At 61.7% G+C, this 115,748-nt stretch overlaps 1 protein-coding gene across 4 annotated transcripts; it reads right to left on the bottom strand.

Annotated features, from left to right (window-relative positions):
* Positions 1-10,287: 10,287 nt before the first annotated feature.
* On the bottom strand, positions 10,288-72,654 carry Adgrb1 (adhesion G protein-coupled receptor B1). 4 transcript variants are annotated; one of them, XM_076836155.2, is made up of 30 exons: positions 71,883-72,654; positions 62,545-62,706; positions 61,612-61,722; positions 61,229-61,393; positions 60,979-61,143; positions 60,624-60,788; positions 60,130-60,294; positions 59,887-59,988; positions 58,483-58,589; positions 58,134-58,328; positions 57,840-57,908; positions 57,226-57,334; positions 53,377-53,520; positions 52,823-52,898; positions 52,551-52,653; positions 51,456-51,499; positions 36,341-36,482; positions 30,444-30,547; positions 27,890-27,992; positions 27,251-27,401; positions 26,754-26,823; positions 25,566-25,632; positions 23,739-23,824; positions 18,868-19,039; positions 16,771-16,866; positions 15,315-15,354; positions 12,706-13,412; positions 11,705-11,740; positions 11,415-11,522; positions 10,288-11,055 (listed from the first exon to the last, which is right to left on the bottom strand). In XM_076836155.2, exons 1-30 carry the CDS (start codon positions 72,652-72,654, stop codon positions 10,858-10,860), a joined length of 4,734 nt encoding a protein of 1,577 aa, XP_076692270.2. In that variant the 3' UTR covers positions 10,288-10,857. The 4 variants fall into 4 exon arrangements, with proteins under 4 accessions (XP_076692270.2, XP_076692271.2, XP_076692272.2 ...); XM_076836156.2 differs by having other exon boundaries at positions 60,624-60,799; positions 60,981-61,143; XM_076836157.2 differs by having other exon boundaries at positions 26,772-26,823; positions 60,624-60,799; positions 60,981-61,143.
* Positions 72,655-115,748: the final 43,094 nt, after the last annotated feature.

Below are 115,748 nucleotides of genomic sequence, written 5' to 3'. Positions count from 1 at the left end.
CCTACTGCAGGTCCCGGAGAGAGGGAAGCCACACAGGAAAGGGACGTGAGGGGCATGGCTGGAGGACTTCCAGGATGAACTGAGGACAAATTGAAGCAACCGGGGCACAACCGGCACCACCGAGCTGCTGAAGGTATGGCAGGAGAATACGCCACCAGAGAAAGAGCCGCACGAAGAGAACCGTGCTTGGAGAGAAATCACAGGAGCCAGAAAGAAGGGCACGGAATCTCTTAAATGCTGAAGGGAAAAAACCGTCGAGATTTCTGCATCCAGTGACAATTCTTTCCACAGTGGGGGTGAGGGGACTCCTCAGGTGAAGGAGAACGTGGAGCGGTCCCTGCCCTGTACAAGCCAGCTCCACCCGGGTCTGAATGTAAAGGGAACCACACACTCGGAAAACAGCCCAGAGCTGTGTGAACTGGGATCAGGTCTTTGGAGGGCACCAAAAATTCTCTCCATAAAAGAGAAATGTGGAAGGATTGTCCCTAAAAGACACTCCTGAGAGAATGAGGTGCCCAGGAGGGCTGGCGAAGGAGTGGGGCCCCGGGCGCTCACACTGCTCCCCACACGGGTGCAGCATACAGCCCTGGGAACTGCCAGGGGGCGGCTTTCCCCTTCTTTTTGTTGTTCTGGGGACCAAACCCAGAGCTCAGCCACTGGGCCACTCCCAGCCCTGGAGGCTTCCCAGGAAGTCAGACGTGCACCTGCCGCGTGACCTGGGCATCTGCCTGGAAAACCCTCCGGAATTCGAAGCTTCCTGCCAGCTCACCCTTGATGGCCAGAATCGGGGGCAGTTCAGACATCCTTTGGTGGCAAGTAGTACATGATGGCCGCTGTGGTGGGTACTGCTGGGCAGCAGAAGGAGGCAGAGTGTGGACGTTGGCAACTCGAGGGAACCGGCCTGAAAGGCTGCACACCAACTGGCCCATTCCAGGGGACTTCCAGAAAAGGCCAAGTGTCGAGGTGAGGAGTCACGGCTGCCAGATTCACGTCCAGGTTCCCAAGCCCACCTGGCAGAGTGGGGGCGAGTGATGGCAGGGGTGGCTCACAGAGGTCACTGAGCACCCACAACGAGTGAGTCTTCTCGTGGAAATTGTGCCTAGTCCAGCTGAATAAAGATGGGAACTTCACGTCCGTGTTAGTCACTGTGCATGAGATTGTGTTAGGCAGTTTCGTGTGACTTGTGGCCTACGTTGGGCCAGGTTTCCTATTAAAGTAAACCGTGTCGAGGAAAGAAATGGGAAAGTAACAGATCGAAACACACACAGCAAACAGATGGCTCTTTTTAAAAATGTGCTTAGTGGAAAATTTAAAAGACAGATTGAGATATAGAATAATATAATTTAAATAAGAATATGCCGTGATCGTTGTGCCTGGTTATGTAAGGCAGTCGCCGTGGGGGAGCTCAGGGTAAGATCTCCCCACCCTCTCTGCAACTCTGTTTGCCTGAAATTTATCAAAAACTGAAAAGAACTCAAAAACCCACAGCCATGAAATTAGGCACTTCTTATAGGTTAGGGGAGTGTGTGGGAATATGGGGGAACAAAAAACAAGAGCCTGGGGGTTCACACCGGCCAGTGGGGACAGGGAGTGGGGGCAGGGGAGAGAGCAAGCCACAGCAACCAACAGCCACCACTGGTGGGACTTGGGACTTGGAAGGTGCGCACTCCAGGGGGAGATGTGTGACCTGGCAGTGGCAGCTCAGGCGGGCACCTCGGGTACTGCCGGGGGGCAAGTGGCACAATGAGCTAGACGTAGGCAGTGTCGCCACATGAGCCCAAAGAGAAGGTGGGAGCCTGGGCCCCGTGTGCTGCTTGGAAGGGGCCAACAGGGGGCAGGCCTCAGACCCTGTTGCTGTGACTCCTGGTGCAGCGTCAGGAAGAGTCCGGGGCTTTCCCGATCAGTGGACAGAAAAGTAGATCTTAAATAAATACATATTTTCAGGAAATCCTGAGATTCCTTTAAGGTACCATGAGGAGAGAAGTGGAGCTCCAGGGTGGCAAGACAGGACCAGACACGTGACACGGCAGTGTGACAGAGCTGAAGGCGGAGTGGCACATCTGAGCCCCTGCTGCAGGCTGCTGCAGGGTCACCGCCAGGCCCATGGAGATGGCCTTCAACAGGCATCAGTGCCACACCCAGGATGGCCTACAGATGGCCATTGCAAAAGGACCCCAGATCTCCACTCTCTAGGAAAACAGAACCCCTCAAAGCAGAGGGGCACGTCACCGGACCACAGGGGAGGCCCCCGGGCGAGGGTCGGTGGGCGGTGGAGAGCAGCGGGAGGCTGCGCCTTCCGGACGCTCCTCACTTGTTCCCGTTTGCTGTCCACATGATGGATGGACACCTAGGAAGCAGATGGGCACTGGACAAGATGCGGAGGACAAGGTGGGATGCAGGGTTCCCATGCCCTCCCCGGGTGGACTCCCTCCAGGAACTGCTCTGTCCAGCCATGCAAAGCTTCTGTGGGGCAGTAGGGGCCCCTTATTATGTGGGCACAATATGTCCCAGCGCTGGCTGTTGGTGAACAACCCAACCTTCAGCCCCTCTTCTCCCTGTCCTCCCTGGAGCTGGGGTGGGGCTGCAGGACCCCGTGCCCAAATCCCACCTTGGTCTTTCCAGCAAACAGCCTGTCCTGAGACTTCCCAGCCCCTGCCCGCAGCCCACAGCCCGCAGTAGCCCACAGGACGCACATGGCTCCCAGGACTCCAAGAGCCCCGGAACTGTGGATATCTCTCTTCTTCCCTTTTTTTTTTGGGGGGGGTGGGGGTGTCTAGCCACGACTCCTTTGCCAAAGCAAAAGTGCTATCACTGACCTGGCTACCCACAGCCAGGACCAATGTCCCAGTATCACAATCAAGAAGATCTGAGCAACGAAGTGGACTGTCCTGGCTCAGTGAGCACACAGATGACTGGGCCTTGCTGTCACGAGTGAGCTGCGCCACCAAGGAGTGCCATGTGCCCTGTGTCTTTCCACACTGTCAGAACTTCTGAAGATACTGAGTCCGCGAGTTGTCCATTCTGTTGGCTTGATTCCCCAGGCACGCGCGGCTCACCTGGGTGGCAGGAACCGAGGATCTTTATTCCCTTCTATCCTAATCGCTGATCTTTATAACACTCAAGTGGCACGACAGGTTACAGGATGCTGAGGGAAGGTTGAGAATGGCCACGGGACTTGAAGGGGCAGAACTGAGCAAGGCAGGAAGCCTGCACAGGTGCACACCCAGCCAAGGAGTGGGCTCAGGGTCCAGGGGTGGGGCTTGTTCAAGGCTCAGAGCTCTTGAGGCACCGAGCTGTCCAGGGAGGTGAGGGTCCCTACAGGCAGGTGGCTTCGAAGTGGGCTACACCAAGCAGGGAAATGAGCTGAGCTGAAGCCCTGGGGACAGTCAGGAGTGACAGCCCATGGCCCTGACCAGGCAGACAGTGTGGACCACCAGGCCACTGTCAGGTGCCCTTCCTTGTGTGGGTCTCAGGCGAGGGGTTGCACTACTGGGGGTCTGGCGTGCTGACAGGCTCACGGGCCTGGCTCTCTGATGTGGGCTTGATACGCCTGTGCATCCACATGCTCTGATCTAGTTGGTCAGTTCACCTGTGGTCATTTTTACTAGCACGATTATTTATCGGCTTGGCCTTGTGATTTCAGTGAATCGTGTGCCTCCGACATCTGGTGGTGAGCCATGTGCCACTCCTAGGAATCACATGTGAAATGTTTATGAAAGCCGTCACACACGATGCAACAGAGATTCTCATACAGACGACATTCTAGGGAAGCACTATAACTAAATTAGAACTCACAAAATATTTTTTAAACTCCATGGTTTAGAACTTTTTAAATATATATAAAGGGAAAATTTAAAACAGTACAAGTGAAGGGAAATTCAAACATTCAGTACAACTGAGTGATAATAAAAATAGTACATATGGAGACTTGCAGGTCGCGGCAAAATGACATTTTGAGGGAATTTTTATAGCCTAAATACCTGTATTAAGAATCTGGCTTGAGAAGTTACATAAACCTCATAATGAACCCAGAGAAGGAAGAAGGTCATAAAGGGCAAGGATTGGTGAAGGGGGGCCGGTGGAGGGCCCAGAAGCGGACATGAGTCTCTAAACAACTGCTGAGAACAGGCAGGTCGAGGGAAAAGCGTCAAGGAGAGAAAGCGTCATTCAGGTGTGGGCTGACCAAGAGGACCAGCGACAGAAGCGCCAGAAATTTCTAAAGGAAGGAGAAAATCAGGAGCAGTGTCACTCCAGGGCACCTGGGAACTTGGTGGAAGTAGTCAGACTCTCAGGGACTTAGAGCTCACTGAAAGTGACCAGGGAGAGGCCCTGGGCCTGCAGGGCAGCCAGATGGGCCGCGGGGGGGGGGGGGGGGGTGGGCAGGACAGGTGGGGCGGGCTGCCCGGAAGAGGCAGCAGGGCCTGTCGCTCCCAGGAGCTTGGAAGGTACCCCTGCCTGGCTCTCATGGGCCGCGTGGGCCCAGGCCCTCGGGCAGGAGAGTCGGCTGCATCTCTCCTGATGACCTGTCGGTGACCTGGGTGGGACAAAGCCCTCTCTGGTTCCTGGAATCTCCCTGTGGTGAGGCTGAGCTCTCCCTCTGCCCAGCAGGCCCTGGGCTCTGCTGAGGCCGGAACCCCCAGGACAAGCACCCTCCTGGCTCCTCCTTCCATCAACGCGTCAGGACCAGCCCCTCTAGTGCCAACCCCCTCCATCTCCAGGCGGCCTCGTCCTGCTGTCCTCCCCACCCCACCAGCTCTCCAGGTGGCAGAGCCCCTCCCACTCACCCAGGACCTGTTATCCCACCCTCTGTCCTGGCCCCCAGACCCACCCTTGTCCATTGTGGAGGTTAAGCATGGCCTGTAGGGCGACTGGGGTGCAGTCTTCCAGGGGGTGGGGGTCCCTGAGTCTTGCAAGGGGCTGGGAGGCATCAGGAAGGACCCGGGGAGAGGTAAGTGAGGACGGGCTGCTGAGGCCACCCGCTCCTGAGCCGCCCTGCAGCCCCCACCCTGGGGAGGGAACTCCGGGGAGGAAGCCCAGAGACGGCTAATGGGGCACTTCCTCCTACCTCCCGCCCCCTCTCTTCCCGGGTGGGGTCCATATGGTGTTCCCAGGGAACCATATTGAACCCAGCAGCACCTCCTCCGCCTTCCAGGGACAGCTGGGCGCTGTCCCACCCCTGGGGTCTCCGCGTTACCTGTGAGGCTCAGCCTGGGGTGCTGGGGAGGGAAGCCCACCCTGCCCCCTGGGGAGGTCTCCAGTTCTTCATGTGGAGCCAGTGTTCTCTGAACTTTGGGGAAAGGGGTGTGATTAGCAGTTCAAGTATTCACTCATTTAGATTCAAGTCTCTAGAGGAGTAGGTTCTGAGATTCCGTGATCATGAATGCCAGGACCCGACGTTCCCGAGCTGCCATTGCCTGGCAGGCTCTGGGCATCTGAACGAGCCAGATTTCTCAGGCCCCCACCTGCACTGGCCTCTGGGGGAGAGACTTGGGTGCCAGGAGGGAAGGTTCTGGAACCCGCAGCTGACGTGAGCAGTGACGGGCTGGGGTGCCAGCTTCCGGCTCTGCCAAGGCCTTATTTGGAGGAGTTTCTGCTGTAGGGAGGGTTGGGGGTGGAGGGGCAGGTGACTGGCACATTCACAAGCTATTCAGAGAGCTCCTCCCTCACGGTTATTTTTAGGGTCTGACAAAGGGGAGCCCGCAACTTCCTGAGGCTTCGAGAAGTGCCAAGTCACAGACCATGGGCCAGGAAGGGCGCCTGTTTCCGCAGCACGGATAGGGAAACTGAGGCAGGGGAGGAGTCGGCCTGGCCTCCAGCTTGTGGCCAGTTCTGGGTGGCCAGGCCTGGCTGGACCTTCCCACCCCAGGCACCCTGCACTGGGGTCTCACTTCCATTGGTCCTTCTGTGGGCCTGTCTGAGGTGACCGGCTGGGAGCACAGGGTACCCTGGTGAGCAGGGCACTCTGAGGCCTAGGTTGGTGGCCCTGCAGGCTGGTCCCTGGCACTCTTCCCGGGAGGACAATGCCTCTGAGCCAAGACGTTTGTAGGGTTCTTGGGGGAAGAAGCAGCCAGAATGTGGGACTGCATCTGAGATGAGGGCTGCCTGGCCACCGAACTCTGCCCCCCTCCCCAACCCTGCCCCCTCCCCAACCCTGCCCCCTCCCCAACCCTGCCCTTCTCCCAACCCTGCCCCCTCCCCAACCCTGCCCTCCTCCCCTGGGCTTCTTGTGTGAGCCGCCACCAGCCCTGTCAGTCTCGGGGACACCCAGGAAGCGTGGAGAACTCCCCGTCCACAGGGAGCTGGGGTGGGCTAGGCAGCTTAGAAAGTTCTAAGCCCCAGAAGCAAGCTCACAGTGCTGTGGCTTCTCTCTGGAGGCAAGCCCCGAGGACAGCAGGGCCCGTGGGGGAGGGTGTAGGCCCAGCTGGGGCTCTGACCTTCCTTGGCCTGAGATCAGGGGGCCTTGGAGGGTGGAGAGGCCAGCCTGAGCACACATGGCAGCCCAGACCAAGTAAGAAGTGGTCAGGGAGGATGAAAGGATAAGAGGAAGGACTTCCAACAGCAAGTCTGGCTAGAGCAGGGCCAGGAAGTGGGGCGAGAGGTTGTGAAGGACTTTTCCAGAAAGGTCCCTGGCCTGCTTAGAGGCCAGGGCTCCAGGAATGGGAGCAGGACTCCTCGGGCCCCCACCTTCCAGCTCTGGGTTGATGCCAGGAAAGGGGTGACAGGTGGAACCCGGTGAGAAGGAGTTTCTTCTGGATCTTGGGAGTGTGGGTATGGCAAGAAGCACAGGACCTGGCAGCTGCTGCTCCCGGAGGCTCCGTGCCCCACTGACTCAGAGACTCTAGTCATTGTCCTTATGTGCCCTTCCTTCTACCCACCCATCCTCTGGGCACCCCCAGTCAGAGGAGCAGGAGACAGAGTGAGCTGTGAGGTACTTGTTTCTGATCCTATAAGTACCACCACCACCACCATCATCACCACCACCACCACCACCACCACCACCATCACCACCACCACCACCACCACCACCACCATCACCACCATCATCACCATCATCACCACCATCACCACCATCACCACCACCATCACCACCACCACCACCACCACCACCATCACCACCACCATCATCACCATCATCACCACCACCACCACCATCACCACCACCACCACCACCACCACCACCACCACCACCACCATCATCACCACCATTACCACCACCATCATCACCACCATTACCACCACCATCATCACCACCACCACCATCATCACCACCACCACCACCATCACCACCACCACCATCATCACCACCATTACCACCACCATCATCACCACCACCACCACCATCATCACCACCACCACCACCATCACCACCTTCATCACCACCATTACCACCACCATCACCACCACCATCACCACCATTACCATCACCACCATCACCACCACCACCACCACCACCACCATCACCACCATCACCACCACCACCATCATCACCACCATTACCACCACCATCATCACCACCACCACCACCATCACCACCTTCATCACCACCATTACCACCACCATCACCACCACCATCACCACCATTACCATCACCACCACCACCACCACCATCACCACCATCATCACCACCATCACCACCATCATCACCACCACCACCACCACCATCACCACCACCACCACCACCACCATCACCACCATCATTACCACCACCACCATCACCACCACCATCACCACCATCATCACCACCATCACCACCACCATCACCACCACCACCACCACCACCACCACCACCACCATCACCACCATCACCACCACCACCACCACCATCACCACCACCACCACCACCATCACCACCACCACCACCACCACCATCACTGTTGTAAGTAACGACAACACCACCATTACCAGTAGCAGCATCACCAACATCACCATTATCACCATCATCATCACCATGACCACCTCATCAACATGACCTTTGCCATCATCATCAACACCATCATCATCACCACCACTCAAATCTTCAGCTCCAGCTCTATCCACACCACCTATGGTCCCCCATGTTCTTGTCCATCCTGGTCACCCTCACCATCCTCAGCCCACTCCTCTCCCTAGGGCAGGTGGTGCTGATGATGGCAGGTGGAGGGTAGCAGAAGAGCTGGTCTCGGATTCACTGGTGACAGGTTGCTGAAGAGGATGGCACTTGTTCAGGGAAGCCAAGACAACAGAGGGAATGCATGGAAACCCCAGGAAGGAGGCTGACCACCTCTGGACTCCACAAGGAATGGAGCAGCTTCTGGTGGGTGGAGACGCTGCTGCTGCCTTGGGTAGGGAACCCAGTAGTGGGCTGGGTCCACAAACTGGAGCCGGAGACCTGGTTCCAGGAGCAGTGCCTCCCTAACGTGGGATTCTGGCAGCAGGACTTGGACCAGAGTCTGGTGGGCTCACTGTCGAGAGGATCATGCCTGGCCCACTCTCAGGAGCCCACCACTCTCAACAGCTGGGTGAAGTCCTGAGAGACCTGACAGAGGCCCAGGGGGAGGCTCCATCCTGGCACTGAGCATCTCTGGGCCCCTGGCCCAAAGCAGTGCCCAGCACAGGGCCTACCACGAAGGTGACTGGGGCCCACCAGAGCAGGCCCGACCTGGCTGGCTTTTGCATGGAGATTTGGGAGCAGCCAGCAATTTCTGTGAAGGGTCCTGAAGGAAAGCAAGGAGCGCTGAACAGCTGAGTGTGTGGCTGAGGCAGGACGTGGGACATGGCTTCTCCCTGGGAGGGAGGCCCAGCAGGGAGCAGCCAGGCTCCGGACCCTGGTGGTGCCCACTGCTGGAGTCCCCTGCCTGCAGAGTGTGGGCTTGGCTTCCTGCTGTTTTGCATTTGGCAGTGTTGGGTGTGGGTGGAGATGGGGAGTCAGGGAGCTGCCCACCATGTCTTGGCCGCTCTGCCTGACCCTCCAGCCAGGCCCTGTGCTCTATGCTGCCTGCACCAGGAGGGGCGGGGGGCTCAGGGCCCGGTCCACTTCCCCCCGGGGACCAGCTTCCCTCAACAGCAGGAGGGAGAAAGGGTGCAGCCAGTCACTCATCAGAACCCCAGCTGCTGGGTCTGGAGCGGCCTCTGGGAGGGGCCGCCAGGGCCCAGGAGCCCCCCTGAGGCAGACACAACCAGTGCGTGCAGAGGGCCAGTGGACTGGGCATGCCTCTGGTAGGTATAACATCTGGCCTCTGGGGCTCTGAGGGCCTCCTCAGGGCCGCTGCAGACACCGCCCTGTCTCCCTGTTGTTGGCTCACCATCCGCCACTCCCATGTGGCACCCGTGGGGCTGTCCGTGGTACGGTGCTCACCGTGGTCTACACCCAGCCCGTCCCAGTCTCACCCACAGTGAAGCTCGCAGGAACAGAGCCCGGGTGGGAGGAGGGGCCAGGCAAGGCTGTCCAGGGGACCCGTGCCAGGTTGCCCCTCCTCCTGCTTGGTTTGTTGGGATGAGGTGGTTGGGGCTGAGGACTCCAGAGAGCCTGTCACATGCCCTTTCAAGAGCTCCAAGTCCCCTCAGTCAGGCCTGTGGGGCTTGAGGAGGGGCAGTGGGCTGTGCCTGCTGAGGCCAGGCTCTCTGCAGTCCTGGGGCTTCCTGGCTGGGAGCAGTCGAGGAAGGGGCTGGCTGATGTCCCGACCTGCTGGCAGCTCCTCTCAGGGCTCCCGGGCCAGGTTCCTGGAGGGACTCAGGCTGCCCCCTGCTGGAGACTGGGAGAGAGGCGGGTAGGAGCTCCTCAGCCTAGAAGGGTGGGCGACGGCAGGGGGCTCCCACTGGGTCTGGGGATGGCTCTGCATCTTCACATCTGCTTTCCCAACTCACTCCTGGCCAGACAGGGCCACGTGGTCTGGGGTCAGCAAGCGTCCAGTGATGGACCTAGGGAGCTTGCCCAGGGACATGGAGGCCAGTACCCTCCCCTCACAGACCCCCACGTTCCCTCCAATCCCGTCTGGTTTTTTTTCCTTTAAATTACTGCTGTTGGTTGTCCTTCCCGAAGGCGACTCAGGAGACAAGGGGAGTCTGACAGGCCCGGGATCAGGCTGGGGTCAGAGCTGCCTGTCCCCTCCACGGAGGACTGCCGCAGAGGGGCAGGGGCCCACCGTGGGAGTGCCCAGAGTTCCCACCACGGCCTGGACAGGGCGCCTGGGAGCCCGGGCCAGACCCTTGGCTGCCGACGGGGCAGGAGCTGCAGGGCCACTGGGACACGAGGCCAGGAGCAGGCCTGTCCTAGCCAGGCCAGCTGCCGACACAGACAACACACCGCAGTTGGGTTTTTAATTCTTTTTATTGAAGAAAAGAAAAGGAGAGAAAAAATAGATTCCCCACCCTGTGTCTTCCCAAAGTGGGCTTAGTCCTGCCCCTGGGGGCCTCGGGTCAGGGCTGTGCTCTCCGCCTGGGTCTGAGAGGGGCCCAGGGCCCTGGAAGGGAGTGGGGGTCTGGCTGCTTCCCGAGGGGGGGGGGTGTCTAAAAAATGGAGCCAGGCCAGCGGGCCACACGGGCTGGTCCTCTGCAGCGGAGTCTCAGGTGGGCATCCTGGGGACACTGGCCCATCCAGGCCTGTCCGCTGTCCACAGCCCCCTGCCCGCTGGGGCTCGCCCTAGAAGGGCAGAGTCTGAGGCACCTTTGGGCCTCTGGAGCCCTGTGCCTGCCGGGCTGCGCCACCTCCTGTCCTGCGTCTGGCTCTGGTCCCAGCGCGGGCCCTCTGCCTGGCTGTCTGTGCCCTGAGGCCGGGGTGCAGGCCTGGCCTGCGCGTGAGCGTGCCTGTGCCCGTCCTGTGGCCGGAGCGGGCAGAGCAGATCCCTCCTCCTGGCCCAGTGCGGGCCGCCGCCCGCCCACTCAGACCTCCGTCTGGAGGTCGATGATGTCCTGGCCCACCAGCGGGATGGTGGCTCCGGCCTTCTCCCACTCCACGCTCCGCAGCTCCAGGGGCGACGGCGGCAGTGGCTCCAGCTCCTTCTTCACCCAGGCGGGCGTCCCGTGGGCCTTCCGGAGGCTCTCCCAGGGCCGCTTGTTGGGCGTCTGCTGCTTTTCTGGCTGCAGGGCGAGGGGCAGGGGCGCGGGCGACAGGCGGGGTGCAGGGGGGAGGGAGAAGAGGGAGCAGACCAGGTCAGGAGGGGCTTCAGGGAGGGGCTCCATGCACATCTCACCCTACGACTGGCAGGGCCCGGGCTGGCAGGGGAGGGCAGCTTGGAACCCGCCTGCCCCCACCCTGACCACACCCCTGAGCGCCGTGCCAGGCTCACCTGCGTCCTGCCCCTCGGGGTCCAGCCTGGGCCCACCAGGCCGGTCCTCAGGAGAGGCAGAATGAGTGAAGGAGTGAGTGACCAGGTGGGCAGAGTGGGTGTGGACAGCAGGGGAGGCCCCGGGACCCCGTGCCGCCCCCGCCCTCCAACCTTGCTGTCAGGGCCCAGCGCCTCCTTGTCCTTCTCGGCCGCGTGCTGCAGCTTCCGGTTCAGGTCCTGGAACATGTCCTGGTGCCGCTTCCGCGTGTGCATGATCTTCTGCGGAGGGAGGCCACTGTCCTGAGTGGGGACCGGCCAGCCATGCTGCCCATCACCAGCCCCCGGGGACAAGGCCCGCCACCGCCCCAACTCCACCTCCCTGCCCGCCCCAGTGGCCTGAGCTGCCTGGTCAGGGGCTGGGTGTGCCCTGCCTGTCCAGGGAGGGGGACATCAGCACCCACCTCAAAGTCCAGTTCTGCATACCGCGATTTTCGCCGCTGTGGGGACAAGTTTATGCTCATTTGTTACTGGTTCTCTAAGACTCCCAGACCATGAGTCCAGGTCCTCCCTGTGGTGAGGGAGGGCAACCAGCCCCTGTCCTGCCTTCAGGGTCCACGCCAGGCCAGAGGGTGTGCCCCGAGGGCCTGTGTTCTGGGCAGGCTGCCTTTCCCTGGACTCACTAAGGCCAGCGGGGGGCTCGGGAGGTGCAGTGGGGTTGCTGAGGTTGAAGGGAAGCTGACAGCAACAGGCTGGCAGACAGGACAGGAGCAGCTTCCTCCCGACGGCAGGACCCTGGCCAGCACAGCCCTCCTCTCCCGGCCCCAAGGGGCCCGTCTGCCAGCTTCTCTGGAGGCTGCTCCTCCCACCATGCATGTGCCAGGGGCCAGAGTCAGGGCTGGGCAAGGGTGTCCAGCTCAGCCGGACCAGCACATGCTGCCCAGGGTCAGAAGGACTGACGAGGGCCACAAGGCTGGGCTCACCCGAGGATGCACTCGGATCCCAGGCGCATCCCCAGAGGCCGAGAGCCAGAAGGGGCAGCACGTCCCTCAGGCCCTACCCTGACCGGAGTCTCACATCCCACTGGTCAACTCAGACGCCAGGTTGATATGGGGACACTTGCTGCCACACTGCCCGTTCATGAGGAGGCTAGACTCAGCACCCAGGCTGGGGCCTGAGAGGGGACACGGGACAAGAGGCATGGCCAGCATGGGCTGCTAAAAGCTCCCTCTCACTTGGCCTGCTGCCCTGGGAGTGGGCCCAAGGGCAGCGGGTCCTGGCCAGCCCTGCCCGGCCAGTGGTGCAGGTAGAAGCAGCACGGCCCATCTGCTGCTGCTGCTGGGAGCCGGGAGCCTCCCCTGCAGGCCGGGCCGGCCGCCCGTGTCCCCTGGGACGCCCTTAGACACCGTGCTGAGTGCAGCCTGACCCGCTGGCCCCACCAGTTCAGCTGGCCCTGGTACCTCACCTCCAAGGAGCTCACAGACAAGGTGGTGACGTTTTCGTTCTTGGTGACAGTCCCGGAGCTTGGTCCTGGGTGGGCGGAGGGCTCCCCCGTGTCCCCCAGGCTGGGAGGTGCTGGCTCCAGGGTGGGCGGTGGAGGCAGGGGCTGCTGGGGCGGTGGGGGCGGTGGGGGTGGGGGTGGCGGGGGCTGGGCAGGAGGTGCCTCTGGAGGCCCGCTGCCAGGGGGCTCGCGGGTGGGTGGGCTGCGGGTGGGGAAGCCGGCCTCGGGCGCCATGCTCAGGTGTATGAGGCGCGTCTGGGGCATCTGGTCAATGTTGATGCTGTACTTGGGCTCTTCCTTCGGCTTGGGCCGCAGCGTGGCCGTGGCCGTGGGCAGGATCACGTAGCTCGTGTCCAGAGCCTTCTCCTGGGCCCGGCTCAGCTCTGAGTCCAGCTTCTTAAAGATGTCCCCATCGCCAACAAAGGAGGACTTGGGTGCTTTGTCCTTCTTGAGGGTCAGTGAGTGGTTGGGGAAGTCGGGCAGGGGCCCACCAGGGTAGCGGGGCGAGCCATGCAGGTGCAGCTTAGACACGTTGGCCGGGAGGCTGTTGAAGGTGGACGGTGGTCCCTTGGCATGGGCCAGCTTCAGCTTCTCCTCCTCAGGCAGTGATGGCCGCTTGAGCGTGCCTGTGATGGTGGCTGTGCGGCAGGCCGCAATGTCCTTGTTCAGCACTGTGGGGTCATGAGAGGCAGACGGGGGTCAGGCAGGCCCCCAGTGGGAGGGCCCAGACAGGCCAGCACCACTGACCCCGGTCCCACCTGCTGGCTGCCCTGGGGCACTTGCCCCTGACCCAGGTCTGGTGCAGAGCTGGCCAGGGCTCGTATCTTTTCAAGCAAGGCTGGCACCTGGGTGCCCCTCTGCCTGCCCCAGCAAGAAGACAAACAACTGTCACCCACAAGTGGCCTGTCCTAGCAGTTCAGAAGGACAAGCAAGGTGGCCCTACCCAGGAGTGCAGGGACACACCAGTGCGGCAGGTGGAGCAGCCTATTCTGAGGAAGGGGCCCTGGCTGGTCAAGTGTCCCCGCTGCCCAAAGCCTGCTCATAGCTGAGTCGGTGTGGGGAGGACGTGCCAGGATCTGCCCAGGAGGGCAGCAGGCCCAATCCAGGCTCCCAAGCACTCAAGCCTGCTCCCTGATGGACGCCTCCTGCCTCCCAGCACCTGGAGCCTGGACGCCTATGCCTGGCAGGCACCCTCCACTCTGAAGGTCATCTGGTCCCTGGACAGCTGGCCCAGGCTGCCTGCCCTGCGACCGGGGCTTGGCTGGCCCCACCTCCCATCCCACTCCTGATTAACCCGCCTCCACTAGCCATTGGAGGGCCAGAGCTTTCCACCACCCAGCGTCCACAGCAGCCTCTCCACACCCAGTGGTTCCATTCTCTAAAGAGCCAGACCCAACCCGGTGCCCCACCCATACTGGCCTGAGGATGGGCTCCTGTGCATATCCGAGCCAGCCCTGGTGTCCACCAGCTGCTCCCTCCATCCCAGCTCACCAGGACCCACTGGTGTTAGCCACCACCTCCTGGGCGCTCCCCAGGCCCCTTGCAGGGTCCAGCCACCTGCGCCTTCCCTCCTGCAGCTGGCCCCAGCAGGCTGTGCTCCTCCACTGCCCTCTCCACCTGCACCTTCCCCAAGGGTCAAGGCCACCTCAGGAGACACCAGCTGAGGCTGGTCACTCAACAACGTCCCACGCCCCACGGGCCCAGACACCCCATCGCCCGGCTCGGCTTCCTGTGCGGCAGGGCTAGCGTCCAGCACTGTGGACGGGTGGTGTGCCTCCCCTACCTGTGCCCAGCACTGGCTGTGTGGCCCCACCTGCTGGCTGCAAGCCACTCAGAAGGCACCAAGCACTCTGGGGGCCCAGTGCACACCCACGCGGCTGGGGTCCACCTGGCAGCAGCTGACATTCATCACCTGGGACTGTCCCAGCCTCATATCTACCTCTGGAGAAGATGCCCTAAGTACCTGACCAGCCAGAGGGAGCATGATTAGGTGGCCCCTCCACAGAAAAGACTGCCTGCCACTGACCCAGATACCTGGTTCCCAGGACACCACTGGAGGAAGCAGACCTCTGTTATCTGACTCTGGGGGTGGGTTAGGAGCCTCATTAGGCAGATTCTCTTTTTGCTCTTGCTTCCAGGAAGCTCAGCACTAGCCTAGACCCCCAGTGGTGGGTCCTCCTCCCTGCAAGCTCAACCTGCCTCTCCTCAAGGCTTGGACTAATGATGAAGTGAAGGCAACACAGAACAGGGTGCTTGAGGGAGGGTGGGTGGCAGGAGAGGGTGGCGATGGGTGGCAGGGTTTCATGCACAATTCCCAGCCTCGCCGCCCGGGAGGAGGGTGCAGGGAGTCAGGCGGGTGCAGGAGAGCTGGACTGGCCGACCGTCAGGGGCTCAGGGACAGGTTTCTGGAGCGCCCTCAACAGCCCCACAGCGCTCCTGCAGCCTCGGGGGTGTGAGGGACAGGGGCATGTGCCAGCAGAGGGCGAGGACAGATGAGCACACAGACGCTGGGCAAAGAGAAGGAAGCAGTGGGCCGACCCGGCCACCTGCCGTCTCACCTGTCGGTCGCTCACCTGATCTACAGGCCAGATCCACATCCTTCTCAAAGTCAGTCTGCAAGACAGAGGGTGGGCGGGGTGAGGGCCAGCGGGGCAGAGGGGCTACTGCTGCAGGGAGGCCTGGAGGGCCACACACAAGGTGCCCAGGCGCTGACGTGCGGTCACCAGGCGCCCAGGCCACGGCTACTGAGTCCCTGCAGGCCTGAGGGTGGCAGCGTCTTCTGGGCAAGGGTGACTGTGCCTTTGAAGCAGGTGTGGACGTGACTGGGAACAAGTGCTCCCGTCTGTGTCAGTGTTTGTGTGCGTGTTCGCGGGTGGCGTGACAGCGTGAGCGTACATGTGCGTGTTTCCTTGTTTGTTGTTTGCATCTGTGTCTGCAGGCCACCTGTGTTCTTCTAAGCCCCCACGGGACAGCTGGCCAGCCCTGCTGACCGCAGCCTCCAACCCCAGGCCAGGAGCAGCCTCGGGGTCTGGAGCGCCTCCTCTCCTGGGCCCCTGCCATGGTGCTGGGGCTGAGGCAGGAAGGCTAGAGGCCAGGGACAGGCAGAGCAAAGGAGGGACGCCAATGTGGTGACGGCCACCACTGGCCATCCTTTGAGCGGGGGCCTGGTCCCCACGAAAGCAAGGAGGGCAGCAGCCGAGGAGAAGGGAATGACACCCAGACCCACCCTTGGCCTGGGCCCATCCCAGACCCATTCAGAGGCCACAGGGCTCCAGGGGACAATCCAGCCCTTGCTCTCAAACCTGGACGCTCCTTCCCTGCAAACACAGGTCAACAGGAAGATGAATCTTCCCACTGAGGTCAGGGGTTAGCCAGGAGAAGCATCAGGAAGGGGCCGTGTCTCCAAGGGACCCAGTATCTGCCGGAAACCCTGACACTGCCCCTTTCTGGATGGAGAAGCTTAGGCCATCGTGGGGATTTGGAGGCCGGGGCTGGGTGTGGGTGATGCCCGCGGCCGGGAAGCCAGCAGGTGGGGAGCCAGGAGCCTGGGCAAGAGAAGGCCTATGCACGAGCTGCCAGCTCCAGGCCAAGGGCCAGAGGGGCTGGGGGATCCTGGTTGAGCCTTGGGGCACCGGGCTGCCAGGAGTCAGGGTCTGAGGGTGGCGGGCAGTTTCAGTATCCATGGGGGCCTGATGTGGGCAGCTGCACAGAGGCCTGGTGCTCAGGAGGCCCTGAGCTGGTGGCCTTGCAGGGGCCTGTGTGCAGTCCTGGAAGGGGCAGGCTAAGAGCATGGCAGGCGGGCAGGCGGGCAGGGCCTCATGCTCAGCTGGACGTGGGATGGACGCCAGCTCCACCCTTCCCGGCCTGAAGCTCTGGATCGGGGTTCACCTTGGAGAGCCTCAGTTTCCTCAAATGCAAACTGAGCTCAGGGCTCCTCTAATGGGTGCCTCGGCCCAGGGCAGCTCTGGGCCCAGGGAGGACCCTGAGGTTCCCAGTGGGGGTGCCTGTGCCCCCGGCTCCCAGTCCTACCATGAGCTGGGCATGGCCGTTCTGGAAGGAGCCCCCCGAGTCCCCGTTGCCCTCCTCCTGGCGATCCACCACGCGGCACTTCACGGCGTCCTGGACCTGGGGAGGGAGCGGGGAGTGTCAGTGTGCAGCAGGGCCCGGGGACATGGCAGCTCCGGGGTGCCTGGGAAGGGGCAAGCCTGCAGTGGGGGGAGGACTGAGAGGTGTGGTGGAGCAGGGGACAGGACATTCCCACAGCAGGCCATGGCCTCTCCATCTCTGAGACACTCTCGCGCTCTCTGTGGCATAAGAATGAAGAAACCTGGACACTCCACACTGATGCCCATCGTCAGGCCCCTGGCTGAACACTGCAGGCCCTGCTGGCCCGAGTCGGACAAGGACTTCCAGTGGCCTCAGACCTGTCCTTCGTCACCAAAGCCTCTTCTCTGAGGCAGGCAGACGGATGGGGGTCCCTGCAGGTGGACCGGCCTGCTCCTCCTCCAGCAACACTCTCTATTGAAGGGACCTCAGCCATGCGGGTGGGGCTGCAGCTTCTGCCTGTCCTGTCCACGTGGCCAGCAACTGCCAAAGGAGGTGGAGATCAGAGGCCCAGGGGTGCTTCGTGAGGTTCCATGCAGCTCTGAGCCAGGGCCAGGCTCCACGGCGATGCTCTGACGCCCTCTGGGCTCTCTGCCGGCTCCTTGACAGGTCTCAGAGATGTCTGTCCAGCCCCCGCCCCGGCCTCACCCCTGCCACCTCTGCGGCTGCCGCCTTCAGGTCTCAACTCCCAAGCTGCTCTGTCCTTGGGGTGTCCTTGCTCTTTCCTCCTCACAGGCCGCTCCTCTTTGTTCACAAAGCCAAGCAGCCAGGACAGGGGCTGGAGGCAAGACCGTGACCTCGGAGCAGACTGCAGCCCCAAGTCCATGCCGGGCCAGAATGGCTGTTGGCAGGCGGGCCGCCGAGCACCTGGCCATTTGCTGCCGAGAATCAAGGGCACGAGCAGATCTCTGGGGCCAGGCAAGGCACTGGTAGTGCTCAGTGGTCAGGGTGAGTGGCCGTTTGGGATGGCAGGGCGGGGCTTGGGGAGTCCCTTCCTCCCGTGGGGGCTCTTCGGTCCCCCATGCCCTTTCTGCCCGGCTCCTCCCCGAGCAGTTCTCAACCTCAGTGGCCCCTTGACGGGCTGTCAGGGGCGGGGGCTGCAGGCGGGGGCTTCCAGAGGGGCCGCCAGCTGCAGCATGGAACCCGGAACTTTAGGTCCCCTCCTCTTTCCTGCTGGCAAGCTCACGTTTTCCAGGGGGTGGGCTCAGGGTCAGTGTGGACTGACCAAGGGACACTCCACACTGATGCCCATCGTCAGGGCCTTTTGGTGCACCCTTCCTGGGCAGTGCAGCCCAGCTGGGGAGGCCACGTGCCCTGATGTCCAAGAGGGACAGGATCCGCGGCTGCAGAGGGTCCTCCCTTTGGTCTCCTGAGATCCTGGGAGGGGCCCCTCCAGCAGCTCTCTGGGCTTCGGTGGCCGGGAATTAGCTGCCCGCTGCAGTCTGCTCAGGTCATGACCTTCCAGGGCTGGGAGTGCCTCGGCCTCCCTATTCAGTGTCCTCCCTCATCTATGAGCTTCTGAAGAGTCCACTTGCCACTGTCCTAGGAGGTTCTGGGGAGAAGGGGAGGATTGGACCCTTCTTGCCCCCGCAGCCACATCCTGGTTCTGAGCCACATAGGAGTCCAGTCCCTAGGTCACGACGCACGTCCTCCCACACTCCAAGCTCTCAGGGGTCTGGATGTGACCCTTTCTGCTGCCCCCGGCCAACAGGCCACTCAGACTTGGTTGGTCCAGACAATGCCAAGAGCATCTGCTACCAGCTCTCGTGTTCAGCAGGCTCCGCAAGAATGCAGCCCCAGCTGCCTCCGTCACCCTGCACCCTGAGGCCGAGGGTGTCCTGGAAGCTGTCCTGGTCCAAGGCGGCCATTCGTGGCCGCCTTGGCTCTGTGGAACTGCGTGTGGACGCTCCTGCCCGGCCAGGTCCCTGCAGCCGACAGGAGTGGGGGGCCCCAGAAGCGGTGTCTCCTGGCTCCCTCTGCAGGGTGGGCAGGGGCAGGACCTTGGTCCAGAGGGCCACCCACCTCTCGGCGCAGGATGCAGTGCACCATCACAATGACAAAGCCCTCCAGCGAGTCGAAGACCGCGAAGAGGATCTGGAAGAGGGCGGAGCGGCGGTCCGTGACGGCCAGCACAGCCGACATCCAGGTCAGCGCCAGCAGCGGCAGCACCACGCAGGAGCTCCACAGGGAGGCCCTGGGGACGGAGGGCGTCAGCTGCCCCTCCTGCCCGCCTCCCCGCCCCGCCCACCACCCGCACTCGGCCCTGCCCTCTCCCCAGTCGCTGGGGTCCTGGCCCAGGGGCTGCAGCAGAGCCCAGTCAGAGCCTCCCCGAGGCCCAGAGCTCTAAGGGGACCTGGGGACTCAGAAAGAGGTCTCTGGAGCCCTGCGGGGGCCCAGTAAGGTGGGGAAGCTCTCTGGGAGAGTCCCAGGCTCCTCACAGGGCGGGGTGGCCGGCTGGAATGGGTCAGAGGGAGAGGGCAAGGTAGGGAGGCCCCGCGTCCAGCTTCCAGGGCCAGGGAGCGGAGACCCAGGCCTGACAGCAGGGCAGGAGGCCACTGGGGAGGGAGGGAGGGAGGCAGGAACTCAGAAAGGGAGGGACAGAAACTGAGGGACACACAGGTGAGCAGTCAGACAAGCCCAGAGGGCCAGAGGACAGACAGGGACAGACAGGGACAGAGAGACGGCGGCGTTTCCTCCTCTCCGGCTGCGGCTGTGCACCCACCCTTCGGAGCCCAGGGCCCTACCTGTGGACCGGCCTGAGCTGCCCCTGCCCTGCACTCAGCCAGGGACGGGGCACCTTGGCTGCAGGCACACCACCCTGCAGCCCTCTTGCTCCCACAGCAGGGGTGCCACGCTGCCTCAGGGCTGCGGGACACGCAGGAGCAGGCAAATGACCCCGCCCCTGCACTGGGGTGACCCTGGGGGACCTGGGACCAGGGGACCACTGCTGAGTCTGCTGCCTGCCTGGGCCAGGCTCCCGAGCTGCTGGCACTGTGGCACCAGGGCCACTGGCTCCCCTCTCCTTTAGGGGTCACCTTTCTGTCTCCCAGAAAGAGCAGCAGAAGGGCAGCAGGACTGGACAGAGAGTGGCTCTGGGTGTGGGTCAGGGGCAGCAGGCTGCTGGGAAGAGGCTGGGAGGCCTGGAGTTCAGCCAGACAAAGGAGCCCCTAATCAGTGGGGCTTGGCAGAGGTCCTGGACGGTAACACTGCTTGGTGTCTAGAACTGAGGACCCCTGTGGGCCAAGGGGACACTTCCCATCCTCAACCGTCAATCTCAGGGGCCCTGCAGAGCTGGACACACCTGTCCCTCCCCTCCTCCTCTGCCCCAGGCCCAACCCTCATGGCAGGCCAGCCTTATTCCCTTCCCAGGGTGCTGTCCAGGGGGAGCTGCCTGCTCTCAGCCAGCACCTGGTGGGGTGTCCAGGACGGCTCCCTTGCTCCTGCCCCAGCCAGAAGTTCCAGGATCTCAAGGACAGCTCCCTGGTCACCCACCCTCTGGTTCAGGCCAGGAGTGGCCAGGCAGCCTCCACCTCTCCCTCCCCAGACACAGCATAGGCCCCCGAAATTAGGGCTTATGTGACCCTCATGGACCCTCACTACTGCAGACTCCCCTCAAGCACTATTCACTGGGCCTTCTGTGCCAGGCACAGACCCCCAACGCCAGGACCCTAGGCCTGGAGCCTGCCCTGCTGGGTGGGCAGGCAGCCCCTGCCCTTCCCCTCCAGGCTGCACTGCCTGCTCATTCCACATCCCCGAGATGGGCACAGCACGGCACCTGCTGGCCTGCACAAGTGCCCAGGCATCCCCAACGGCTCTGGGCCTCGGTTTCCTACTAAGGTGGAGTGTCTGGCAACCTGTCTTCTCCCTTCCAAAGCAGATGTTCTTGAGTCAGGGGAGCCTCTCTCAGCCCCCCACGTCACCTTCCCTGACTGCCCACAGGGAGCAGCCTCCAGGCCTGACACTTACAGCCCATCTTCCCCAGGCTGGCAGATGGCTTGGGCTTGGGGACCACATGTTACCCCCAGCCTCTGCAGCTTCACCAACACCTCTACCCACAGGCTGAGTCAGATGCCTTGAGGCATGGGGCGATCTGGGCAGAGCTTGGGGGTGCCACCCCACCTCCTGCCTGACCGGGGTTCTCTAGGCTTCCTCAGGCTGCAGCAGAGTTCCCCACGGCCTCCCACCTGGGGTGGGTCCTTCATCCAGCAAGATTGCTGACCCCAAACACCTGGCCCTCCCTGAGCAGGGTGCCCCGTCTCTCAGCCAGCGTGGGACCCAGGCGTGACGGCAGATCACACAGCTTGGCTGGCCTTGTGCCTCCCTCACCCGCCTGTCAGTGCAGGGTAATCCTGCCACATCTCTGCATCCAGCTCGCCACCTGCAGGCCCACGGCCCTGGCCCTCTCTCTTAAGGCTCCTAAAATCCTGGGATCCAGGGCCCAGCTCAGGAAGCAGAGGGGCCTGGTGGGTAAGGGTCTAGGGGCTTGGCCATCACTGTGACTTGAGGAAGCCAGAGGCCTGGACGCTGAACCCTCAAGCCTGCCCACCTGAACCCACACTGCCCAGCACTGCTCAGAGCCTCTCTGAAAGCCAGTCTGCAATCGGCCACTGACTCCAAGCCCGGCCACCCGTTCCCTTGGCTGTGGCTACATCACACACATATGCACACACTCACACACGCACATGCACACCTCTAACACATCTTCACACGTTCAATCACACACACTCATACACTTAGATGCTTATACAACTACACACACCCCACACATGCACGTTCACATCCACCCACTCTCACCTCATGTGACACTAGCACACAGCACACATGCACCCACTCTTACACATGTACACACTAGCACACACAGTGAACATGCCATCACCCTTAGACATGTTCTTGCTCACACTCACATCACAGTTTCACACTCATGCACCCCCACACAGCCCAGGCTCCCTGCCCTCCTGTGCCCATGGAGGCAGGCCAGTGCCTCCTGTGCCCAGGCTCTGGCCAGCAGCATTTTGGGGGTGTGACCAGGAAGCAGTAGCAGCCAGCCCCACATCTGGCCCTGGCCCTCGAGGGGTGGCCGTGCTCCCATCCCCACCACCACTGGCCTGGGTCACTCTGCCTCCCGCCCGCCTTGCTCACGGCACAGAGCCCAATGCCTGGAACATGGAAGAGAGAGCCTGGGGTGGGGGTGAGGCAGGGCAGAGGCCCCGGGGAAACCTGGGGTCAGCGGCCTGGAGAGAGCAAGAACACAGAACACAGACGTGAGTAGGGGCAGGGCGGCAGGCGCCCCGTGGCGGGCAGCAAGGCACTAACACGGCACTGCTGGAGACGTCGCGGGAGGCATCGGCAGCACGGGGGACTCCGCACTCGGCACACTTGAGGGCGCGCCCGAGGGGGGCCTGGGGCAGCTGACTGCAAGTGAAACCAAAGGCTGAAACAGAAGCAAACACGTCTCATGGAAACCCACGGGGCAGAGGAAGACCAGCCAGCGGTCCCCAGGGCTCGTGCCGCCCAGGGCCCTGGCTGGGGACGAGGAGCTGGGTGTGGGCAGGGCTCCTGCTGCCTGGCTGGCAACTGGGTCTGGTGCCCAGGATGAGCTGACGGTAGGCGCATCTCTCCTGGAGTTTGCACAAGCCAGCAAACGCCTGAGGGAGGCCCCTGGGTACGGAAGCTGGGCTGCCTGCTTGCTGAGCAGGGGTAGGCATCCGCCTGCTGTCCCACAGGGGCCAGGCGCTGAGGATGGTAGACGGGGGAGCCCTCCTGTCTGGGAGCTGACCTGGGCAGTGGCCCCTAGTCGTGGAGGTGTGCCACCTCTGCATGAGCACCCAGGGATGTGTGTGCCTTCCACCTCTGTGGCGAGGCCAGGCTACAGCCCAGGAGGCCCAGGCTACAACAATGCCAGCTCCACCAGCTATCTGCCCTCCTAGGCCTCAGCATGCCCAGCCCCAGGGGAGTCGGCTTCAGTGGCAGGCAGGCACGGGCAGCGCTCTGCAACGCAGCCTCTGCACTGCACAGATGCAGCCAGAGTGGCCGTCCTCGGTCCTAGCTGTGCAGCCTAGGGCCGCTCTGGGGTGTGACTGCCCATCCTGGAGCGCGTAAGGTGAGGTGAGCAAGGCCTAGCGGAAGCCTGCCATGACCTCTGTGCCCAGACTGGGAGCCAGGGCCCAGTCACAGGCACACAGCTTGGTGAAGAAGCTCCCAGCCTGCTTGGTGGCTGCCAACCAGGACCAGGGACCAGAACCCACTGGGCACCCCAGGGGAGACTCTGCCGCTTCTGTCCAATGAGGCGAGTAGGAGGAGCCAGGAAGAAAGACAGAGACAGAGAGAAAGAGAGACACCAAGCAAGACTGGCACAGAGGGGAGGGGACAAGGGTGGGGCCCACGAAGATGCCAGTGGCAGGACAGACAGGCAGCAGGCAGAGGGAGGGAGGAGGGCTCACAGGGGCAGGGCGGGCTCCCCCCAACTCTGGCTGTGGCCAGCCTGCCCACCAGAGCACCACACACTGTGCCCTCTGAAGGAGCATGAGTCCTGATGTCCCTTCCTCCCGTGATGAAGCCCACAAGAACAGAGTCAGCTGCACAGACAGGGCCACACGGCCAGCCTGGTGGGGAAGGGTGCCCCACCACCCAGAGCCCAGCACAGGAGGGTCTCTGTGAGCAGTTTCGCTGTTCCTGGGGATCCTGAGGGCCCCGCCCTGTCACCATCAGATGGGGAACTGAGGCACAGGGCGAGGCAGCAGCAGCTGTGTCTACGCTTCAGTCCCCCCTGCCTGGGCCCCCACCCCTGCAGCGCCAAGCTGAGTGATGGGCACCTCCATCTGTGGGCTCAGGGTGGGTGGGCTCTGGGACTGGCAGCCCAGAGTGTGCAGGGTGCCACAGCGGCCCAGGCCTACCCTGCCCGCTCCTTCAGCTTCTTGTCGGTGATGCCATCTTTGGACACGAGTTTGTTGAACACCAGGATCCCAATCACCATGTTCACCTGCCAGACAGACAGCAGAGGTGTGGGCAGCGCCACCCACGCGCTCCAGCCAACAGCGGCCACACCCTGGGGCCCTCAGCTCAAGGGCCACCTCCAGTGCTTCCACCAGGTGGCCTCCAGTGCCAGCCAGGCGAGGGGCCTCAGTGGGCCCAGTCCAGCTGCTGTCCGTGCAGAACCTCGCCTCCTCCCCTCCCAGTGCTCCACGGTCAGGGAACTCACCTCAGACACTCTCTCTAGCCCATCCTGGGGACCCCCTCTGACCTCTCTGCTCTCACCTTGCTCACCACCTCCCCTGGGCACCCGCATCCTGGGAGGTTCTGGGCTCAGGTATGTCTCCCATGCTGCTCCCCAAGCTACCACCAAGACAAAAGTCATTCCCAGAGGGCCCACACGAGTCCGTGCCCAGGGGTCCCTAGGGTCTGCCTCTGCTGGAATGAGACATGTCCCAACTCACACATAACGCCACACCCCACTCACTGCAGGAGAGCTCCCCGGGGCCCCACTCTACAGAAGGAACCTGGGCTACCCCACCCAGAGGCCAGCGCTGCTGACGCTGTCCCCATTGCTTTGCAGGCTCAGGATCCCACACAGGGACTGCCCACTGGAGCTCCGAGAACAGGAAGTTCCCAGGAGACACAGCGAGGGAGCACCTGGCCTAGGTAAGGCCATCCTTCCTGGGCACCTCACTGGCTGCCAGGACCACGTCAGAGACGTGCAGCAGGCCCTGGACCAGCCACCCGCCTGCAGAAACTGCGCTGGGCCCTGTCATGAAGGGTCCTTAGGCCGGGTCCATAGCACACAGGACCAGCAGGGATGGTCCCTGACTCTTCAGCCCCCTCCCTGGTCCCCAGGTACCTGCCATTAAACAATGCCTGGTGTTGCTGGCCAAGGCCACTGTGGATGCCCTGCTCCAGCCCCTCCCACTCGGGCACCTTCAAGGAATAAAGAACAGGAATTCTGGTGGCCAGGCCTGTGAGAAGGGCCTGGGACTACCTGTGGAAGCCTCCCACATTGGCACTGACACAGCCCAGGATCCCCCAACCCATGCCCTGCAGGATCTGCCATCCAGTGCCCAGCGTCCACCTGTCTGACACATTCAGCGTGTGCTGTGCCCCACCAGAAGGTGGGGAGGGGGAATAGGGGTCAGAGACAGAGAAGTGCCCACCCCAAGCTGGACCTAGCATCTTGATGCTCTCCTCCTAGCAGCACCAGGAGGCAGGCATAGGAGCTGGGCTCAGAGCTGGGTGGGCCCAGCAGAGGCCAGCGACCCTAAGCAGGTCCTCCAGTCCCAGTCCCCCAGTCCATCTGCTTGGGGACACCACCCTTGGGCACAAGGTGCTAGTTTTATGTCTCTCACAAAACAAATGGACAGGAAACTTGAGGACCATGAAGGGAGGATCCCTGGCACCTACTAAGGGGAAGCCCTGGCCTCTGTGCCCAGCTCTAAAAGCTGTGTGGTGGGCACACATGCGGAGTCCTGGCCTGCATGTTCCCAGCGGCTCCAGCTGTCTGTCTGTCCATCTGCCCCCACCCACCCCTCACTCGCCAAGCCTGCTCGGACCTCCTGACAGGTGTACGGGGCCACGGTCAGGCCAGCTGTGCACAGGGACCCAGTAAGCACCCTGGGGGCAAGGTTGAAGCATGGCAGCAGGAGCTGCCCACTCCAAGGTCAGGGCTACCCCAGGTGGGCACTCCCAGGTCAGCCAAGGATGAGGAAGAAGCCCAGGCACAGGGTCAGTACCAGCACAACGGCAGCAGCTGGTCCCACGAAGGCGTACAGAAGTCCCCCCTCCAGGGAGAGCCAGCAGCTGCAGGGAGAGAGGCTGTGAGGACCGCCTGCCCTCTAGGACAAGAGGAGCAGCACCTAGTGAGCACCTCCTGCATACAGGGCACTTCACACACTTGGCTTTGCGATCCCCGGGAGCCCCAGAGGGCCAATGTCATCCCTGCTTCAGATGGAAGAAGGCCCAGCACAGGGGACACGCCTGCTCAGAACCACACGGCAGGGCCCAGGCCAGCAAGACCAAGGTCCTCCTGCTCTGGTCACGACGCACCTGGCCTGGCCCTTCCCACTTATCAGCCCCACACCCCGCTCACTGGAAACCACCAGGTGCCCACAGAACCATCCCTGTGAGACACTGGGGTGCTACAGGGCATCCCCTCTGGCCGGCAAGTGTCCACGGAGCACACTCACCTTCACCCTTGAGAACCCACCGCAGCTTCCCCACCTGCCCCTCCACTCATCTCTGGGGCAGGGCCACATTCCCGCCCGGCACTCACCCCGCTGGGTTCCAAGCCATCTGCACTGAAGCCTGGCCCCGCGCAGCCCGCTCAGGGCTCCCCAGCATGCTGCCGCTACACCCTGGGCCCCACAGAGCCACGCCGCTCTGCCCAGGGGGCCTCGCTCCCCACTCTGCCCACCCCAGATCCCCTCCTGAGCCCAGGCCCTCTTCCCCACCAGGGGACCCATAGCGCCTTTAAGATAAGCCCCAAGGGCCCCAGCTCAGCATTTAAGGCTCCCAGGACCTGGCCCAGATGATCCTTTAAAAGGTCCTCAGAGACTCCATCTGTGAAGTGGACCCTGCCCCCGCCTTGCCCCAAAGGCTCATGGGAGGGAACCTGCTGAGCTGTTGGGTGGGGGGGCTCAACACCTGTGGAGGGTGCCGAGGCCAGGGGACTATGCCCCAACAAGAAGGTGCACTTGAGGGTCTGCTGGCCCCACCCATTTCTCTCAACCCACTGCCCACAGCTGGGCAGGAGCCAGGGCCTGCTTGAAGGCTCAGCTTTCACCCAGGGCCCGCCCTCCCAGAGTCTCCCTGGGACAGCACCCGGCCAGACAGAGCAGAGGGCATGGCAGCCCTCACCCTCCCGGACGGTCAGAAGTCAGGGATCCGGGCCGTGTCACCATGTCCCCACCTCCCTGACTCACTAGTTCATCGTGCTGTACCCTCTGGCCTTGGTGAATCCCACAGAAATGGCCACCACCAGCGCAGGGAGCCCTGCAGAAGGACAGAAGAGCCGGTTGGCCATGCTGAGCCCTGCTGAGGGCGCAGCAGGGACATGTCTCAAACCCCAGAGGACAGTGTGTGAGGGGTGGACAGGAGGTCTCTGAAGGAGAGGGCTGCAGGACAGGACGGCCAGGCACACCTGGGTCTCACGGAGCCAGGAGGCATGTTTTGTGTAAGCCTGTTCTAAGTACTGCTCAGAACACTCCTGCTGAAGGTCACCTTGAACTGGGCAATCTGAATGGACCCGGCAAAGAGGGAGGAGCCCCAGGGCCCAGGAAGACTCACAAGGGGAGGGCGGGTGGAGAGGGCTGCAGGACAGGAAGGAGAGCAGGGGCCAGGAGGGAGGGTGGAGGAGGCTCAGAGAGGGCAGCCCACCCGCTGGCCAACACCCGCAGAGGCCCGCCCTGTGGACGCTCACCCCAGCCCAGGCAGAGGAAGCGCTTGCGGATGAGCCGGTTCCGCAGGCGGCCGGTGACCGCCATGTAGGACTGCCAGGCCTCGGTGAGCACCCAGCAGAAGGAGGAGAGGAAGAAGAAGTGCAGAAAGGCCGCCACCAGCGTGCACACCACCTGGGGGCGGGCAGGGCGGGCAGGGCTGGGCAGGCGCTCGCCGCCCCTGGTGCCAGCGCCCCCAGCACCCAGCGTCCCCAGCTGTGACCAGGCCAAGTCCCCAAGCAGGAAGCACTGAGGGGTGACCCAGTCCCTGCCGAGATGGGTGCTGAAACCTAAGGCTGAGGGTGGGTGACTGCCAGGGACAGATCCCTCCTCCCAGCTTCTACCAGACGCCAGCCCAGGAGCCCACTCATGCAATGCCTCTGTCCCCTACAGGTTGGGGTGGCTCCTTGAGGAAGAAGAGGCTCCCACCTGAGGTCTGAGCCTGCCATGTTTAGTGGGAGGGGGCAGCAGGACGGGGCACTGAGGAAGGGCAAACCAGCATCCCACTGTGAGCTTCCAGACTCACGGCTGGCTGGAGGAGGCCCCTGCTGCGGGACCACCCACCCCACCCGGAGACACTGGAAGACACTGGGACGTGCACATGACGGCACAAGGCCACCTACCTTGTTGCGGGTCTGAGTCTGCCCAATGAGGATGAGGGCATTGGAAGAGATGATGGACAGACAGAAGTTGATGAGGATGACTGACCGCTCTGAGCGGATATACCTGTGGGAGAATATGGGCCTGAGGTTAGCCTTCTCTTCTTAAGAGCTAGGGTCCTTACCCCAAGACCAGGGCCCTACCTACCTCCTCCACGCAGTCACTGTCACCATCACCACCACTATTCCCTCACTGCTTCAATAACACCACAACCACCACCATCACACCATTAGTACCACCCCATCACTCCCACCCCCATCACTGTCACCACCACCACAACCATCCCCACCATCCACTCCCACCACCACCATCATCACCACAACCTCTCCACTCCCACCACCACCACCATTACCACAACCTCTCCACTCCCACCACCACCATCATTACCACAACCTCACCACTCCCACCACCACCATCATTACCACAACCTCACCACTCCCACCACCACCATCATCACCACAACCTCTCCACTCCCACCACCACCATCATTACCACAACCTCTCCACTCCCACCACCACCACCACCATCACTGTCACCACCACAAACCTCACCACCACCATCACCAGCAGCAGTATCTCCACCACCATGACCACCACCATCAGGATCAGTCCCACCATCATCACCACCACTACCACCACAACCGTCACCACCACCACCAGCACCCGTATCACCACTACCACTATCACTATCACCATTACAATCACCATCACAACGATCATCACTTCCACCATGATCGTATCACCATCACACCACCTTCACCACACTACCCCTATAACCACCAATACCACCACCACCATCACCTCACCACTACCATCACTATCACCACAACAACCATCACTACTGCCACCATTCTATCATCATCACCTCCACTGCCACCACAACTACCAACTCTACAACCCCCACCACCATCATCACCATCACCACCATCACATCAACACAATTATCACCATCACCATCAGTACCATCATCACTACCAACACCATCACATCACCATTACCACTATCACCACCACTATCACCATCATCACCGTCACCACCACAACCACCATATCAACACCATTATCACCACCACCATCACCATCAGTACCACCATCACTACCAACACCATCCACCATTATCACTATCACCATCACCACCAACACCGTAATTACATTGCCATTGTCACCACCATCGTCACCACGAGCCCTTGGTACCTAGATCCACTCAGGTGGAGAGCAGAAGGTATATGGCTGAGCTTTGGGGGGCCCTGACCAGCTCGGAAGTGCTATATGACCTTGGGTATTTCATATCCCTCTCTGGATCCCGCTTCCTCATGGACCCATCAGAACTGTCCCTGCCTGCAGCTGACGGGGCATTGGGACAGTCAGTAGGGCTCTGAGGAAGGTGCTTTGACAACCTCAGGAGCAAAAGCTCTGTGAGCCAGAGCTGGAGCTCGGGGCCCCCCAGCCCCAACCTCAAACTTCTGGGGGCCCCAGTTCCCAGGGGAAGAGCTATGGGGACACCGATGCCGCGGCTCCCTGCAGATCCCAGGGGAGGAGCAGAGGATGCTCTGCTCTGGGGCAGGATAGCGGAGGGTGCCTGCTGCTAATGGCGACCCAGTCACCAGGAGAGCGCCTGTCTCCCTCCCCACCCAGCCCGCACTGACCTCTTACTGCCTGACCCCAGGCGGTGGCCAGGCCATCAGTTCCAATTACTGGCTGACAACTTGCTGCCTGAAGAGCAGAAGGGGCCAGGCGCAGGGGCTGCACACCCTCTGGACATCCTGGGTGGCCGCCTTGCCAGCGACCTTGAGCTTACCCTTCTTGCTGTAAGCTACTTGATGGGTGGGGACCAGGGAGGCCTAGATTTAGATGGTAGGGAGACTGGCCACTCAGCCACCTGGTCACAGACCTTCAGTTAAGGACACACCGCTGTGACTACCCAGCTCCATGTTCTGACCCAAGCCTGCATCCGCCATGGCCCCACCCCTGCGTGCACACCACCTGGTGTGCATGGGGTGGACAGACGGGGCCCATCGCAGGCCTGGGGTTCTTGTGCTGAGCCCCTGTGGCCTCGAGGGAAGGAGCGTGGGGCAGGGCAGCGGGAGAGGTTCAGGGCCCTGAGCCTGGTCCCAGGCTGTGGTCCCAGGAGCTATGACCTTGCAGGTCCCACGTGAGGACACACAGGGGTATTAGGTGACCAAGAGGACTTGGTGGGCAAGGGGCAGGTGCTTCACGTGCACCTGCCGTGGGGCTTGGGGTGGGCATCCATCATAGAGTGTGTCAGAAGAAACAGGCACCTCTGTAGTGCGGACCCAGCTGAAGCAAGGTGTGGCCACACATCCACCCTGCGCTGCTTCAGTGGGACAGGGACACTTGTGTATGTGGACACAGCAATAAGAAACAGAAAACAGGTGTGGGCGGGCTGTGCAGAGGGCCGCTGGGGCCGCAGGCGGAGGAGAGGCGGGACACAGGTCCTGGGAGGCGATGGAGCTCGGGGCCCACCTCCCCCAGCCAGGCATCCCGGGGTGGGCACCCACCTCCACACGGACACGTAGATGATGACCAGCAGGAGCAGGGTGAGGGACGACACGCCACAGCCCACGATGAGCGTCACGGACGGCACAGGTGCCTTCTCCATGTTCTAGGTGTGGGAGTGCAGGGTGAGCAAGGGTCTCCGTGCTGCAGGGCCCGAGGCGGCTGACCACCCACACTCAAGGTCCCAGGGTCTGCACTGCTGCCTGTCCCTGAAGGGGCTCTGGGCCCTTGAGGGGAGCCCCACGGTGTCATTACAGTCTCATGGCAAGCCCCCAGAGCCCCTCAGCTGCCATGGCGCCGAGGACCCAAGTTCAGGACCTCCTGTGCCGGTGGGTCAGGAGCAAAGGCTCCCCCCACAGAAAGCTCTCGGGCCCTGAGCCTCCGGAGCCTCTGCTGTGCACAAGCCCAGCCACCCCTCCTCCCACAGCCCCAGCAAAGCTCTGCTCCCTTCTCCCTCCTGCCCTGCTCTGGCTGGCACCTCAGTTTACCCCCACGTCACAGCTGTCCCTGCTTGTCCCCACCTCAGGGCCTTTGCTGCAGGGCGTCCCTCTACCTGGAGTACGATCCCCTGGTCCAGGGGGCTGGCACCTTGGCCATCTGATCTCAGTGTACCCCTTGGGGGCAGGGCCAAGCTGCCCCTCACTCCCCCCCATGTACCCAGTGTACTCATAGAAGGACACGGTGACCCTGTGCAGCCCACCATCCATGCCGTGAGCCTCCTGTACCCCAGCAAGCGTGAGGAACTGAGGGACCCTCGGCCCCTGCCAGCCTGCCGCCCCGGGCTCTCGGGGAGAGGAGGAGTGAGGGGCAGCTGGGCGGGAAGGCGGCCTGGGGAGGGGCTTCTTACGGGCCCCTCCATCCCGAAGATGGCTGGCACTGGCCGCTCTCAGACCTTTTCACCTGACACTGGCCACCCCGAGGCTCCTCCTGGTGCCTCAGCACCCGGGCCTGCTCCGTCCACTGCAACCTGGCTCCCCAGCCCCCAGCCGCCCAGGCTGCCCCTGCTCTCCACACCCCTGGCCTGCTCCTCCCCACATGCAGCACGACCACCTCCCGGGCAGCCTGCCTGCCCCTGGTCTTGTGGTTGTCACCCTGACCCGCACAGAGGCTGTCAGACTTCCTGGCCCAGGAATAGGAGGGGAGGGCGCCATCTGGGAAAACCGAGGACACTGTCCAGGGCCACCCAGGCAGCCAGGGGTCTGGCAGGGCAGCAGGCCAGCTCACAGACCCGGGACTCCCCATGGAGCTGGGGTCCTGGGGCAGACAGGGCACGGCCATGGCCAGAGCTCCTGGCTCTAGGATGAGCTCATCTTGGAACTCACGGGATGACCTCAGCGTCCAGTGTGTCCCCAGCCCCTGGCTCCCCGGGAGCTGTCCTCAGTGCCTTCGCCCTAGACGGGACACCCAGACGACTCTAGGGTCAGCTGTCCTCATGTCTTCTTGGGCACACCTGGCCCTCAGAGCCCTTCTGCCCTGGGCCCAGAGCACCCCTGAGCTCTGGCCCCCGGGACCCACCTTCCTGCAGACCTTGTCGCAAAGCCTTGGGCTTTGGCTGCCCCGATCTCTACCCAGGCACCAGGAGGAGCTCTGCTGTGAGGTCCTTACCACTTGGGCTTGTCCCCCGACCCCAGCAACTCCACGCTCCCCCCCATGTTTCTCCAGACCCCTCCCACCAGGCCAGAGTGAGCCTGGTGTAGCCTATTTGGGGCTCCATCCTGGGGTGACACAGACCACAGGTCCCACATGCCTAGGCACATGCTGACCCGAGACAGACACAGTGCCTCGCACAGGCACAAGGGCACTGGCCTCCTTGGGTGGCAGTCCCTAGCACACCTGGCTCCTCACAGCGCTGGGGACCTTTGCCACATGTCCTGGCTGTCCTCAGGCTCTGCAGGAGACCCAGACCACCAGCCAGGGGGTCTCACCTCCCCAACCCTGCGTTAGCTGTCCCACAGCACGTTGACACTCTCCTCGGGAGCGCTGCTCCTGGAAGCAGTGACCCCCGGGGTTAGTCCATGACCTCTCACTTCCCCAGCGGGAAACCTGCACCGGGCTGGGAGGCCAGGTGGACAGGGATGTGTGGGCAGGTGGCCTCAGCAAACAGTCCAAGGCCCTGAGCAGGCCACAGGCGGCTAAGCAACTGTCTCGCGCCTGTGCCATGCTGGCTCCAGCCCTGACCTCTGGCCATCTGCCCCGTCTGCCCTCTGTAGGCCTGGCCGTCGCCAGCCTGCCAGCTCCCCCACCTGCCCCTCCCCACCTGGCATCGGTCACTCCTGACAGCCTTGCCCAGCGCTGGGTGCTATGGCACAGGGAGAGGCCACGGCCCCAGGACCAAGGGTGCCGAGGACCTCCAGCCTCATCAGGAGGGCCGGCTGAGACCTCACGGCTGAGGGACTAGCCCCAGCTCCCACAGAGCAGGCCCACAACCAGGCCCCCACTGGAGGCCAGCTCCTCCGCCAGGCTCAGCACCGCCCTGGGGCCTTTGCACAGGCTGCTCTGCTGCCCCGCGCTCTTCCCCTGACCTTCACGCGGCTGACCCTTCTCAGCGAAGTCACCTCCTCACAGGCCCTCCCTGAACACTTCGTCTGAACCCACCTCCTGGGTCCACCCCAAATGCCAATGGCTCTTCTTGTCACTGCCGTTTCCACCACATGCACTCCCTTCCCTCATCTTCTCCCAAGTCCCCTATACACCTTGCGTCCCTGAGACTGACTTCCACCCTGCAGTGACATCTTCCCTGGTACTGCTCCCACACCATCTGTGGCTCCCTTTTGCTCACAAGGCTGACCCAACTCCAGCTAGCATACTAAACCCTGAACTCTGTCACATCCTGAGCCTCCCCAGGTCACACCCTGATCCCTGAACTAGAGTCACGTGCTGAGCCTTCATCCCAGTCACATTCCGGGCCTGATCCTGGTTGCACACAGCTGGGACCTGGCCACAACTCGCTAGCACAGCTGGAGGCCCACTGCAGACGCAGGACAAAACTGTCCTTTATGACCATTTACTCCGTGCCAGGCTGTGTCAAGAGCCATAAATACATCACCTAGTTTGATCTCTGCTGCAGCTCCAGGACAGGTGGCGTCGGCCCACGCACAGGTGTGACTCAGAGCCGTTACTCAACCTGCCGCGGGCAGCGGCAGCCCAGCCTCTGCACCCACCCTGGCTCTGGGCCTGCTTTGGGGCTCCTGGGTTTTGCCCACCCTAGCTCCCAGGGTGCAGCGCCGGCACCAGACCTCGACCACCATCTCAGGCCCTGGTTTGGGTGGCAGTCCCTGAGAGCCACCCTATGCCTGGGCACCACAGCCTCTGCCCACTCAGACCCAACTCCCCACATGCAGCACACCCATCCAGCCAAGGCGGGAGCCCAGCCAGTGTGGGAGCAGCACCCGTCTCTCCCTGTGGCCACCAGCTCAGCCCCAGCCACTGCCCCACCTGCCTGAGGTTCTACCTTGCTCCCATGGGATCCTGCAGCACCTGGACCCCACTGCCATCTTGCCCCCAGGTCCTCTGCACCGGCTCCCGCTGCTCACCTCTGGAGGGAGCAGAGCCAGCCCCTGGGCCCAGCCTCGATGGTGCGGTGCTCTCTGCCCCAAGCCTCTTGCCTCCCGCGTGTACCAAGCAGTGTTGTGCCTTCCTCTCCCTCCCAGGATGGCTGTCACTACCCCCGACAAAACTCAGGTGAACCCTGTGCACCCACCAGGACTCTGCTCTGAACCCTCCCTGGGCACTTCCCTAGACCCCACCCAGGAGGGATAGAGGCTGCTGCTGTGGCCCCAGAGCTCACCAGCCTTCCCTCCGCCAGCCTGGGCTGCCCAGGACTGGCTAAGCATGTCTGCTGTCCACATCAGCCTGGGCCCTCCACACTCTGGAGAAGGCCAGTGCAAGGTGGGACGGGGCAGTAGGGTGGGTGAGAAGGCAGCGAGGGGTCTGATGTTAGTGAGCACTGGGCAGAGGCCATGCCTGCCCTGGTTCCTTCTGGTCAGTTTCCCTCTGAGCTGAGGCCTGGGCCCAGCACCGGGAGCCCAAATGGAGCAAGATAGCCAAGCAGAGCTGACTACCATCCCATCTTGCAGATGAGGACACTGGGGCTCTGAGAGGCACACAACCAGCTGAGTCCCAAGGTTAGTGTGTGGCCCTGCGGCCACTGCCAGCTCCTGTGCCCACAGCCTCAGCTGCTCTGTCTGGGGACAGGTTGCCCCACACTGTGACTGCTGACCTGATGCTAGAAGCCCCCACCCCAGAAGTGCCCCTGATCACTGCCACAGCAACCAGGAATGCAGCACCTTGTCTCCCACTCCCGCCCACCAAGAGCAGCCTCCATTCTCTTCCCTTATAGGCACCCGGCTCAGGTCAGCTCTGCTTGGAATGCCCGAAACCCCTCCGCTCAGTCCCACAGTGAGAGAGCACTGCCCCCAGTCACCACGAGCCCTGGGCACAGGACAGAGTTCCTCCACATTACGGGGGAAACCAAGCTCAGAGGGATCAAACAGGCCACAGTGGGCAGAGGCAAGCCCGAGCCTGCAGACCCCCACACTGGCTCGACGGCCGGGGGCTAGAGGGGAAGCAGGACTGCAGCCCATTCCGCTTCTCCCTGCCCTGTCCTGCTCACACTGCCCAGGGACAGCAGCCCCTAGAGCCCACGGCTGGCACCGTGCTGCGTGCATCAGCCATGTGGGAGCCCCAGGAAAGCCATGCAGAGGCAGCTGCTGCCTTCGTGTTGACGGCCTCTATGCAGAAAGTCACCTCTTCCAGGGAGTCTTCAGGTGGACCTGCTGCTGCCCCCAGGCCCTGCCCACCTGAGGGTCCTGCCTGCAGGAAGGCCAGGAACACAGACCATGTCTGGCCCAGGCCCACCGCAAAGCCGTGAGTGAGTTCCTCCTCAGGTCTCAGTTTTCCTGCCGGTCAATGGAGGAGCTTAGTAGCAATGACCTAAGATGTCCCACTTGGGTCTAACCCTGGGGAGGGAAGGGTCGGACTCTAGCTGGCAGTACCAACTGCCAGACTTCTAGAGACAAAGGTGGCGGCCAGAGTGTCCTGAGAGGCCCACAGATCTCCTCCCAAGGAACCTGGGTTCTGTGAGGGGTAAGCCATGCCTCTCAAATACCCAGGATCTGGGACCACTCCAACCTGCCACCTTGGACCCTTCCACACTAGGTCTGGGCAGAGCAAAGAACTGGGGGCTTATTCCCTCCTTGGTGGGCCTGCCTGGCCGACTGGTCTGCAAGGGAGGGCCTGGCCTTCCTGGGGCAGCTGGGTGCAGCTCAGTCAGCCCTGGGGTGAGGAGAGAGCCCACCAGCCCCAGTGAGGCTGGGCCAGCGCCCAGGGCCCCAGCCAGCAGGCTGCCCCAGATGCAGTCTCCATGGGAACCGACAGCCCCCACAAGAATCACAGGAACAAAAAGGAGGCCCAGAGATGACGGGGCCTGCCTGAGGACTTGGGCCAGGCCCAGCAGCCTCTGCCACCCCCAGAGCCCTGCCTGGGGACACAGCCACCTCCGCAGACCGGGCTCCATCTGGGTGGGTGCAGAAGGGCTCCAAGAAGGTAGCAGCACACCCTCCTCCTTGTCCTGGGCAGCCAGCGGCGAAGTGAAGGGGCATGCCAAGCCCCCAGCCCCAGGCGCCCCAGGGCCAGCAGTCCTCACTCCCCTGAGGACTGGCTCTCTCCAAGGTCCCAGGCCTCCAAGGAGAGCCGAGTGGAGACCCACCCGTCAGTCACTTCCCGAGGGTCCTGGGCCGCCCACTCGCTCCCACTCACCCTCTCCAGTCCCGGGACCCGAGAGGGCTGCTGGGCGCAGCGACCCCGGGGAAGCCGGCGGAGACGGGCGCCCTCCCTGCTCCCGCCCGCCGCCGACCCCGGCGCCCCGCCCCCGCCCCTCCCGCGCCCGCCGGGGTCTCACCGCGTCGGCGCTGAGCTGGGCTAAGATGGCGAAGGTGGAGAGCCGGTCACAGAGGCAGCGCGTCCGGAGGGCGTCGAGGGGCACCGTGCGGCAGCCGCGCCACGACCAAGGCCCGAGCTGCGGGGGGGCGGAGGAGGAGGGTCTGGGGGCGGCGGGACACGGGGAGACAGGCAGCGTCAGCGGCGGCGGCAGGCGGGCGGCCCGGCCCCGAGCGCCGCCGCCGCCGCCGCCGCGCCCGGCCCGTCCCGCCGCCCGCACCTGCGCCCGCAGCCGCGCGCGCCCCGCCGCCGCCAGGCCCCGCCGCCCGGGCGCCCATAGCCGCCTCTGCGCCCGCCCGCCGCGCGCCCGAGAGCGGAGAGCAGCCCGCGGGAGCGCGGGGCGCGGGCGCGGCGGGGAGGGCGGGCGCTGGCCCCGCGCCCGGGCGGCCCCGCGCCCCCGCCGGCCCGCGGGAGGGGCGCCCCGAGCGAGGACGGGCCGCAGGGGCGCAGGGCACACGTGCGGCGGGGCGCGAACCCAGGGGCGCGGGGGCGCTCCAGAGCGCCCCGGACACAAGGCCCAGGGCGCCCGCAGGAGCTGGTGACCTTGGGACTGTCTCGTCCCCGCAGCCACCTCCCCCAGGCCTAGTCCCCCTGGTGTCCATCTCGGAACACAGCCTTCCTGCCGAGAGGTGGCCCACAGCAGGAAGCTCCCCTCTGGATCCCATCGGCCCCCCTGTTTCTCTAGGCCTACCGCTGCCCTGTTTTCATTTAAGTAAAGGGCTTGCCAGGTTCTGGTGCACCACCAGGAACGAAACTGTTCACAGATCACGCCCCTTGTCCCTTCTCATGCTCCCGGAGCCACTTTCCCACAGCCTTCCTGGTAGCCCTCTGTCCAGCCCCCCAGCACCCAACCCTCACACCTTGGCCTGGGCTGAGCCCCTGTCCTGACCCCAAGGCTCTGCCCAGCAGGTGAAGGGGATGGGATGCACCCTGAGAATTTGAGGTTGCCAGAGCTGCAGCAGGGGGTCATCTGAACCCAGTGCAGAGAAAGGCCTCAACCCTCCCCAAGTCACTCCAATCCAGGACTTGCACCGGGGCTTCAGAAGACAACCCAGGGTCTTCTCCCTGCCAGGAGGTCTTCCAGCCAGCTGCAACTTCAACCCATTGCCACCCAGCAGTGATGGGGCTACAGGTGCTTTCCAATCTCAGGTGGTCTCTAGCCCACCCCAACTATACCAACGAGGACTTCAAAGCCCAGACCCCAAAGGGACCTGACCAGTTACACTGTGGACCAATGCTCTGTCCAGTTACTCTTCCCCAGAGGATTCCAGAGAACTACGCAAGTGGGTGTGCGTACCCAGAGAGTGCTCCTCAGACACCTGGCTCTCAATCAATCCCGCACCTAGGCTGCACCCTTGCTGCATGGCCTTGAGAGGTTGCCTAATGCCCCTGGCCTCGGTTTCCTCATCTCTAAAGTAGGGGTTGGACATGCCTGAGTGTATGCTGGTGGATGGCAGTTCTGGGCATCTGAGAGTCCTGAGCTGTGCCCATCAGCTCTGGGTGGCTGCACCTTGCTCCTTTCCTATTGCTAGCAGTCGAGGGAAGCAGCAGCAGGACCTCTGAGATTTAGGCACTGGAGAAGGGACATGCTGTGAGTGGGCAGAGGACCCCCAAGGATGAGGACATCCTTAGCATCCACTTTTCTCTGAGGCTCAGAAGGAAGGATTTGCTCCAGAGAAACAAAACAGTGTCTTCAAGTCAGAGGCAGCTCAAGGTGGGGAGGAGGGCCCGGGAGTTAGCCTTGGGCTCTGCAGGGTTAAGTCTGGGCTGTGTGGCCCCGCTCCTCTCTGGCCTGCCTGCTCACCCTGAAAGGCCATGTGGAAGGCCAAGTTCCGGGGCAGGGTTTGGAGGCCAGAGGCTCCTTTGTCTGAGGACCTCTCTGTTCCTAGAAGAATGCTGATGTATAAGCTGTGAAAGGCCTGGACCTGGAGGCTCTTTGGCTCCAGGGACAACTCTGTCTGAGCTTTTGGGCCTCTGGCCCCAAAAGGTAGCCTCAGCACTGACCCTAGGCCCCCAGGCTCCGGGATGGAGGCCAAGGAGTTGGCCTGCTCAAAGCAGCCTCACCCCTGGCCTGCTGCCCTGATTCGCAACACAGGATGCCCCTAAGAAGTCCTCTCTCCTTGAGAAAAGCGCACGTCCTGCTGACCACTGAATGGACAGGATTGGAGAGTATAAAGGAGAAAGGAGGGAGCAGAGTCCCTGGAAATCCTGGAGCTCTGAGTGGCACCCCAGGTCCTGCACCCCTGCCAGAGGTTTCCCAAGGTCACACTCAGACATGTCGGCCATGCCCCCCTTGCCAGCTCCCTCCGCCCCCCACCACTTCCAAGCAGGAGCCACTGAGCCCCTAGTGTCTGCAATGGTGAGGCAACAGTCCCAGATCTGGGGTCGCGGATCAGACACAGCCAGCCAGCACAGGAGACAGCCAGGTGCCGTGTTTTAGGTTTTGTGGTGGCCGCTAGGCCTGTCCAGAGCACTCTATGGCTGCTCTTAGGGTAGGACTCTGGCCAGCCAATGTCGAGTTTAAGTCCCTGTTCTGCTGTGCACAGCCCAGGCCTGGGCACTAGCCAGCCCTCCCGCTTGGACTCCCGGCCGCCTGGCCTGCCTGAGGACTTTGAGAGGACGGCACCCTGAGGCAGTGGGGAGCTGGACTGCCTGGGTCACAGCCCACAAGCTCCCAGCTACACTGGTGGGTCCACAGCCTGGGAACCGTGCTTGGCCTAGGGCCTCCACTGCATCGAGGAAATGCTGCCCACCCTACAGTGCAGACCATGGAGGGCAGAGGAGGCATTTGTCCCCCCCCGCCCGTCCAGGAGATGGTCAGGGGTTGACCAGTCTGTAAGCTGCATGGACCCAGAGCAGGGGCGCTGAGGTCCAAGCAGACCCTGCAGGAGAGCCCTGTGCCCCGCCCTCAGCCTCTCACACCCCCAGAGCAGGTCCAGCAACGTGCACCAGGGGAGCAGCCACAGCTTCCCACATGCAGCTCCAGGACAGGCCCATCTCCGGGCCCTCTCTGCCCCCGGAACGATGGCCTCGCTCTGCACCGAGGCTCTCCGTGCTCCCCACTGTGGGCAGCGTCGTAGATAAAGAGACCGCCGCTCTGAGAAGGGCCAGTCGTCCAAGGCCACACAGCGAGGCCACAGTGAGGCCTAGATTCCAGCTCCCATGCATCGCCTACCCAGGGCGCATCCCTGAGCCCTGGTCAACAGATCGGAAAGCCACCCTTAAGAGTGACCTGGAATCTGGATGGGGGGTGACCTGACCCAGGCCCATCTAAGCTGGGAAAAGAACGTGGTCAATTAAGGCCTCTCAGGAGTTACTCACATCTTCCCTGCAGTGCTGGACCTCAGCTGAGGACAGAGGTGGGGGTGGACATGAGGGCCTTCACGTGCATCTTAAGACACACACCCGCCTGAGGAAGGTCAGAAGCCATCAGCCTGCCTCTTTTCAACAGAACCTGTTTCTCAAAAGCTGGAAGCTCTTCCCTAAGTTTGACTGAAATCCTTCCTGCTGTAGGGGCACCAGTTCCCATCCCCGCAACACAGGCAGGTCATCCCTCTCGTGCACACAGCAGCTGCTTCCACATGTGGGAGACCATTGGCCACCTCTTCTCTGAGCTACAGAGACTTGTAGTATCTGGGTCATGGAGCCAAGTCCCCCCTCCTGGGCCCAGGCCTGAGGAATCTGGGTCACACCCGCTTCCCCTCAGCGGGTCTAGGACCAGAAAAGGAGCTGGGGCTGCTGTGGCCCTGGCCCTGGCTCTGGCCCTGGCCTCCACCTGCTCTCCTCCAGGCCCCCCCCACACCGTATGTCCTGTGCTTCAAACCTCACGAATCAAAGGCCACGCTGCTCCCAGGGACCCGCAGCCCCAAGGGGACTGACCCAAGCCCCCTCATCTGACCTTCTCTCCAGCCACCGTCCGGCTGAGAACCCTGGCACCCTTCAGCCCATCCGCCCAGCAGTCTTCTCCAAACCCAGTGGAGGCCACAGCTCCCAGCATGGCCCTAACTCGTGAGACCCCATCCTCATTTACCCCAGCCCCCCAGGGCAGGTCCACTACCTCCTCCCAATGTTTCAGGTGAGGGTGGCTCAGAGAGGGTGCTGCCAGCTGGCCAGGGGAGAGGGTGGACCCTTTGCCTCTGCTCAAGCATCTGCCCACAAGGCACCTCCCAGAGGGCCCAGGCAGGCAGGGGCCAAGGCCCGTGGGAGACTGAGAGGATCACCACGCTGGCCAGTCAGCCCAGGGACACCCCTGCTCGCCCAGTCCCTGGCAGTCCCACTGCAGCCCCAGAAAGCAAGTGGGCAGCAACACCTGACCTCCATCCTTGGACGAAACCCTCCCCCTCAGCCCTTGGGGCTCGGCTGCCACCTGTGCAGTGGCACGCACCCTGCCTGAACCTGGGGCCCGGGGCAGCACACTGGGCTCATGCGCAAGAGACCTTGGGGCCAGGAACACAGAGGTGCACTGAGAGCCAGCACCCACCCACCCACCCACCAAGCCAGGGCCTGGGCTACATCATGACGCTCTTGCCGGCCCACGGAGCAGGTGCTATTATGAGACTGCACACTGTCAGGGTCCCCTTGGATTTGATGGGCTAATTCACACCCCAGTGTGAATGACTCATGGGGTGCCCTCCCACACGGCAGAGAGAAGCCAGGAGTGGGCACGGGTACCCAGCAGAGGACCGCAGTGTTTGGCAGGCAGTGGGAAGGGTGCCTCTGCTGGCAGGGGCTTCAGGGAGCCCTGGCCTTCAAGATCCTTCCTGAGCACGCCTCCTCCTGTGCCCCTGGCATCAGCCCCCTGCTCTGTCTCCACTCTACACCCCCATTCTGCCAACTCGCCCTCGGAGCACCCCTCCCAAGCCTGCCCACTGCTGACCCAGATAGAGGCTGGCCACCTCCCCCGAGAAGCCTGCCTGGATTACCAGGCCTACACCCTTGCTCTGAGTCCCCCCTGCTGCGTGTGGCCCCCTCGGTCCTGAACCTTGCTTGGACAGGCCAGCCCACTGGAGGCCCAGTGTGCCCAGGCGTGCCCAGAATGAGCTGGGGTGGTTGGCCTGCATGGGCTCTCTCCTGCCTCCAGACCTGGTCAGTCTGGGCCTCAGGGCCTCTGTGTGCAGCCGCCCCCCGCCTCTTGCAGGAGCCCTCCCACACCACGCCCAGCCCCCACCACTCTGGCTCAAGGCCTGGTCCTAAGGAGACCTTTGCCAGTGACCTCTAACCCTGAGATCTGGACCCCTGTCGGACCTGGGTGGCTCCTAGTGTGGCTGCCAGGTGAGACTCACGCGTCCTCAGGCCTCGTGTCCTTCCATGGACCTGGTGCTCAGGGCCTTTCCCAGGGCTGGCTGTATCTGAACTTCTCCCAGCACCACGGGACCGTGACCAGGCCACCACAGGACTGTGACCAGGCCTCCGGGGCTTCTCATGTCCCCACCATGCCAGATGCCAATCTCCCAATTCCTGCCTGGCGCCAGCTGCTCTGAGTCAGACCTGTCCCTGGGCTGGAACCCCTCCAGACTGGGTCCAGTGGCTCTTCTCCTGAGCCACCCACCCAGGCAGGGTGCAGAGGCCCAGGCCAGTGGGCCAGGCAGAGCAAGGCTCTGGAAAAGCCTGGGGCACTGGGCTTCCCGGCCCAGAAAGAGAGCAGTCTGGACCAGGGAGCTGGGTCCTGCCAACCCACTCCCCTGCTGGTCTCCAGCCCGTCTGGCCCCGCCTCACTCAGACTCGCACCTGCTGCCCTGGTCCCATCCGTTCTACCTGCTTGTCACCTGCCCCTGCTGGCAGGCCAGTGACCAGACAGCCACACCCCATCATGCTTCGGCCCCTTGTCCCCGGCTGGAAGGTCAAGGGGTACGTTCACTCACTCAGCAAGTACGTCCTGGCCTGGCCTGTGCCAGAGCACGGGACGTGGGACACCCCCACAGGACACCCCTGGCTCCAGCCCACCTTGCCTTCTCCAGGGTGCCCTCCAGAACCGCAGCATGCTGGAGCGCTTCCTCTGCTTTCCACTGACTCTCCCACCAGCCTGGCCCATGTGGACATGTCTGCTGCAATTTGGCTCATTAGCTGTGTCCTGCTTTGCATGAGGGTGTGCAGCCGCAAACTCCCCTGAACTGAGCCTACCTCCGACATCTGTGTTCCAATTTCTACTCTCACAGCCACCACTGAAACCACTACCAGATACATCAACGATGACGTCAACAGTGCAATTACTACCACCACTCTCACCACCACCCCATCACATCAACATCTCTGTCATCGTCACCACCACATCACCACCACCATCACATTATCAACACCTCCACCATCATCACCACCACCACCACTATGTTACCAATACCTCCACCACCATCACACCACCACCACCATCACATTATCAACACCTCCACCACCACTGCCACCATCAAAATCATCACCATCATAGTATTAACAATAGTATCACATTGTCACCACCATCACACCATTACATTATCAACAAGACCACCATTATTACCACCGTCACCACCATCACCACTACCAAAGGCATCTTCAAAATTAACACAAATAACACTATCTCCTTCACTATCACCATCAATAACTACACCATCATCAATAGTAACCCATCATAAATAACATCATTACTCCACAGTCACCACCACTAGCAACTCACCAACATCACCAATACCAGTCGTTACCACTGTGTCACCACCATCAACACCACCACCACCATTGGTAACAACAGCGTCGATCATCACATTGACAGCACCATCATCGTTACCACCACCACACATCAGCAGCAGGCCAACGGCAGCAGCGTGCCACCCCCACCATCACACCAACAACCCTCCCTGCCCCCCACCATCGCACCGCCCACACCACGGCAGCATCATCGTGCTATCAGAAGCAATGCCGTCCCCACCATCACCACCAACAACTCATACAAGAGTCACCAGCACTGTCACCGTCACTACCTCCCATAGCATCTGCAGCACAATCATTACCACTGCCACCACCATGACTGTCCCTCCCAAGGACACCACAATCACCACCTGTTCCCCCATGGTCAGCACATCACCTCCACCATTAGTAACACCACATGAACTCATCATCACCACTACTGTCACCGCATCAGGTCCAGCGTCGTGACTGTCACAAGGATGGATCCTAGTGTGGCAACCATCATCACCAGCATTCAGGTCTTTGGGTCCCCGCCATGCCCCTGGCAGTGTGGGTAGGCCCAGCTCTGCAGGAAGTCCCACCATCATCCTCACCGCGTCCTGCCTGCGGTCTGTCTGGGCTGGCCGAGAGGAGATGCCGCAGGAGCCCAGCCCTCTCCTTCCGCACCCCAGCCAGTTCCCTCACAGGCATCTAAAAGAGGATGGGGACATGGGCAGGGGCTGCCCAGGAGTCCAGGCCCACAGGGGCCCTGCTCCCTGGCTCCCACCTCTGGGCCTTTTCGCACGCTGAACTTTGTAGCGCTGCACCCTACTCCCAAGTGGACTCCCCTTACCCCTCCCAGTCATCCCAGCTCCCACCCACCCCTTGTGTCCTCTGAGAAGTCCCCAGCATGCTGTCCAACATGGAGGCAGCCCTGTCTACAGAGGCAGGGGCCAAGACCCAAGGTGCAGGCCAGCTGGCCCATGGTCCCCTAGTAAGGAGCAGGGCCAGCATTTGGGACTTGGCCCTCCTGCCCCCTGGCACCGTCTGGGGGTGGACAGGAAGTGTCTAGGTGGAAGACCCAGCACCAGGGCAGGAGGAGTGGCCTGGAGAGCAGGCCCTAGGAGATAGGCAGGGAAGCTCTTCTGCTGCCACCCGTCCCTCCTCCAGTGCGAAGCACCTCCCAGCCACACCTCATGGGGACTGCCACAGGCCAGACGCAGAGGCTGGGCTTTTCTAGAAAGAGAAAGGAGTTGGGGAGGGGGCGGTGAGGGAGAGGGCAGCAGGGGAAAAGTGGACAGGGGGAGGAGAGGGGAGGGGACAGAGGAGGAGTGTGCAGTGGGGGGGCACGGGGGAGGGAAGTGGGCAGCTCCGGCCCTGCTGGCAGCCAGCAGTCTGCACTTGTCTCAGAGGCGCCAGGCAGGGGCGGGTGGCACCTCCCTGGACTGGGCAGTGCAGACACTGTCCCTTTAGCTACACTGGCTCTGGAGGGGGTGCTCTGACCCTAAGGAGACAGGCCTGGGCTTGCAGAGCTGACGTGGACAGTCACAGACCCTGAGCTGGGGGGCCCAGCTATCAGACACCCTGTGTCCCTCTTGGCTCTGCACCACCTGGTCTTCCCTGCACAGGGCCCCTACCCATGGAGGTGTGGCTCCCCAGGGGTGGGCATCCTGCTATCCTGTCCAGTGGGTGGCACGTAGGGGCACCAGGAGGCAAGCCCCATGTGCTCGGGGAGTGAGTGAAAGAATGAACAGTGAGTGGGCCCCCCATGCCCAGAGGGGCCCTTCAGATGAGCCCACTCCCACTCCTGCACACCAGGAGACCATGTGGTCGCACCTGAGCCCTGTCCTCTGGGGGACAAGCTGGGAGCAGTCCCATGGACTGACTGTGGACTGGGGTTGACACTTGGAGAGAGGGACACGGTAGGGTGTAGGAAGATGAAGCCTGTGGAGAAGAGGGCCCAGGGCAGGCACAGGAAGGCCAGGCAGGGGAAGGCCACGCAGCAAGAGTCCTGCCCCAGCTATGGACCTCCAGAGCCTCAGACACTGCCTCAGCCAGGGCTGCCAGGCTGCACAGGCAGCAGGCACTCGCGAGCAGCCTTTAGCCCGGGTGCCTGTCCCTGTCCACTCCCTCCAGCTCTCCAGCCTGCCCCAGCCCTTCCACAGCAAGGAGAATGCAGCGAGAACCAGCTCCCAGCAGCCTCCACCAGCTCAGAGGCCCAGGACCACTAGAGGGAGACTGCAGAGATGGACAGGGAAGGAGCTTGGCTGGGGCAGAGGCCAGCCAAGGTGGTCTCACTGAGTGGCACTCCATCCCTCCTGGCCCCTAGCCCCACCTGGTGGGGGAAGCCAAGCACATCCTCTCCTTCCCTCTCCCCGGCTTGCCACCGTGTGGAGGCCCTGCCCAGGCTACCAAAGAGGCCTCTGTGCCGGGCCCGTCCCACCCTTGCCCCCTCTACTGACTCCTCTGCCCCATCAGGAACCAGCCGGCGTGGGAGAAATCAGGCTTGGAAACGGCTGTCGACAGCTACCTGGGGACCCTGCCAAGTCTGCCTTCCGCTCGCCCCGCCTGCCCCCTCACTGCCCTCTCCCAGGGAACCAGGACAGCAGGGGAGGGGCCAGGCTCTTAAAGAGACCAGGATGCTCACGGGCAGGGATCCCGGAAGGGTCCCTCTGGACAGTGCCCCTGGCCTGGACCCTCTGCCAGGCAGGTGAGGTCTAGGCAGGAGTGGGAAGGTCACAGATCCACAGGGGTGACGGCAGCTCTGGGCTTGCCCCTGGGCTCTGGGGTCTCAGTCTCTGCATCTGTAAATGGCTAATGCAGGACCAGCAGGCAGACAGACAAACAGGGAGGACCTAGTGTGTCTGGATCAGGGTCAGGCTCGGGAAGGAGCAGGTGTGGCACAGACCATACCCTCTGCCAGCCCAGCCCGTCTGCTCTGCCCCAGGTCCCGGGAGGCCTGTGACAGAACAGGAGGCTCCGAGTTAGGGAGCCTCCCAGCCCAGGGCACAGGAGCCTACTGCAGGGCTTCTCAGAGCCTTCACGTCCATGTGTGCATGGCCAGGAGCAGACAGGGGGACCTGCCCCCCCCAGCCCTCCCAGGGGATGCATCTGGCAGAACAGCCCAGACATGCTGGTGAATCACCGTGAGGTCCTCAGGCCGCTGCCCTGGCCAGAAAAAGCCCTCCTGCTGGGCCTCAGCTGAACTACTTTTCAAGAGGAGAGCAGACGTCCCGGAGGGTCTTGCCAGCTCTGACTTCTGTGTTCTGCAAAATTCTGGATTTTTAAAGGGTCTAAAAGACTGCGAGGTCCTTGGACCATGTCTGTGTGAAGCTCCCAGGGAGCTGCCCTTTCAGCACCAGGAGCAGGACTCCCAAGGCTGCCCCTCCGCCAGCTCCACCTGCCTGTCCCGGCGCCACCCACGGCTCCACTTGGTCTGCAATAGGCTGACCAGTGTCCCCTCGTTATACGGCCACACCCTGACCCCAGCCCCTGTGGGTGTGGCCTGGTTTGGATGCAGGGCCTCTGCAGGGGCAGCTGGGTTAAGGGTCTAGAGAGGAATCACACTGAGCTCAAGGAAGGCCACAGATCCAGGGGCTGATGTCCTCACAAAAAGAGGGAGGACATGGACACAGAGGGGGACTGCCACAGGCAGCCACAAACAGGGACATCAGGACCCCTAAGAGCCCAGAGCAGAGAGAGGGAGGAAGGGGCTCCCCCGAGCCTCAGAGGAGGCGGCCCTGCCCAGGCTGCGGTCAGAACCCGGCTCCGGGGCTGGGGGCGAACAGACTGCTGCTGTCTGAAGCCACCCGTCTGTGGGAAGTTGGGTCATCTGTCAGGCAGCCCTAGGAGACTGACAGCCCCTTCCCCAGCTCCCCACTGTCTCCCTGCTGACTCCCACCTGCCCCGTCCACGCACCATCCACAGCCCACCTGCCCTCCTTCCTGGCCATCGCCCGTCATTCACTCAGACACCGGACTCTTCCTCCACCAGCTGTCCAGGGATTGCCCTGTGCTCCTGAGTCTCCACCTTCACGCCCACTGCCCAGGGCTGCCACCAGGGATGCGCCCGCCCCCAGCACTGCTCCTGCTCCTGCTCCTGGTCATCCAGCCACCACTTGCTAAGAAACCATTATTCGTCCTTAAGAGGCAGCCCCACCTCTGGGGTACCAATAGGCTTTACGTGGCTGCCACTGCCCCTGTCAAACTCACATGACTGGGGGACGGTAAGGGGGTATGCGACAGCGTGAGTGGCCTCCTCTGGCTTAGACCATTGGGCACTCTGCAAGGACCCCCTTGCTCCCTGTCTCCCACCCAGAACTGCCACTGCCAGGCTCTTGTGGCACTGGCCAGGCTGGAGCAGGGGTGTGGGGGAGCGGTAGCCCCTGGGCTGTGCTACCAGTCCAGGGCTGCAGACCGGGTGATCCAGGACACTGCACCCAGGAAGGTGGGTTATGAAGGGCAGCAGGGACTCCAGGGTCTCCTAGGCCCAGTTTCTGCAGCCCGCTGTGTTTTTGCAGGGAATTGCTGAGCCCTGTGTGCCGGGAATGTGTGCAGGGCAAGACAGGTCTGCACTGGGGGTGGGAGCCTCCGGCACATTCCTCCCAAGATTAGTGTGTCACACTGTCGACTGTTGCTGTGGCTAGAAGAGGAGGTGGTTCTGCAAGCACATGACACATACATGACGCATGTGAACATGTATAAGTAATTCCAGCTGAGACATGGAGCAGGGCTCAGCCAGTCCTCAGGGTCAGCGTTCAGTAGAATCCAGGGTCAGGGCTCAGTGTGTCCAGGGTCAGGGCTCAGTGTGTGATCAGAGTCAGGGCTCAGTGTGTGATCAGAGTCAGGCTCAGTGTGTGTCCAGGGTCAGGCTCAGTGTGTGTCCAGGGTCAGGCTCAGTGTGTGATCAGGGTCAGGCTCAGTGTGTGTCCAGGGTCAGGGCTCAGTGTGTGATCAGGGTCAGGCTCAGTGTGTGATCAGGGTCAGGCTCAGTGTGTGTCTAGGGTCAGGCTCAGTGTGTGTCCAGGGTCAGGGCTCAGTGTGTGATCAGAGTCAGTCTCAGTGTGTGATCAGGGTCAGGCTCAGTGTGTGATCAGGGTCAGGCTCAGTGTGTGTCTAGGGTCAGGCTCAGTGTGTGATCAGGGTCAGGCTCAGTGTGTGTCTAGGGTCAGGCTCAGTGTGTGATCAGGGTCAGGGCTCAGTGTGTGATCAGAGTCAGGCTCAGTGTGTGATCAGAGTCAGTCTCAGTGTGTGATCAGAGTCAGTCTCAGTGTGTGATCAGGGTCAGGCTCAGTGTGTGTCTAGGGTCAGGCTCAGTGTGTGATCAGGGTCAGGCTCAGTGTGTGTCTAGGGTCAGGCTCAGTGTGTGATCAGGGTCAGGGCTCAGTGTGTGATCAGAGTCAGGCTCAGTGTGTGATCAGGGTCAGGCTCAGTGTGTGTCTAGGGTCAGGCTCAGTGTGTGATCAGGGTCAGGGCTCAGTGTGTGTCCAGGGTCAGGGCTCAGTGTGTGATCAGAGTCAGTCTCAGTGTGTGATCAGGGTCAGGCTCAGTGTGTGTCCAGGGTCAGGCTCAGTGTGTGATCAGGGTCAGGCTCAGTGTGTGATCAGAGTCAGGGCTCAGTGTGTGATCAGAGTCAGGCTCAGTGTGTGATCAGGGTCAGGCTCAGTGTGTGTCCAGGGTCAGGCTCAGTGTGTGATCAGGGTCAGGCTCAGTGTGTGATCAGAGTCAGGGCTCAGTGTGTGATCAGAGTCAGGCTCAGTGTGTGATCAGGGTCAGGCTCAGTGTGTGTCTAGGGTCAGGCTCAGTGTGTGATCAGGGTCAGGGCTCAGTGTGTGTCCAGGGTCAGGGCTCAGTGTGTGATCAGAGTCAGGGCTCAGTGTGTGATCAGAGTCAGGCTCAGTGTGTGTCTAGGGTCAGGGCTCAGTGTGTGATCAGGGTCAGGCTCAGTGTGTGTCTAGGGTCAGGCTCAGTGTGTGTCCAGGGTCAGGCTCAGTGTGTGTCCAGGGTCAGGCTCAGTGTGTGTCCAGGGTCAAACTCATTGTGTGAATAGGGTCAGGGCTCAGTGTGTGGCCAGTTAAAGGTTCTGCCTGATTTGGGATCTGGGCTGTGAGTACGGTCAGGGTTTGGATAGGATCCTTATCTTTATGGGTCTGAGAGGTCCCTTTGATGCTGGTGGTCACAGGTGTGCACCCTGTGCACTCTGTGCAAGCCTTCCCTGTGCACAGCATTCCTCCCAGGCCCTTGGGCTCCTCCTGTGTGCACGACGACACAGGCACACACTGGCACAGACCCCATCTGCTCTCTGGTGCCCAGGGACAGGAGTGGCCGACAGGTGAGGCGGGTCGGGGAAAGTGCATTTGGATCCTGCCCCCTCCTGGCCAGCCTGCAGCCCTCCCTCTTAGACTCTGCTGTCCCATGCTGGGACAGAGGCCTGTCACCCTGAGTTCTCTGCTGGACCACAAGCCTCACAGAGCCCTGATGCTCCGTGACGGTGCACAGAGGGCAGGCCCAACTGGGTGAGGCTACACACAGCCACCTCGGCACCCTCCTCTTGTTGCTGACGCCCAGACCTGTGATGGCCTAGTTCTCTGGTGCCTGCAGGTACAGCCCACCTGGGGTGGTGGGCAAATCATAGCATCCCTCCATAGCTGCAAGAGAAGGAGCAGGCAGAGGCCATGCCAATGCCCAGCGCCCCAGAGGCTTGACCGTGGTCCTCTTGCTGCTTACACTCCTGCCCCAAAGCAAGCAGACTCCAGCCACAGGAAGCGAGGCTGAGGTTCCTGGGGAGGATCTGCCCAAAGCTGCCCAGCAGGTCCTCCTTGGCCACCTTGGGTCAGGGTGTCTTTTACTCAGACCTGAACTGTCAGAAACGTGGCCATGGCTGTCCTGCAGGCCACTGGTTTTCAGTGCACTAGTGGAAAGCAGGAAGGCTCCATCCCAGGCGGGCCAGCCTGGAGGACAGGCAGGTGTCCCAGAGCTGCAGCAGGTGTGGGTGAGCAGCCCTGAGGGAAGGTTCTGGGCTCGGGGCAGGGCTTGGGCCAGTGTCAGGGGCAGACAGGAGGGGCCTGCAGCTGCAGCACCATCTCCACCAAGTCCAAAGGTGGACACCTGGGGACTGGAAGCATAGGGATATTTTTCTTTATCTTTTCCTGATACCCTCTTTTTCACAAAGAGCTTATGCCACTTGGAAAACCCAAAGAAAGCTATCTGACAGCAACCAGGGTTGGTGGCTTCCCAAGCTGTCAGGCATCACAGCTCAGCTTCCAGATCCACGCAGGAAAGACCAGAGGAGCCGGGTGCAGGCAGGTGAGGTAGCGTGCCTGGCCCTGCACACACACCCGGCACAGGGCCTTTGCACAGTTGTTCTTCTGTCACAATGCTGTTCCCAAACGTTCCTCTGCCACAGACCCTTCTGCTTCACTTTTTGGCAGATGGTGTGACTCAACATCGTACACTGGCCTATTTACTCCACTGGGCCTCCCCGTTGGGGACAAGAGGAAGCTGAGGGCTGGGACCTCGTACAGCAGTGACCCAGCAGTGGTCCTGGAGGTCAGAAGGTGGGCAGGTGGGTAGACAACTTCCCATCCCCCATCAGCTTCCATCAGTCCCCCAACAGCCCCACCTCGGCCTCCCCTCTGCCGATGCCCGTCTGTCTGCCCTTCCCGGCTCCCCGTGCCCTGCAAACTGCAGGCTGAGGCTGTGGCTGTGCCTCCCTGATGCCCTTCCTCTCTCCACCAGCCACTCAGGACTTGCGTGTCCAGCCACAGCATGAAGGACGGCTGCATGTACGGCCAGCCCCTGGGGGTGGGCTGAGCGCACTACATGCTGCCCGGCCTGGGGAAGGGGTGCGGGCAGCGCCAGCCACAGCTCTGGATCGCACCGTCCCTGGTGCACACTGAGTCCTGTGGGCCCAGCGCCAAGCCCTCTCTGTCCTGCTCCTGAGACCGTGTCTCCAGGCTCTGGGGAGCACTCTTCTGGCCCTGCACACATGTCCTCTGACCCGCCTGGGCCCCTGCCCCTGTGAGTGATGGCCATCTCCGCCCAGCAGCGCCAGGCCTGGCACAACCTCCAACCTCTGCTTCTGCAGGGGCCAAGCTCGGCTGCTGTCTACAGAGTGGTCGACGAGGGTCTGAGCACCAGGCCATGGCCGTACCCACACTGCTGGGGACCCCGGGCCCGTGCCCCTCCCTGTCGCTTGCATTCTCCCTGGGCTGCCTATCAGCAGTCCTGGCTTCCCAGCACCTGGCGCCCACCCCCACACTAGCACCAGGACTTGGCCCGCTCTGGACACAGGGAGGCTCAGGTGGCCCTCCTCCCTGGGCAGGGAGCAGCAGAGGACCATGCCAGAACACAGGTGGACAGGGGATGGCGACCCCCCAACCTAAAACCTCACTCCAGTGAGTCCCCCAGCCCTCCAGCCCCAAGGCCACCAAGCCCAGAACTTACACATCTGTCTCATCCCACAGGATACAGGTCTGGTTGGTGGTGCCCTGGAAGAGAAGAGGGGAGTCAGGGCCACTGCCCCCTCCAGAGGGCCACTGCCTGATCCACCCGAGGGTGTACTGGGCATCCTGCCCGTGAGGTTACCCAACAGACTGCGTTTCACAGGGAAGAGGCTGAGACCCAGAGCAGAGATGGGACTGGCCCAAGGTCACTGTGTCTGGCTTGGCCCCACCTACCCACCCAGTGTGGCTTTGGACAGCTGGCTCCCTTGAGCCCAGGTCAGGTGCTCAGTCCTTACCCAGCCCTTTCTGTTGATCATTTGATAAGGGAACGAAGGCACAGAGAGGCTGAGCAGACCCCAGTGTCACACAGCTGGAAAGGACAGGGCTGAGCTCTCTCATGGCTTCTCACAGTCCCGGCCTGGGGCTTGTGGCTGACACTGCCCTATCCTGAGTGGGTGACCTGGGTGACCTGACCCCAGGGTCCTGCCCTCAGCCCATCCAGAATAGGCCTTGGGGCAGCGGGAACTCTGATCCTACCCCCCTGGGGCCTGGGTCTCCCTGGAGTCACAGCTGCTCTTCTGGGGCCAGGCACCCCACAGCTCCACCAGGGAGGCAGGGCCTGCCTGTCACACAGCAGCAGCCGCTGGAACCCAGTGCCATCCCAGGTGCCCAGGGAGGAGGTTCTCAGCCCGGGAACTGCAGAGGCCCTCCTGCAGGGCAAGGCCTGCCTTCTGCCTCCAGGCTCCCACGCAGGAGGCTCCCGCGCAGGCACCCCTCACTCTTCCCAGCTCAAGGGCACCCTCAACATGGAGGGGAGTGGGCTTTCCAGGGGAGTCAGGAAGCAGGGAAGGGGAGGCTGGGCCCCACCACAGCCCCCAGCCGTGGCTGACACCTCAGAGCAGCTTCCAGGAGAGGCGAGAGTTCGATTTCAGCACCCCCGTCCAGCTGTGGTGCCACCCCGGGCAAGTCGCCACACCTCTGGGCCACAGTGTCCCCAGCTGCACTGGATAATCGCAGCTCGCTCTCAGGTCAAGACCCAAGAAACCTGAGCACAGCCCTGCAGGGTGTCAGTGGCACGCGGGGGCGGGGCACTCACGTTGTACATGTGGGCAAACTCGATCTCCAGGGGTGTGAGCAGGGAGCGAGGTGGGGGCTTCACGGTCACCGAGATGACCTTGGAGTTCAGGACTGTGGTGTTCCTGGTGGGAAGCAGCAGCGTCAGGGGCTGGTCTGTAGCCCGGCCTCCCCAGGAGCTGGCCCCTCCACCCCTGTTCCGGGCCTCTGCCCTCCTGGCCCCTCGAGGTCAGCCCACCCGCCCAAGGCTCCCTCACGCCTCCTGTGGAGGGCTCGTCCACCCCACCTGCCCACCTCTGCAGGGCCAGGAAGCTGCCCAGGTTCCGGTATAGGACGGTGCCCACCACGAACACGGAGGTGTCGTCGGCCTCTGGAAGGAAGCACACGGTCACCCCACCCATGCTGCCTGCTGCCCCGGGCCCACTGCCCTGCCCATCTGCAGGCCCTGCCGAGGGAGGCCCTTCCACCAGAACAGCTCTGGCTGGGACCCGGGGCAACTGCCTGGGTCCCCTGTGGGGGAGGGAGAGCTGCGCCTCCCGGAGTGACACCGAGGGCTGCAGGGCTCGCCTCTCCCCGGGAATGGGGACCCTTGCCCCCACAAGTCCAGCCAGTCCCCCCCCCCGCAGAGAGCTGGTCCACCGGTCACTTAGCTCAGCCCACCGGGGTTCCAGGTGACCCCCAGGCACGTCCCCCTGTAGGGGGATGGACTCCAGAGCACCAGGAAGCAACAAGGAAGCAGCCCTGCTCCTCGGGGCAGGGAGCTGGGCCCCAGAGGGACTGCTCAGGTGACAGGTCCTCCGACTCTGGGGCCGGAGTTCCCTAGCAGCCCCTGCCCTGGGGGCCCTCACCTGCCAGCCCTGTGGAGAAGACGCTCTTAGACACAGTCACCCTGTCCTCCGGCACCTTGGCCCAGTCTCCTGTGGCCCGCCAGCCCTTCATGGGGAAGCTGATGTCCGAGGCTCTGCTGGCCGGAAGCTTGTGGATGCTGAGGACTGGGGCAGGGCAAGGGGACAGGACAGGCAGAAGGTCACATGGCCAGGAGCCTCAGTCTGGGGAGCAGGACAATGGCACAGAGATGCCCAGGGCTCTGGGGGCATGGGTCATCGTCCAGCTGCCACCTCCTAGTCCCTGCTCCAGTCCTGGGCACAGGAGCTGCAGATTCCAGCCCCACACACGCTGGCCGCACACGGCTCCCCACTCTCAGGCGGGAAAGCCCCCATGGGGTCACAGACGGGGAGCAGAAGGGGCAGCAGGTATGGCCAGAGCCCCAGAGAGTAAGAACCAAGAGAAGACCCTGCCCAGACTCTGTCCCCATGGAGGATCCACAGGGAGCCGGGTGCCACTCGCCCCTGCCTCCCTCCTGGGACGTGGCCCACTAGCCCCAAGTCTGTGACCTGCCCTCCTGCTCTGAGTCCACTGTGCAGGTGGACACCCCCTCTCAGGACACTGAGGAAGGCTGCCACAGTCAACCCAGGTTTCAAGAACACAGCCCTGGGGTGCGGCCTCCCACCCGTCACAACTGCGTCCCTTTCTTTCCCACACCCCACCCCAGGCAGGCACTGGCTGCGCCCTGGTGTCCCTAGGCCTGGGCGGTCACACAGATGTGGAGTCCGGGGAGCACTAGAACCTCTGGGGCCATCCTAGGGCTCTGGGGCCCCCAAGGCTGCCCCTGCCCTGCCCAGCCCAACCCAGGCCCACCAGGTGCCACTGCTTGGTGGCAGGGCAGTGGACCCTGTCTGCACATCTGCACACCCTGGCTTCACCTCACTGGCTTGGCCTTGCCCTCCTTGGACTTCTGAGGTCACCCTGGGGACAGAGACAGCCCACCCCCTGATCCAGAAGGATGCTGCAAGCAAATGACGTCACTCCTGAGGCCCCTCCAAGAGCACCTGCCCTGTGCTGGGCACTGGTGTGCAGCCTGCGGGGCAGCAGTGGATAGTCAGACCCCTCCTGGGTCAAAGCAGTGGATGCAACAGGGCCTGCCGGGCAGTGGGGGAGTCCTCCCGTTGGGGCGGCTCTGGATAGACCTGGTGGCTGAGGAGGGGCACATCCTGGAACAGGGAGGAGGGAGAAGAAGCCCTTCGGCTGGAGCCCATGGGTAAGGGCAGAGAGCAGGGCAGTGAGGCCAGGAGGCAGGGGTCCAGTCCTGCTGAGGCAGGGAGAAAAAGGGCAAGGGTGCTCACGGGACCCTTTCAAAGATGGTGCTGTCCAGCAGTGAGCAGCAGGGGAGGCATGCAGGCCAGGGGAGGGGCAATTTCAAGGTTCTGGCCTGGCTGGGGAGCAGGAGCAGGAGCCCCAGCTTGGTGGACATCCAGGCAGCAGGGCCCTGAGCTGGAGCCAGGGAGGGCCAGGCTGCAGGGGGATGCTGGACCCTTGACCTGCACCTGCGGACCCTGTGTGGTTTTAAGGCCTTGGAAAGGTGAGTCACAGGCACAAGAGAGTGTGGGGCAGGAAGGCCCGGAGCCTGGACCCTATCTGTTCAGGTGGGACAGGGACCAGCCAGGGAGGAGTGGACGGTCCAGAGTGGGAGGTGGAAGGGCTGGTTTGAAGGGGGAGTGGAAATGGGGAGGGGAGGTGGCCAGGAGTCAGAAGCCAGGAGCTGCCCAGAACACAGTAGGCACCAAGCTGACTAAAGGGTCTTTTTGTTTGTTTGTTTGGGTACCAGGGGTTGAACCCAGGGGGCTTGACCACGGGGCCACAGCCCAGCCCTTGTGGTTTTCATTTTGAGACGGGGCCTTGCTGAGATGCTCAGGGCCTCACTAAGTGGCTGAGGTTGGCTTTGAACTTCAATCCTCCTGCCTCAGCCCCCCGAGCCAATGGGATTGTATATATGTGCCACCATGTCTTGCTGACCACAGGGTTCTATGGTGGACATCACCAATGACCCTGATGGAGAGCAGAGGACACACACCTGGCTGGGTGGGCACCTGGTCGGTAGGGGGGTGGAGAAGGTGAAGGAGGCTGGGGTGGGTGGGCCAAGGCTGAACGTCCTCTGTTAGGGCTCCAGTTCTCATGGGCATGCCTGGGTGGGGCCTGGGAGAAGGTGCACCATGGGGGGTATGGGGGCAGCACGTGGAGGACAAAGGTCAGGGTGACCGGCAGGTAGGACCTCATGAGAGAAAGCACTGTGGGCCAGAGGGGCCAGCGGTTCTGTGGGCACGGGACTCACCAAGCTGGGAGCCAGGGCCAGTGACGGGGACAGGCAGCTGCAGTGAGCCAGAGGGAAGATGCAGGACTGCCCACAGGAACCGGGGCTGACCGGACCAGGGCATGCCCCCGGGTTAGCGTTTGGGGGGCACATGGGTGAAACTGGGTCCCCAGAGGTCCACAGGGTACCAGGAGTTGAGCTACCCCGGGCTCTCCCCTGGGTCCTGGGGTCTGAGCACCTGGATTCCAAGCTGGGAGCAGGTGGAGAGAGCGATCTGGAAGGAGCCTTGAGGAGGGAGGAGGGCCTGGCCCTCCTCCCAGAGTCCCAGGGCTTTGGGAGGAAGCCAGCCCCTGCCCCGACAGCTGGGTGGTGCTAGGCCATGGGGCGGTGGTTTCTGCTGATGAGTGGGGGTCCCAAGTGCTCAGGAGATGGGAAGAGGGACAGAAAGGGGTGGGGTGTATGGGGTCTCAGGACGCATGGGAGGTCCAGGTAATAGTGACTGAGAGGAGGCCAGGGCCTCCCGTGGTGACCAAGGCCTGGCTCTGAATGGCGTAGGCCCAGGGCAGACTGCCAGAGGCAGGTCAGTGCCCCTCCAGGGCATGGGCCATGGGGGGGCGCCCTGGAGCCAGCACCTCTATGACGTGCTGGGCCAGGAGGGGTGAGAGCTCCCTCCCACACCTGTCTCTGGGTGGCCACCTGTAACTCAGGAAAACACCTTGGGATGGTGACAGGCTGGGGCCACAGACCGCATTTGGTGGCCTCCCGAGCACCTGGGCCTCCCGGAGATGACTGAGCTCTGAGGTCCTGAGCTCCACGCAGAGAGCGGACCAGCATTTGGCCTCCAGCTTGGGAGACGTGGCACCCGCCTGGCCAGGGCAGCTCTGGGGCTGCAGCCAGGACAGCGGCAGGGGCTGGGGGACCCGTGGGCCCTAGCAAAGCTCAGCCTCGTCACGCCACTGAAGGTGGGACCCCAGGGAGGGGACACCTCCTCCTGGGTCCCCGTGGGAGGCTCCCAACCAGGGCTGGGCAGGCCTGGGACCGTGGCCAAGACAGGAAGTCAGGGACTAACTAGGTGATCTGCGTGTCTGCAGAGACAGCGGCTGCCCGTCTCCAGGGTGCCCCACTGATCTCCGTGGCTCTCCACCTCCTGTCCAGACAGACCTCAGGATCATGCCATGTTTAAGAAGGAAACCGAGGCTCAGCCTTCACCATGGAGCCAGGGAAGCTCAGGCCCCTGACAAGGTGCTCTTGGGGCTGCAGGGCAGAGTGGGGCTGGAGCAGGGAGAGCTGGCACGGGACCCAGGGCTTCAGGCAAGAGGCTGGCTGTGGTCCTGGTGGGACCTGGAACCTCCTAGGGTGCCCATCACCAATACGATGGTCCCAGAGCTCGGAGACAAAAGCAAGCCCAGAACTGGTTCCCGTCCTGGCCAGGAGGGTTGCAGGGGCTGCCTGGCCACTGCTTCTTTATGTAGGTGGAAGACTGAGGCGGAGGGCCAGCAGGGAGCTGCAGGGCAGGACACAGAGGGCTGGCCGAGTGAGGGCGGCTTACCCAGGTTGTCCGTCACCTGGTACGCATCCCTCAAGTCCTTCATGCGGAAGCCAATGACATCCACAAAGTCCTCCACCAACCGGAAGAGCTCCTTGGCGTTGGGGCCCATCTGGGGAAGGCAGCCGGAGCTAGGGGAGGCACGTGCTCCCGGGGGTGACGCCCCCCTCCCTCGGCCTCCCCCTCCCCTTGCTTTTCCTTCTTCTTCTGCGTCCTGCCGGTCATTTGCCAGTGACCTCTGGCATCCACCCCCACTTGTAGACAGGATTGCTGGGACCCAGAGGGACTGCTGGGCTTCAAGGGGTACGAGGCTGGGGGCACGTCTCTGGGCCCATGCTAGGTACTGCCCTGGGGACAGGCGCAGAGGCAGACTCAAGGTTGGCCTGTGAGGACGGAAGGCTAGGTGCTCTTGCCCTGTGAGGAAGACCTGCCACCTCCAGGTCCTCTGGCCACACACCATGAGGTCACCTGGTTCCCGCCTGCCACCAAGCCCACAGGACAAGCTGCTGTCCTTCCCATGAAGAAACTGGCTTCTTCCCAAAGCCATGCACCCACAGGAGGCCCCACCCAGGGCTGGTCTGGGGCCCAGGTGCACAGACTGCCCACACCCTCCATACCAGCTGGGCCTCCTCCCACTTGTCCCGGTTCTCCTCTGCCAGCAGGTTACTGATGATCTGGACAAAATTCTGGAAATTCGAAGGGCCAGTGAGAGAGAAGAAGGCACTGGTGTGTGACCAGGACCTGGCCCAGGCTGCCGTCAGGACCAGAGCTCTGCTGGGACCAGGCTGAGGCTCAATCACAGGTTGGGGGTCACAGTCCCAACCGTGGCCAAGGCGGCGGCTCAGCCTCTAACTGGGGTCCAGGATGGCTCTCCAGCCCCCCGCCCCCCTTGGTGTCCCCTGAGAGCCCACCTGCACATCCCCAGGGGTGGGGCTGTAGTAGGCCCTCCGGAAGATCTCGGTCATGTTCCTTAGGACATCGATGGTGGACAGCAGGTCCCCACTGTAGCTGGTCCCATCCTGGGAGATCTCCACCAGTGTCTGGATCACCTCGGAGACCCCCTCCCCGGGCAGCCCACGCTGGGCCTTAGCCAGGTGCTCCCGGGTCTGGGGAGGACGGAGAGGGCCACTGCTGTCATGTCCAGGCAGGTGCCAGGGGCCTCCCAGGCCTGGAGGGCCCCTGTGACCCCTGCCTCGTGTCCAGAGGGTGGGTGTGTCATGGGGACAGGCAGAGGAAGCCCTGGGCCAGGGTGGCACTCACCATCATCTGGATGTTGCGATAGTCAATGGAGACGCAGCGGATGTAGGTGGGCGGCTCCCAGTAGGCGATGCCCTCCTCGTCCAGCTCACAGCGCCGCAGGATGAGGCCTGGGGAGACCTTCCCTTTCTCAGGTGGACGTGCACTGCCCAGCACAGGGGTCCCACGCACACCTCCCGCAGGAGTGGCTCTGCGCCTAACGCTCCACCCCGATACACAAGGCAGGGCCAGCCCTGCTCCCTTCATGCCACAAACTCTGAGCTGCCACTGAGCACCCGCCCCGGGTGCCAGGGACCCAGCAGGCACCAAGCCTTCCTGGGCCCACTGCAGGGAGCCAGGGCCTCTCCCAGGCTCCTCCCAGTCCAGAGCCCTGGGGAGCACCGGCACCTGGCCCCTGTCTTTCCTCCACAGGGTTCAGGGCTTCGCTGGCCCAGGACACGGAGCAGCTTCGGGGGCTATCTGGCATTACATCAATGGCCTGGGGCAGAGGTCACTGTCTGATGGCAGGTACCCCAGGAGGTCCTCAGAGGAACAGGGAGAGCGGACGCACTCAAGGAGGTGACAGCCATGTGGGACCATCACAGCCTGTCATCCAACAGGACCACAGGGTGGCCTGAGGCAGCTCCCTGGCCACTGACGTAGATTGGGACCAAAGCATCAGGCCCTAGGGTGCAGTCACACGCGCGGACAGGCTGGGCAAGGCACCGAGGGGCACTGTGTCCTTCATCTCACTCCCGAGAATCTGCGGTACGCAGCAACAACCAGAGGGGAGGGGAGCAGCAGGCGTGGCCAGCAACCCCTGGCACCCGCTGCCCTCCTTGTCCCCAGGACCCCGACTTCCCTGTGGAGGACCTAGGAGGCCTCCGTCACAGGAGAGGAAACAGGTTCCGAGAGCCTCAATGCCATTCAGGGAAGAGGGCAGAGGTGAGGCCCGACCTGAGCCTGGTTTCCCTGCCTGCTGCCCTCGGCACAGAGAACGCAGGAGAGGCGGCCAATACCAGGGTGCAGCAGAGCCCCTTCCCCACGGAGCCCACCCTGCTTCCCGCACCCTCTCGCAGCCACAGCGGCTCCTCGGGGCCCACGAGGTTATCAGTGCTGGCACTCCCAGGAGCCTTGCTCCTCCCCACCCTGCAGCCCAGGTGAGGGTGCTGGCTTCACGTGCCTCCGTCTCCCGCCTGGAAATGGGCTGTGGTGGTGACCTCATGGGGTGTGGAATCACAGAGGGACTCTCACATTAAGTGCATGGCATGGGTGCTGCCCTGAAAGTGTCCCCACAACGTGGTCCCAAACTCCTGGCCTGTGCTACTGGACATCAGCATGCACACGGGGCTGCCTGGGCTCTGGGCCTTACAGTGGAGCCTGGGGGCAACTCTATGGGGGCGTCACAGGAGCCCCCATGCCTCTTACCTGTGGCATTGCGCGGACACCGGACTGCAGCCACCTCCCCAGCTGGTGTTTCCTTCCAGACCACAGCTCCAAAATTGTCCTCGTCACAGATCTCATGTGGCTCTGCCAAGGGGCCAGAGATAGTAAGGGGCTGGGGACCAGGAAGGGGCTGGGAGTCGGCACCCACTGTTCCAACTAGGTCAGCTGTCCAGACCCCCCTAAGCCTCTCCCCAAAGCCCAAACACGGTGTGGGAGGGGTCTCACCGGGACATCGCTGGGTGCCACACTGCCGGTACTCATCCTGGGGGCCCTGGCAGGCTGCTCCCCCAAAGAAGGGCCCAGAGCAGACACGTTCCCGCCGCTGACTGCCACCACCACACGTGACACTGCAGCTGCCCCAAGAGGCCCAGGCCTGCCACTTGCCGTCCACTGCAAGGGTGGCCAGACAGAAGCACAGACAGTGGGGATAGGAGGGTAAGGGTCAGGGAGCAACAGGGCACAGGGGCACAAATGGGGCCACAAGGACACAGAGATGAGAACCCAAGGAGCAGGAGCCACGGGGAGAAAGAAAACCAAGACCAGGGTCCAAGAGACCGGAGACCGGCAAGACGCCGACCAACAGAGCTCCCGCACCACGGGGCACGCGCCTGGCCCACTGACTCAGCACCAACCCCATGGCCACATGCAGGACCACAGCCACCCAGGGGGCCTGGCCTCCCCCAAGGCCCGCCTGCACGCCTGCAGGCCGGGGCCCTGACCTGGACACTGCTGCAGGAAGCAGTCCCGCGTTTCCACCCAGTGGCCCTGGCACTCGGCGCCCCCGTAGGAGGGCCCGTTGCACTCGCGTGTGCGCTGCTGCCGGCCCTGGGAGCAGCTGGCCGAGCAGGTGCTCCAGCTGGACCACTCATTCCAGTTTCCGTCCACTGCCCGGCCCAGGGGAGGAAGAAGACAGGAAGCCAGCGTGAACACCCAGCACCCCAGGGCTCCACCGGCACCCCGACCCCGCCTGAGCAGCGTGAGGGTCCAGCCTCTGGTCCCACTGAGCCAGGTCTGGGCTCCTGGGATTGGGACGTGCGCCCCTCCTGCCCGCCCTGGGCCCTCCCTCTCACCTACCAGGGCACAGGGCGATGTTGCAGAACTTGGTCTGCTTCTCGGGACCCTCGCAAGGGTTGCCTCCAAACTGGGGGGGCCTGCAGGTGCGCGTGCGGTCCCGGAAGCCGCGGCCGCAGGTGCTGGAGCAAAGGCTCCAGGGTGACCACTCGTCCCAGGCTCCGTGCACTGTTGAGGGACAGAAAGGCGCTGCTGCCCTCTGAGTCTGCGGCACCTGCCCTGCTGCCCACTCGCGCCCCACGGCCGCGCCCACCTGGACACACGGCCGAGTTGTTGCACAGCCGCTGCTCGCGCAGGGGCCCGCTGCACTGCGTGCTGTAGGAGGAGGACACGCAGAAGCGGGTGCGGGTCTGCCAGCCCTCGCCACAGGTGCTGGAGCACACGCTCCATGGGGACCACTCCTCCGCCGCCGGGTCACCTGCGGGCCACACCTGCCACATCACAGGACTGCCCAGCCAGCACTGCCCTGTGCCAGACCTGGAGGGCTGCCCAGGAGGAGCTGGGCCGGCTTTCCCACAAGGCCTGGAGCCTGAGGGCTGGCCTGGGCCACTGCCAGGTCCCCAGAGCAATTATCGGAACCTCCCCCACTAGATGGCGGCATTTTGTGGCACAGCAGCCCTGCCCTCTCCAGCTCACCAGTCTGTGGGTACGGGAACCCAAAATGCTGCAGCTCGTCCCCCAGCTCCTCCCGCCGCCGGGCATCTGTGGACCGCAGGGACTGGCTCCGGGAGCTGGTACGCCCAGCAGCTGCAGGGTAGACTCAGGTCAGCACCCCTGCTGGGGTGCCCTGTGTCCTTGGCCACAGTGGGCTTCTTGCCAGGACCACAGCTGCCTGGCCCCGCTGGGCAGCTGGGAAACCAGGTTCAGAACACTGGCCTGGCGCCAGCCCTCCTCTGGTCACTACGGACCCACAGGACGTGGTGCTGAGGGTCCTGTAGGGCCTGTCTCCCCTGCCTCGCAGCCCCTCTCTCTAAGCCTGTGGGGCTTGCAGGCCTGGGGTCACCTGCAGGATGGCTCCTCTGAGCCGCTGCCACTCCCTGCTCAGCATGCCATCTGCTGCCCCCACCCCTGCCCAATGCTCAGGGGCCTCCCCAGGCTCCTGAGATGGGCCTGGGTCCCCAGGAGAGTTCATCAAGGGAAAAACAACCCCGAGAATGACAGTCTCATTAGAACTTGATTTAACTTTATGAGGGCAGCTAAAAAATGCATGAGGTCATTAGAGAGCCCTATGAGAAATGCATCCGGGAGCTGCTCTGGCCTGGCCACGCTGGCTCTGGGGGAGGGAAGACGGGGACTGCCGCCCAGCTGAGAAGGAAGCCCCATGCAGCCCCACCTAGCTCTCGGGGCCACCCCGGCTCTGGGCTCCCACCTGTACTCAGCTAGGCCGGGCCCTCACTCTGGGCTAGGACGCGCCCCATCACTCCACAAACCCGTGGGATCCTCCCAGCGCCGCCCCTCCTCTTCCCATCCTGGCGCCCTCTCTGTTGGGCCACTTGGCCTCTTCCAGGTCCAACCCACCTCGCACCGCCCCTCAGCAGCCCCCGCCCACCCCACGGCCTGCGCACTCACGGCCACAGGCCTTGCGGTTGCACAGACGACCCTCCTCCAGAACCCCCTCGCAGCCGCCGCCCTCGACGCCTGGTGCTGGCAGGCAGGTGCGCGTCCGCGTTTGCAGGCCTCCTCCGCAGTCCCTCGTGCACTCGCCCCACAGGGACCACAGCTTCCAACCGCCTGGGGAACCAGGGGGCGGGGTCAGAGCCAGGAGGACTGGGGATAGGCGGACGGAGTTGGGAGCGGGGGCGGCACCCAGGGGAAAGCACCTGCTGCCGCTGGCTGGGGTGGCAAAAGTGCCCCGTGGGGCCTTAGGGGACCTGGTGCCACCCAGCTCCTGGGCACCTTCTGGAGAGCTCAGGTCAGTCCTAGTACCTGGCACCTAGCACAGCCCAGGCAGGTTTGCTGGAGGGCAGTGGTCTCCCACCCACCCCAAGGCTGTCTTAGACAAAAGGACCCTGAGAGGCCCAGGGCAGAGAGCTTGCTAAGGCTTGCGTTCCTGCACACCTGGACACCCTACCAGGCCCTTCATCAATTTCTGGCTCAGGTCCTGCTCCTCAGAGCTTTTGCCTCCTCTGCACAGAGGAGGGCTAGACTTGGCCATTGCCCAAGCCCCACCCAACCCCATGCCCACCAAGGTCCCACACCAGGGCCCAGCCTGGCAGACCCAAAGACCTATTTAGGACCCAGGAGAACTGAGCACCTGCTGAGCTCTGGACACAGGCCTCCAGGCCCCTGGCCCTGCTGACTCCAGCCACCCACTTCAGCCTCTCCTAGGTCTTCCTCCACTCTGGCCCTGGTAGTCCACTGCCTTCACCAGAATGTTTCCCCCAACAACCAGGCCTGCTGCCCCTGGGGGCCTCAGCCCCTTGGTGGCCCAGGGCTTCTGAGAACACTGAGGGCTGCTTGAAGGGCCAGTGCCGGTAAGCACCAGGGGCAAGGGGCATGAGAGGGCAGCCTCATCTGTGGGCCGAGCATGCAGGCGGCACTGGTGGGCCACGGGAGGCCTCCTGCTGGGGGACCTCCCACTACACAGCTGGGCCTCTGCCATCCCCTGGTCTTCTACACTCCACGGCAGTAGGGTTAGATGGACTTCAAAAGAGTAGTTGACCCTTCACAGGCTGGGCTCAGGCCCAGAGGACAGGGTATCTCTACTGAAGACACCCTGACCTATACCTGTTGAGGAGGAGGCGAGGTTGGTGTTGGAGCCCAGAGACTGCCCCACACTGCCTCCTGGGGGCGCTGAGCCAGACAGCTTGCTCAAGAGAGCACAAGAGGCCCCTCCAGGGACCAAGAACCAGCTGGCCAAGGGCAGGGGACTCTTGGAGGTAGGGAGGGCCTCTGGTGCCTCAGCCTTACCTGTGGCCTAGAGGAGGGAACCTCACCTTGTGGGGTGAGAATAGGGACACACAGGATGTCCCAAAAGGTGAGCAGCCCCACCACCCAAATGGTCCCTGGGTCATCTCCTGGCCTCATACCTATCACTGCCCAAGGATGACAGCCAGCTTCCCAGGATTGACCAGCAGGAGGCTCAACATCAAGAAAGCACTTGGAAATGTCCGAGTGTAAGCACGGCCTTCTGGTCAGAGCTGACCCCTGGGCCCTGGTCTGGTCTGTGCACCCTGCAATGCCTATCTTCTCTGCACCCATGCTTGGGCTGGGCCAGCAGGGGGCACCAGCATGGGTGGTGGGAACAAGGCAAGGAATCACGGTCACAGATGGGAGGCTTGCTTTCCTGCTGGGACACAGGGTGGAGAGGGGCATCTTCTACCCCCGGCTTGATGTGGAAGCTGCTCTCCCCTCAGGGAGCCCACAGTCCCGTGGTCTCCAGAGAAGCAGAGCACTAGAGCCGGAGCCCAGGGGGACCAGTCCTCCTGTCCAGTGCACCAGGCTGTGTCTGCCTGGCAGGACACAGCCAGTGCGCAGGGAAGTGGGGCAGTGCTTCTGAGCCTCTTCTCAGTCTGGGTGGAGTGTCCCTTATAGAGGGGGGTGCCCTGCTCCCATTTCTCAGACAAACAGGGGCCACAAGTGAAGGGGTGCCTGTACCTCTCCCCCCAGCTAGGAAGAGGCCACTCAGGGACTGTGCTGAACTGCTGGACTCAGGCCCCACATCCCTGGGATGGGTTGCTTCCCCTCCCATGGGTGGCCCTCCTGGGTGCCCAGTCCCTGGCGGGCAAGCCCAGTGCCAGCCCAGAGCCTGCACTGTAGCCGGTCCCCACCAGGCATGCTCACCCTGTCTGTAGCAGAGGAAACTGGGGCTGGGAGCGGCAGCCTCACACTGGGCGAGGCCAGTCTGCTCCAGCTGGCATTGACTGGGACAGAGGGGTGGGCACAGGTCTCGGTCCTGAGCAAGAGCTATCAGTGTCTTGCACCCTGCACTGCCTATCTCATTTCATCTTCAGCTAAGGTGGAAGGGCCTCAGAAAGCAGGCAGGAGGGCACAGGAGGAGGCAAGCAGAGATGTCCCCCGCCCAGGGCAGAGCCGAGGGCAAGGGGAGGCACAGTGGACAGGACAGGGCGGGAGCTGCCCAGTCTCAGGCCTTAACTCAGGGCAAGCGAAGGAACCAGGTTGAATTCAGATCTTCAACCAGATTAGGTTCCAAATCCCACCCCTCCCCACCAAGGCCATTTGCCAGGACTGACCAGCCTCAGGAGTCTCACCTGCCATCCCATCCCATCCATGATTCTAGACAGAGCAGAGGGCCGACTCACGGAGGCAGGCCTGGCGACTGGGTCCAGCTGGCACATGCAGCTTGTGCCCCTTTGCGCCCAGCCCAGCCCCCATGAGGAATCCTGAGTGGTGTGGAAACTGGCAGTGGGTGGGAGAGAGGGTGTCCAAGCCAGGCTAATCGGAGGATGCCACTCGGTTCCCATGGCAACTGCTGCGCAGCCTTTCAGGATAGACCCAGGTTAGGCCTCAGCTGCCAGAACACCCACTATTTCAGGGCTGGTTACCTTGGTGACCCAGGTGGTGAGGATGTGGAGGGGGAGGGGAGAGGAGAGGTGGGGATCAAAAAGAGAGGCTTGGGGACCCTGACACAGAGCATGGACCTCCCTCTGCCCACACTAAGTCCTGTCCCAGCTGGTTATGTTGAGTCTGGATCCAAGTCATAGGCTGTGCCCTGGTCCTGGTCACACACTGAGCCCTGGCCTGAGCTCTGGTCCTGGTCACAGATTGATTTCTGACTCTGGTCACACACGGAGCCTTGATCCTTATCATAGACTGACCTCTGACCCTGAGCATAGGATCCCTGGTCCAACACCACACACGGAGCCCGGATCCCAGCCACCACTGATCCTGACCTTGGCTAGGTCTCTCCACTAAGGAGCACTCAGGAAGTGTAGCTGCCGTTTTTGCCGTCATCTCCTGTCTAACGTGTGTCCCCACATGGCTGACGCTCCACAAACGTTTGCCCTGCCAGAGTGGGCGCCAGAAAGGGAGTTACAGGGAAGGACTCCTGGGGTCCCCTGCCGAGCAGCACACACAGCACAAAGGCTGTCAGGTCCCGCGGGACGCAAGGGGGCAGCAGAGGAGCAGGCAGGGCTGGGGGTGGGCTGCCCCTCCGGTCCCGGAAAGAAGCCGCTATTCTTCCCCCACTCAATGCCCCTCTGTCTGGAAGCCTCATTTCCATCTCATTATGGCGATGAATAGAGCCAATTATCGGCCGCCAGGCAGGCCGGCCACCCAGGGACGAGGGTGCACAGTGAGGGGGCTCGAGTGTCCTTCCCACCCTGGGGACCAGGCCTGAAGGCAGGGGCTCTCCAGATCCTGCGCCCGAAGAGGGCTGGGTCGGGGCTCCGCGGGAGCCCTTCCCCCAGCGCGGCCTCTCCAGTCTCCGGGATCCCCTTGGGACGGGAGGGACGCTGCACTCCCAGCCTCATCCAGCAGAGGGCGCTCGAGCCCCGCAGGTTGTGCAACCCCCGGGCTACTGCCCATTCTTGCCCCTGCGGGGCCGGCTGGGGTCTCCTGGCACTCACTGCAAGGTGCAAGAACGGTCCTCTGTCCAGGCTTCCTGGAGGGGCGCCCAGGCGCTGACCTCGGCCATAGGACCCCTCTGAATAAGCACAGGACCCCAAGGACAGGAGGCTCCCTGATGCCCCTCCCCCACTGAGCCCCACTCCTGGGCCCTTCATCCAGCGGGCCTGAAATAGCCCACCTTCTGCTGGGCTGGCAGCTCCTCCTCCTGTGGAGCACCTGCTCAGTGAAGGCTCACACAGGTCCCACAAGCAAGTCCTCCCCTTCCCAGCCCACATCGGGGAACAGGCTCCCTGAGCTCCAGTGGCCCACTCCTGCAGGGCTGGGCTTTCTTGCTTCTTTCTCGGGGTCTGGCAGGTGCTCCCAGGTGCTCCTGGTCCTGAGAACAGTGCCCAGATCACTAGTCTGAAAACTCAGTCCATCCTGGACAGTCTTGCTGCTCGTCCTGCTCGTCCCCAGGCTCTGGCTGTCCCGTAGCCAACCTGACATCCCTTCTCCTGCCTTTCTGGGAAGTGGCACTAAATTAGGCCATGATCCTCAGCCTGCCTCCAGCTCTCAGTCAGGGCTGGCCTCTGGGCTGAGGCAGGCAAGCACTAAGGGCTGGCAGCTCCCTGTGGACTCTCTGCATGGGCCCACCCTGCTCTTTCCATCTGATGGACACTGAAGCCTTGTTTTCTAGACTTTTCTAAATTGACAGGCCAAGATGAGGAGCCCAACATTCCTGAGAGTGAAGACCCTGGTGCTTTTCCCAGCCCCACCATCTTCCCAGCACCCACCAAACTCCACCTCAACCCCAACTGCACCCCAGTCCTCCTCCCACAGGTCAGGCCAGCTCCCACCCGCCCTCATGCTGCCCCTCTGGCCTGCAGACCTCAGCGGAGCTCCTGGGAGTGGGACTGTATGGGGGGTCACTAGCCAGGCAGTGCCCTGATGACTGGCCCTGGGCAGGGCCAGAGGGAGGGTCAGCTCCAGCCCTGCAGGCCATCAGGCCCCTCACATGCCTAGCAGAGCACGCATGTGCATGTGTATCCACGTGTCCACACCCCCAGACACCCAGGTCAGCTGAGCCTCCCACCCCTGCCCTGGCCTCTGTATACACACACACAGGGACACACACACGGGGACGCCCATACGCACGGGGACACACATACTCGCTCCCACCCCCAGGAGGCTGCTTCTTCATTATCTTACATGTCGCTTCTGCAATAAAATTCTTTAATTAAAAACATGAATATTTAAAACAACCCTTGAGAGAAATGCCCATCTCACCAGAGGCAGAGAGCTGCTGAGAGGTGGTGAGGAAGATGGAGTGAACGGGGAAATAGAGCTGGGGGTGGCACTGGGACCCAGGGTGGGTGCAGGGCCTGGCAGCCATGGAGGGGGCCGGGCAGAGAAGGGAGGGCAGCTGCTCTGGCCTGAGGCATGTTTGTGGAATCTGATGCGTGACGTGGCCATGTGGCATTGGGACGGGCCTGGTGGGGGCAGGGTTGAAAATGGGCCACGGCTAGCCCGGGCTGCCCCCGCCTCTCCTGGCCAGGCACCTCGCTGAGGTGGGGCTGCACGGTGGGTGCAGTGAGGCGGAGGTCCTGGGCACGGGGCTCGCAGAGGAGAGCTGGGCAGCTGCTGCGTGGGCTCAGCCCATGTCTTCTGAAGTTACCCGACCTTTCTCCTTCTGCACACAGAGGGCACTCAGTGTAAGCCCAGGTGGCACCCAGTGTCTCTGCAGCCTACCACTTACTAAGCTGTGTTACTCGGGTCACTGTGCTAACATCTCTGTTGCCCACACACATTTGCTGAGCACTTGCTGCATGCACCTCGGGGAAGGGCCATGAGGGGCACAGGCCTCCTCTAAGCACACAGTCAGGGAGGTGCACGACCTGCCCAAGGTGACCTGTGCCATGGAGGAGAGGTAGAGGGGCAGAGGGGCAGAGGGGCAGAGGGCCATGGAGGAACTGCCGCCATGACACAGCAGGTCAGAGGCCTCATGAGAGGAGCATCTGAGCAAGGCTGCGGGCTCCGAGGGGAAAGCTCTCAGCCCTGCGAGGTCCTGAGGCAGGGGCAGCCTCAAGGGGGAGCCTGTCTCGGGGGGACCACCACGAAGAGAAAGCAGTGGACACTTGGGTGCTTCGGCACAAGGTGAGCACTGGGCAACGGCTCTGTGGTCACTGCGGCTCATTTTCATTCTCATGGCCCAGGAAGCCACAGGGCCTCTCAGGTGCAGGGCATGGGCAGGGACTATATGTCACCTGCTTCACGCCACCAGAAAGACGGGCAGCCCCTGCACTCCACTCCACACCGCAGAAAGAGCCGCACAGAGCCCTGCCGTGTGCACACGGGCTCACTCGCATGTATGAACGCCGGGCACAGCAAAATGCATCGTACCCACACATGCAATGTGTGCACACACATGTCACATACACACAATGTGCAGTATGAGTCACTGCACCATGACACACATGCTACCACACGTACACACATATGTGGGTGCACATGCCAGACGCATGTGCATGAATACACGCACATTGCACTATATGTATGTGAACTCCATGCACTGCACACACACGTGCACTGCATGTATGCACACGTGTAACATACATGTAGCACACTCACAAGGCCATTCATGTGTGAACACACATGTGTATAACACCCTACACATGCATGGATGCGTGCTTACATTTGTGAATGCACAGAGCCCACAAGCCTGTCCACTCCTGACCTGTGTACCCACCACATGCTGCATGCACATGTGTGCCACCTCACCAAACCAAAGCATGTGCTCCCTGCTCCACCCTACCAGAGCCCATCCACACGCTTCCAAACCGGCTCGTGAACAGGATGTACCACACACATGTGCACACCGTGCACTCACACCTCCCCGCCTGCTCTGGGCACCACTGGCCAGCATCCTTCGTCCAAATCTATGCACACACCCCAGCTGCCCACACTGCATCTCCAACACCCCTGCCTCCAGCCGGTCTCTGCCCAGGCCCTCCAGGATCTCCGGCCTGGTAACACACAAGTATGCCCATGCCTCCTCGTAACGCTGCTTCTGCTCAGAATCACCTCGCCCCACCTCTCATTTCCGTGGAAATCAAGGCAGAGAGGGCGGTGGGAATGGTTCAGACGTACATGGCAAGCCAGGGTCAGGCCAGGATTTGAACCCAGGCTCTGGGTTCAAAAGGTACAGTTCAAAAGCCCTGCACCCACCTGGTCCTGTTCTGTGCCCCAGCTCTGAGTACGATGCCCCCTCCCAAGATGTCCCACAGGTAATTCGCCCTCTGTCCCTCTCTGACCTCCAGATCTCCCACCCCTGCTTCCCCACTCCAGCGGATGTCCTCACTCCTGACCAGAACTGTGGAAGCAGTCCAGTCTCTCCTGCCTCTGTGCCCACTTCATCCACAAGTCCCTCAGCTCCACTTGAAGGCCTTCCTCCTGCCCCTTCTACTGGTCAGGGCAGCATCAGCCACCTCCTGGCTGCCTGCCCGCGCTACCTCCTGCCCTAGGCTCCCGCTTCTCGAAACCCAGGGGTGTCCCCCTTCTGCTACCAGCCCTCCTGGGCCCTTCTCTTCTCAAGATCACATACAAATGCAGGGGGAGGCCTGGCGTCACGACGGCTGCCCATGGAAGGGCTCAAGAGTGGAGCCCCAGGCTCCCGGGCACCGAGGTCCCACGGCCACCAGCACCCTCCAGCACCCTCCAGCAGACGCCTGCATCCACCGGACCAGCCCAGAGAGGTCGCGGCTCCTGCCAGCCAGCTCCACTGCTGAGTTCCTCTGGAGACTCCCTGTGTGGCCACCCCCCAACCATTCTACTAAAGATGGGCACTGCCTGGGGGGGTGTCTGGACAGGACCCTGAGGTCCGTCTACCCCGGTTGGCAGAATACACTGCAGGGTACTCCACACAGCAGATGAAGGAAGAAGGCTCCTTCAGGGAGCTGGGTGACCACGAGTGGCCGGGCAGGACTCACGGCCAGATCTGCTGATGACCGCCAACCCCGTCCTCCTGTGTCCCCACCCAAGCCAGCCATCAGCCTCTGCGTCCCCGGAGAGCACTGCTCACTCTGCTCCATTCTTCCGGGTTCTGCTTGGCCCACTACCATGCCCACTGTGCCAGGGAAGCTAAGCTGCCCTTGCCAAGGTCACAGTGACCTCCAGCCTGCCCAAATGGAAACCGGTCCACTTGGCTTCCTGGGCCCCAGCCCCCAAGGAGCTGCCTCTGTCCTCCATGGCCCTGGAAGGGCCAGTGCAGCGCACCTCTCCCCGGCCGTCCCTGGCCCCCAGCGGGCCGCGCCCTCTGCCTCGGGGAGGCTTTCCTCCCTCGGGGACCCAGGGCCTGGAGCAGGCACCAGCCGCAGCTCAGGACCAGCTCCCGTGTGACCCACGACTATTGTAGGCCTATGGAGACATGGTCTGGGGAGTCCATGGGCCTCACTGGCCCTGGAGAGGCCCTCCATGTCCTTGAGGGCCCTTGACCCACAATGGCCCCGAGACATTGAGCCCCCATGGAGCCTCACCCCTGAGCACAGGTCAGCTCCCACGCCGCCTGCCTGCTGCAACCCCTGCCCCTGCCCAGCTCAGCCCAGCCTGGCCTCCAGCCCAGATCCTGGGTGCACAGGGCCTCAGGACACAGGGCAGGCGTGTGCAGGACTGCCCTGTCACCTCACCTTGAGCAACCCTGGCTTCCAGCCCATGGTCGCTCCAGGAGGGCTCCCACCTCCCCAGGGGCCAACACCCCTCAAACCGCCTGGGACCCTCTGCAGCAGGACACACCAAGCCCCTGCTGTCCCTCTGCCTGGAATGCTGTCCCCCACGTCCCCCAGTCTGAACATGGTCCACAGCCTAAGTGACCTCCCTGACCTCAAGAGAGCCAGCAGCCCGGAGAGCCAGGGCTGCGGTGGCTGTGCGCCCGCCACTGCCGGGGGAGTGGCTGCTCGCTGTGGCTCCTGGCGCCTCTCCGTCCTGAAGGGGCAGCTCCCAAGGCAGCACTCCTGTGCTGTTCTTGCTGCTGGGTCCCCTACAGCAGGCCATGGGGGAGGGGCACGCCCCCTGGCAGCATCTCCACAGAGCCCCCTGCCCACTCCATCCGCTGCTCCCTGCACCTGGCCCGGCCACTGGCCTCAGCAGGCTCAGCCCCTTGAGGTGCCCTTGCTAAGAAAAGGAAAGGACCCTCTGGTGGGGAGTTTGAATTCCCCAACTAGCAGGACACTCAAGCCTGACCGAGCCCTGGCCACTGGGAGCCCAGAGAGCCTGTGGTGAACAGCTCAAGGAGGCTTCCTGCTGGGACCAAGGTGCTGCTGGCCACACTGCCCTGGGGGCTGGGCCCGCTTTGCCCTCACCCTTCTGCCGGCACAGCCGCCTCAGCCTCTCCCTCTGCCACTCACCTGGTGCGCCGTGCCCACCCCTGTCCTGGGTCAGGCTGGTGAGGCAGTTCTCGGGGCCACCCGCCACGCCGTCCCTCAAGCAGACGTCCCCATGGGGGACCAAAGGGCTGGAGGCAGGGTCGCTGGCCTCTCCGCCAAGGCAGGCACAGGGGGTCTGCATGATGCCACAGGGATGGGAACTACGGCTGCCGGCCAGACAGGCGTCCAGCCAGCGGCACAGCATCTGGCAGGCGGCCCGGCTGGGGCTGCGGTTGCCCACCACCAGGTACTCCACCGAGAAGTCGTCCCTGGGGCCGGGGGGCCCGGGGCTGTGGTCCTGGGCCGGCTGCTGGAGCTGCATCTGCAGGAACTGCTTGCTGGCCTGCAGGAAGGCGAGCGGCGCCGAAGGGTCGCAGAGCCGCAGCACCTCGTCGAAGCTCTCCACACCCAGGTAGGTGCGCGTGGACTCCAAGAAGGAGTCGAACTGGTAGGTGCGGACGCGGCCAGGGCCTCCACAGGGCGTGGGCGCCTTGGCCACCTTCATGTAGAGAGTGTAGCGCCGGGGGTCCGGGTTGCGCAGGGTCCAGGAGCAGCGAGAGGCGTTGGCTGGAAACACAGCAGCTGCCGAGAAGTAGCCGAAGAACTTGCCCTGCACCAACGTGGTGCACGGCTCGGCCCCGGGCCCTGCGTCCACCCCGGTGGCCCCCCGCGCCCGGCGCCCCAGCAACAGCAGCAGCAGCAGGAGCGGCAGGAGGATCCAGACAGGGCCGGGGGCGGCGGCCTGGCCCCTCATCCTAGCTCGCGGGGCCGCCGGGGTTCCGCGGGCTGGGCAGACAGGCACGGGCCAGGCCTTGACATGCCAGGGTCCGGCTGCAGGCAGGGCCGGGCCGGGGGCAGGGGGCAGGGGGCCGGGAGCCGGGGTGGGGTGAGGACAGGATGGGGCAGAGCCCGGCTTCAGGTGAGAGGGCGGCAATGGCTTCTAAAGTCCAGGGCCCTCGCGCCCGCCCATGGCCACCATGGCAGCTGGAAGAGAAAGCAGAGGGGAGCGTGGTGAACCCCAAGGTTGCGGCTCCTGGCCTGCTGGGACCCGCAGGGGCAGCACAGCGGCTCCGGCCAGGCACCAAGGCTTTGGAGCACGCGCTCTGGCTCTGACGTCTTCCAGAACACCTGCTCAGTCCCTGCCTGTCCACCCCAACTAGGGTGTCCACCTGCAGAGCAGGGGTCCAGCCAGGGAAATGGCGTCCCTCTTCCTCCACCCGCACTGATTAGGGAGGGTGAGCATGCAGCCTAGGCCTCTTGGCTGCCCAACTGGCCAGGTCCTGGTGTGGTTCCTATGGCTCTGCTCACGGCCCTCTGGATACCACCAAGAGGAGAGGATGCCCTCTCTGCCCTCTCCTCTGTCCTCTGCCCCTCCCTCGATGACCTTCCTCCTGCCTGGGAAGAATCTGCCAACCAACAGGCAGAGAACAGAGGACAGAGGTCATTTTGACCATCTGCACTCAGCAGACCTCGGCCTTGTCTGCAGGCCCCACAGCGGGAGCACTGCAGACCCCCACAGCGGGAGCACTGCAGACCCCACAGCGGGAGCACTGCAGACCCCACAGCGGGAGCACTGCAGACCCCACAGCGGGAGCACTGCAGACCCCCACAGCGGGAGGCACAGGGCATGGACGTGAGGGGTCTGACTGGTGTCGTCTGCAATTGCCAGCTGTCTGCTCTGCTGGTTCATCCCTGTTCCCATGAATGCTCCTGCAGGAAGACCCTCATGCCCTTCATCTCCAGACACAGGACCTGGGGAGGAACAGAGGGACGATGGCCGCCTTGCCACCCTCCCCCCAACCCCGTGAGGCTGCACCATGACAAAGACCCCAGGTTCGGAGACAGGCCTAAGAAGCTTCCTCAAGCTGCAGTGAAGGGGGGAAGAGCCACAGCAGAGCCTGGACAGACTTCCAGCCAGGTGGTCCCCCAGCACAGTAGAGGGCCGGCTGCACCACTGCCCACGTTACAGTGAACAGCAAGCTAGGCACTGCCCAACCCAGATCCACCCAGGCAAGGTCCTTCACTGGCCAACCTCAGTTTCCCACATCCATTCCACCCATCAGCTGAGCCAGTAGGGGAGGGAGGGGGTCATGGTCAATCCCCTCCCCTCCGAGCCCACTTGGCTTCGCCTCTACTCTGCTGACCCCTGCAAAGGAGAGATGTGCTGCTTCCTGGGGCTTCCTGCTGCCTGAGCCCAGCTGGCCAGAGACACAAGGTCATCACGGCTCTTCATTCCCTCCTGGTCCTTCTGCAGTGGCCTCCCGAGCACATTAGCCCCCAGGTCCGCCCACTGAGACTCTGAGCCCCAGCAGGGATGCTTGAGGCTGGACAGTCCTCTGGGCAAGCCCTTACATGGGCCTCAGTTTGCTCCTCTGTGAGATAGAGAGGTCCTCTCGGCTCTCAGCCAGAGGGTAAGAGCAGCCAAGCACAGGAAGTGACACCAACAGGGAGAGGAAGCCTGAGGCCTCTGGGTCACCTGGGGCAGCTCTGGCCAAGCAGGCCCTGTCAGTGGTCCTTGAGGAGGACAGACCTGCACTGCACGCTTCTCAGCCTGCTTGCCTCTGCACATCTGGCAACTCACCCGGTCCCCACTCCCAAAGCCCATCTGCCAGCCTGCCCTACCCACCCTGAGGGGAGGCCCTGGTCAGCCTGCAGAGCCCTCCCACCCTCTCCCCTATCTGTGAAGCTGGAGAGGCCACAGCCAGGGTCCCACAGCCAGCCTCGTCCCCTGTCCCCCATTCCCAACCTTATATAGCTGCCAGCCTTCACCTGAGCCCCACCCAGGGACTGACGCTCCCCTAGTGCCCAGTGGGAATCAGGGACCAGACCCGGCCCCAGCCCCTGGGGGCAATGTCAGCAAAGCCAGATGGGAAGACCCAGCCAGGCTCAGCACTGCCCCCCATGCCTCTGCAGCTCCACCACAGGTCCATCTCACTCTGCCCCCACTTGCGATGCAAGGAGGCAGAGGCAAGCCTGTTAGTCCTGACCCCCGTCAGGGTTACCCCAAAGCCACTGCATTCTGCCTGGCAGGGGGTCTTACACAGCCAGGCATGTCAATGCCGGCCTGGGGCCTCTCCCCACAGCCTCCGTGGAAGGCCCTGTCTGGGAGGCACGGTGGGTTGGGAGAGCAGAGCAGACGCAGAGCCAGGATGCACGAATCCCAGTCTCCACAGACCGGTGGCCAGGCACAGGGCCCTCTGGGCCTCCCATACCCTGGGTGAAGAATGGTTGCAGCCTAGAGCAGGTGCTCAGCCTCACAGCCTGGCCACGAGGTGCTGGGCAGGAGGGGCCGGTGACCTTGATCCTTGAGGGGGTAGCTTGGTGGGAAGACACGGAAGGACGCACCTCAGGTGCTTGCCGTCCGTGACAGCACCTCCAGGCAGCGATACCAGGGTTCCGCTGCAGATCCTGCTTACAGATGGACACACTGGTCCTCTTTCAGCAGAGCCACACCATGTCCTCTCCCTGCCACTGTCCCAGGACCTGCAAGAGCTGGCTGCGCCTAGGCCCTCCTGCACCCCTGCTGGCCATGTCATGGGCCACCCCGTCCTCTGAGCACCATCAGGGGTATGAGGCCCCCTCAGTGTGGGAGAGGTGGCAGTGAAGGACAGCAGCAGAACAGCCTTTAAAAGGACCACCTGGCGCCCTGGGTTTACCTGTAGGGGTGTAAGGGACTGGGGGACAGGAGTGGCCTAGGGAAGGAGGCTGCAGGGATAGGCCCCAGAGCCAGCTGGAGGTAGAGGGCATGGAGGGACATTCCTGGGCACAGTGGAGTTGGATGATCTGATCTTCTAGAGGACCCGCTGTTTGTAGGGGACAAAGGAGAGCAGGAGGAAGGGGCCACAGGAAAGGTCCTTGCTGAGGCAGGGAGGTGGAGGAGCAGAAGTGTGCCCATGTGTGCCTGTGGGCACGAGTGCGTAAGCACACATCTGGGTGTGTCCCTGTGTGTGTGCGTGTGTGAGGGTACATAAGCACACACGTGTGCCTCTGTGGGTCACAGGGAAGGAGGAAAACCTGGCCTCTGCTGATGCTCACTGGGGGATCCAGGTGCAGCTGGACCAGAGGCAGCCTGGGCAGCAGGAACCTGCCCTGGACAGCCTGGGCCCTCTGCAGCCTCAGTGTGCCCGGCTCTCCTCCCCAGGGCCCAGCTGCACCCCATCCTGAGCTAGTCCACACTGACAGACGGACCTGGGCCCGGGCACTGCATCCCCTCCCCACCCACCCTGGACGGCCAATGGCGTCCCCAGACACCAGCCACAAAAGGCACTCTGTAGTCCTGCGGCTTCCGAACAGTGCCCGCCTGTGTCCTGAGAAGGCTGCGCTGGGGGAGGGGCAGGCGCCCTCAGCTCCGAGGGCTGTCCAGGGGGGTAGGAGGCGGGTGGGCGGCCCTCCCTGCTCAGGGTGCCCATGCATTCCTGTGGGCTTCTGGGCCTCCAATGGCCCAGCAGCTGGTCTCTGGAGGCCCTGTGGGTCCTTGTAGGCCCTCTGACATGAGCCCAGGCAACCTGTGTGTGTATCTCAGGGCCCAGAGCCATGAGAAGAGGCCAGAGGTCTAGGACAGGCCTCCCTCAGGGGTAACAGACCAAGGACTGGGTGCTTGGACAGCCTGCCTCCCCAGCCCCCAGGCTCCAGACCCATCCGCCCACCTCGGCCTGGGCAGACCTATAGGACAGCCAGCCTGCTTCAGTAGCACCCAGCTGTACTCTACCCCAGAGGGCAGGGTGGGGGCCAGACCAGTGAGGCATCTCCACTGGGAAACGGGGGTGCCAGGAGGCTTCCCAGATGGGCATGGGAGCCCAGCATGCTCACCATGCCTGCCAGGCCTGGCCTCGCAGCAGGCCACCTTCCTCTGTCCACCGCCTGCCTGGGCACAGGGACCACCCGGGGGACCTGGCTGGAAGCCAGGGTGAGCTTGCCAGGAAGACAGAAAAGCACGGGCAGAACATGGGCCACTCTGGGGATGCACAGCAGGGGCCTGGGCGGGGCTCTGCTCAAGGCACCACAGTCCTGGTGCAGGCCTTCCACCAACCCCACCCACAGAGGGCCACCAGCTGCCACCTCCACCAGTCACAGAAACAAGCCCAGAGAGGCTGAGCATCTCCCCCAGGTAGTCCTGGAGGGAGAGAGAGGCCCCATCACCCCACAGCCCACTCCACCACCCATGACACCTGGGCCCCAGGTCGGGCAAGGCCAGGCCTCCTGCACCACATGAGCTTCCTGCAGGCCCGGCCTCCAGGGCCTTTGCCCACACCTCGCCCTCACCTTGCTGCTTCAGGTCCCTGCATATCCTAGGGCCGGTCTAAAATGAGAGGAAGGAAAGTCCCGTCACACAAGAGCTGTCCCCAGAGGGCTGTCTGATGGCAGAGCTTCTGGTGGCACCCTGAGACCTGGACCACTAGGCAGATCTCCTGGCTCCTGATTCCTCCCACCAAGACCTGCCACAACAGGGCCAGGGCTGCAGCCAGACTAACCCTCTGTCCCAAGGAGGTAGGTCAGTCATCCCAAACCAGTGCTCAGATGGAGAACCGAGGCTCCCGGGGCTGCACCTGGGGAGCAGGAGGCCTCTCCCAACACCCTGAGCTCACAGGCTGTGGAAACACAGGAACAGCTGCAGTGGCTGCCGGGACAGAGCTGTGGGTCCTGCAGATGGGCCTGGTGGGTGTGACTGTGTATGTGCAGGTGTGAGCAAATGTGTGCAGGTGTGAGGGTGTGAGTGCAAGAGGAGTGTGCACACATGCTGCAGTGTGTATGTGGCCTTGTACAAGTGTGCACACAGCTGTGTGTGTGCACATGCTCTTGTGCAGGTATGTGTGTGTGTGTGTGAGCAAGTGGCTGGTGTGTAGGTGTGCCAGTGAAGCTGTGCATGAGGCTGTGGTGTGCCAGGGGCAAGGGCATGGGCTGTGTGTACATGTGCACATGCTGCAGGGGACAGGGAGACCCTGGAGGAGCCACCATCTCAGAACCCTGGACCAGACACCAGGAAGAGTCCCTGGGGTTGGGGGCTGGGAGCAACACAGAGGCAGGGGAGGGCGCGGGAGTCAGAATCTGCTCCTTGCCATGTTGGTTCTGGCGTCACGCCCACATGCCTTTCCCTGGGCAGGCATTGCCAAGCCTTGCCCTCTAGAGCCCACCAGGTGGGTCTCTGACAGGGGGGTGGTCTGCAATCTCAGACCAGTAGGCAGAAGCATCCTACCCTCCCATCATAGCAAGGAAAGCTGAGTCTCAGCAGCAAGGCGGCCGGTGCAAAGTCACCAGCCAACAAGCAGGGGGTGAGATCCAGGCCAGGAAGGCCGGCCAGTATTCGCAGAGGGGGATGGATATCACAAGGTGGGGCCAGGAGATTTTTGCTGCTCCCTCTACATCCCACAATGTGCAAGTGTGTTGAAATCAGGCCCGAGGGCCCAGGCCACCTCTGCATGGTCCTGATGAGCCCCCAAAGACCACTGCCCCCCGCCCTTCTGCCTCTGCCTTCTCTCACTTCATGGACACCTCAACTCCAAATCCTAGCTGAGTCAGCACCCCCAAAAGTGGCCCAGAGCAGGAGCAGTTCTTCAAGCATAGGGGGGCTTCTTGCCGCCTCTGGGCTCCCCAGAATCTGCCTGACTGGGCTAGACGTCACAGTCACCCAACGTGGACCAGGGACTGTGGGAGATAGGCCTGCTGCACTTCCTCTCCGAGCACGTGCTCACAGCTGCATGCCTGGTGGAGGCTCAGATTCATCCACACCCCACCAAATAGCACAGGCCTCATGGTGTGGAAGAGGATGCGGATGGGGGTAGGTCCCCAGAGAGGGGGCTGTGGGCATGATGGGTGGGGTGATGGCATCTGTGAAGGTGGGGAGGTGAGTGTGTGGGTCAGTGGGGGAACAAGTGGGGTGTGGTGGGGTGTGCTATGGTGAGAGGATACAACAGGATGGGGGGTGAGGGGTGGGCTCCAGAAATGGGCACGATGGGGCTGCTGCTGATGGACGGGAAGGTGGAGACAGGGAAGGGTGAGCATGAGGGGGAGGTGTGTGTGTGCACACTTGTGTTGTGCAACAGCTGTGCAGAGGACAGAGGGAAGGGGCAGAGGTGGGCACAGGGGTCCACCTAGGCAAGCAGCAGGCCAGGGCCAGGACCAACACAGGTCCCCAGCGCCCCACCTAGAGGCAGGTCCCCAGGAGCTTGGATTTGTCTAAACCATTAGGCGCGCACGTGTGATCCTGCCAGTGGGGGGCTTAGGTTTTCTGAAAGGGCAACAGGAACGGCCAGCAGAGGTGACAGAGCCTGGCTCCTGGTGCTGAACACTTCCCATTACTTTTTCACTTAGCACAAATGAAATAACAAGAGGGGGTGGAGCTTTGTGCTTGTCCGAGGGCAATTCCTCACCTTAACCCTGGGAGACAGCTGTCATTGCATGGATAAGAAAGCCGAGGAGCCAAGACCTGAAGACTGGCCTCTGCACCTGTCAGGTCCCAGGGCCGGTCCTGCCTGCGGCAGTGGGCTGGGTGAGGGCTGGCTTGTGCTAGGACATAAATATCCAGGGTGTCCCTTGGCCCTCACAGTGTGTGCCACACTCCCTCCTGCCTGGATGTGGACACGCACACACTAGCATGGGGCAACACGTGCAGGTGTGTGCAGCTCACTGAGAGCTCCTATGGCAGATGTCCTTCCTGGGAGCTCACAAGGAGAAGAGCTGGGGCAGCAGTGTGCAGGATTTCGCGTTTCTCTTCCTTGTGGGATACTGAGCTTGTACACTGTGCTTGTGTTTATGTTGCACGCTAGTGCATGTGTGTGTGTGTGTGTGTGTGAGGGGGGTCCAAGGTCAGGTCAGGGCTGTATGTGATGCTATTGTGATGAGTGTGCTTCCTGCTCTTGTGCCGTGCAGAGTGGGTGTGCGAGCCATTCAGGAGGGTGTGTATCCTGGTTCCTTGCTGTTCCCCTGTGATCTGGCTGCCCAAAGGAGGGCCTGCCACGCCCTTGACATGTCCATCAGGCCCAGTCACCAATCCTAAGACCCTGCGAGTGCTTCCCCTCAGCTTCCAGAGCACAGGCCAAGGTCTCCAGGGATCCTAGTATGGCCCCACCTCATGGGGAGCCCCTGGTTCTCCCTATCTTCCTCCCCAACTCCTGCATTCTCCTCACCCCTGCATTCTCCTGGGCGCCAGGTCTTTGGTAGCTGTTCCCTCTGCTCAGCACCTCGGACCCCTTGACACACGCCTTCTGCTTCCTCCTGGGGGAGCAGCACCCTGTGCTCCTGCAGCAGCTGCCCTCTACTCCCCAGGCCCTTCAGGCTTCTGGGACCCCTTTCCTCCCACTGTCTCAGTATGGGGGGGGGTCAGGCCTTGTCTACCACAGTATTTCCAATGCAAGTGTGCATACATGGCCAACCAATTAGTGTGTGCCACTTCCTCTGGGCTGTGTCCAAGGCTCTGTGTGTTTACCAGAAATCACAGAACTGACCACTGGTGCAGCTGGAGCCAGGGAGGCCACGCTTTTGGAGGGCAATGGGACAGTGGCTTGCAGGTAGCCAGAAGGAAACAAAATCCTCCAGTTTCAGAGTTCCTGGTCGGGGTCCACGTGGTGCAAGCACTGCACTGGGACCTGACCAGGGCTGGTGGTGACATGTGGTTTCACTACCTCCTGCTGTGTAGGGCACACACTCGCACAAGACTAACACCACATGCACACCGGTGTAGAAGTCTGCATGCCCGCACACATATGCTAACAGCCTGCGGACCCACGGACACGCACGTGCATGCGTAGCACACATGTACACGTGCACACAAACACGCACACTTACGCCGGTACAAAGCTGACTCGGGCCAGGTGAGTTTGGGGAGAAACAGTGGTGGGGGCTCAGGCTGCGACGCAAGGTGCGTCACTGGCCCTAGCTGCGGGAGCGAGGCATGAGAGAGGTCGGCCGGGGGCTGCCCAAGATGGGGCGGGAGCCGCGGGCCGGCAGCCGAGGAGACGGAAGGGGCGGGCAAGGCTGGCGCGGGCGCGTCGCGCGCGCCCTCTCTCGGCCGTCCGCAGTAGCGCGCCCGGCCCTCCGCCCTCCACCACCGCAGACCCGCGCCGGACGCCTCGGCCTGGAGCCCCGCGGCGTACCCCGGGGACAGGATCTGGCCCCCTCAGGATCGCTCCGGGAGGCGGGGCTAGGCCAGGCGTGCGGGCCCGGACACTAGGGCGCCGCCGGAAGCTGCCCAGGCCCCTGCCGCTCTCCCAGCCCGCCAGGGCCCTCTCCTGCCGGGCCCCGCGGCTGTATCCGCAGGTGCGGATCTGCCCCAGGACCCGGCCGGCCAGGACGCTGCAGACCCTGCACGCTGCGGACGCAGAACGTAGGATCTCGGAGGAGCGTTAGGGATCGGGGCTGGAAGGGAACCAACAGGGTAATCAGCGACCCATTTCACGGACGCGGCCACCGAGGCCCAAGAGGGGCCGGAGCCTGCAGGCAAGGGAAGGGACTGGAGGGCTCTGCAACTTGGCTGCGTCCCCTCCCCGGCTCAGGATCCTAAGGAGTGCGGTGTGATGCTGAAGGCGACGAATCGCCTCCTTTCCGCCCCCGCGCGGGATCGCGGCGGGGACTAACGCCCTTTCCGGGATCGAAGGCGACAAACTCCCCGCTTGCGCCGCCCTGGCGCATCCCCTGGCCTTGGGGTTCGCCTCCCCGCCACCCGGGCTCCGGGGCTCCCCGGCCGGCTTCCCGTCCCCAGATCCTGGCGCAACAAGTCAGAAAGCAGCGCCGAGCAGCAGCTGACGAGCCGAAAGGGAGGGCACAGAGCCCGACGCGGGGCGCCTGGCGCTCCGGGATCCCCGAACGCGCGCTGTGTCCGCCTCCGGGGACCGGGCGCGGGTGTCGGGCGCGCGGGACTGACTAGCCCGGCGGCCCACACCCGCTCCCGAGGCCCCGATTCTGCGCGGGTGGGGGCGGGGGCGCGCGCAGAAGCCCCCGCCCCCTCCTTCGCCTGCTTGACCTTGTGGGGGTACTCAAAGCCCGACCGGGCGGCACCCTGGCGTCCGGACGCAGAGTTTCGTGGCCTCCCGCGGTCCGGGAGGAAACGGCTCCCCCTTCGACCTCCCTTGCTGCCTCCTCCGCCACGAGGGTCGCAGAGGAATTTAAGGTCCGAGGGTTAGGAGAGACGTTATATCCGCTTTCCAGACCCCAAGCACCTGATACAGGCTCTTAGATGTGAGAAAGGACCCCAGCCCCCGTTCTCCCTCCGCCTCCGCCCGCGCGGCTCTCGCTCGGAGGGGGGCGTGTGTTTGTGTCTATGAGAGAGGGCACTGAGGGTCTTCTTGGGTCCCCAGGGTAGGGCAGAAGCGCAGACCTTCAGCCCCCTCCGCAACACTTATGCCTTGAGGCTCCTCTGGGGCGGGAGTGCGCGCCCCCTGCCCACCCACACGCCTTCATGTTTTCAACTCCCTGGGAGTTGCCGCTAAGGAATCTTCGCCCCAGACCCGGCGGAATGGGACGTGATGGGACCTCGGGGAAGGAAGGCGAGCTAAAGGAGGAGTGGGTTAAGGCTGCTCTCCAGCTCGGGTCTGTGCGCGCCAAGAAACTTGGAAGCCTAAAATTAAAGTGGAAAGGGTAAGGTGCCTAGCAGACCCAAGTCTGAGGTGTCAGGCTGGACGCTCCCTCCGGGTCGCCCGGGAGTGACCAAGCAGGAGCCGCCGCAGCCAGGCGGAGAGACCAGTGCTCAGAGCCGCAGCCTCCGACAAGCCCTCCCGGCCGCCTAGCTTCCCGGCGACTCTCAGCTCCGCCGCCCCCTCCCGAGGCCGGAGGCGTTCTCTGCCTCGTCTAGCCGAACCGGGGAGAGGGTTCCAGGCCAGAGCTCGAGCCCCCAGCCTCCCGGAGAGGGGGCGGGGGCCGTGCTAGTTCCTCGAGGCAGCGGCGCACAGCTCCAAACCGGCGAGGCGACCGCGGAGGGCCGGGCGGCCTCTCCCTGCGGGGGACGCGGACCCGGGAGTGCTCGGCGCCCAGCCCAGCGGGCTTCTCGCAAGGCCGACCCAAAGTTCAGAGCGGCTTATCCGTGCCGCCCGTCCGACCGAGTGGAAAGCAAGACAAGGAGAGAACGAGCGAGGGCGTTTGTGTGTGTGTTTGTGATGGTGGGGGGCACGAGGATAGCCCTCCATTTGAACTGGGGTGGGGGCAACCTCCCGGGACTCTCCACCGCCAATGCCGGGTCTGTGGGTGAGGGCTGTGAGGAGGGGATTGGGGGCTTCTCTGCCTTCCTCTGGCTCAGTGCGGGGCGGGGGGGGGGGGATGTGTCGGCCCATGTAATGTATGCAGGGGGCTCTGAGTGATTAGGAAAGAGGGCCACCCTTGGGGTGTCTCTTCCGAGAATCCCCGATCCTTGTGTGGCTGCGGGGGCCAGATAGGGCTCCCCTAGACCCCTGCTAGCGTCAGTGTGTGAGGGGCACCACGGGAACGCCTTCCCCAGCCTTCCCAGGGTCTGTGCCTGTGATGGGGAGGGGGTGCTTTCCCCAGCTCAGCCTGCCAGTCTGGCCGGGCTGTATGTGTGGATGGGGGGGGGGGGATTGAGCAGCACGGAGGAGCCTCTCCCACGTCCAGGGTCGCCCCCTCCTCAGCCTGCCCAATGCGGGCGCGCAGGGACCTGCCAGATTCTGTCGCCGCCGCTGGAGGAGGCAGGAGATGGGGAAGGGGGGTCCAAACTCCCGAGATCCGAGCGCAAACCAGGGATCTACGAAGCCCCAAACCGCGAAGTTGGGAAGTCCGGGCGCCCCCCTCTCTCGATCCCCTCCCACCAGCGCTGCGCCCCCTCCCGCCGCACCCCCAGCCCCCCGCCAAAGCCTTCCTTACCTTCCCCAGCAGCAGCGGCCCCGCCGGTGAGGACTTGATCCGGCGAGTTGCAAATCCCTGGGAGCGCCCCGCGTCCTCCGCAGCCGAGCCCGGCGCCCGACCGAGCGGGGGCTCCTACCGCCGCTGCCGCCCCCGGCCCGCTCCCGGCCTCGCCGAGACGCCCCCTGGAGCGCACCCGCGGGCGCACGCAGGCCCCTCCCCGTCCCCCCGCCTGCCAGAGCCCCCGGGGCGCCGAGAGGGTCCGGATGCCCGCTCTGCGGGCGATGCGGGGCGCGCGGGCCCGGGCCGGGCCAGGACGCGGCGCGGCAGCCTGTGCCGCCGGCTCGCCCGCTCCGCTCGCTCGGCCGGGGCCGCCGCCAACGCCGCGCCCGCCGCCGCCGCCTGCGCCCGCCGCTCCCTCTCCGGCCGCGCCGCCGCTCCGCTCCTCTCGCCTGCCCCGCTCTTCTCGCCTTTTTTCCCCTTCCTGAGGGGGGGGAGCCGAGCCGAGCCGGGGGCGGGGCGGCGCGGGGAGGAGGAGGAGGAGGCCGAGGACCCGGAGAAGGAGGAGGAGAGAGGCGAGAGCTGCTCCCCCGCCCGGCTGCCGGCGCTCCCCAATCTCTCGCTCTCTGAAACTGGATCCCGAATCGGGAGCCAGAGACTGCATTACGGATTACATCAGGCTTTATAGAGCTTCCAGATCACACATTAGAGGGGGAGCGCGAGCGGGGGGCGGGGTGTGGGGGAGGGGAGCGGGGTAACGGGTGTGGGGGGTGAAACGCACACAGGCGCGCACACCTAGGAAGGCGGGCTCCTGCCCCATGCAGCAGGAATGCCAGGAGTTGGGTCTCAGCCCTCGGCCTCTTCCAGGAGCAGGAGTGGCTGCCGTCTGAACGGATGGATGATGGGTGATGGATGGACAGACGGAAGAATGGAGAGAAGGAAGTTAGGGGTTGTGCACAAACAATATAGGTGCGTGGGTGGAGGGATGGAGAAAGGGTGAATAAGAGGATGGATGGATGGATGGAATGGATGAATGGATGGACGGTGAGACCGGCGACTGGGGAATCCTGTGGAATTACGGATGGAAGGGTGGAGGGTGGATAGAAGGGAGGACAGAATGCATGGGGCAGGGAGGGGGCTGGAACAGGATTGGGGATAAATGGCTGGGCTGCATAGACGGGTAGTGATGGTGGACCCGTGATGTATGAATAGGTGGAGGAGTGATGGGCAGGGGAGAGTCAGAGGCACAGGCTCAGGACCTGTGGAGAGGAGCAGGTGGGGAGGCCCCTTGGACTGCTTAGGCTGGGGGGATCCCATCTCCCTTCAGGGGGACTCCTGCCCCTGAAGGAGTGCTCAGAGCTGTGAGGGGGCTGGGGACAGAGCCAGAAGGAGGTAGAGTTGGAAGTAAGTGGCCCCGTGTGGCTGTCCCCAGGCACTCCCTCCCTTTCTTTGACTTGGTAACAGTGGGGACATCCCAGTCCCACGTTCAGATTTTGTTTCTCTCAGCTGATGGAGTTAAGTGCCTTTAGCTATTTTTTCTCCCATTTTAAGCCATCCCTGGTCCCTCTCCGGCTTCTGAGACCTTTGACCTGCCACCCTCAGGGGGCGCCTCTAGAATGAGAACCTGAGAGCTTCAGGGAAGTTGCTTCAAGGTGCTTCTCACCAGAATGCTTCTGCCCCAAGGTCCTGCTCCCCCTCACAGGTGCAAGTCTACTCTGGATGCAGACCCAGTGTCCAGTATTTTCCACACTGACCCTCTTAGCAGGCCACCTGTGCATTGCTGCCCAAATCCAACATCTGACTCAGCTGCTTGCATCTCTCAGCTTCCCTTAGGATACCACCCCTGTGGCACCCATACACACAACCACCGGCACCACTTTCAACCTGAGTTTCCGCATCCACCCCACACTGTCATCCCATGGCCACCCGTAACCTCCAACTAACCCTCTCCAGCAGCCTCACGGCCAGCTTCGCCTCCACTGATCTCCAGAGGAGGAGGGCAACACACATCAGCTGGGCACCCTGGCAGATTGCACACCTCACCCCACAGCTCTGTCCACACCAGTTTCCTGTAAGGCCAACCAGAGTCCTGAGCTCCAAGGGTATCCTGAGGGACTAGTCAGGGGGCCACAGAGATCCAAACCAGGTGGCAGTCAGGGAAGGGCAGGGAGGGCCCCCGTCCCAGTCCAAGCCCTTGAGCAGCACCACACTCGCCCCCTCTTCCAGGAAAAGGGCCTTCTTCCCCAGTATCTGACAATGACAGAAAGAGGCAGTGTGTCCTGCGAGCTGCTCCCTCCCCAGATCCTGGCTGAGCGGCCCTGGTCTCCTTCTCCTCGCTGCAGTAGCAGCCAGTGGCCACCAGAGGGCCTCTGACATCAGGCCAAGAGGCAGCCGGAGCAGGACTCTGAGTCAGGATCTCAGAAAGGCCCTTCCCTGGCTGGTGGGGGAGGGCAGCAGGCTTTGGCATCTGGCTTGAGACTGGGACCCCCACACACTGGGTCATCCAGGGCAGGGCAGTCTCCCTCCCACACTGGGGCTTCTGGGAGGCACATCGTTCCTTTCCATGTGGGGACTCCTTGCTTGCTCCCCCTGACTTGCCCCCCCACCCCAGTCTCTGATCCAGAGTCCAGATGTTCCACTTCTCAGAGGTGGAGCAGACTGCAGCTGGTCTACCCACACTCCTCCCCAAGGAGGGGGCGCCTCAGCTTGGCCCTGAGCACCAGCGGCAGGACCTGCCCGCTAAAGCAGTCAGGGTGGCCTGCGGTGCCTCAGTTTCCAGCTTGGTACGTGAATGTCTCGACTGCATGGTTTTTACAGTTTTCTCCAGCCCGGACGCTCCAGGATCCCAGAACTCTAAACCCTGAGATTTGTCTGCAATTTACATAAAGTAGTCCCTCTCCCGACACCTGTTCTAGCCCTGGCCGGATCAGGACCATCCCACACCCAAGTCAGTTTCCTTCCTGCGTCCCGGTTGCCACTGGAGAAGCCCTGGATTGATGGTCTCCTCAGCTGGACACCAAGTCCTGGAGCTTCCGCACACAGCCCAGAGGGAGCACAGCACTTAGCACCTTCTAAGCACTATCTGTGGCCAGAAATGGAACTGGAGCCATAGCCATAGACTCAGCCGTGACTCCTGACTGGCCACAAGCTGAGCCCTGATCCTGGCTTAACACATTGAGTACTGCACCCTGATCCTGGTTCCCTTCTGAACCTTAGTCCTGGTCACACACTGAACCCTAATCCTATGGCAGCTTTATACACAGGCCTCTGGTCCCAAGGCCGTGTAGACTCTCAGGTAGCCTCAAAGGATGGGGATCAGAGAAGCCTGCGGGGAGCATTGGAAGGCAGGCCTCAGAGCCCCATGTACTTTCAGCCATCTTCACTAGGACTCTCTCATTCTTAGGGGGGAGGGGCTTTTGTAAGGTCCCAGGGGAGCATGGTTAGAGCCAGGCTCGCTGACTCCCAGTCCTGTGGTCCACCCCTTGCATGTAGGAACCCTCGGGTGGGTAGGGCCCTCTCAGGACGGTGGTCCCACAGTAAATGGGCAGGAGCGGGGCAGGCGGGGATTCTGGTCCTGAACACAGCATGGTCCTCCCAGTTGTCCAGTGGGCCTTGCAAATCCAAGGCTGAAGTACCTTTAGGGACCTGAACACAGGGAGAGCCTGGCTAAGTCACCTGCACTGTGATTAATTGTGATGGCAACAAGCCACAGTCAGGACGTGGGACCTGCCGTCATGCCACCATTCCACTCTGCCCTCAAGCCCCCAGCCCCTCCCTGGCCCAGCTGCACCCTGGCCAGCAGGCTATCAGGGAGGGACTATTTGGGGGAAGTGACACTGAACAGGGGCTTCCTAGCTCTCTGTTGACCAGGTCCTCCGGGGTGAGACTCGGTGGGCCTGCTCCTCCGGAAGCTTCCCTGGTGGCCTGGCGGGTCCCAGGCACACAGCAGGGACTGCTCTCTCAGTCCAGCCATTAGCAGAGTCAAACATCGTGGGACCCTCCCTGGTCCTTCTGCCCAGCAGCCCCCGCCAGAGAAGGGTCCCCAACAAGACAAGCGCCAGGGAGTCCCAGGCTCTCACACAGCAGCTCCATGTCTGAAGCTCCTCAGACACCCTCCTTGACTGTCCATGTGGCATTCGGGCCAATTGTGGTCACTGTTGTGTCCAGTGCAGAGCCAGTCAAGGCAAGAGCAGTTTTGAGAGGTGTGCTGGCCACTGCCACCACCCAGCTTCCAGGCAGGCAGAGGACGCCAGGGCTGGGGGGAGGCCCCCTGCCCCCTCCCCTCCCACCCTGGCCTCTCCTTCCTGGCAGAGCCGGTCATGCTCCTGTGGCTGTGCCATGGCCCTACCTACGGTGGTGGCACATTGTGGGTCTACTCTGTCCAGTCTGGCGACCACTAGCCACAGTGGCTGCCAAACACTGGAAACATGTCTGTGGCCTGAGGATCTGAATTTTTACTTTCACTGACTCTTAGTTTATTTGAACTGAAATAGCCACATGTGGCTGTTGTCTCGGAGAGCACCACTCTGTCGGGCCCCTGCTCCCCTTTTCCAGCTGGGTGATCCAGGCAGGTTTCCTGCTGCTCTGTGCCTTACCTGCTCCATCTGCAACGGGAACCTCAGGGGAGCAGACGGATGGGCTGGCCCCGTGATGAGTGCAGGGGACTGCAGGTCTCCTGTTCTCTAGTGCCACACGCCTGGTGCCTCTGTGGCCACTCGCAGCCCCACGGCTGCCTCTGTGCTTGCACTCACGCAGCCCGGCCCACAGGACAGGCCTTTCTTCCAGACTCCCAGGTCCACAGACAGCTCCTTCCCACCGTGCCTCAGCAGCCCCTGCCCCACCTGCCTTCAGAGCCAGGGAACATGGTTTCCCATAGATCCACTGTCCCTGCTTCCTGCCCACCCAGCCCTGAGGGCCCAGATCCTACAGGGACACTGGGCCAGTGGCCAAGGGTGGACCAAGGCAGGGCAAGGAGAGGCAAGTGCTTCTAGGGACCCAGCTGGCCCTCAGTAGCCCAGCCCTGTGTCAGCCCCAGGTCCTCTGCCACAGCCTCACGCCAGCTTTCCCTCCCATCTGTTCTGCCCCCTCAAGGGTTCCCTAGAGAAGTGGACTGCCTGCCCCCAATCCTGGGTGGCCGCCTTTTCTCACAGGTTGAGGATCACATGGGGGCACTAGGCCTGGAAAGACTAAGGTCCCTGGGACTCAGGCAGGACACGGGCTTCCGTGGGCACCAGGGGTGTGGGCACCCAGAAGCCCTGCTGGCCAGAAGAGGGGCTGGCATAGTGCTGGTTCCTGGGTAGGGAGACCATCCAGTCCTACTTGGACTCTGACGGCCGCGCCTGTGGGTAGGACCATTTCCGTAGGCTTTCTGGGAGAGGACCAGAGATGTGAAGCTGCTGGCCTGAGTGGCAGGTGGGTAGCCAGGGCAGGCTGCTGGGAGGGAAAGGAGGAAAGGAGCCTTCCTCCACACTGGCTGGGGGGACTGAGGACCAGGTGGCCTGAGTCATTTCCCCACCCTGTTCCCGTGGCCACCGGAGGGCCTGCTTGGCTAACTGCCTTTCACAGAGAGGAGAGCCCAGGCTGCACAGGTATAGGCCCTCAGGCATTGACCCTGCCCAGGACCCAAAGATGCCCAGATTTTCTCCTGGCCATGGTTTCAACTTCTCAGTCCACAGCCGCCTCCCCGGGAGCTGGGCCACGGCAGGCTCCAACCACCCCAGCAGCTCTGCCTACCCTGGGCACCCTCCTCCGCCCACCCTGCTGCCCCTGGCCGCGGGGGCAGGGGGGGGTGATTTCAGGCTATTTCCAGCCTTCGACCTCACAACTCCCCAGTGTGAGAACCTGGCGTGATCTGCGGGTTTTCCTAACACCATTCGGGGGCTGGCAGGGGAAATGCAGGTCAGGAGAGGCGAGGTTGCCGCCCCTCACACGTGCCACGGGCTCCTGGGTGGGGGTCTCCTTTTCCAGGGGTGGATCCTGAACCTGAATGTGCATTCTGACCTTCCCCAGCCGGGTGACTTTGTCCCCCACCTCCCTTTGCCCCCATGGCAGGGACTGACAGGGCAGGGCAGGGCTCCATTGCAAAGCCGAAAGAACTGCAGCTCAGAGAGGTGGTATAACCTGCCTAGGGCTGCACAGCCAGGACACAAGCTTGGCCCAGAGCCTGCGGAGCCATGGATGTGTCCCTCAAAGTGGGTCTTCAAGATTGACAGGCCGGAAAGGGAGAGGAAGCATGGCAGAGAGGGCCGAGGCCAGAGGCTGCCCAGAGGCTTCACAGGGCCTTCCAGCCCTCGGACCTTCCTGACTGAGTTCTCAGAAGGAGCCCTAATCCCATGTCACCATCTGGGTCCTGCCCTGACTCTGGTCACATGCTGACCCTGACCAAAGACTGAGAGCACTGATTCCTGATAACTGACTAGGCTCCAACTCTGAATGCCGGCCGATCCCCAATCACAGGCTGAGCCCTGACCCTTGTCACACCCTGGGCACTACCCGAGGATGGATGTCCACTGTAGTAAGTCCAACCAGTATTCATTAAGCCAGTACCCTGGCCACCCCAGTCCATCCTCCCCCCTGCCCCTATCACCTGGTCCCTAAAGCAGAGAACTGGTGGGCTTCAGGGCGTGTGCAGACAGCCTCCCCCAGACCCTGCACCTCGTGGGCTTAGTGAGCCCGGGAATGGAGGACGCCAAGCCGGCAGAAGGTGGGGGGATTAGGCGATTAAAAAATGGCACAGTGAAGATCAACAGAGGACGCTCTGGGAGCCAGCGGGAGTGGGGGCCGGAGGTGGGCCTGGCCCCTCCGCCAGCTCGCCTGCCCACTCAGGGCTCAACAGGTTCCTGTCCCTCTTGGGCACAGGCCATGCTCTCCCCATCCTGGGCTTCCCTGCTTGGTCCCCCATGAACACCACCATATACCCCATGAACACAGTCAGGCCACCCAAGACCCCGGGCATCCCCTGGAGACCCTCAACACCACCCGGGCCTCCATGCATCCTCCCACGTCCCAGGTCTGACGTCTGAGCCCCCCACAGGCCTCACTATCCTTAGCTGTCCCATCTGGGGAGACTGGCCTGGGCACCCCAGGACACAACTCACTCTGCAGGGGTGTATGGACAGAGAGCAACAGATCTATAGCCTGTCCACCAGGGCTCCTCAGAGGAAGCCTCAGAACCACAAGTTGTGGAGTGACATTCTGGGGGTGAGGAGAGGCCAGATGGTCCTCATGACCTTGAGCTCCGGAGTACCTGGGTGAGGACAGGGAGCAGGTCAGACCCCTTACCCTGAGCCTCCACGGGAGTTCGACACCCTGCCCGCCAGGTGGTCACCTCTTCCTCCCTACCCTTCCCAGCAGGGACCTCTCAGTGTGCTGAGGATGCTGATGCTGATGTCCCCACTGTGTGTAAGTGACACCCCGCAGGGCTTCATCTGTGCCTCTTGCAGGGACACTGAGGGTCTGTTGGGAAAGTGGCTGGCCCAGGGGACCCAGCTTAGGTACTGGAGCTGGACTTTGAACTTCTGCACCCTATCGCCTGCCCCAGGGGGTTCACCTGCGCCCCGGGCACACGTTCAAAGGAAGGCCACCATCCAGAATTGGCCTACAGTGGTGCGTGTCTATGGGCTGCAGCTCCCAGGAGACTGTGTGCAGAGAGGACCCCATCAGAGAGGACACTGGAGATCAGAGTGGCAGTGACTTTCCCATGGATGTGAAGCCCTGGGCGAGAAACCTGGGCCTGAGCCAGCCTCTGTGGCTCCCATCCCTTCCCACGGTGACATCTCTCTGTCTTGGCATGTCAAGGACAGGGGCTACACTTAGAGATTCTTTCTTAGCAAGAAACGCAGGTAGAGGAGGCCAGGGAAGAGGTGGCCCATCAGTGGTGGGGACCCTGATCTTCCTGGTCACCCCTTCCTCCATTTTGCATCTGTCCCCAGCTGGTCACATGGTAGCAGCAAGGGGACTTTCTGTTTGCACACCTCTTGCTTCTCAGGCATGGGGTGTCTGGAGTGGAGGCTGGGAGGACCTGCCGGAGGCAGGTGCACAGAGGTCACGGGGCAAACTGTGGCCCTCCAGTCATTGTTGAGGTGCTACCCTCCGACCCTAGGTGTGACCTAGTCTGGAAATGCGGAAAGGTCTGAAGGTACCGCGGCTGGAGTCTTCACCACAGCAGGTGTGAGGGGCAGAGGCACCTCAGGGGAAGCCTGAGAAGTGTGTGGGCCAGGCCTCCCTGGACCCGTCAGTGTGGAGCAGACCCCCTGTCCCTTTGGAAGGACCTTGCCCCACCTGCGCCTTCCCCTTGGATTCCCACCTCCAGAGCTGTGGGAAAACCCCCTGGGGACAGCCTGGAGGTGGACGGAGGGCCCTGGTGGCAGCTGGTACCAGTCTTCCTGTCACAACTCCCCGTCATTGGTCGGAAGTAGGTCACCTTGTCTCTGACCAATGGGAGGACACAGCAACATTGCTTCTCTGGCTTAGACCAATCAGGGCTTGTCCCCAGGATGGACGTCCTGTGGAGCAGTCAGCCAGGTGCGAGGGGCTGTGGCACGAGGGGAGCCCCAGCCACCTACATGCAGAAGGCCAGGGTGCCTGAAGCCCCTTCCCCAGGGGACAAGGGTGCTGGACAGGAGCTGTCAGGAGCTTCGACGTCTAGAAAAGTGGCAGGTTGGGTTTTCCAAAAGCGACTGTGGTGACCCATCCCATGAGGCTGACAGAACTCCAGAGAGGGCAGCTTTGGGGCCTGCTGGCCACCAGCAAGGGTGGAGGTGACCAGCACACTGACTTTCAGAGCCATTAACTGCCACAAAAATTTAATTTCATTAAGATTAAAAACTGCTTTGCACAGAACACTTCCTTAAGAGAACGAAGAGAGACAGACACAGACTCAGGGGCGACACCACCAGGACACATCTGATGAAGGATGGGTGTCCAGGACACCCAACAGACCCACGCTGCACCAAGAACACAGCTCAGTCTAAAAACGGACAGAAGACCCGCAGACACCGGGCCCAGGGTGTACCTGGGAAAATGAGCACAACAGAAAAGGTCCAGGTCGCGTCCCGGGGGAAGTGCGACCTGAGGCCAGGGTGGGGATATGACCCCCGCTAGCAGAGTGGCCACCCCAGAACACTGCTGCCCAGGAGGCCAGGCGGGCGGCTTCTCACAAACCAGGCCCATGGCAGTGACCCTCCTGACAGGAGGGGAGGGCGGGGGCACTCCTGAGTACCAAACCCAAAGGCAGCATGGAGTCCTTCAGCAGGGAGCCGTGGTCACCCAGACATCACACTGTCCTGGAGAGCCCAAAGGACCTAGCCATTGAGCCCTGGGACGCGGCTCTGAACTATGACCGCTGAGCTGTGGAGTGAGCCTGAGACAGGACGCCCTGGGCAGAAACCAGGGGAGAGAAGAGCCAGGGCGGAGGGGACCCAGGGGACCGGGTGGCAGCAGCAGCCGAGGAGGGCGGTGGCGGGAGGTGCGGGCTCTGTGTACTTTCAGTTCAGTTGCTCTGAGTCTGAATCAGCTTCTTTTTACAAAGGGGTGTTTCAAAGGCTGATGCTCTGAGCCGCCATGTGGTGAGGAAGGGCCCAGCAGGTGGGGAGGCCAGGCCACCGTCTCTGGACCCCAGCTGAGGCCCTCCTGTGGCCATGTGGCCGAGGACTGCTCCACCAGTGAAGCCACCTGGCCCACGCCCCCCGCCCTGAGTCTGGACCCACAGACTCCATGGACGCGGCACCGTGGATCTCTCAAGCCGTAGGAGCCAGTGGCTTGTTGTGTGGCCCTGGAGGGCAGGGGAGGCAAGGAGCAGGAGGCCCACGGGGCCCGTGGAGGCTTTGTCCTGGGCCTGGGAGACCCTGGGATTGGAACAGGCCACACTGGGCCAGGAGCCATGGGGCCAGCTAAGAGACAGAGGCTGGTTGGGACACAGTCCTGGCTGGGCTGGGGGCTGAGGCACCAGGATGGTGGCGGAAGGTGCCCTGAGGAAGGTAGAGAGGGGGTGGTGCCACCTCTGTTCTCTCATCTCTCCTGGACACTGGCCTCTCGCAGCCCGGCCTGCACCTAGGTGTGGCCCTCGGGCAGGGCCCTCTGAAACCCCCAGGTCTCCCCTTGCTCCCCTGCTGCCTCGAGGTGGCAGGGACTCAGATGGAGGAGCCTGGACCTGGGTGGCAGTATGATGGGCACAGGCCCTGGGAGCCTGGGGCTGTGCCTTACCTCGTGCTGTTCGTCTCAGCAGTGGGCTGCCGGGAGCTCAGAGCCTGGGGGGGAGGTGAAGAGGCCTGGGTCACTGACAGAGCTGGCAGCAGGAGCAGCGTCCGAGTGTGTGCAGCCCCGTGTGCGTGTCACGCATGGGCACGAGTGAGAGCAAGCATGCAGGAGCCTGCGTGTGGGCACACACGTGTGGGTCTGTCCCTTCTGAGGTTGTGCGTGAGCATCTGCTTCAGCAGGCCACAATCCTGGGGCAGCTGAGGGTAGGGACCTACTCCCAGTCTCCTGGCCCCTCCTGCTTGGCACCCCAGCCCAGGGCCGAGACGGGGGCCAGCCTGGGGTTAGAACAGGCCTCAGGTGAGCCTAGCGAGGGAGATGTGGGGTCTAAGGCAGACTGCATTGCAGCAACTTTGGGAACTGGTCCCTCCCACTCGGACTGGAGGCTAGGGGTTCCCAAGGCGCTGGGGTCCTTCCCAGCCACCTAGTGAGGGGGCTGCTGCCTAGGGACAGATGCGGGGCTCCCCCAGGTGACCAGGGCTGTCTCCACGGCTGCTGGGGGCTTGCGTGGGGCCACGGTGACATGGGCGCCAGCTTTAGTCCTGTGGCCCCTGTTCCAGCTCAGCATGGAGTACCTGGACAGGGCATGAGGCCTGAGCCTGGATCCCAACCTGTGTCCCCTCTAAGAAGGATGCACCCCCCCACCCAAGAGGCCACTTTCTCCAACTGGAAAGCAGCTCTGTCCTCTCCTCCCAGCCTGGGCCCACCCGAGCTGAGGTCCTCCCGAGGACATGTGACCTCATCCCGCCCAGGCTTCAGAGCTTCTGTGGCTCCTGGCCCTTCCCGTGAAGCCCAGCTCCTCCCCGGGGTCCTGCCGCCCCAGCCAGCTCTTCCTCCTCCTCCTCCTCCTTGTTCTGCTCTGTGCTTGCTCTGGTCCATCCTGTCCTGCCAGTTACCTGGGCCCAGTCGCGGGGGAGGAGGCCCCCATCTCCCTGGGTGAGGGTGACCCCGCCTCAGGGTCTCCACACAACTCTACCTAGTGCCACGCTGTGGGGGGGGGGGTCCTGGGGCAGGGTAAGGACTGTAAGGCAGGGTGGGATCCCCCCTGGGACTGTGGGACGGCACGGCATCCTCTGTGCCCTGAAGCCAGAGTTCCCACTAGCAGAGCCGGCACAGGCCTTCGAGGGAGAGTTGGTGGAGAGAGGGAGGGAGGAGAGTGGAGACCAGGGAGGGAGGCCCGGGCCTCTGTAAGGACCATGGATTCTTTACAAAGCAGAGGTGCGGCCTGGGCACGGAGCAGTCAAGTTCTCAAGCAAGTTCCCCTGTTCCACAGCCTTTTTCTTCCCTCTCTGGCTTCCTCCACCCTGTCCCTCAGCCAAGCTGAGCCACAGGCAGGGCAGCCCACCCAGAGGACCCTGCTGGGCTCTCCCGGAGGACCACAGGGAATTTGCATGCTCATCTGCATACTGTACACATTCCAGTCAAAGGCAGAATCAATCTTCCAGCTGCTGGGGTTGGTTCCTGGAACCACAGCCCTCCCAAGACCCGGCAAATCTGTGGTTGCGGGAGGGGCCTGTGGAGGGGGCACTACTGGGAATGGACCTCACGTGGTGATGATGATGCATGACATTTGCTCGGCACTGTAAAATTTACATACCTCTTTCAAACACTTCAGATCACTTCATTCTCAAAACCACACTGGAAAGCAGAGAGGCCAGAGAGGATAATCGGCTCTTAAAGGTGGGGAAACGAGACTCAGAGAGAGCAAGACAGGGCACAAGGTCACATGGCAAGCAAGTAACTGACAAATCCTCTCCTGTTCTTCTAGACCAATGTGTCTGGTGAGCTGTGCCATCCAGCCACCTGCCCTCACCTGATGGGTAAGATGGCGTCACTGTTAGCGGTGATGACTGTGATGGTAGTGATAGTGATATTAGTGATGGTCGTGGTGGGGATGGTGGTTATGTTTATGGTGGTGGTTATGGTGATAGTGATGGTGGTGGTGATGGTGATGGTGATTATGGTGGTGATAATGAGAGTGGTAGTGGTAGCGATGGTAGCTATGGTTGATGGTGGTCATCGTTGTTGTTGGTGCTGGTAATGGTGATGGTGGTGGTGATGGCGGTGGTACATTCGTGGACGGTGACTTTGACAATGTTGAGAGAATGGCCCTGCCTGGCTTGGATGGCTCAGGAAGCCCAGAGTGGCAGTTGGTGTGGTGCTTTCCAGAGCCTGGGTCACCCTTCCTGTTGTCAGCCCACCATCTTCTCCAGTCTGGCACTCGATGCGGTGGGGTGATCGCTGTGCGCTCCGCCATCTTCCATCTGGAGAGCCCCTTCTGGCTGTGCTGACATCTCTCCTAGAGGAACGGGCAGGAACCATGTGGCCCTTCCTTCTGCATCTATCCAGTGCCAGCTCAGTGCTGGGCTCAGGCTCTGCTGACTTGGCCCCTGTTTGAGGAGCAGCACACGGAGGAGTCCAGGTGGGAGTTGGGAGGCACCTGGGCCGCAGTCCTTGCACCCCAGGCTCCCTTACTCTGTAGCCCTCCCCTAGCCTTCTTCTGTGCCGTGGCCCAGGGCCTACTACATCCTCCCTGCCCTCTCTGTGCTCACCTAGAGCTGGACTCATGGGCCCCTGTCTGTCCCTCATGTGTTCTGGCTGCATTCCCACAAGCTCAGCCCAGGTGTGGGTGCACACGTATGTGCACACATGTGTACAAGCACACATACCTGCAGCCAGCAGATTCACACGCACACACTGGCCCAACAGGGTGTGAGGGTGGCCCTGAATCACATGGCCAGGCAAGGTGGAGGGTTCTGGAAGTCGTTTCTGTTGATGCCAGGTCCTGGTCACTGTGCTGAACCCCACATAGCCTCAAATGCTACTGCATCTCTGAGGGCATCTGTGGGCGCTGCCCAGTCACAGCCGTATGCTCCCAGGAGGAAGCCACCGTTGTAGGAGGCTCCTTCTGAGAATCAGCTACCTGAGTTCTCTCTGGGAGCCCGGGGAGGGTCAGTGCCATGTCCGTTAAGGAGGCTTTGATGCTATGGCCTTGCCCCAGCTGCCCAAGCCACTTGCAGTGGTTCCAAGAAAATGTCCTCTCAAACTGGACATTTTCTTGGAACCAGGATGCCCCTGAGCCCTCCTCTTCAGGGCACTGTTCCCACCAGGCGCTGTTGCCCGCCAGGCTCTCCACGGCAACATCACCCGCCCCAGTGGTGCAGTCCCTGGGTGCCAGTTTCTGTGTCATGTTAGAATGATGTGGAGGAGGAGGTGGGCCACCCAACAGGCTGCCAGGCCGTTCTGCAGCTTGCAGGGGGCTCAGGGGGGCCGTGCTGGCTCAGATCTCCCTGAGTTCACGGGAAGCCACTCCTGGTCTTAGGACCAGCCTCCCTCCTGCAGCCTCTTCCCTGCTCCTCCCTCACCCAGCCTCCCTTCAAGTAGCGCACAGAGGGCCCCAGCATCCCGAGACCAGCCACAGCGCTCGGGGCCGCTCCCTTGGCTTTCTGCACGTGACGCGGGTTGTTGGGCTGCACCGCACTCCTCTGCGGGACCCAACGCGGTGCTTTGGCCCTAAATGCCATTCCTGTGCCTCTGAGTCCCCAGTTATTCCATAGAGTCGAGGAGTTGTGTCAAACTGAGGACAGGGCCTGCCGCGTGTCTCCCACAGCTGCTGCTCCGTGCCCGCTCCCGCGCCCTGGACGCATTTGGTTGAAATGGTGGACTGGGATGTTGGGCCCTTTAGAGCTGGGTCCAGCCAGGGACACAGCACTGGCGTCCTTGCTTTCCTGTCTCCTTGGGCATCCTGGTCTCCAAGCAGGTAACAGGCAGATGGAGCTCCTCACTCTTCGACTCCCTAGCCCACGTGTGGCGCTCAGGCCACGGTCCCAGGCCAGGTCCCAGGACGGCAACACAGTGGGGGGTCTGTCTGCCAGCGGGGAAGACGTGGTCTCTGGGGACCCCACTGGTGTGAAGGACACTAGAGGAGCAGACTGGAGTCCACCCTGAGGCAAAGCCAAGGGGGGTCAGGGGCATGTTGGAAATGTGCCCCGTGCAGACAGCAGGACAGGGCTGCCATGTCCTGCCGGCCGTGGTCCACTCACCTCTAGGCTGTGAGCCCAGGCATCCGAGCCAGGCCCTGGAGACAGGAAGGTGTGCGAGAAAGGACACGTGGGTCCCAGGTTGGGAGCCACGTGCAGGTTTCTGTGGCTTCCTGGCTCTGGCACCATCCTGGCCCTCTCCCTGCTCAAGTGTGCTGGTGGACAGTTGGGAGGCCAGTGAGCCTGGTGGCCTGTGCTCTGGCTCAGAGGAGGGGCTTACTGGTAAGTGGCGGAACATTGCCCGCCAGGTTAAATTAGGCGCCTTGAAATTAAAAATACATATTTATTTTAACTGGCCTGTGTGTTAAGAGAGAGATGAAAGGGAGGGGAGATGAAATATTACAAATTAGATCATTAAGGAAGCAGAGAGAGCGCACACAGCGAGCAGGAGGGGAATCGCGAAGTCCCCACACAGCGCCATGCAGAGGGCGGAACAGGGGTTAGAAGCCAAGAGGAGAAACCCACCGAGGCAGGCAGCGGGAGCCCACCGGCCAGCCTGAGCCCAGGCCGCCCAGGCCTGTGCCATGGCCGCAGGCGGACAGCTGGCGCCCTTTCAGAAGTGTGGTGGGGTCTCATGACCATGCCATTGGCAGCAGGAGAGCGTCGTGGGAGGGATGGTCAGCACCCACAGTCACAGTTCTGGTGTTTGATGGTGACAAAGTTGTCCCTGCTGGTGATGGGCTGACGCAGGAGGTGCTGGAATTGAGGTCGGGGCTCAGGACAGTGCAGGCGCTGTGCCCAGCGTGGGGACAGTGTGGTGGTGCTGCTGTGCTGCAGGTGTAGCCGTGGGGCTGGGGGACACCATGCATCTGGGAGAAGAGTCCCCAGCTGGCCCTACAGTCAGGATGCTCCCACTCTGGGGACAAGCCAAGGACCTGTGGGAGGAGGAAGTCATGGCCACGACCTGGGCAGGGCTGACCCCGGAGGGACACACAGTAACAACGCTGGGGGGACCCTGCACTGGGCCAGGGCCACCATGAGCCAGGTGTGGAGGACAGGGTCTGGGACTTGTCACCGAGGATCTCTGCAAGGACAGTGGGCCAAGGGTCTTTGCGTGTGAGGAGGTGCCAATCTCGGCACACACCCACGCACCCCCAGTATCACACCCACGCACCCCAGTATCACACTCACCCTGTGTGCGCCATGCACAGCCTGGAGAGGGGCAGGCAGGAGATGTGGGTCATCACCAGGGCTGCGGCTTGTGTGACTCGTCCCCCTGGGCTGACCTCCTTAGGGCCCGTGGCTGCCTGTGACCTACAGGCCCCAGATTTAGATGGCGTGAAGAACAGCAGCTCCCCAAACCCTGAGAAGGTGGGGAAGGTTATTGTCCCCAAAGGAAGAGAACAAGACAGAAGGCACGCCCTGCCCCCACCCCATCCCTGGCCACAGAGGAATGGAAGCCCCCGGAGAGAGGCCAGGAGCGTGTCTCAGCCCTGCTGATTGGAGGGTGCCCCCCTCGTCCTCAGCCTGCAGCGTGCCGCTCACTCCTGCCCTGGTGGGTTGGCATGAGCACCAGGATTGCCAGGACCTCACCTGGCCAAGAGGAACACCTGCTTTCCTCAGAGATGGGCGCACAGCTCGCTGAGGCCCACTCTCACACTGAGGTTCTGCTGGGCCAGGAAGGGGCCATCTGCCCGCTCCCAGGCTGGATGGGACACCACACGGAGCACTTCTGCTGCCTTGGCCATGAGAACTGAGGCCACTGAAGGGACCCAGGGCTGTCTGAAGCCCAGCCTGCCCATGGCATGCGAACTCAGGCAAACCACCCTGGCATCTGAGGTCAGAGGTTGAGGGTGGGAGCAGTAACTCCCAGAAATAGGGGGACAAGTGGGGACACTGCTCTGAGCCAGGAAGGACCCGTCCCGATGGGAGGGCCATCGGTCTGTTGCTGGCTTTACCAAGGGAGGTGGCTTGCCTGTTCCCGGGTGACAGAGGCTGTGGCACTGTGGTTATCCCAGGCCCAGGAACGAGTCATGGCACAGGAGCCTGAAGCTGTTGCCCTGAGCTCTGCCCCAGCCGTAGCTCCCTCCCCTGCACTGTGGGCTGGTCTCCCTACGTCCGGTGGGGCCCAGCTCACCCCACGCCCACTCCCAGGGCTTCAGGGTCTGCTGAATCACAGGGAAAAAAGGGCATTTGGGCATGTGCGGCCCACGGTGTACATGTGTGCACCATGAGACGTGTGAGCTGACTTGCAGGGGTACCTGCACATGCAGTGCCCATGCAACCTGTTGTGTATGTGCCTGCACCACATATGCGCATACTTATGTGTGTAAGTACACATGAGCACACACGCATGTGCACCATGCACCCCGTGGCTGTGTGTGGGTGTGAACGTGTAGGCGTGTGCACACAGGTGCACAGAGCTATATCACGCACATGTGTGTGTTTGTGTACCCCTTCATGTGTGTCTGGCACATGCATGTAGCCAGGGAAGGAGCAGCGGGAGATCTTGCTGTCCTGGAGGCACGGGGAGGTGCGGTGAGTGACAGGGAGATCACACAAAGGCCAGGCGTGCTTCCCACAGCAGCAGGAAAGACGTGAGGATGTTAAGTTGGCCCAAACGGAGACTGTGAACTGGGCCTGCCAGGTGTTCATTTCCATGACAGTCTCGGCAGGGGACACCAGCCCCCGGCCACCCTGGCCCCCTGGCATGGAGTGATCCTCTTCCCCTCGGCAGCCTTCCCAGGCCCCCGCCCTCCCACGCAGGAGCAGGGTGGCTGAGCCAGGCCCACAGCACACAGCTTCCCACCGCCTCCCTTGGCTTCTGCCAGAAAACCCTGCCCAGGCCAGCTTACCCACCAAGGGAGGGCCTGACTCAGGTAGATGGAAACGGGGCTGTTTTGGGCTCCAGGCCAGGCATCACCAGGGCCAGGCCTGCCTCTCTGCAGTCCTCCGTGCCTTGCCTCAGCTTGAGGAGTCCATGATGGCTTACTTCAAGGAGCAGATGACTTTAGTGACCTTGGCTTCCCCGTGTCTTACACCTTGTGGCCCAAGATGACTGCTGGCGCTCCAGCTGGCACGTTCATCTTCAGACGATCACCAGGAAGAAGAAAGGCCCATGCTGCTTTTTAAGGGCACTTCTAGAAGCGCACATATAACGGCCATGAATTCCACTGTTCAGAAATTAACCACCAGCTGCAAGGCAGGCTGGGAAGTCAAGTCCTTATGGGGCAGCTTCTCACCCAGCTCACGTCCCAGGCGCTGCTCCTGAGAAGGAAGGGGTCCTGGGGGTGGCCACTTGGGCTGCAGGCAGCACCTCCCAGATTATCACAGCACGGCCTGCCCCAGTGAGAAGGGCTCAGTGGGCTGGTCTCAGTGCCCTATGCCAGGCCAGCTGCTGGGGTAGTGGACTCTGGCGTGACCCACTCACTGTCCTACCTGGTCAACCCACAGTCTGGTGGGGAAGACAAGCTCGGACCCAGGGGAGGCGAGGGACTCAAATGTAAGGAAGCGGGGTTACTTGAGGTGCTTTAGCGGTCAGGCAAGGTGGAGCAAGATGGGGGTGGCCCCAAGCTTGGCACAGACTCTTTCTGCAGACCCCCAAAGACTGTCCTTCAACAGCAACCCCAGGTGGGTTGTCCAGAGGAGGAAGGGGCCTGGCAGGCAGGCAGCAGAGAATGAAGTGTGCCGGCCACACAGGTCCGGGTGCTGGTGCCTGCCTAGCGCCCACCAGGCCAGCAGGAAAGTGCAGGACTCTGGCCCCCCAGCCTCGGCCCCCGCCTCCCTGGTGAGTCCCAGCCTGGTGGGCCACCAGTGTGGCCTGTCTCCTGCTTTCGTGGCCATGTCCCAGCCCCCACAGAGCTATGGGGCTACTTGCACTCACTGGCCACATGTCAATTAGTTAATTAACATGTTCTCTGCTGCAGCCCAGGGGACGTTCAGGGCAGACCAGCTTCACTGCTACACAGGAGCCATCAGCCCCCAGCTTCCAGATAACCAGAAGAGCTGGGACCAGAGGAGCTCCTGCCACTGTTGCCCACTCCCATTTGGCATCCCTGGCCACCTCCACCCTCTGCAGACTCTCTCTAGGGGACAGATGTTGGAGGCTGAACCAAGGGCAGAGGAGAGATGGCTGTGCCCTGGTCAGGGTCACCATGGGCTTCAAATGGCCCTGGGGCAGATCCCAGCCCTGCTGCCCAGCCCTGTCCACTGTAGGCCCTAAGTCCTCATCCATGGTAAGACATGACAAACAGCTCCACTTCAGGGGATGTGCAGATAAATGAGGCCCCAGGCAGAGGCTGCTGGACAGCAGGTGCTCACTGAATCCCAGTGTCCACCTCTCACTTCCTTTGGAGAGCTCCCCAGGTTAATGGGGTATGGGGAGCCAGAACACCCTGAGGAAGACAGTGGAGTGGAGGAGACCAGGAGGAAGGGGGGGGCTCCCCCAGGAAGGCTCCTGAAGGCCCACCACCCTCAGGTCCCAGGCCTTCCCTGGGTCTGAGGTCCCCAGATCAGTGAAGCACCGATTCCCTTATTGGGTCCTGTAAGTCTGCCTGTGGTTTTATGTGTAACTGTCAGCACAGTCAGGGTATAGAAGACTGTCACCACAAAAAGCCACCCCTTGTGATCCAGCCCAGCAGCACCTTCCTGCCCCTCTCCCGAGAACACACCGTGTCCTGCTCTAGCTGGTCTGTCTAGAGTGTCAGTAAAGGGACCGGCAGAGGCCCCCTCCCGAGGCTGGCTGCTTCTATGGAGCAGAGCCCACTGTCCATCACTCTGTGCAGGTGGTCAGCTCTGTGCCTGCCTCTGAGTCCCGCTCCCGTGTGGTTGTGGCACCATGTGCTGGACCACTGGCCAGGGTGTGGATGGTGGGCAGTCTTCAGAACTGCCAGGGCCTGTGTGCAGGGGTGTGTGAGCAGGCTTCTGTTCCACGTGGGTCACGGCCTGGAGTGGGACGTCTTGGTCCTGCAGTCTAAGAACCCGCCCACCGGTTGCGGTGGCCACGCCCATCATCCCAGCTACTCCGGCGGGTGGGGCATCTCTCTCCTTGCCACCCAGATGTCCTCCCGGGAAGGGCGGTTGTCTTTCTTTTGCAGTGCTGGGGGAGCCCAGGGCCTCGCAGTGATAGCAAGCCTCCGTCACGGAGCTGCACCCCAGCCCTTCCCTGGACTCCTTACTGCTAAGTGGTGATAGGAAGGCCCAAAGCCACCGAGGGTCTTGATCTAGGTTCCCCTGAGAGTCCTGGGAGTCCTTCTTCCTGGAGGCTGCTGCCGCTGGGTGCATGAGTCTGGCCTGTGGTCCTCACCTGTCAGATTGGACCATCACCCTGTGTCTGTCTGGCCCTGTGGCTTCTGATGACACACAGTCATTTGGCATTGGGATTTTGACCTTTTAAATAATTCAGCATTTTTCTGTGAATTCTAGGTCCCCTGTCCCCCACCCTGAACTGGGGGTGAAGGCAGGGGCCCTCTAGCACGGAGCTGTACCTCCAATCTTTTTTTTATTTTCATCTTAAGGCAAGTCCTCACTAAGTTGCTGAGGCTGGTCTCAAACTAGCAGTCCTCCTGTCTCAGTCTCCCAAGCAGCTGGGAGGACAGGTGTGTGTCACCTTGACCAACACTGCTGTCTCTAGTTTTTGGCAGCTTGATTTCAATGTGTCTGAGAATGAATTTCTTTGGATTAAATTCCTTGGAATTTGCTGGCAATCTTGAATTTCTGTGTGTATATATTTTACTAAATTTGAGAAGTTTCAACCACGATTTCAATCACACAAAATATTTTTTTTCTCCATCACACTCTTTTCTTGTCCTTCTGGGACTCTGACTTCTGAAGGTGAGATCTCCGGATGTGGTCCCGCGGGGCCAGCAGCTGTTTTCTTCTCTTACCCTTCTTCCTGTTGCTCATGTTGGGTACTTTCTGTCCACCACTACTCACGTTCAATAGTTTGTTCCTTCTCCTGTCTCCATCCTGCAATTGGTCTTGTACCACAAGTATTTTTATTTTTGTTGTATTTCTCAGTTGCCACATTTCCGCCTGGTACTCTTCCCTGACCCTCCCCATCTCCCCTTTCTGAGCCTTCCTATGCTTCCATTTATTTCAAGAGTGTTTGATGTTACTTGTTGGGGCATTTTTATGACAGCCTCTTCCAAGTCTTTGTTTGGATCCTAACATCTGTGTCGGGTCAGTTGGCTTCCCTTTACTGTTTTGTTCTGGGAAAACCGCAAATTGTCCTTTCCTCTTCTTCACATGCCAGGTCATTTTGGATTAGATCCTAAAAAGTTTGAGTATTATTTTATATGGTTCTGGATCTGGTCTAGACCTAGGGAGTTGGAGACTAATGGACCCAGTCAGGTCGTGGCTGGCCATTCTGACCAGTCTTTGGGGTGGTTCTCTGTCGGGCCAAAGCTGTTAAGTGCCATGCAGGTCTTTCCTGTGTGTGAGCACTCTGTGGCCATTCTGGCACTCAAGCAGTGTCTGCCCCTGGATGTTACCCCAAGTGGGTAGTATGTGGCTTAGGGTCCATGCCAGCTTGGGGTTGATCTTGGGCAATCCAAAGCAGCTTTATGGAGCACCTCCCAAGCTCCCTCTCTGGTTCTCCCTGACACTTTGTGTTCCCCAGGGCCTGAAGGCGGTCTTCATTAAGACATTCTGCTGAGCACTTCCCAAGACTGTCCCCTTATCTGGGACCAATCGAAGCAAAGAAACTCCAAATGAAGAGGGGAAGGCTTCAGGGTCAGCCCACTCCCTGAGAGCCCAGGCCTGTCTTCCTTGGTCCTCTGAGGGGCAATGGGCCCTGTTGCCACCCCCATAGCAGCAGACTGCCCAAGGGCTGGGGTATGACGCCAGAGAAAAGAAAACAGGAAATTGTCCCTTCCTCTCAGTGTTGGGAGCCTCTCTCTGGCTCCTTGGGCCAGGGTTACGGCTGGGGTCCCTCTGGTTCTCTCCCAGGACCAGTGCCCATGTCTAGGCTGCTGGTGGCCTGAGCCCAGGCCTGAGGACCCCAGAGGTGGAGGGCACACACCTCTGGGGCACGCATCACCTTCCAGCCCTTTTCCCAGTCCACACTCTCTATCTGCTGTCCCAGCCCTCAGCACCTGCTCCCTCCCTTCTCCCCACACTTCAAAGCCTTGCTCAGTGGGCAGAGAGGGGGGTGTGCTGGCCTCAGCGACCTGGACCTGCAGCCCCAGTATTTAACCAAGAGCGCCCCTCCTCTCTGCCTCAACAATCCAGGGGCACCCACCATTTCCAAATGGAAGAAAGCCAAGGGGCAGAGCCACCCCCTGCCAGCCCATCTCCAGCAGCAGGAGTGTCCTGCTGTCCGCCCATGGACACCATCCGAGGGTGGCCCCACCCTGGCCACCAGTCAGGTGGGGCTGGAGATCAGCTCTGCTCCCTGCCTAGCCTGTTCTTGCCTCCAGCCCACTGCAAGCCCAGCGCTGTGGCCAGATCAGTCTCTGCCAGGCTCCACCCCCAGAAAACCCTTAGCCAGGGTGGAGTGAAGGTGGAGTCCAGGCGGGTCCCTCGGGATGCCATGGCTGGTGTGCTGTGAGGTACCCACCCCACAGATGGAGACTCAGAGGACCACCCTAGGACATCCTGGTGATGTGGTTAGGAAAGCACCCTGTGGGGACACCCACTGGCAGGGCCAGGGGCCTTGGGGACACCAAGCTCATCACTGCTGCCTGCCTGAGCACCTCAGCTCAGGCTCAGGGCCAGCAAGTTGACTTTGGCCCCCACATGTGACATGTCCCCATGTCTCAGAGGTCTCCGTCCTTGTGCCCCTGGAGTCCCATGGCCTCTTCTGCCCCTGCCTCTGCCCCTGCCTGCCCACACCCTCTGCCCTCTCACCCATTGACTTCCAGGTCTCCTTGACCCAGTTCAGCATGGCCTGTCCCCCTTTCCCGCCTGATGGCCCTGTTCCCACCTCCTAGGTGTGGCCGCACCTCAGCATCGCTGTGCATCTGTGCTGTCCACACCAGCCCTTCCTCAGGTCCCCCACTGCAGGCCTGCAGTGACACTCCGGCAGGCTGAAAGAGGACTGGCCTAGAGAACCCAGGCCCTGGGCTTCCAGCAGCCCAAGGGGGTCAGCTGGAGAGGTCTGCAGGTCAGAGGCTGGCCATAGCCCTGTTCCTTGCTGAAGCCTCAGTCTCCCCATCGTAAGAGGAGGTGCCATGCTGTGTCATGAAGGCCTGGGAAGTAGCTGGTCCCCGGGAGCTGATGGCTTGGTGCTCCACGGCAGCCCTTCCCCAGGCTCTTTTTGCCCCACCCATGCCCTGGATGCACCCTGTTCAGCCCCGACGCCCCGCCAGCTCAGGGACCCACTCTGCTGGCAGAAACCAGAGAGCCCAAGCATTGCTTCCTGAAGCTGGGGGGCGAGCTGTGAGGCGCTGAGGCCATCCCAGGACACATGGCTCATGCCCCGGATCCCTTAGGGTTAATGGGGCCCTGCACAGTGTTGGGCCCCACATGTACCTCGAAACCCTGAGCTTCCCAAGCTGCCCCTCTGCACAGAGCTCATCAGAGCCAAGCTATGAGGAGGTCCATTCAGAGGAGAACCAGACCCAACTCAAGCCTGTTCAAGCAAAAGGAGCAAGGGGTCCCGGTAAACCTCCGAAACAACCAGTTTCAAGTCTGGATCGATCCAGGAGCTCATGTGATGTTGCTTTGTCCCATCTCACCCACCCCTCAGCTCTCAGTGCCCACCTGGCAGCCAACAAGCTAGTGTCCCCTGTCTTCAAAACTTGAGTCCATGGAGGCAGTAGCCCCACCAGATCAGAAGGTGTAAAACGTCTAGGGCCCTCACCAGACTAGGGAGCGTCAGGAAAGTCCCCCTGAGTTACAGAGAATGGGGTCCCCATGGGAGGGAGTGGTTCTGCTGGGAGAACCTTAGATTCTAAGGTGGGCATTTCCCTGATGAATGCTTATTGGGAACACTGATTGGACAGCTCTCAGGCAAAGGGAGACACAAATGAGGTCCTGTGGCCCAGAAACCTCCACCGACTGGGTGGAGTCTAGGGAGCTGGGACACCCTGCAGACCAGAGCCACTGGGGGCGGGGCGGCCCTGGGGTGGGGGAAGCTCCTTTACCAAAGGCCATGTCCACAGAGGCTGGCACCTCCCTGCACCGAGGCAGCTGGGAGCAGGCCATGTGCTAGGGAACCAGCTCCCAAGCTTCCAGCTCTCTGAGCAGGGCCCTGCTTGTCTCTCCACCTGAGGGCCATGTCCTCTGTGGCATGGACCAGCAGCAGCAGAGCTCAGGGCAAAGTGGAGGACAGCATGTAACCAGGAGGTGAGCAGGCTCCCTGGGGGGCACTGGGCAGAGTCACACAGGTGGGCCCAGCCCCTTGGCAGAGGCAGAGTCCTCCCAACAGCCCGAGGTATGCAGGAGAGCCACCCCAGGCACACCCGGATGGGACACTTCACCCAGGCAGATCCCCAGGGCAGGACCTGAGGACGGACCCCATCTGGGGTCTCAGGATCATAGGAGCCCTTCCTACCCCTGGTTACTCTGAGCCCTGACCTTGGCCACTCTGAGCCCTGACTCTGGTCACTCTGAGCCCTGACCCTGGTCACACTGAGCCCTGATCCTGGGCACACTCTGAGACCTGATCGTGGTCACTCTGAGCCCTGACCTCACTGCATACACCACTGGCACAGGCCTTGGCCTCAAGGGCCTGGCTCTGAGAAGCAGAGGTCCACAGTGTGGCCACTGGGCTCACACGTGGCAGGGTACGGCCTGGGCCTCCACAGTGGTCCCCACACTGTCCTGGGCCCAGCTCCATCCTGGGCCGGCGCCCTGCCCTGCCCACCTACCCGTGCTCTGCGTCCCGCTGGAGGGCGGGCAGAGTGACTCAGCAGGCTCCTCCTAGCTTTATTTTTGTCTCCATGGAGCCCTATAAATACAGCAACGGTCGCCAGATCCTGTCAATATCCCCACGTCTCCGCCCCTGCTGCTGGCCCGATGCCAGGGGGTGGTATGGAGCCAGGTCAGGGTGGACCTGAGGCAGAGGCCAGGTGCTCCTGGGAGGCAGAGAGCCTCAGCCTGGACCCACTAGTGACCCGCGCCCTTGGTGCTCTTGGCACCCTTGGTTACAGAGCAAAGCACAAGTCACGCGTTTCCTCATGCTGGAGACGCAACATCTTCCCGCCTGAGAAGTGAGGGGAGCGTCCAGGTGTGTGTGGTCCAGCCCCCACCATGTCTTCTTCAGAAGGGGCAGGCTTTGCTGGTGTCCTGGCTGCTCCCAGTGCAGAGCTGCATGGATGACATGGATGACGAGCCCAAGGGCTTGGGGTGAAGGGGCGGCGTGGGGGTGGCACTGCAGTTCATCAGAGTACTTCCTGCCCTCTGTGGCCTGGCACCAGGACAAGGCAGGGACAGAGGCCTCCCACACCTGTCAGGCACAGGAGGAAAGTGGAGGATGGCAACCCTGGAGAGGCTGGCAGAGGCCCTGCAGGGGGACCCAGCCCTCGCGGTACTGATGCCTGTGTCAAGCCCACATGTGCAGTCTCAGGTGCCAATTCCCCTCCAGGAGCTGAGGCCCGAGAGATGGAGCCACTGGCTCAGGTTGCATGGTGAGGAGGCTGGGCCCTGTACCCAGGTCTCCTCCACCCCCTGAGGACAAGGCTCCAGCACCCTGAAGCCACAGCTGGCCTGGGGCCAATGCGGTCACTCAGCATAGGCCAGATGCTGCCATGCTGGGTGCTCCTGAGCCTCTGCCCTCGAGGCTTGGCAGCCTCCCTCCTGGCCTCTTGTGCCCTCTACCACCTGGGAATCAGCAGACACAGGTCTCTGTGCTAGAAGATGGCACCTCGCCAACACCTCCGTGGGTCACACCCTCAAGTCCTAGGTGAGGGATGGAGGGGAGGTTGGGGTACGCTGGTGCGCTTGTAAAGCCAAAGATCGGGAGGTCAGGAGCCAGGGAACAAGAAGGAGGCACCAAAAGGAGGTTTGCTTTGGTGCTCCTGGGCGAGGTGTGCCATCTGCAAGAGGGTGGGGGCGGAGAAGACGGGGTGGGAAAGGCAGGAATAGTGCTAATAAGGGAAACTGGGGGTGGGGGTCTGGGACATCTAAATTGCAGCTACGACAGCAGGTTGGCCCAGCCGGGTTTAGGGACATTGTCTGTCGCGGTTTGGTCAGGGCTGATGTAAGATGACAGGACGATTGCTTCAGCTGGCGGGAACCTTGATGATTGGGGTCGGTTGTCAGGTCAGCTTCTGATTGGCCAATGCGGGTCTTGCCAGGTGGAAAGTCCCGCCCACAGCTGCCATGGTAGGAAATGGGGAGGGGACGGCTTCAAGCCAACACCACTGGGTCTCAGCTCAGAGAAGGCTCTAGGTCCTGCTGTGCAGCCCCACAGGGTGCAGAGGAGCTAAGAGGCCCTGTGGCCCTCGGTGGGTGGACGTGGCGAGCCCCTGCTCTGCCCTGCTGGGTTTCCCTGGGGCTGCTCTGGCTCCATCTTAGGGCATTGTGGCCAGTGGGCCCTGTACCCGTCCCACCTGGTGACAGGGGCACCTTGAAAGAACAGGGCTCCTCAGGACCCTCTTGCAGCTGCCCACTTCATACCTGGGGAGCAGGCCAGGTGCATGCTGGCTGCAAGACCCAGCTGCTCCGGGTCAGGGTGCAGACAGATGGTTGAGGGGCAGGGAGGGGACACTGAGTCACACTCTGCTTCTCCAAGTGGGACTCTCACCAGGGGACCAGGGGCTGTCTGTCCTGACCACCAGCCAGCGGACCCAGATCTGCCACCCTGCAGGTAACACTGACCATTAAGAAATAGAACCACTGCCAAAGCCCCCCTTTGCAGATGGGGAAGGACTAGGAAATGCCAATGTGCTGAGGACCCAGGGCTGCTCGGTGCGGCTGGGTTGGGACCCCCTGGCCCCCTTCCCAACACTGAATACCATCTGGGGCTTGGTCCCCTAGTCTGGGGCAGGGACTTGTTTCTCCATGGCCCTGCTGGGCCAGGCACAGAGCAGATGCTCTGCTGGGTGGAGCTGTGCCCGTCTGCCCCAGGGACCCACTATACTGCCTGCCCCTACTAAACTGGGGCACCTTCTCCTTTGTAATATCTGTGGGCTCTTTTCCTCCCACCCTGGTGAAAATGGAGGGCTGTGTGTGGTCATCTGCATGGCCAATGCCAGGCCAGCTTCCCACAAAATGCCCCATGCCCCTCTCACTCTGACTACTCCCTGCAGACTGGCAAGGGAGCAGCCCCCTGCTGCCCAGTCTAGATGACCTAATCATGGCTCCCATCACATCCTAGGGGCCAGAGGTGCTTGTCCATCCAGGCGCCAAGGATATCCTGTTCCCTTGCCGGGGGCCCATCAAGCTCAGAAGGCGAAGGCTTTTAGGGATCAGGAAAACTGTCCCTCAGCCTCACCCATTTGTTCCTTAAACCATTTTCTAATCCAGGGGCAAATGTCAGGGGTAGTCAAGGGACAGTTCGGGTCTCTGGTCCAGAGAGAGATAGCACAGCTGGGGGAGCAGATGGGACACCAAGGGTAGGGGAGGTACTGTCCGAAGCAGGTAGGGACCCCCGCCCCTGGGGTCTTTCCACAACCTGGTGAGGAGGGAGAACCTTAGACTGGAGCCAGGAGCACCAGTTCTGCCCCTACTGCTCAGTGACCTTGTGAGCCACTTCCTGCTCCAGACCTTGGTCTCCTCCAGGTGTTCTGGGGATCTCCAAGCTCCTTTCTGGCTCAGCCTCTGGAATCTGTCATTCATTCACTCCACAGTTACATAATAAAAAATAACATGTGTCAGTTGCCACCAAGGATACCCAGGGTGGGTGACAGTGTGGAGCAGGTGGCAGGCGAGAGAGCTAGCTGCTGTGAGCGAGGTTGGGACCCTGGGCAGGATGGGATCCCAGCACCACAGGTGGCCTGGGGCAGCTGCTGGTGGGCCTTGTGCGTGCTGCCAAGTCAGAGGAGGTGCTGAGGTGAGCTGCGCAGGGTCCCATGTGAGCAGGACAGTGCTCTGCACAGGAAGGGCAGGAGGCCGGGGGCAGCCTCTGCTACCGCAATGATCCCTCCTATTTCATCAGCCAGGAGGTGGGAACCTCATGGTTGCCTTGCACCCACTCAGCACTGTCCTGAGCTTCGGTAGTGTGCTTGCTGGGGAGGAAGCCCCTGGAAGTACAACTGTTGTGATTTTGCAAAATACTGCTCTCTCTGATTTTTATCTTCACTCATTAGCATCTCATTACCACTTCCCTGTGTGCAGTGGTAGGGGTGCTTCCAATTCCTGAGGTGGGTACAGGTTGACTTGTGACAGTGAAGTCAGCTCTTGGACCCTGAGTTTGCTGGGGCGGGGCCGGGACTTAGGGTGGAGCTCAGTGGTAGAGCTCTTCAATCCCTAGACTGAGGGACAAAAAAGACTCTGATTGTGCAGGACTGCATTGTGCTTTCCTAGAGGCAGGTGGAAAGGGAAAGAAACAGAGAGGGCTGGGGTAGATCCCCAGATCACTTTTGCATTAGCAGCTGGGGTAGATCCACACTGTTCCTCTTGGCAAACTCCTACTGATCCTTCAGCACCCAGTCCAAATGCCTCTTCTCTGGGAAACTTCTCCAGTTCTTGGAGAGAATATGGCATTTCCTCATACAACCTTCTAACGACAGACTTGTGGCCCAGGAAGTGATTCCTTTGGATCATCTGTCCTCTCTTGCTCCTTGATACCCTGAGGGCATTGTCCCATGTTTTTAGCTCTGGTGACTGGCATTGATGCTCAAAGTCTACTCAAGATATGACACATACGCCCTGGGGTACCCATTGTGGCTCACATGCTTCCAGGGCTCCCTCTCAGTGGGCCCGGCTATGTGCGAAGGGATCTTTAGGTCTCTCTGGCACTCGAACCTCATGTCAGCTCCATAGCGATGGCAGCTCCACAGTCTGCCCATACAGGTGAGGAAATGACTGTTCAGGGCGGGCGTCTGATGTGCAGGTCACTAAGCAGGACACTGTGGGAGCAGGGGTCACTCCACTTCCTGCCCTGCAAGGGTTGGCTGGTGGCTCAGCTGGAGGAAGCGGAAGAGCAGGAAAGGGGGAGATGCAGCCATCTCTCCCAAAGGGAACACTCCTTCCCAGAGGAATAATACACCCTGATTCCAGAGCACCTTGGAAGAATTGGGGTTGGAGACACTGGCTAAATTAATCCTGGTGAGAAGATGCTAGTCCTCGGCCCTTCATGAACCAGATGCTCCTGCACCAGGACCGGGAGAAAGAGGGCTTGCCCTACTCAGCCCTCCCCCTGAGCACCCACTAGGTTCCCTGAAGGAGTCCAGAGTTCAAGAACAGCTTTCCCTCCATTTCTGCTCCCCACCCAGGGATAAGGTGCATCATTGCCTGCAGACCTGGGTTGCCCACAGGAGATGTAGAAGGTAGCTGCTTTCTCTCCTGAGCCCTGTGGCACTGCCTGCCATTTGCATCTTCTCCTCCCTCACCTTCCAGCTCCCACTCATTGGTCCTCTGTGATGGAGAGTCCCCTCCTTCCTGAGCCCATAAGTGGATGCCTGGAGCTCAGGAAGATGGATTTTATGATTTGGATATAAGGTGTTCTCCAAAAGCTCCTGCATTAATGCAGGAATGTGAAATGATTGGAGTGTGAGAGCTATAAGCTAATCAGTGCATAGTTTGAATGGGACTGACTTGGAGGTATGTGGGGAGCCACTCTGATTGACCCATGCCTTGCATCCTGAAGCGAGAGGCCCTGACCGATCATGACATTTCATAGTGACTTGAGCGTTGTTGTCCCAGATCAGGAAGTTGAGGGCATGTCTTCAGATGTAGGTGTGTCACTCATGGGCTTGAGCCACACTCACCTGTTCTTTTGTAATCCTACCCCTTTGCCCTGTTTGGGATAGAATGTTCCATGGAAACTCCCTTTGTGTGTCCCCTTCTCTTGCTCTGCCTTTGGGTGTGGCCTTCCTAGATGTCAGTCAACCTGCTGACAGCAGATATCACAAGGCTAGACTCAACCCCCTGAAACCTGGCCCCTTGCCTCATTTGAATGGCTTCTCCTCAATAAAAGGGCTCTGCTCGCCTCTCCCTCTCCTCTCTCTCTTTCTGCAGACCCCTAAGGTCAGAGGAGCCATCACAGGACCCAAAGGAAAAGGAATCTCTGTCTCTTGTGTGATTATTTCGTGCAGCCCAGTTCCCCTGGAGTGACTCTGGGTGTTAGTCTCGAGGAATGCGACAGAGGTAACTGTAGGCAGATGGGGTGTGGCTGGAGTAGTTGAAAACTGGAGATGTGCCCTAGAAGAGGGCAGCTCCTTACCTCTCCCCATCTCTCCTCCTGACCCTGACAGGAGCTGAGCATCTTTCCTCTGTTGGGCCTTCTCCCATGGTGTGCGTTGGGCCAGAGCAATGGAATCTGCCATCTATGAACTGAGACCTCTGAAACTGTTACCCCAAATAAACTTTCCCTTCTCTAAGTTGTTCTTGTGAAGCATTTTTGTCATAGCAACTCAAGGGTTGACTAACACAGAAATTGATACTGAGAAGTGGGGTCATTGTGTAACTAACATGACCATGTGGTTCAGAAGCCTTTGGAAATGGTTTGCTGGAAAAGCATGGAAATGTTTGGAGATTCAAGTTGGAAAAGTTTTAGAATTTGTAAGCACAGCTTAATGGGTGAATCTGGTGGGAACAGGATGCTGATAGGACTGCAGATAGTAAAGACTATGCTCATGAGGTTTCAGAGGGGAATGAGAGTCTCATGGGAATTGGACCAGAGGTCACTCATGTTAACATTCTGACAAAGAACTTGGTTACATTTTGCCTAAGTCCTGAGACTTGGTATAAGACTGAATTTAAAATTGATGGACCAATTAATTGGCAGAGGAAATTTCAAGGCAGCACAACATTCAGTCAGTGGCATGGATATTGCTAGTGGCTTTAGCCAGGTTTACTGTGAAAAATAGGAGCAGAAAACAGAGCTAAGGGATTTAAAAAACTTGCAGTTTGACTAGAAAAGTGCAAATCAAGTTGGGGTCAGGAAGGGGTGGTTGTTGAAGAGATTACAGTCCCTAAAGAGTCACTAAGTGCTGAGAGCCATAGCCGAGTGGGAATGATGCATGGCTTTTTTGCCAGAAGGGAGTGGTTGAGAGGTGAGGCCAGAAAGCCATTGAGATGATGATGGTTATGTTAAGCTGTGTATTCAATTGTATATTAGACCCCTGCTGTCCACCCCAGGTGCCAGCTACTTTGGAGTTCTCGTGGGGATTCCTAGGGAGTTCCTGTTGGTTGGGGAAGTGCTGGAGGAGGGATTTCTAGTTGGTGTGTGGTGTGTCCCAGGAGAAGGCCAAGTGTGTGGCGTTCTCGGGAGTTCGGAAACAAAGTTTGTTCCTGCTTGAGTGGCTCGTGATTTGTGCCCAGCCAGACTGCGGCAACTAAGTGCTTTGCACAGAGACAACAGGAAAGATGACTTGAGGGCATCTCAGGAACTTGCAAGACCACATCCACTGCATGCTCAAAGATGTAGAATGGAAAATTCGCTTGAAGAAGAGGTCATGGGGACACCCTTCTCACATGGGGTGCAGGGCTAGCAAGTTGTTTCACCATGCCGACCCACTCAGGCACAAAAGAGGCTGCTGTATCTGCGACTCCAGGGGGCCCAAGTGCTGCAGAATCCAAGGCAGACCTTGGCATCATCCCTGTGGTGCTGGTTCTGCAGGAAGGCAGGATGCTGGAGTTAGGGGCAGCCCCTGAGATGACATTGCATGAAACTGTGAAGGCAAAGCCAAAGAGGAAATGGAGACCCAGGAATTAAGAGATGCCAGTAATGTGGGCCATCTGCAGAAAAAAGCTGTTGGTTGCAAAAGCAGACTATGAAAGGCCCTGGCTGCAACTGGCAAAGCCAAAGGGGCAGGGCTGCCCAGTCCCTTTGGAGAGCACATCCTGCGGCCACGTGTCCTAGACGCTGTATGCGAGATAATGGGATCTGTTTGCCTGCTGAATTTTGGTCTTTGTTTGGCCCCATCCCTGCCCCTATTCCTCCACTTTGGAATGGGATTGCTTATTCTGTGCCAGTGTATATTGAGTATATATAACTTGCTTTTTGTCTTTACAGGGGCACACAGCCAAGAGTTTGCCTTGGGTGTCAAAAGAGACTTTGGACTTTGACTTTTGAGCCATGCTGGAACTGACTATGGGACTCTTGGTGATGGACTAAATGGAGATGGACATGAGTTTTGTGGGTAGAATGTTATGGTCTGAATATGAGATGCTCCCCCAAAGCTCTAGTTAATGCAGGAATATTTAGAGGTGAAATGACTGGGTTGTGAGAGCTGTAACCTAACCTCCATCCTGGTTTGAATGGACTGACTGTGTGGTAACTGTGGGCAGGTAGGAAGTGGCTGGAGGAGGTAGATCACTGGAGTGTGCTGTGGGAGTGGACATCTTCCCTGCACACTTTTCACCACCCTGTTTCCTGACCCTGCCATGTCCTGAGTTGCTTTCCTCCTCCACACACTTCTGTTATGATGTTCTGCCTCAACTTGAGCCCAGAGCAATGACAATGGCTGCCTATGAACTGAGACCTCTGAAATTGTGAGCTCCAAATAAAATTTTCCTCTTCTAAGTTGTTCTTATCAGGTCCCTTGGTCATAGCACTGAAACAGCTGACTAAAATAATGGAGGCCAAGGGCTGGCTCAGGGTGGTGCCTTTACCTCTGTCCCTTTTACCTCAACCTTTGTCTCTTGCAGCTCATTGCCCAGGGATAAGACAGGTTGGGCCTGGTTCCTCTCTCCTGTGGTTCAGTGTCAGCAGGAGGTTCCAGGCCACAGGGGCAGGTGGCCAGCCAGGAGAGGAGTTACAGTGCACGTTCCCGCATCAGGG

This window comes from Callospermophilus lateralis, chromosome 16 (genome assembly GCF_048772815.1).
Source record: "Callospermophilus lateralis isolate mCalLat2 chromosome 16, mCalLat2.hap1, whole genome shotgun sequence".
In the NCBI taxonomy this organism is placed as follows: Eukaryota; Metazoa; Chordata; class Mammalia; order Rodentia; family Sciuridae; genus Callospermophilus; species Callospermophilus lateralis.
Note: the sequence above shows the minus strand (reverse complement) of the source record. Positions and strands in the feature narration are given on the sequence as shown.

Bases quoted from the DNA above. Each gene is read 5' to 3' on its own strand.
- Adgrb1 (XM_076836156.2), bottom strand. From the start codon at position 72,654: ATGAGGGGCCAGGCCGCCGCCCCCGGCCCTGTCTGGATCCTCCTGCCG. The intron at 27,993-30,443 runs GTGGGTGCCCAC...ATTCTCCCACAG, and splicing joins ATCTACGTGTCCGTGTGGAG to GTATATCCGCTCAGAGCGGT. The intron at 27,402-27,889 runs GTAGGTGGCCTT...GCCCGCCCCCAG, and splicing joins AGACTCAGACCCGCAACAAG to GTGGTGTGCACGCTGGTGGC.